Source organism: Rousettus aegyptiacus, unplaced genomic scaffold (assembly GCF_014176215.1).
Source record: "Rousettus aegyptiacus isolate mRouAeg1 unplaced genomic scaffold, mRouAeg1.p scaffold_m13_p_2, whole genome shotgun sequence".
NCBI classification, from domain to species: domain Eukaryota; kingdom Metazoa; phylum Chordata; class Mammalia; order Chiroptera; family Pteropodidae; genus Rousettus; species Rousettus aegyptiacus.
Window position 1 is genome coordinate 37,016,284 of NW_023416295.1, and position 116,999 is coordinate 37,133,282.

The 116,999-nt window shown below is 34.8% G+C and overlaps 1 protein-coding gene and 2 pseudogenes across 2 annotated transcripts; 1 reads left to right on the forward strand and 2 right to left on the reverse strand.

Moving 5' to 3' along the window:
* Positions 1 to 2,879: 2,879 nt before the first annotated feature.
* ITGAV (integrin subunit alpha V) lies at positions 2,880 to 76,723 on the reverse strand. 2 transcript variants are annotated; one of them, XM_016150944.2, is made up of 30 exons: positions 76,348 to 76,723; positions 68,023 to 68,153; positions 46,971 to 47,062; positions 45,941 to 46,055; positions 41,049 to 41,110; positions 39,139 to 39,184; positions 37,273 to 37,398; positions 36,367 to 36,411; positions 36,026 to 36,069; positions 35,875 to 35,931; positions 33,688 to 33,740; positions 33,088 to 33,290; positions 29,227 to 29,418; positions 27,202 to 27,247; positions 25,711 to 25,818; positions 24,003 to 24,061; positions 22,294 to 22,448; positions 21,298 to 21,435; positions 17,606 to 17,673; positions 16,802 to 16,949; positions 16,180 to 16,272; positions 14,803 to 14,882; positions 14,359 to 14,439; positions 13,781 to 13,886; positions 13,022 to 13,180; positions 12,086 to 12,199; positions 7,809 to 7,922; positions 7,602 to 7,709; positions 6,886 to 7,008; positions 2,880 to 6,628 (listed from the first exon to the last, which is right to left on the reverse strand). In XM_016150944.2, the coding sequence occupies exons 1-30, from the start codon at positions 76,530 to 76,532 to the stop codon at positions 6,533 to 6,535; spliced, it is 3,147 nt and encodes a 1,048-aa protein (XP_016006430.1). In that variant the 5' UTR covers positions 76,533 to 76,723; the 3' UTR covers positions 2,880 to 6,532. The 2 variants fall into 2 exon arrangements, with proteins under 2 accessions (XP_016006430.1, XP_016006517.1); XM_016151031.2 differs by having other exon boundaries at positions 68,023 to 68,150; positions 76,348 to 76,678.
* Positions 76,724 to 85,825: 9,102 nt separating this feature from the next.
* On the reverse strand, positions 85,826 to 85,944 carry LOC118614045 (annotated as a pseudogene).
* A 4,628-nt stretch (positions 85,945 to 90,572) lies between these two features.
* LOC118614029 lies at positions 90,573 to 90,691 on the forward strand (annotated as a pseudogene).
* The last annotated feature ends 26,308 nt before the right edge of the window (positions 90,692 to 116,999 follow it).

A 116,999-nucleotide genomic window follows, 5' to 3' on the forward strand; every position in this document is an offset into this window, starting at 1 on the left:
CTTCTCTGAGCCTCTCTGGTCACAGCATTTTCATCAACCCATCAATACGTAACCTTGCTTTATATGTGTTGGTTTAAAGACACCTTATTCATTTTACATTGTTGGTTCATTAACATTGAGCTCATAGCCAACATAACTCATGCCTGAAAGCATCTTATCTAACACATGTATTTTCTCTGTGGGCTTAGGAATGAATACTAGACAACGCTTCACTCCTATAAAATTAGGGGTCATTTTAAACAACAAAGTCACCAATGAAAAGCGAAAAAAGGGAGGAGGGGAGAACTGGCATTAAACAGACCGCAAAAAGGACACTGTATCTAGAAGGAGAGCTGAAAAAATACAGAAGAGATTACCTTGTTTGAACTCAGTTGGGGATGTGCATGTTGGCAACTCAAATTTCTCACTGCTCTGCACATTCTGGGAATAACTGAAAGTACTGATTCAGGGATTACAAATATATTTTAGCAAATAGGCAAATTCAGAAATATGGAATCATGAATAATGAGCAACAACAGTGTGTGTGTGTGTGTGTGTGTGTGTGTGTGTGTGTGTGTGTGTGTTCCTTTTAGGGTAAGACTTGATTTAAAAAAATCACAGAGAAGCCAAATAACTCTGGAAAAAATATGAATGCTATCAAGAATCAAGAACCTACCCCTGTGGTTCAGGCTTCAGGCCTGCCCCAGTGCCAGACTGGCCCCCCAAGGCACCAGGCACCAGGCCAGCACCTTCAGACCCAGCCTCCAGGCCAACCCCCATGGCCCCAAACTCTTGGCCTGCCCCTGCACCAGACCAGGCCCTGTGGCTCTAGTCTCCAGGCCCACCCCAGCACCAGGCCAGTGCCCATGGATGCAGGCTCCAGTGGATCCACAGTCCAGCCCTGCAGCTCCATGGATTCAGGCTCCAGGCCGACCCTACCAAAATCCATCAATATCTGCATATCAATCAATGTGATACACCACAGTAAAAAATGAAGGATAAATATGTGATAAATATGCAAAAAAAATTGACAAAATTCAACACCCTTTCATGATTTAAAAAAAAAAAAACACTCAATGAATCAGGTGTTAAAGGAATGTACCTCAGCATAATAAAGGCCATATGTAAGATGTCCATAGCTAACATCACACTCAATGATGAAAGCTGAAAACTTTTCTTCTAAGATCAGGAACAAGACAAAGATACCTACTTTCACCACTTTTGTTAAACATGGTGCCAGAAATGCCAGACAAAGTGATTGGGATAAATAAGTAAATTAATAAAATATAGTAAATAAAATAAAAATAAAAATAATAAAAGCATCCAAAGAGGAAGAAGTTAAATTGTTCATTTGTAGATGATATGATCTTATATATAGAAAATCTTAAATGACTCCACCAAAACTATTAGAATAAACAAATTTAGCAAAATTGCAGGATACTAAATTAACATACAAAAAGTATTGTTTTTACACACTAGCAATGAATTATGTGAAAAAGAAATTTAAAAAATATATTCCATTTAAAATAGAATTAAAAAAAAATATCCTGGAAAAAAAAAACAAACCCTGAGGAATAAATTTAACCAAAGACAGGAAAGATCTGTACACTAAAAACTGCAAAACACCAATGAAAAAAATTAAAGAAGATACAAATCAATGGAAAAATATCTTGTTAATGGATTGGAAGAATTAATATTATTAAAATGTCCATACTCCTCAAAGCCATTCAGTGTAATCCCTATCAAAATTCCAAAGGCATTTTTCAGAAATAGGAACCAACAATCCTAAAAGTCATAGAACAGCCAAAGCACTCTTGAGCAGAAAGAACAAAACTGGAGATACTGTACTATCTGATTTCAAAATATATTACAAAGTTCTAGTAGTCAAAAAAGCATAATACTGGTACAAAAAGAAAAATATTGCCTAATGGAACAGAATAGGGAGCCCAGAAATAAACCTATACATTTATGGTCAATTGATATTTGGCAGTTACTGGAGAGCCACAAGTTTCTTTTGAATTTTATATCAGCAGCAGCACTGCCAACTTGGGTCTAAAAGAACAGAATACAAAATGAGAAAGTATATTGGACCCACAAAATTTTACCAATACTCAGCTGCAAACATGTGCTACACTTCACAGGGGCAAAAATAAGAGGACCTAGTGTAGAGCCATAAGCTACAGAGAATTATTCAGACTTGGAAACCAAATGGAGTTGTCTAGTTGGATTTTGACATTGCTTGGGACCAATGACTTTTTTCCTTCTTTGAATCAGAATGTCTACAATTGTTATATGCCTATCTCACCATGTTATGTTGGGAGTAGATAACTTATTTCTTCAGTTTCATAGTTCCACATATAGAGAGGCATTGTTCTCCAAGATGAATCCAACCTTATCCATACCTATTTTGCTGATATAGATGATTAGGTTTAGGCATTCAAACCAGTGAGGTAAACCTCTTCCAACGTATGGTTTTCAGCAGTTTGACCAGATGTGCATAAACAGTGTTTTCTGTGATTGTCCTGTTTGGGGTTCACTAAGCTTCTGAAATTATAGGCTGCTATTTTTGATCAAATTCGGGAGCTTTTTGGCTTCTAATACTTTTGTCTGACCCATTTTCTCTCTCTTCTAAGACTCCTGTTATACCTAGTTAGATTGTTCCACAGGTCATAGAGACTGTTTATTTTCATTCATTCATTCATTCATTCCCTCTGCTTCAGTTTGGATGAATTTGATTGATCTAACACAATTCTTTTGTTAGCTTTTTTCAGATAACTAATACTTTTAAGAATTCAAACATTTAGAGAGGTGTGTCACCTCACTGAAGTTATACTTTCAGTGCATTATTGCTTGCTTATGTAAACAAAAAACAAAAAAAAAATCAGAGAGGAAAAACAGTCTATATACAAACGTGGCACAATATGCTCAAGTTTATTGTATAGTCACAAGTTACACATTGGAAACTAAGAACACTGTACCAGTTTTCACAAATTCAGATTAAGTTAGCAAATGACAAATTTTAGAAGATTTTATGTTTCACCCAATGTGGGTGATCACAAGAGAAACTAAATAAAGAAAATAACTTTCTATGTTATTTAAGTAGCAAACTAATTTGATATAAACAGGTACCAAGTTACTTTAAGACATTTCAAAGCATTTCAAAACTAGTAGGGGATACTTCACGTCCAGCCTGAAATAAAATGTAAAATGAACCTTTTAGGGGTAAAGAACTTAATTTGTATACCCACAGCAGAATCACTTCTTCTTGCTAACAAAAATATTAATAAATCTTCATTTAAATTAGGTTTACTAAATTAATAATGACTGAAATTATCTGAGTTTGGTTACATTGTTATATTGCACTTGAGAACAATGACAACAAAAATGAAAGATTCAGTACCTCTCCCAAAAAATTCATTAGGTATCAGAAATTAAAATGGAATAAAAGCATATATGTGTGCTGCACGTCCATAGGTTCATCATTCACAATAGCCCACCAAGTTAAAAGGGAAACTCTCCAAAAACACTGAGTAGTAAGTCATTTCATTCACCATTTTTGATACTTGATTTTCAAATTGCATATTTTTTTCTTATTAAACTACCACATATACAAGCTATTCAAAACTATAAACAAGGTGACACTGAAATAGGCAATGGTCATACACAGGTATTCAAAGAATGACTTATTCTTCCCCAAGCTGTGACAAAGGGATGGACATCTATCAACTTAAAATTCTATTTGCCTTATAAAAACAGCTGATCTCTTATATACTATACTTTTGCCACATAAATCTCTCTCTTAGGGTCATGGTTCACTATTAATCTTTCATAGCCCTCTTAAAGAAGCCAGTATAGTCTCTGTTACTAATACTTAAATTTTTTCTTTATATAAATATAAAGTGTTAATGAACATTTATTATGAATAAGTAGTTTTCATAACATAGGTAGAACTGCGGTACTAATATTTTGATTAATTGCTTTACATTTCAGAATTATGAAAACTTCATCAGAATTATAATAAATCGCAAGAGAAAGATAAAGGGAAGAAAAGGAAAGAATGTCTTTCACACAAATGTTTTTCAAAATACGAATTCTGAAATAAATGCCTGTATAAGAAATCAACAATAGTATCGATATTTCTTACCAGTTTCAAATGCTTTAAATATTCTCTACCTCATATGTTTTTAAACTGAATCATATTATAAGAATTTTATACTCGAAATGGATTTTAATTCTCAATAAATCATACAGTAGTATTTAAAATATTTGAAAATTAAAATAGTTTTCATAGGATTATTTTTTGATGTTTTAACCAAATATATTCACATGCTACTTTAGAGTAAAAAGAGTCCCAACATTTTTCCAAACATTTTCCTTAAAGAGTAGGTTTTTAAATTAAACTGCTACCACATTTTTTAGAGATACAAATTTTCATTTTTAAATGAAAATACTATTGCCTGAGACTACACATCATAAAGGAAATTTAAAACATCTAGTTAATTTCCAATGACAATATCTTTCAATCTCCTATACAATATTATACCTTGAAATAGAGGCTGTAAAAGGACTAGATTGTGCAAAAGCAATAAAAACTTTTTTTTCAAAGAGTAAATTTCTATCCAAAATATATTTTCAGGAATGACTGTTATTAGGTGGGAAAACAGGTAAGGTGAAAAGCTGTTCTAGAACAACTTGGTGACTGTCTGGTGGCAGGCCGTAAGATAAAAATATTTTTTCTTTAAAAAAATTACATTTATTGGTAATAAAAATACTTATTGCATATGACTGAGATCTCTTAAGCTACTAACAAAATCTATATTATAAAACCTATTAAATTTGAAATTCGCTAAAGCTAAATATAGGGTCTTGTCAACGTTCTACCTTATATAACTCACCTACATGTGCCTCTATTTTATGACTACGGCAACTTGTGTAAGAAATTACAACACGAGACAAGGCAAGATCAATTTCAATTATTTTTAAAACATAGAAAAATATTCAATTATTTAAGGGAATATTTACCATTGCCTAATGAAGACAGCAGTTAAAAAGCTATTAAACCCTCAATTTCTAATGAATATCATGATACGATTGCACAAAAATAGGTGTAATTAATAGTCATCCCCAGGCTTCGAGGAACTGTGAATAAATCACATATTTCTCCAGAAAATTCATCGCCTTACAGACATATAAAACTACAACTTGCCACCTGTGAAGCTTTTTTTTTAAAAGTCCTAGAAAAGTAATTTATGGTAATAAACCTAAGAAAGTTTTAAAAAGCTTCCACTAACTTGAATTGTTTATAAAAGTACCTTTTATAAGTCCTTGTGATAGCTGAGACTGGTTTTATACATTAGACCTTGCTCAAAATGAGGTAACATCTACATGAGCAGCATCATGCTATCACTAGAAACAAACCGGTGAGCTACTTTAAGAATCTCAGCTCCAAGCGTTTCTCATGGGGTTGAGGGGTTGGGTGCAGGGTTCTTGCAAGTTGCATAAAGATTCCTCATTGATCCTGACCTGTTCTCAGTAACCGTTTTGCAAATATAAGAAACAAATACATATATAGGAGGAAAATAAATTAATCCCAGCTAAAAACTCTTGCTCTAATCTAAGAACATACTATTAAATAAGCAATGCTATCTAAATACTACCAACATAGTTTTTAAATTTAAATTCTTTTCTTTTTTTTGTATTGTAAATGGCCAGACTAATACAATGGAATATATGTACCTTGGAAATAATTTCCAACTCCATACGGCTTTTAGCATCACGATGTTTAGCTGAAATTAAACTATTACACAAGAGGCATTTTTGATTACAGAACTAATTTTAGTATAGGTTGGTTTAAAGGATTTAAAATACAACTTAAACTTACATAAATCAAAATGTAATAAAATGGATTATGGATTAAATATAAACAAAAATTAATAGCATGTACCTAATTTTTATATTAAAACAAACTACTGTACCTATGCTATTATAGGAAAGAATTTTGATGGGGTCATGGTTTTTTGATTTTTTTTTTTTTTAGTTTACCATGTAGGTAATATTAAAATCTAAGTTAATGCATTTATAAAGTCTTTAGTCACTTGAAAACTCAACTGTAGTGTAATGTGTATTAACATTAAAGTACCTGTACAAAAGATGTGGATGCTAAGGTCCAAATCTAGATTGCTTTAGAACAATAACAACAACAACAAACAACAAAATCCAACGTACAAATCAGAAACAGTAACTGTAGGAAGTACTATTTTACATAAAGTGGTAATTCAGGCAATTCCTGTCTTATGTACATTGAAGAACTATCACTTGAGATTTTATTATTTTAAATAACTAAAAACACAAGTCAGTGAATATGTATTAAATGTATGTCTAAACTTATAACAAAAAGGTTGACAGATATTGCTCTCATTTTGTGGTTAATACCAACGGGCACCATCAGCAGTCAAGTCTTGGAATTTTATTCCTCATGAAGGAAACTGAAACCTATAATGACGCTGGTAATTCTAATGGGTCAGGAAGGAGCATAATTTAAAAAAAATCACAGTTAAGTTTCTGAGTTTCCTTCACCATTTTCATGAGGTTGAAGCTGTTCCCTTTCTTGTTCTTCTTGAGGTGGCCGAACACGTTTAAAAAATCCCATCTGTCAATTGAAGAAAAATTAACATCACTGCCATGTCAATAAAGAATATTCAAAGTATTCTGAGTATATTATCACCAAGAAAATTTAAATGGCACTTAGTAAAATCTTTCTTCAAATACTATCTCATGCTCATCCTGCATCATTAAAGGTCCCTTTACTCCTTCCCTTCCTTCTTTTCCATTTCTCCTTCCCTTTCTCCCTCCCCTTTTTCTTCTGCTTCCCCACTCCCTCCCTCTCCTCCTAAGTCCATTACTTACTCTGTACATCACAAATACCAAAACAGCCAATAACAACAATCCTGCTAGAACTGCTAAAATAATCACCCACACAGGCACAGGCATCGGTGTTGGCTGAATGCCCCAGGTGACATTAGTGGTAACCTGTCAGTGGAAAAAAGTTTTTGAGTTTTAAAAATAGTTCACTGACTTATTCAACAACTATCCGAATCCCTACTACATTTTATTTTAATAGTATTCATATTTCTTTCTTTACTTGTGTATGGTAATTTGTAATTCTATATCTGATATTGATAGCAGACACATAACACACGTGAAACTCCCAACAACAGGTGAACTTATGATAGCTTCTGAAATGATTTTTAGATAATCCAACCAAGTTTATGATGCACTAGTCCCATTTTTAATCTTCAAATTAAAGCTCTTTAAAATTCCTTCACTCCTTGCAGTTAATTTCCAACTTTCCAACTTTACAGGGAGAAATTCCCAAAATTTTCCCCATGAAATTTAGTATATACTAAGAATCTCTTACATGGGACAAAATGCTAAAGTAAAAGGTCTACCTTTAATAAATCTGGGGTGGAGGAGAAAAATAGTAATATTAAACTAAGTTATAGTCCTATCAAATAACTTAATTACTTTAAATTATCAAAAGTTAAAATGTCATTATTTAAAATAAAAATATCTATGACATTAAACTGAGTGCACTTACTCCAGTTCCCCACATAATGACTTACTAATGTGGAGTTGAAGATATCCTCAATTGGAAGGTTCTTATAAGGAAACTCGATGACATTAAAAGAAGCAGATGACTTCAGAGAGTATGAATGATTCTGGTTTTCCTTCTATATGGGAAAAACAATGAAATGACTTCCTAGATGTCAGACATTTTTATTTCTTTGAAAAGTGGTTAAGTTTGCTAAATGCTGCATCTATCCACTTACATTCATAAAGGTCTCAGTCCACAGCAGAGATTTTACATACAGGATTGCACTCTTTCCTCTGTCTAGTCGCCCAACCTGGCAGACAATCTTCAAGCATTCAGCAATTCCACACCCCTGCAAAAACAAGATGTTTACTTACAAGAAAAGGTCATTCTATCATCTCTTTGACGTTTGAAAATCAGACATTTTACTTGTTTCATGTGAAGGCCAGAGATATTTAAAATGGACAAGCTAATATTAGAGTCTACAAATGCTTTTTGTTAGAAGAGATGGTTTTAAAGTAATTTGTTTATAGAAAAATATCAATAATATTTAAAAGATTTATTTTTACGGCTAGAACTTAACATTCTTCTGAGAATCTATGGCTAGACCCAACATTCTGAGCAAACCCAGAGTACGGTGATTTTAGTTAAGACATGAAAATCCAATCACAATACCCCTGTGGAAAAGAAAAAGAAACAGTAAATCTTGAATAGTTATTCCATGTCACTGTAAAAATCAAGTGACATATGGATGTACTTTGCCACATTCAATGTTTTTATCAATAACTTGAAGGCAAGCAGCCAAAGGTAACAAATATTCAGATCTTCTATGGGCTGGCCAAACTGCATTAGGCATTTCACATGCATATACTTCATAACAATGCCAACAAGTAAATGGTGTCTCTATTTGCTAAGCAGGAATAGAAACCACCTTTCTTGATATGATAAAGGCATCTTTGGAAAGTCCAAAGCTAACATTATGTTTAATGATAAAAGAATGGATGCTTTCCCCCAAGATGAGGAACAAGATAAAGCCGCCCACTCACAACACTTCTTTTCAACATTGTTCAAAAGGTTCTAGCAAGTGATTAAAAAAGAAATTTAAATAAAAGCTCTCTATTCACAGATGACGGGATCTTATATATACAAAAAAAAAAAACCCTCAAAAAACTAAAGGATCCACACAAAAAAAATATTAGCACTAATAAACAAGTACAGGAAAGGTGCAGAATACAAGATTAATATACAAATATAAGTTCCATTTCTACACACTAGCAATAAAAAATCTGAAAATAAAATTAAATAATTTAAATTAATTCAAAATTAGGAAATCTATTTAAAATTGCATCAAAAAGAAAAAAATACATAGAAGTAATTTAATCATGAAGTACAAGACTCATACACTGAAAATTACAAAATGTTTTTGAAAGAAATTAAAAGAACCCTAAGATATCAAGAACTGAAAGACAATATTAAGATGAGAATACTCCTAAACTGATAAACAAATCCAATAAACCTCTATGAAAATTCCAGCTACCTTTTTCATAGAAATGGACAAGTTGATCCTAAAATTTATATAAAATGTTATAGGAATGCAAATTTTAAAAGCAGCCCACATAGCCAAAACATTTTGGAAAAAAAAAAAAAAGAAAATGCTGGAGGACACACACTTCTAATTTCCAAAACTGCTGCAGAACTAAAAAATTCAAACAGTTTGGTATTGGCATAAGGATACATGTATAGATCAGTGGAAAAGAACTGAAAGTCCAGAAATAAACTCATACATTTATGGTCAATTCATTTTCAACAAGGCTGCCAAGACCACTTAAAGGGGAAAAATCGTCTTTTCAACAAATGATGCTGGAACAACTGGAAAGCCACATGCCAAAGAAGGAATCTGGGCCCCTACTTCACACTACATTAAAAAAAAAAAATTAATATGGTATAGAGATGTAAATATAAGAGCTAAAAGTAAAAAACTTAGAAAATCAGAAAACGAGTCAAGCATGATGCCTGGGTTTTAGATAGAGAATGAAGTTGATATTTACTACAATGTGGAACACTGCAGAAAGAGCAGAGTTGGGAAAACTCAAGCGTATGCTCTTAGAATTAAGTTTAAGATTCTTATTAAATTCTTAAGAAGAGTTGCAGTAGGAGGTTGAAAAATGAAGTCTGGAGCTCAGTGTAGAGAATCAGGTTGGAAATATAAATCAAAGTCATCTGCACAGAGGTGGTATTTACAGCCACAAGAGTAAGATCATTTAGTGCAGCGCTGCCTGACAGAACTTTCTCCAGTGATGGAATCATCAATATGGAGATATTTGCACTTCCCAAAGTAGTAGCCACTAGCTGCATGTGGCTTTTTTTTTTTAATTAGTTTCAAGTATACAGTACATTGGTTAGATATTTATATAGTTTATAAAAAGATCCCCCTAATTGCTCCTTTTCTCCTCTGGTTTTCCACCTAGCCAGAGTATTATGCTAACTGCATTCCCTATGCCATGCTCCCATCCCTGTTACCCTCTATCAACTACTGATTTGTACTTTTTAACCCTTCACCCCATTCTCCCAGACCCCCAACTCCCCTCTCCTCTGTCCCTCACCAAATATTCCACTATATTTGTGACTGTTTTTGATTAGTTTGTTCTTTTTGTTCCTTAGATTCCACATATAAGTGAAATCATATGGTATTTATCTTTCTCTATCTGACTTATTTCACTCAGCATAATCACCTCTAGGTCCATCCATGTCATTGCAAATGGTAAGATTTCATTTTTTTAATGGCTAATAGTCCAATGTATATATGAACCGTAACTTCTTTATCCAATCGTCTGTTGATGGGCACTTAGGTTGCTTCTGTATCTTGGCTATTGTAAATTGGGCTGTCTTTTTATAAATTATTATTTTGGTTTTCTTTGGATAAATACCCAGAAGTGCAATTGCTGGGTCAAAAGGTATGTCCATTTTTAATTTTTTGAGAAACCTCCAGACTGTTTTCCATAGCGACTATACCAATTTGCAATCCCAACAACGTATGAGGGTTCCCTTTTCTCTGCATCCTCAACAACACTTGTTCTTTGATTTATTGATGATAGCCATTTTGACAGGTGTGAAGTGGTATCACATTGTGGTTTTAATTTGCACTTCTCTGGTGATTTGTGACCTTGAGCATCTTTTCACATGTCCATCCGCATGTGGCTTTTTAAAAACAAACTTAATTATACAAACTTTTTTTAAGATTTATTTTTGTTTTTATTTTTAATTAAAAATTTCTTAAAATTACAGTTGACATTCAATATTATTTTATATTAGTTTCAGGTGTACAACATAGTGGTTAGACATTTATATAATTTACAGAATGATGCCCACAATAAGTCTAGTACTGCTTGGCACCACACAGTTATTAACGTATTACTGACTATATTCCCTATGCTGTACTTTACATCCCTATGACTATTTTGTAACTACCAGTTTATACTTCTTAATCCCTTCATCTTTTTCACCCATCCCCCAAACCCCCACCCATCTGGCAACCATCACTTTGTTCTCTGTATGAGTCTGTTTCTATTTTGTTCATTTATTTTATTCTTTAGATTCCACATGTAAGTGAAACCATATGGTATTTGCCTTTCGCTGTCTGACTTATTTCACTTAGCATAATACCCTCTAGGTCTATCAATGTTGTTATATGCACGTGGCTATCAGACACTAGAAATGTGGCTGGTGTCTGCAATATTAAAAAGCAAAGATCTAATGAATGTAGGTGGAGCAGACCAAAAATCCGAGCCTTGAGCCCTGAGCCCTGGAATACTCTCTATAGTTTCAAGGTCTGGAAATGGAGATCAAGAAGTAGCCAGTTGTGGCAGGTGAAGAACCAGAGGAGAGTAGTGCCCTAGAAGTGAATGAGGAGTGTTTCATAAAGGAGGAGGTGATTTATTGTGCCAAAACCCGCTGAGCAGTTCAATTGACGAGAACTAAGAAGGGCATGGAATTTGGTGATGTGAAAGTAACCTGAGGTCATCAATGAACATAATAAACACTATACCAGGTTCTCTGCCAGCTGATGGTTTGCAGAACTGTTAAATTTCAAAACCTTAACTGATAAGCTCCTTTATAACATTACTGTCATTACATAGGCTGACTCAACAAGAGTTAATCATAATGCTAATTATTCTTATATCCTTGTTGAGGCCTTCTGGGTTTTTTCTGCAGTACTGCACTAAAGCCTCAAAGATTAGGGTGAGGTCAAGAAAGAGGTCCGTTAATGGAGTACAGTCAGACCAAAAAGTTGGAACATAGAATATTTTTATTAACAATCTATAAAGATAAACCATTTGAAGAAACTATGGCATTAATTTGACTAGGAACAAGAAAAGTAAGAAGACTGAATAGTATAAAAATATATGTAGTTCTTTCAAGTACAGCTGTTGTTATTTTTAAAATGTTCTTTGGCATAAGTTCTATAATCACATATTTTTAAATGCTTAAAGTGCTTGTTGTCGAAATGGCACTTACCAAAGTGTGAATATCTCCTTCACTCTGGGTGAGATCCCGCTTAGTGATGAGATGGTTCCGGTCACCTTGCCCAAAACCTGTGTCATTCTTTTCAGTTGCTTGTGAATTTGAGACCTAGGATTATATTAATAGACTGGTGATAAATAATAATGGAAAACATTTTACATTGACATTTGGGTGTAAACTGTTAAACATGATTAAAACATAATGACTGAAAATTTAGCATGACAGAAAATTTACTACTTAATATATACGGTCAAAAGCACAGAAAATATTAGAGTTCAGAATATGTAGAAAAAAGTTACCTCTGCCTAGCCGTGATTTTTCTCCCCTTGCATAGCCTAGAGGGGAAACTGATAAAACACACTGAAAAAGCCTGAGATTTCACAGTGTACATCTGTGAGAAATGGCAATCATAAGTATATGTTTTTTGTTTTGTTTTTTAACTTTCCTTAGTCTAAATTGTGCAACAGCATCTTATCCAAATATATGTGCTAGGACAGAGATGACTACATCCCAAAGTATATAGAATTCCATAAAATGACATTTTTCTAGGTTACTGAAGAGAGCCAGCAGTAAATGTATCTTATTCTAAAGACAAAAATTTCAACAACAAAATACCTTCGACACAACAGTATATGTGGATAAGTCACAATGCAGTGGAATCAAAGTCAATTTGGGTCACTCAAGAACATCTCCTGAGGTTCACTGAACACTATATAAATACACAGTTCGCTAGGACTTCAAAGAATTAATCCTTACTCATTACACAAATAAACAATTGAATCCTCAGTATAGTGGTTATAAATTCAAATATTTTTACAAGATGGGTTTGTGAATTAAAATAGTTGTTTTATTTCTTGCATTTCTTTTGTCAGTTTAGAAAAAAGGCAATAAAATATCATCATAAGGAAGAGCTGCTATGAAACACATTACCTTAATTCTCAAAGGGTTGATCTCCATATCTGAAGTGCAGTTCATTGGTCCGTCAATATCATATTGGAGGATGTACAACAAAGTGTTATTGTTATATTTATAAGGCCACTGAAGATTTAACATTGCCTTGCTGAATGAACTTGGACCATTGTTCCTCAGCTAATGAGAAAAAGAAAATATAAATGCCTTGGGAAAAAATCTTTTCTACAATCATTCTACGTCAACTATAGGAATCATTAGCAAGAGGATTTGAAACAACAGAGTTTCCATAGTTAGTCTACTATTACAATATGACTGTTATTATGCAAAAAATATCAAACTCGGTATTTGCCTCAAGTATAAGGCAGTATGTGTCAAGACTAAAATAGAAACAAAAGAGGAAAATACAAAAAACTTACTGATGAAAGATGACATAGAAAATTTTCCTACAGATACAGAATTTTGATGATCTGCTACAGGCATTTGTTAATTTTTAATCAGAACTGCAAAAATAGTCAATGATCTATTGCTTTCATTAAGGTAGAACTAATTGGTTTTAAAGAATAATTTGTTCTAAAACTGCTTTCTTTAACCACTTGAAGCTACTTGTATAATAAAAATGAACCTAAGAATAATAGGGAAAACGTTGAAAGACATCTCTGATACATACCTAAACTATGCAGAGTTTACATAAAAATAGACTTTTTTTTAAGGTAGTCTATCTGTTCCTCTCTTTGTTAGTTCTCTACCAGGTATTAGTTAAATCTAATAACTGCAAACCTCATAGATATGTTGAATAACTGGCCCAACATCTTCTTCAGTCTCAGGGTTCTCCTTGTGCTCCCAATTTGGAATTGGAAGAAAGATATGATCAGGACTTGAGACTCTAAACAATGACCAAAGAAAACCTACCATGAATATCAAAACGAAACGGTCAGTTCATTTTCAAAAATAATCTGTACCTAAATGAATAAAATCAGAACTAATAATTTTTAAAAAGTACTATGTATTTAAAAGAAGAAAAAAACCTATATATGTATGTGTATAAACACACACACACACACACACACACAAACTACTCTTTATTTAATTTAATCTAACAGGTGAATTGATGTCAATTTGCATAAAAGTTCAAGACACTTATTTTGTGCCTGCTGTTGCCATATCTGGTTTTTATCTAGAAGATTACCAAATAAAATTTGGAGCTCTGAAACACACACCTAAGATCTTTCTACAGAAGCTATAGCTCTAGTAAAACTGCCACTAAACGTGGAGTGCCTACTATACAAAAGAAGCTTTTAAAAAGTAACTACTTTAAGTCATGAGAATAAGATACTCAACTTGGTAATCATACTGACCCTCTTATCTCAACAGCAGTTAAAACAGCAAGGTCAACTCTGTAAGATACAACTGGGCTTACTTTGTCGAAAAGATTGGAGCTGAAAAAGAAAAAAATACATTTAAGACTGAATTGTGCATAATCATCATAAAATCATACAAAGGCAAATGTAATAACACTAAAAATGAGCAAATTAAAAGCAACAAAGCAATGAAAAACATATAAATCAAAATAATTATTTTCAGTAGCATTTAACTCCAAGAAGATGATCAAATTTTATTAACTTTGTTTTGTTTTACAAATTCGAAACAGAATAATTTGTATGATATAAATATTGATTTAAAAAATGGTACAATCAAATACTTAAATTTTAGCTGTCTATTCTATAATATTTAAAATATATAATAAATTTGTTTTAAAAAATTTCCTTAATAGTTATTATAAACTGAAGAAGTTCTTATACCTTTGGATTTGTAAATCAAATTTCACAGAAGTATCCATCTCTGATTGCTGGTGTACACTGAAACGGAGACCGGCTAAGAGCTGAAGGAGGAAGAAAAGATGGTAATTAAATATCAGTTAAAACTATGTCTAATTAGTGAAATTTCAAATCCAATGTCCAAATAAAAAGAATGACACATTAAAAAGTCATTTCTGGGGGACTTCACCAAATTGCCTCCCACTTTACAAAGCATGGAGTTGGCCATTTTAAATAAGGCGGAATGATCTATAGTGAATGAGCTGTGAGTAGGAAAGCTAGAGAGAATGAGAATTTGAAATATGAAAAAATAAAGAGTATGTTCACTTGTTAATGAAACGCTGTATTAAATATATGTGAAAAAATGCAATTCAAGGTATTTTGGTCAAGCCCTCTTACCTAAGAGATCACATGTCTAAAAATAATGAATTTTAATAGAAAATATACTTAAAAAGATATAAAATATTTAACTTTTATTTGAAATGCATTTGATATATAACATTGTGCAAATTTAAGGTATATATAACATGTTGATCTGATACATGTATAAATTGTAATCACTGCCATTGTAACGATAGTTAGCACCTCCATTATAGCACACAATTATCATTTATTTTTTGTGGTTTAAATAATTAAGACTGAGTCTCTTAGTAGGTTTGATGATTATAATACAATATTACTGTCTATGCTCACTATGCTATGCATTAGATCTCCAGGACTTATTTACCACTAGTTGTAAGTTTGTACCCTTTAACAACATCTAATAGGAGAGATGTTTAAGAATAAATATGGAATATTTAGCCCCATATTATCAGAGATCTTCAAATTACCAATATCTCCATCTATTGAAAAGGTAACACAAAATACACTGCCAATTTTCCTTGATACGAGGAATTTTACAAAATATATATTTTTTACTTTTTAGAGGATTTGGGAAGAGACCCATCAGCCATATAGTTTTCAAGTTAATGAGATAATTCTTTCTCACCTAAGAATGACAGTCTTGACGTTTGTCAAGAAGAGCTCATTAAAGCATTAGTTTAAAATATCAAAGATATCATTTCAGTCTTTAGTTTAAACCATGTTCTCATCCATTCATTAAACTGAAGGCAGTATAAAGATCAGCTTATTGAATACAGTATCACAGCACAACCATTATTTTAGTATTTTAGTCAAAACTAAACTCTGTTAATCATTATACTCTAAATCAAAACCAATTTAAAGACACTAATTTGAAGTACTTACTAAAAAAAATTACTATTAAAACACACACACACACACACACACACACACACACACACACACACACAAACCGTGCTATTTTCTTTAGAAAAAAAAAATTAATTTATTAAAATGTCTTACTTGAGTTCCAGCTTTCATTGGGTTTCCAAGGTCGCATACCACCTGGCGGGTTTGGTTTTCTGTCTTAAATGCACAAGAAAGTCTTGCTAAGGCCTTTTTGATAGACAAAGAAAAAGAATTGAAAGAAAAATAAATTAATGACCATAAAAAAAAGCAGAAGCCATAAAGCTTTAAAGTTCTTAAGACAATATCATATAGTTGGATATTTAATTTTCTTATTTTACAAAGCAAATATATCTATTTGAGTAAATAAGGAGTAAGGGAAAAGCCAGAATTATGTACAATGCCACAAATAAATGTAAAAATATTTCTGAAAGATCCCCTGAGGACTTAGATACATAACCACATTACCTCTGACAAATTATGTGATAGACAGGCTTAGCCACTTTATCTAGCTGACCTTGTTTCAGGCACTTAGCTAGCAATTCCAAAAATGTCATATCGATGCATTACACAAAGTATTAGGCTTGAAAGGAATTATGTAAGCTAGGCACTCTATTGCCCAACAGTTTAGCCTTAGGTAGAATGGCTAAGCTTGCACTACACTAAATAGGGGAGTAGTTCATAAATGTTAATGAGACCTATGAGTGCATTTCAATATTTAAAGAGGCAGTTTGCTTACTTCACTGTTACGGACAACCCCAATGAAATCAGCCTGCGGTGGGATGGAAACGATGAGCTCAGCTTCATAGGCACCTTCTCCTTGGTTCTGAGCCTTAACGATCAATGTCAGAGGGTTGTCGTCCCCAATATAGATCTTCTTCTGATCTCTGTAAGTTAATACAAATCGAAACGATGAAAAAAGACTGCATGGGGAGAACACGACTGTTCAAAAAAACAAGAGATAAATATACAGATGACATGTTCAACGGTGTGTCAGGGTATTTTAAGACTACTTTACAGCTCAATTGAAAACCAGAAATGTAACAGTGGGTGCAAATCCAGTGCTTCTCTAAGTAAAAGACAACACTGATGCCACTAGTATAACACTATCGCTCATATCTATTACTAAAGTAATTTTATAACTGTTAGTATATACTTACTAATTCTCTGATTTTAGTAATTCTGACTTTTTCCAAAAAGCTGAATTAATCATTTGTCATGATTCTCACAATATTCTTGGTAATTTATATGTCATCTAAATAGTAATCAGATTCCTTTAGTTAGGAGTATATCAACAGTGAAATGTATCTTTAAGAGGAAATAATATGATACTACTCAAAGCTGAATGGGACTATATCTTTCAAGCCAGACAACTAGTGCAAACGTACTGCATATTTTTTTAAGCTTAATATTGATAGTTTTACTATCATAAAAAATCATGTCTATAACTAATTCTCATTAAAATACACTATTACTTTTAATAGAAAAATATGCTCTTCCCTTTAAATTTATTACACTATTTATCATTTGGAGCAAAACTTACCTATCTACAGAAACTTCCAGTTTGGGTTTACAGATGTTATCATCACCACAGTCAAGTAGAATATGAGCCTAGGGAAAAAAAAAAATTTTTTTCTACATGAAAAAAATACCAACATGGGTCGCACATATAGCGTATATTAATATATATGTGAAGTATGTGAATATACATATGTATACATGCATATATTTATATAGATTAATCATTAACTTATTTGCATACCTGAGTAGAACGGATCATGGCTAAATACTTTTAAACAGGTCGGTGAACAGTCAAGAATGAAAAAGTAGAAAAAGAGTCATAGGACACTGTATCTCAAATTAAGCTGTTATGATTTTGGAATGAAGTGTGATATAGAAGAAAAGTAATAGTCAAGAATGAGGAATCAGCTGCTGCTACCTAAGTTGTATGATCCTGGGAAAAATAAACTTTCTTCTGGAATTTCTTGTTACAGATGATGCCTCTGCCAACATCATGAAAATATGGCTACAGTGTGTAAAAGAATAAGGAACTGTGGATTTAGAGCAACAATTCAGATAGGCAATTCAAAGTGAACAGAAATTGGACAAAATGAATCCAGCATAAGCATGGCCACATGAAAAAGGATGAAGGAAAAAAGAACTAGATGCATTAAAGTCAGTCTATCCAAGACAGAGGAAGTAATCAAAAACCTGAATTTCTCCCTCTAGATCCGGCTATGAGAGTGTGCCAGCTAGAGCAGTATGGACCCAAAAGAGAGAAAATAGTGGTAGAAAGCAAAAGTTGGGGAGGATTTGAAAGAAGGAATATAAAAACTAAAAAAAGAAGAAAGAAAAAGAAGATAAAGCCATTTTTGGTTTATTTATTGTTAACATCCAAAGGGCTTTAAGACTCGAAAGCAGACAAAAAGAGAGAAAAAGAATTAAAGAAGGAAAATAATGAAAGTGTTCCTTAAAAAAAAAATAATGATGATTGAATGCTTCCAAGTCACAAGGGATATGCAGCTACCCAGAATAAAATTATATGATAGACATCTTAACTGTAAATTTAATTGAGATGAAACTCAACAATATATGTAAAGTAATTCAATTACCTAGGTGGTAGGCAGTTGTTACATACTTCAAGAAGGAGTGGGGTCGGCGAGAAAGGCCAGAACCAACGGAAGAACTTAGTGGTGATTCCATAAGTCATACCAAATACAATCACTACTAAAGTAGTTCAGGAATAAAAGAGTGGATTTTGCAGATAATAAATTTGTTAGCGACGTGTATGTAACAGAGTCCAAGTTAGAATGATGTGTATCTGAAGTCTGGGATGAGAAATATGTATGAAATATTAAAAACCTGTGGTAAAGGCAGATTTGCCTAACTACAACACTACACTGCAGAAAAAAGGACTTAGCTGGCATTCGTATTAAAATTGGCTATTAGGAAAGAGAGTTTCAAAAATGAAAAAGCACAGAGCAATGTCTTCCATTCACAGAGAAGTAAATCTCTACAGTTATGTACTTAACATCTTGCACAGAGTAAGAACTTAATATATATTTTAATAAATACATGGAGAGTGGGAGAAAAAAAGCTACTTTTTCTGTAGAAAGCACTAAATCTCTAACTCCAAAGAATAAAGATGCAGAAAGGGAAACTCTTAAGCTGCCCTGTCCAATACAGTAGCCACCGTGAGCCACATGTGGTTTCTGAGCACTTGAAATGTGCCGTGTGACTGAGGAATTGATTTTAAATTTTAGCATTTGAATTGAGATGTGCTGTAAGTGTAAAATACATTTGCGATTTTGAAGACAAAAATAGAATGTAAAATATTTCAGATAACTTTTAAATCAATTACATATTGAAATTATATCAGTTCATTGTTATGAACTGATTTGTGTTCCTCCCAAAATTCCTATGAAGTCCATAGTGTGACTTTATTTGGAGATATGGTCTTTAAAGAGGTAATTAAGTTAAAATGATATCATCAGGGTGGGCCCTAACACAATATGACTGCTTCCTTATAAGGAGATTGGGACACAGACACGAATAAAAGGGAGACCATGTGAAGATACAAGAAGACGGATGGCCATTTTCAAGCCAAGGAGAGAGGCTTAGAGAAAACCAACCCTGCTGGCATCTTGATCTCTAACTTCAAGCCTCCAGAACTATGAGAAAAGAAGTTTCTATCGTTTAAGCCAACCATTCTGTGGCACTCAGCAAACTAATACAGATGTATTATTAAAATTAATTTTACCTGTTTTCTACCTTTAAAAAAAATGTTGCTGACCAGAAAATTTTAAATTACAAATGCAGCTCACGTTATATTTCTGTTGGATAGCAGGACTCTACAGAGGGTGCAATAAACAAGCTTGTAATATGATCAGTGAAATGAAGGACCCATTTTAAAAAGAAATAAGAATAGTGGGTAGGTAATTAACACAGAAATGAGAGTAAATAATGAAGCTCCAAATGCAGAAGGAAAGATGCCTACATGTAAATAATGTTATTGTTGAAACAAATGTAGGATACAAAGGAAGAAAAAATTCAAACAGTGAAGAACAAGAGCAGGAGAAGGGAAAAAAGGAATCTATATATTATTAAAGTTAATATTTCCCTCAAAAGGTTTCAAAAGTTAGTCTACTTAACTTGGTTAGCTGGCTTTAAAATTATATTCACATTAATGGGATTGCTGATCTTGGTAAGATAATCAAAAGTAATGTTAATACTAATTATAGTGTCCCCAAAATTTTTAAACCATAAAGAGAAAATAATTATAATCTCTACATTAGAACATACAATATTAAAGGTCAAGTAACAATTAACTTTTTTAAAGACTATAAAATTGAATGACAGACTCTAAGAGGCTCAGGGGCTCATTATTAAATTATTAATCAACATTATTGAGTCCACTAAAAATAAAAAATATAAAGAATATGAACTAATATAGAACTATGTTTACAAGTTTTATATTAATGGGTAGTAGAAAGTGGCATATATGATTATTCATGTGCAAAATAAAATAAAATAAATTGTTAAAATATAAAAATTACAAAAGACTTTGAAATATATTTTATTTTGCCTTATACTGTTACCATATATAGTCTTCTCAAATTATAAAAAAGTGTTTATGAAATCTTAGAAAGTTAGATAAAGAAGAAATAACCTAAGTTAGGGTAAAGCATTCTCTAAGAGAAGAAATATTAATCCAAAAATGTAAATATGTAATAAAAAAGTGGAAAAAATATGAAAATACACACATAATATTTGAATACATGGGTTTTACACAGGAATTTCTAAAAATATTATAATACAGTCTATGAAATATTATGTTGTTTTATTTGGTTTTATGAAAAATGAGTTGTTACAAATATGCATATATATGTGTATATATTATTTTTACAATTGAAATGTAAATCAAAGATAACAGATATAAAACTTGTTTAGCAAAATATTAAATCACTAGGTAAATAAATTGGTGTTTTGTTGTTTTCCTTGAATTATTTAACTGTTTTATGAAACATGACCTCGTCTTTCTCTCCATATCATTAAATTCTGAGGGGCTTTAAATAACTGACCCAAAAATCCAGATCCCTTCCCCTATAACGTCTTTGCTTAAAAACACAACATTATAAAAGCAATCCCTTATGATATTTTAAAATACAAATTGCAAGACTTTAAAAAAGATCAGAGTATAAAAGATCAGAATAATAAACTGAGAAAGAACAGCACCTGTCGACTAACGTTGGCAGGAGTGAATTGGTTAAGAATGGGTTGCAAGCCTGTGGCATCAGCAGCTGTTCTATAATCCAACCGATACTCCATAAAAATAGTAATCGGAGTGAGTTTGTCTCTAAATTCAGATTCATCCTAAAAATAGAAAAGCTTCAAATTAATCATGTCAGCCTATGACATCAAACTATCTGAAGAAATCGATAAGTGCAAAATACAAAGCCAGCTGTATCCATCTTCTGATCCAATTCTACTAAAACTCTCCTAAAACTACATCTATATAAAGAATAGAATATCCTTTAAGATTATCGTTATTCAGTGACAACTCTTGACAGATTTGTTTTATAACGTAGTATTTGATTCACACGAAAACATACGAGGCATGTTAATATGAGGCTCAAATGCACACCTACTATTATAACTAGAACATTACTGATAATTGCTGATTTTGCCTAAGCTACCCACGTGCTCCTTTCTCTTCTCATCCCTCTGCGTTCCTTCTCAGAGGTAACCACTATCCTGAATTTTAAGTTCTCCATTCCCTTGCTTGCTTTCAGTAGTTTTATAATAGTGTATATGTCCGTAAACAATGTATTCTTCAGTTTGCTTTTCCTGTTTGTTCATTTAAAAATGAGATTCTATGTATTCTTCTGTAATTTGCTTTCTATACAACACCCTTGTTAAGATTCAACCACACTATTGCATGTAGCAGAGGTTAATTTTTACTGTTGAGTAATATTTCATCATAGAATAAATCCACAATCTGGTCATTCATTCTCCTATCAAGGGTTATGTAGGCTGTTTTGAGCTTTTTGTTTTGGCTATTACCAAAAACAACAACAACAATAAAAAACAAAAACAAACAAAAACCAGCTGTAATGATTACTCTTCTGTATAATAGCAATTAGTTTCTCAGCTCTATAATACCATATTATCTTCCATTCTTCATATAATAAGTAAAAAGAAAAGATAATGGAGCAGAAACGTATCTCTTACCCGCAGATACGCTATCAGCTCCTCACACTGCATCTGTCCCCCTCGGGAAATAGTCATGTTCTTAGAGTGACTTGGGGACCTGTTATGGAGAAATAGTGCTCGTCGAATTGCTCCTTTTTGCTTGAGTTTATCCAAAAGAAGCTCCACCTGGAAGTCTATACAAACCAAAGGATTTATAACCAACATCATCTTTATGGACACTTCTGTCCTAAATATCTAGAGATATTGAGTCCCTAAGAAGTAATTTGCTTCTAATTCATTAAAAATTGTCTATACATTGCAGTAGGACCACGAAAAATTAATTCTGAATAAATATTTAATAATTAAGTAATCCAACTATCTCCAAAGTAATGTCATATGATAATGATGGTAGTAAAACAGCTATCAGGTAGAGTAGAAAATTACTCTTTTAATTTAAGCTAAGAGAAGAAAGTTCAGAGCACAAAATATATGTAAATAAAGACTTCCACTATTGATGAAAGTAAGAGTACTCTAGTTGATTGTGATTATGAAATACTTACTAATATGTACCCATACTATCATAGTAAACACTATAATTAATGTACAGTTTGCATCATTTGCCACTCCTACTTCTACTGAGGCAACCATATCATAGTGCCAGATAAATATGTCCCTCATGCAGCTAGTGACCATATATAGTGGTTTGGGTCAAGAATCATCTTAAAATGAACATACACTCAATAGGCTGAAGCACAGTTGCTAGGATTACTGCTTCTAAGATGCAGGTCTGTAAGTAGTTTCTTTCAAGGAGGTAAGTACAGATCTTTAAAACTATAAATCCCTTTCCAAGTTTCTCTAAGTGCTGAACTTCGTGCCAAATGGGGGTGAAAACCCAGGGCTACTTTACTTCCAGTTCTGTTCCACCCACCTACACTGCTCTCCTTGTTTCTCAAACACACTAAGCATGCTCTTCCCTCAGGCTTCTTGAAATTGCCATTTCCTCTGTGCAAAATACTTCTCTAGACATCCCCTAGCTCCTGCCTTTCTTTCAGGTCTTCATTTGTTTTCTCCCAGTGACACCTTGCCTTGCTACCCTATGTGAACTTCCATGCACTCACACACACCCCCAATGGATTCAGTCCTCTTCTCTTGTTTTATTATTACTCCTTAGCATTTGTCACTAACATAATGACAAATCCTGGCAACAATTACTTAACTCTCTTACCTTGCTCTGAGGACCACATATACCATGTTTAAGAAATGAAGAGTCAAGTTTGAGTTTGGGTTAAATTTACTGGCCAACACTTTTTCTACTTCTTGTCACTGTTTCTAAACTATCTCCACTCCAGAGATTGCTGAGGACTTCTCCAAGACATAAAATATAAACTTCTCAGTTGATCATCTACTTGTAAACTATGATACTCATTTCCCCTCCAGTTCATTTATCTCACTTTGGTAACTGTTTAACTTTGTGAAGATCATATTTACCATTCAGTGGACTATTCTGTTCACAATGTCAGTAAATAATTGTTTTATTTCTGAATTGGCTTACTGAGTTTCCAAAGTAATAATGTTGTGATTTTAAATGGCTTTACCTATAAATATTCAAACAAAAAATGGTAACAACAACTATTTGAGTAACTATTATAACCTAAATATCCTAATAGTCACTAAATATTCTGAAACATTTTTAAGTGCTGTGTAGGCAGTATCATTAGAATAATACGATTTTTCCATAGAACACTTACTAAGTTTCGTGGGAAGTGCTCCTTTGCCATCTGCCTTTAAGCAGAACCTGACATTAAAACTGTAGGAAAATAAAAATATGTATAAATCCTATAATTCAGTTTAGACACATTTTTTAATATCTTACATTTCTAATATGTAGTTCACACCATGAAGTTTCATATCCTTCTTCATGCCTTAACACATGAAACTAACACAGAATAATCTAATTCATCCTTCGATAATTTAAGCACATTTTCTTTCAAAGTACCTTGATAAAAAAAAGGAAGGAAAGGAAAAGGATTTCCTAAGTTCCTCTCAAATTTATAGAACGTGTTGATATATCTAAATGAGGTAAACAACAGTACAAAATCAAAATAATGTTTCATTTAATAAAAAGCCCAACCAAAGTTTCCTTTAACTAGCAAACTCCTCCAGAACAGTGTTTTCTGCAATTTATTAATAGGTCCTAAATCAGTTTAATGGGTCGTGTCTAGCATCTTAAAAAAATAAGTTAAATAAATAAAACTGGCAAGCACTGAGGGTAAGATTTCATAGAACTTTTGTTTTAATTACATACATGCGTTTGCTAGATTACGATGCAAAATTTTTTTTGTAGTGTGTCATAATTGAAAACATATGAAAGCTACTGCTTTAGCATATTCAAAGTATTCAAATCATTAGCATAATTATAAGCATATCATTAGCAACTAGCAACTTCACAGGGACATGCAGGACGACTGTAGGAAGAAAGGCAGTAAAACTTACAGTCAAAAATCCTGAAAACAACTTCCACTACTAACTGACAAAAATGAAAACCAAATATTACTGAATTTCAATGCAATCCAAAGAAATAAAATTTTGAAAAATGATTTCAATAACAATGATAATTAAAAACCAAAATCAGACAAAATATCTTTTCATTAGCTCTTCTGAAATAAAATTTTCCCAAATTCCAATCATTCTACCTTTTGTCCATTAGTTCCCTGACTTTTCTGTTTCTGCCAGGAACGTGAACAGTGTTTCCAAGGTGTGGGATCCTCACCTTGTGACTTTAATACCATATGGGTCCAGATTTTTCATTATTAATTTAATATTTATTTTGACATGTATGATAAAAATAATGGTTTCTCCATTTTATTTTAAAATATTTTAAAGGAAAATATAGTAAATTTCAAGAAAAATCTTAAGAAAATTATAAATACAGGTAAAACAAAAATATAGCAAAAAGCATACAAGAGAGCAAAGAGTAGCAAAAAATAATGGAGACTTGAGAAACACTGGACTAGAGAATTCAGATATTAAATTTATAAAGTATTTTTTTTCTTTAGAAACTAGTTAAGGAACAACTGGAAGACCAGCATACTATAACAAAATAATAATCTTCCTATGGCTATTCAGATATTAAATCTGTAAAAGATATATTTTAAAAATTAAAATGTTCATGGGCCTTTTTAGAATTAAAATGAATGAGTTCTGAGATCTTATTAGCTTTTCCTTCATTTATCATTTAAAAAAATTTTTATGGTAGTTCTTAGCACATTTCTAAAGCCTTCTATATATCTTCTTTGGAACAATATTTTTAAAATCTAATCTATGACATGAAAATAAAGTATACCTATAGAAACTGCTTTAGCAATATTTCAGACCTCCCACCTTCCTTTTCAATTGCTTTTACAATAATTGAACCAATAATCACAATAAAAACTATTATTAAATAGATACTCTTACCAGGAAACTTTAAGATCTGTCCCAGGCAGTGGACAGGTTTTACTGTCTTGATTGAGAATGCTAGGGTACACTTCAAGGCCAGCATTTACTGTGATAACTGGTCGGGCCCTGATAATATTAAAACAAAAGTAAAGAAAGAAAAAGAAAACTGTTACTTAAAATGTTAGATTGATATAAGCATTTTAGGTTCACATTCACTGTATATACAGTACAATATTTACTGGAGCACTGTTTACAATAGCAAAAAGAATAGAAACAACTTAAACACAAAATGACCAATTGTCCCAATTTGCCCAAGACTGTCCTGATTTAGCACTGAAAGTCCCATATCCTGGTAAATCTCTCAGTTCCTGGCAAAATGGGACAACTAGCCAACACATCTGAACTCAGTCCATTAAAGTGGAATGGTTAAACAAGTTGTGAACATCTACCTAATGCAATGAAATACGGTGGGGGAAATGAATGCAGTAAATCCATCTGCATTAATATGGATGACCTGTGAGATACAGCCAAGAGATAACTTTAGAATGAGAGGGAAAAAAAGATCTACCATGTACAAAAGATGCACACACACACAATTCAATTTTTTAATGCATAAAATATTTCTGGTATGATATACTAATAAACTAATAACCAGTAAGAGGAAGTATATTCTTTTACTGTATGCCCTTTTTATATTATTTGAATTTTTGCTACATGCATGTATTATTTCATTAACAGCAATTTTAAAAACTGAAAAAATAAATAAATAGTATTCCAAAGTTCAGAAGCACAGCTTTAAACTTTATACAAAAATACAGTAGGCTCAGGTCAGTGCTCGTGTACATCATGATACTTCCTGGAATCTATATGGACACATGTCACCACTCTGAGAGGCACAATCAGGCTGACCCATCACAAACTCCCTTACACAGTACCAATGTTAGTTTTCCTGCCATGTGTAAATGTGGCCCACTGAAGAGTAAGCATCTTAATCTACTTGGGGTACCAGATGATATTTTAAGGAATGAGTGACTGAAACCCAGAGAATAACTGGGAACATGTATAAAGTTGGGAAATACAGATATATGGACTTACACTACATTCTAATAAAAATATTCATTTTGGAAGTCATTACATACTATCTTTCTGGTCACAGAATGTTGTGGCATAAACACCACGTTAATTTCTTGTCTCTCAGAGGAAAACATGAACTCACATAATTTGAAAGGAAGAATCAAAATATACGAGAATATTTCTGAATATAATTCAAAGAACAAAGAGGGAAAATTCTGAATGCTTTTTCAAATAAAATACCTACAGCTGTCTTTACTTTGGGATCTCCTCGTATAAATATTACTTGCCAGTAACAAATATTAAATATAAAGAAGATACAAATTTTATCATTACTTTAAGCAAATTAAGCTGAAATTCAAATACTGGAACTTAACTATAAAACATTCAAATATATCAGAATATTCCTATACTACAGGATATAAAAAACATGCTCACCTGTATAACACAGCTCTATCTACACCAAAAGCTCCTACAATTAAGTCTTAAAAGAAAGTAGAAAAAAAATGTTAATAATAATAATGATTTTTTAAATTCACATACTATTCTATAAAACTTTATGCTTACAATAAAGATTTAGACACAGTCTCAACACTACTCTTCATTAAGTGGTTGTAAAATAACACCTAAAAGGCTAAAATATGAAAAGTAAGCTATCATCAATGGCAAACACTCATCATAAAACTAGTCTTTCATTCAGGTAGCCAAGAATCTTTTTAAAAGATACTTAGTAAAAATCAGCAACAACAGGGGAGAATATCCCTCGAACACACATACTTCTCAAAGGAAAAGCTTTACAGATACCTGTGGATTTTATAATTGTTATAAAAATTTTTTTCATCTTTTTTATTAAAAAAAAAAACCAAAAGACATAGTATATGTACTGAAAATACTTAGAATAATAGCAGATAGCATTCAAACCAACAAAAATAGAATGCGTTAGTTTTTTTCTCCTACAAATGTGGAGTTTATTTCCACAAAATGTGAAAAGAATATTGGACTGAAGGTCCTTGCTCATCATGGGATGTGTTGATCAAATTCTCAATAAGACAAGTGAAGGCTGCTTTGTGAATGAGATGAAGAACCAATATGGCAATCTCAGCTCAAGCCAAGTCTCAGTCAATACATCACTTATACTCCTCCTGCCTCAGTAACCTTGCATGTGTAATGGGCTGTGGAAAGATCAGATTGCTCACGTTCTGTTATATGTAACCAGTAAAACTGGTTCACAATTAGAAAAAACTAAATCAAAGCTCTATTTCATAGTGTGCCCAAGCTAAGTTTGAGGATCCTTTCTAGGCAGAAAAGTACAAGAGAAAACCACAGAAACAAGTAAATTGGACTACATAAAAATTAAGAACTTTATGCTCAAAAAGCAAGTGTGAAAAACTGAGAAATATACCTAAGAGTTAATAGCCTTAGTATTTAAGGCACCACGAGCTTAAAAAAAATGAATGAAATAAAAACAACATCCCAATAGAAATGAAGAAAAAAAGATATAACAAAATGCACAAAAGTGCACATATATGTAAATAAACAAAAATGCTTACCCTTACTAATAATCAAAAACGGTAAATTAAGACAAGATAACATGTTCCACCTATTGCATAGTTTAAATTTACTGAAAAACATTCTGCTGTATTTTCTCAAAGTTCTATAATTATGTTGCATTTGTAACAAAAAAATTTTTGGAATAACTAACAGATAAGAATCAGTTTCATGTCCTATTTCTAAAAGCACTGCAACATACTTGTATATTGAGCTCATATTAACTGTTTTCAATAATAGTAGTCTAAATTTTATGCACTATATTTCATTTAAAGAATAGAGTCATGATCTTAGATTAATTATAATACTCTAAAATATATAAGAGCCAAGAAAAAACCTCACTTTCTATACTGGCTCAAACAAATGGGCAACCTTAGGCAAATTACCTTTCTCATTCTCTTTTCTCATCCAGAAAATGGTATAATAATGAGCTGAGCTAGCTTATAATCTTCACAAGATAATGAAATAATATATTTTAAAAAAATCACAATAATTAGTCAAGTCCACAAAAATGTTAGTTTATTGAAAACCAAAAAAAGATGGCTGGCATTCAAAAACTTAGAGTGAGCATTTAGCTCACTCTATGATATTTTATATATTTGTATATATATTTTATATATTTATATATATATTTTATTCTATGATATATCATAGAATCTCAGTCTATGAGATTCTATCATATTTTCAAGACAATAAAAGAAACTCAGAGTATATGTTTTATAATGGAAGCTCCCAGGAAATAAAGCTGTCTTTATTTCATATCCTTTTCAGTAATGACATCAATGCCTTAATACTTCAACAATATTTGAAACACTGAATTGAAATAATCTATAACATAAATCAAGAGCACAGTAACTAACAGTATTTATTATTAGGATCAAAAAATCTAAGCTCTATGTATTTCTAGGAAAGCACCTGGATAGCCATTTTTGTCTATATCTGTGGCTCCTTTCATTGAATAGCCAAAGCTTGGTGGCATGCTTTGAGCAGCCCACTTCCCTTCAAGGATTTGAGATGGTACTGCATTCAAGCCTGTTGATCTTCCATTGAAAATATAAACAATTCCTTTTTTATCTTCACCTCCATATGGAGCAGCAATTGCAATATCTGTAGGGAAAAAGGGAAGAAGATGGAAATGGAGAAAAGGTGGAAAAGAAGGGAACGGAGGAGGAAGAAAGAAGGAAAAGAAAGGGAAAGGAAGAGGGAAAGAAGTCTTATTATTTATCACTATTTATATGGATATCTTAATATATATTCATAGAACCCATTTATCAAAAGATAAATATTGATTCAAAGTTCAGTAACATATTCTTTATTCAAAAGCGACTATCTAATTTAAGGAAATTCAAAAGAAACTGTATGGAAATTACACTGATTTAGAGCCAAATAACCTTGAATAAATCAGTTAACCTTTCTGGATCTCGAATATGTCATGCTTTAAAGGGAGGAGAGTGACATGTCAGAAGATTCATCTAAGCTTCATTCTAGTTAATTTAGTCGGGCATGGTTTGGAGCTTTTTGGAAGCAAAAGTTAATCTGGCTCAGAAACTTTGAAGTTAAAACTTCATCTTGATCTTGCTCAATTTATATTGAAAAAAACATAAACAAATAAAAAGTTTGAAATTCTTTTAAAACACCAAAACCAAAACACCAAATTGTCACTATGACTTTTCTTAACTCTAAAATATTTTAGAAATATGTCTACTTTCTACTATATCTGCTGGTACCACCCTAGACAAGCATTCTCATTCTTTGCCTGGACTCCTAACACAGCGTAAGGGGCCTGCCACTTCTACCCTCGTCCCTATAATCCATTCTCCTCAAAACTATCAAATGTTAACACCATGTCACATTCCTTCTTAAAATCCTTCAATTATTTCCCAAAGCTTTAAATGCTACCTTGTTTTTCCATTCATTCCTGCCTCTCCCCACCCCCAATTCTAACCTTCTCTCACTCTTCCTACCAACCCAGCCCTTTTTCTTTCTTAAACAGGCTCTGTGTTCATACTTGCTGTTTCCTTCTGCGTCACAGCTCTTGCTCCAGAGCTTTAAAAGGTTTGTTCCTTCTGTTTGTCCAAATCATAGATCAAATGCCATCCTGTCAGAGGGGTCTTCCCTGGCCATACTGTGAGGCAATGTGCTCTCCACTCTCATCCACACTCTATCTAGGCACTCTCTATCACATCACTATGCTTTTTGTTTTAAGCCCACAGCCTTATCACTATCTGAATTTACTGTTTACTCTATGCACTCTTCACAAAACATAAGCTTTATGAGAGTAAGGATATGTCCATTTTGCCTCTGACAGTCCCTATGTACCAGCCCTTGCAAACTGTTTGAATTTCCTAAATATACTCTGTTTCAGCCTCCTTATGCCACATTCCGAGATACCAAGGACACCTTGATCTTTCATCTCTTATATAAGACCATTATGTCCAGGAATATCCCAAACACTGTGATGATTATATATTAGAACTTACTTGTTTATATAAGTTGCCCATGTTGATGCTAAATCCCTGAAAGACACTGATGGGCTCTAATTTAGCCTCCCATTTTTGGCAACTAGGACAATGCTTGGCTTGAAGTAAGTACCAAGTAAGAATTTATTATCCTTAAAAAAAAAGTAGTATTTAAATTCTGTAAGAGTCTTTCTTTTATCCTTTTTCAAGTTTCAAAAGATAAGTATAACTTCTAAATTGATATATACATTAAGTATTTATTAAAATATAATTTCCCAATAGACAATGGCCCTAATGTTGAGAGATTATTTAATAAAAATAAACTTTAACTTTTCTAAACCTTTTATTATCTTATACATTCTAATCATCTCTTTTGGCTGCCATCTGTTAGTCTGGAGAATCCTTTCTCATGAAATCATTTTCCTTTGATCATTTTAGTTGTTCTTTTCTTCGTTTTCTTCCTTCTGCCTTTCTGGAGGGGTATAGACAAGAACTGCACATAACTGTGTAACAAAATTGTACTGTTTTGTTTTCAGTATCCCTCTTGATGATATCTAAGGTTTTCCTGGTGGGTATGGGTGGAAAAAGAGAAATATAGAACAACAGCATAACTAAGGGCTAGTGTCATCAGGTCTGAACAAAGGAAAGACCCAGGTTATAATATAATATATATAATACAATATATAATATATATAATATAAGTTTGTTTTCATATATAAACTATATATACATGTACTATAAATATATGTACATATAAACTATATAAATAAAACTCAGGTCATTTTCCACTAAAGACACTGTTGTTCACAATTTACTATTTGGCACAATAAAACCCCAAGAGAAACTTTGGGAGAACAAAACTATCCTCTATGGTCTCTATCTCTAAAAATAAAATCTCTTTGCAAAATAGTTGTAAAACTTCAATATTTTTTAGCCATTTTTGTTTATAATTGCTGTGTTTGCAGATAATATATTTTATTTATTTTTAAACATTTTAATACACATATAAAAAGCATGATGAGATTTTGGGCAGATCATTATATTAAGGAAGTGTTCTTTAAAGTGGCTGGAATATCCTCAAGACAAGGTGAGAGCAAATACATCCAGGTTCTCCTAGAGATAGAGGCCCAGCTATAGCAAAGAGCTCTTTAAATTTATTCAAGGTACAACCTCAAATTTGGCTCTATGTTTTCTAGGTAGCTTTTGTTATCAATAAGTAATGGTTCGGTCTGTTTGAGTAGTTTTTCACTAACATTGAAAACTTCTAGGGTTAACCTTAGAGATGATAATTCCAAGAGCATGACATAAAACCAGCTATAAGATAGAAGTCTCGAGGCCAAACCAATGTCTGCCTTTTCCACTACAACTTAGGACATATAGGAGTCATCTGTATTTTTGAAGTTTTCTTCTTAATTTATAACTTTCTTTAATTGTTAAGGGGCATATCTCTACATCTTGCTGATTATACAAGCGAAGCAATAGTTCAGCTCTCATTCACAATCTCTAGAAAGGTTTGATTTTTTTTGTAGTTACTTTCTTTATTACTCACTATAAGTAATGGTTGGTACAAGAAAGCTGAAAATAACTACTATTTTTAGTGTATTTATTAAAAAGATATATAGTGTGGAAATTTTGTTAAACATGAAAAAAATATAAGCAAACAATAGAGAATGACTTAGGAGATATGAATCATCTGTATTTTTGAAGTTTTCTTCTTAATTAATAATTTTCTTTTTAAGGGGCATATCCCTACATTTTGATTTTTGAAAATATTTATAGCTATTAATTAAATAATTAAATGGGATTATTAGAAGACAATGAGCTTATACCTCTTGTCCCATGGAGATATAACCTCCTTCAGAATATTTTGAACAGTCACGACAAAGTTATAGCTTTAAAAAATATTAATGGCGAATCATACATTTAAGATACGCATTAGTCAGCACTGCCTTGAAGATGTGCCTGGAAGCATTTCTTACACTTGCACACGCATAGACAGTAGAGGGCACCACTGCTAAGCAGGAGACACAGAAAGTTACCAGCTCACACTGGGTTCCATGCCAATGCAAGATCCTTTCAGAAATTAACCATTACAACACTCTAACTTGAGGCTGCATGAGTTATGACTCATGAAAATCACTTTTTGAAAAATCTGCTCTTATTTTTAAGGGAAAAAAGCAACTTGTCTAACCTAGTGTGTCACTCACAGTCCCTAAAATTCTTCTTTCCAGGAAGGTGGTTTGCTCATAGGGATACAGGACTTCTCCAGGTGGATACAGATAATCAGGGACCCATAGATGCTGGACTCTGATCTTACCATTGAAGCCGTCCTGGTCCAGATCTCCCAGAGGTGCTATGGCACTGCCAAACCTCGCAAAGACCTCAAACCCATTCAATCTGGTCGTCTGGAAGTCTCCTGAAGCTCTTTGCAGAGACACTGAGACCTGCCCCACCTCTTGGAGTTTGCCATCAGAACCACGATCCATAAAGAGAGGTGCTCCAATAAACACATCTGCATAACTAAAAGAACGGAATTTCTGTTCACCACAGATCAAGTTCCATCTATGAACAATCATTTTCTGATTAAAACTCTGTTCCCTCTTTCCACATCTTTTCATAGTCACACTGATGCATAAAATGATCATTTCAAATTCAAATATTCTTTCAACTCTTTTAAGAAATGATGAGCAATTCACAAAATTACTTTCTTCTTTCAGAATGTAAAATCCATTGAAAGAAATTATGAAAAACATAGAGGTTTTCTAGTATTCATGAACAAGTTGCTTCAAATTGATTCCCTAAACAGAAAAATTAGCAGGAAAGGGAAAGAGACACAAAGAAGGAAATGTCTAGTTTTAGCAAAGCATTCATAAACACGAGAGGAAAATGGTTTCTGGAAACATTTTTTTAAACTTACTCATCTCCATTAATGTCAGTGGCAGCGACAGAAAATCCAAAATATGCAGCCATCTGGATAACAAGATGAAAATAAAATGTTTACATTTCATCTAACTAGTTTAACAATTAATATTTGTAGTATACTTATCAAATGGAAAGCGTTATTGTTTCCCCTGAATACAGTGCTTCAATCTAAATTTTTTTTGTTTATCCTACCAACGCGATCAAGTAATGAAGCTTTTTTATTTTCTTAGATTTAAAACATACATATATCATTTCAGTGACTTCAATGCATGCCATTTAGTCCAAGTACAATCAATGCTCCTTCTCAGGCCTAACCTATTATCTCCTTTCCTCTCCACTACCCGAAACACACCAGACACAAATACACTATCAGAAAGACATGCAGTCTCAAACAGACATTTTAGTTGAATCCAAGAAGTTATAAATGGATGTCTACGCAGTAAGATAATAGATATGAATTATTACTAGGTCATGATTGGCTCTCCCTATGTGAAATTATTACAACTTTAAAGAAATAACTGCTTGGAAAGATATGAAATGGAGTTCATTTTTGTCTCACATCTCAATTAATTACATGCCAGTGTTTTCACTTTTGAATTACACCCAGTTTGAGTTTATCATCGGCTTATTATACAGAGGGAGAAGGAATGTGCTCTTCACTATAGAAGACTGTTAGCCGTCACAGACAGGGAGCAGTCTCGCTGGAAATATCTGTGAAAAAGGCAAGTTCTAAAGAGACCCCAACATGCAAAGCAAAACTAGGAGAGATGACAAATTATAGATGAACTAAGGTGAAGAATGAATCAAAACAAAAATGTCAGTGAAGTTTCCCAAGTTTGATTAGCAGAGATATAAGGAGGGAATGAATGATAAGAAAGATTCCTATGTTTTTGGAGTTGACACAGTGTAAAGGAAGAAATGAAAGATGTTCCGTATTCAATTACAAGATCAGAGGCTGTATAATACAGTATATTGTATCTGGGGTATCATGTTATGTGATGACTGGAAATTAACAGAATACTATACTTGAGCCTTATTCTCTCAAGGTGCTTGGCCTAGAAGTATAAAGAAAGAATCTGAGACAAGTTTTGTGTCCTGGGCACTATGATTTAAATGTTTCATTTTGATTCTCATCATACCCCTATGAGAAATTTTCAAAAATCCCCATTTTTACACATGAACCACCAGATTTACAGTAGTAAAACCCTTGTCCAATGTAATACGACTAAGTGTGAAGAACCCAGATCTCTCCTAATGCAAAGCCCAAGATTTCCCCCACAAAATATCTAGGAGGAATAATGAAAACATCATGGACTGCAGACAACATGACCCAGACACACACAAGGGCTCGACAGGAAAAGCTGCTTGAGATGAAGAAGTCATAACAGCTCAAAGGGATAACAACTGCTGCCACAACCCTCAACTGCTGCCACAACCCTAACGGCCTGTTAACTGCACGCCATTTCATGCTGTGCATCAACCCTCACTGCTGCACAAATAGGAAGAAGTTGCTGGGGACCTTGGATCCAATTGCTCCTCCTAGCAATCCTCTCACAAAGCCCAACCATCTCGAGTGAACAAGAAGTGGGCTTGAATCCCAGATCTGCAAACTAGATGTTTTTTCCCTACCTACCGATTAACTTTTCCTTTATCATTACCAAGTTACCATTTAATTCTGAGGAAAAAATACAAAATAGGAAATGCCTGTACCTACAGAGAATGTCTAATACTTATAAGTACCATTTTTTAACTGAATACTGTTTAATTTCATGTAGTACAAATGAAGTTTACTTGTAATATATGTAACACACATGGCTGTACCATGCTTTGTTTTGCATCTAATAAAATTAAATAGCACAAATCATTCTTTAAAGAAGAAATTAATGCCATCAGCAAAGAAAAGGAGTTTTTGGTTTTATGTGTATACGATTTGATTTTTTATTTCCTTAAGAAGAAAAAAAGCCATAGTATGAAATTACAAAAGCCCCTGCTTAAACAAATTACTTTGGTTAAAATAAAGGTAAAATATTTAAAGCCCACTTTATATCTATAATACTGAATATTATACCAATATTCATTATGTATTAAATATTAAACCATTAAGATATTGCCAAGAAAAGTTTTAAGACTTTAGAAAATGCTGATGTTAAAAAGTTAAGTCAAAAACATTTTAAAAGCATACCTGCTCACCAGTAAAATTGTATAAGGAGGACATGTTCTTCCCATCATAAATATAAACCTATGCAAAAATAAAAACACAAAAATATATGAAATATTAGAAAATATAAAACAACCCAGAGATTTTTCAAAAAAATACCTTTTAACTTTCCTACCATTCCCAAAGTCCTTGCTGCTCTTGGAACTCCTGAAACAAAGTCTGAAAAGAAAAAACTTAATTACTAATTTTTAAGACCAATATTGGACATTGCAGAAAGAGGTGGGTATGTCAAAAAGCTTTAAGTTTTGTTATTTCAGTAGACAATAAGAGATTTTTAAAAATTGGTTCTCCATAATAAATGACCCCAGCATTTTTTAACCACAAAATCGAAACTTAGAAAGATAGGTTCTTGGTTTCAAATCTCTCTAACTACTGAAAATTTTCAAAGCTACTTGTTCAAATGCTTAACCTAAATTTTTTAAAAAAAGGATTAAATGTAGTTTAAATGCATCATACCATCTATGCCGTCACCATTGAAATCTCCAACAGCCACCGAGTAACCTAAACAGGGAACCGAAGGTGAAACACCATCAGTCAGGGCTGGACTGGTTATCTTCAGCATACTTGCTGACTAAGCTTTCTTTGACAACATCTTCCAGTAATTCTTTTAATTAAGAAATATTTTGTCCTCTAGGGATAATAGATTCATGTATGTATGATAAACAAATCTTAAAGGAAATAATTGAGTCAAACACTCAAATATAGTATCTCTATTAGAAAAATTAAGCAGATTTTATCAACTTTACAAAGGAGCCAGTTAAAAACAGGGCCAATTTGCAATTTGTCATAAAGTAGCAACAAATAACAGATTTTCACAATTAGCTTAGTACTATTTCTGTCATGTGTACTTGGTTTAATGAATACAAGAAATTTAAAAAGAGAGAAGAAAGTTAATAAATCCTAAAGACCAAAATTGAAGTTTAACATAGTGAATAATAAAAGTTCAAGTCGGTTTCAATCAGAATAGCAAGTTATAAGTGAGTGATTTCAGGGAAGTTATTTTGTCTCTCTGTGCTGGAGTTTCTTTCTATAAAACAGGAATGATAACAGTACATTTCACAGACTTCTTGTGTGACTTAATACAGATTAAGCACTCAGAACAATACCCAGAATTTAGTAAGCATATCGTAAAGGTTATCTATTATTATTATTATATATAAATAATCACACTCTTAAATTTCAGTTACTGAAATATAACATAACTTAAGTACTCTAATTTGAAATTATATGTTTCTTATATTTTAAAAAAATAACCTTAATGTATTTCACATAAAAGATTTTCCTCGTTAAGGCAGCATATGCAAATACAGGACAAATCTACCCCAATTCCAGAAAATGAACCTACAGCTCGGTTTTACCTACCCAAATAACTGTCATCAAAAACAGCTTGTGCAGTCCGAGTTGCTAACTGGTTATTATACTTGACACTGTACACCTTGGGGTCATATTTAGATACAATTTCTGCCACTTGATCTGAAATCAGTTGACCTGAAAAAATATATATAAAATAAGGGTAACTTTCTAATGGGAATTTTATGATGTAGATGATGGATGTCACCTACATAAAAGGAAATAGGATTAGGTATTAATATTTCTAATTATTAACCTTAAATAATTCTTCATAATAATAAATCTGAAATTTGATATTATTTTAAGTCAATTATTTCTATTCATGCAAGTACTTAAAATTAGTCTCTGCTAATAAACAAAAATTTATGAATACAGAATTTGTCTTAATTCACTAAAAAAAATCAGCATTAAATAAATGGAATAATAAAATCAAGAGTTGTTTGAGAATGAGAATCACAAAATCTATTTTTGTTTCCCATACATGTTAATCAGACACTTTTCCCTCCTCCACTGAATGACACATGTAGCAGTAAAGAAAAAAAGCTCGTGAAAGTATTAATATATGTTTAGAAAGTATTAATATATATTTCCTCATTAGCAATTAGAATCATTTTTGTTTTCATTGTAGAACTATAAAACAAGTACAATTTTCCTAAATCATTTCATTTTCCATTATATGTATAAGTCACGGAAATTCAAAATTTGCACTTTTAGTTACTCTGTCTCTCACTCTGATTTTTCTTTTTGCCATTCTCTCCTTTGCCATCCTTTCAACTTCTCAGTTATTCCCACTTCTCATTCCTTATTTCCTTCCATCCTATTTTCCTTCAGTAAATATCTCTCTTTAACTTCCTTTTCTCTAAAGTGAAAGCATGGGTTTTCCTAAAAAGAAGCAAGTAAGGAAACCACAGTGTAGAATATAGAAGTAAAATTTAGCATCGGAAAGTACTTGCAAAATACAGTCAGAGGTTTTCCAGTTCTTCCAAATACTGGCAATGCTTGAAGAGCATAATGCCGATAAACAAGCATTTTGACCTTGTAAATGGCATCTTTTAGCAGAAAATAAGCATGTGAATATACTAACTAAATAAATGTGTGTATCTAAAGATAAATAAAATGTAAAGTAAGCAAATAAGCAGATTTAGTTATCTATTTTCAAACTGTCAGCAAATAATGATCTGTTATACATTTGTTGAAGTGGTAATTTTATTAGGTCTCCCAGAATGACTAAAGAATGTAATTTTACCTTTACATCGATCATCAATGCCAGTTTAATTATATTCTTTTGAAATTTAATAAGATGTTTTATTTTAAAAAACTCCCCAAAGACAAAGAAATCATTCTGGAAGTCAGTGATTAATGAGAAAATAACCATTTACGTATTCTAATGGGCATATACAAATACTTTTAAAACCATGAACTTTCAGAATACCACCATTTACCTATTACATATCGGTTCCACATATTTCCTAATGCTTACATTATGACCCTTAGAATACAGAGATAGAAAAGTACATACAATAAACAATGAAAATAAATTATTTTAATCACTTTATAAATTTACTTTATAATTTACTTTTAAAATACTCAGGTTATTTTTTACTAGGACTATATATATGTATATGTTATAATATGTCATGTATGTCTAGTTATATATAGCTATACATATTTTGTTATAGTCCTTTTTAATGTTTTGCATTTTATATCAAACATATTATATACATTGTTAGAGTCCTTTTAAAAAATATTATAAAATGGATAGTGATTTTACAGCTAAATTGTATTTTTCCATTTCTTTAAAATAATTTGAAAAATCTCATAGGCACATAAGACAGGACAGTCTGAAACAGTCATTATTAGTTAACAATATTAACCTACCTTGCCAATAAAAGCTACCAGGACCACCAAGAAGTACTCTGTCAGCCTAGATTAAAACAGTAAGAAAAGACATATATTTAAAAACAGGTAGCTTTAAAAATTGAAAGCAATGTAATAAACATAAAAGCTACATATACATGTATATATATATAACATATACATATATATTAAAGAAAACAAAATCATATATCTCAAACTCATCTAACTCAGTTTTAATAATTTTCATTTGTAACTTTTCTAAAATGTAATAAAATACAATAAAAATTAAAAAGGAAAGTTATATTCATTAATATAGGAAAATATACAAAGACATATCTACATATAGATTCTGGCTAATTGACAAACTTGGTATGAAGCAGTTCCTGCAAATTATTACTGGGTTACATTAAGGAAAAAAATCACTCCTTAATATTGTATTTACATTTGCGGCTACATAGACAAACTTCCTTTTTAACAAACACTAAAAATTTGGGAGCTAAATAAAAATTTCTGGTGTCTTACAGATCTAAACAGAAGTGAAGTTAGAAGGTAAATTTTCAGGGCATATTGTATATATGCATTACTCTTGACTAGCATTACTTATATCTGTACCAACTATAAGTATCTAATTCAAGGTATTTGGTGTTTGAACATAATATTTTGGAAATTTCTTCTTGATGGAGATTAGAGAAATCAATATCCCCTCCAAATTTTCAATTAGCTCTTTCAAACTTTCAGGAGACAATTTCCAATTCTAGCTATGTAAAAGATACTTCTAAGTTGTTTGCTTCAAAATGAGTTAAAGAAACTGAATAGTTAATTTAGAAATCACTATTCACCATATGAGAATATCTCTAAGGTTAGAGTTGTATAGGCATAAGTACAGAAAACACAGATAACTTTTTTTTTAATACAACACCTATTTGAAAATATATCACACAAGTTTAAAGTTAATATTTATCAATATACTTTATATCTTCCTTTTGTTTCCTTAAATTTTGAATTATGAGTAAATTTTGAATTATGAATTACAAATTAGGTAAATTAAAATCAGTAATTTAGTAAGCAGAGCTAACTATAATTATCAGTACATAATCTAGAAAAAATTTTAATAAAATACAAATCAAAAAAATAAGAAAATGCTTTATTAGTTCTTCTGAATAATACTTTCTATTGTTTTAATAAATTTAAGGCATTCTTTGCTCACATTTTCTAAGAAAGTCATATTAGGCTTTCTAAGAAAGCTCTACTTTTAATCAGTCAACGTATTTTTGAGACTTCTCTGTGAGCACTTAACATTCTCAATTTGATACTGAAAATGTTCACCTATTCCATCAAAAAAAAAATCACATACAAAATTAAAGTGCTTAAGAAAAATTTACTTTGAAAATATAAATGGAATTATTTTAGGATAAAAACTATCAACTCGAAAAAGCATATAAGCATATAAAAATACATAGAGTTCTAAGTATGAGATTTCTTAAAATAATTAAATTGCTTCAGCTTTTCTTGGTGCCTGTAGGCACATAATAAGCAGCAAAAATGCATTTTTTCTCAGCTTTTATGTAACTACACTCTAATTTTGTAATAAAGCTCCCGATGATAGCTTTTGTGAAAAATCAATTTCAATCAAAAACAGAAAAATTTAATATTCTAGAAATTTTTCTAACTGGAAATTTTAATTTTAAGTCAATAGTTATCTATCATCTACTGAGTTTCTCATTTTATGTCAATTTCAAATAAGCAATGTCTACTAGGGAGAGAATAATAAAAAGCAACGAATATCAAAATGCATGGGTCATTTTTATTAGCTGTTCTCATAAAACAGGTAATAGTCATAGAGAAGTTGAAGTACTGACCAATTAATTTTTACCCGTGGTTTAGATAGTAAGGTAGATCTGAATCTCATTCAGTCTTAAATGAGAACTTACTTTAGTAAAATCAATGCTGAATCCTCCTTGACAAAATCCCTGTCCATCAGCATCAATATTTTCTAAAATAAAAAGATTGGAAATATACACAAATCCAAAAATCAAATAAATATACAAAATGAAACAAGAGAAAAATCTGATATCAATGTAATCATAAGATAATGTACTAGCTTCTTAGAATGTTCATTCAATCAGGCATTTAATGAGTTATCACATTCTTTAAAAGTTAGTATGTATATTTATCGGCACCATTTCTTCAACTATGGCAATAGAAAGAGATTAAAGTACTCAGACCAATCACTAGAGAATGAAAAAATAACCTAAAATGGTGGATTTCAAACTTCTTATTTTTAACCATGAACCACAGCAAGATTATATTTTATATCACAGTCCACACAATCTAACATACATTATGTGCATGTATAACAGGTACATAAATAATTTCACAAAACAATTATCACTATTATTATGTAAAATATACTCTAATATTGTCTATTTTATTATATTCCATTCCCTTTCTAAAATTACTGGTTATGACTCACTACTTTGATTTCATAAAACAATAATGAGTTGTGGTCTGCAAGTTAAAATTTCTAGTCTGAAATTCTTATTTCTTACTATTATTACCCTACAGTTGCTAGGTCTTTGCACTATTAAAGAGATACATACATTCCTAATACACACATTTCCTATACATATTTTATGGCTAACAACAAAAAATAAGTATCTATAGGAAATTCAGTTTGGAATTTTGGGACATAGTCAGACTCTAACTTAAAGTTTTGTGAAGAACAAAATATGAAACTATCCTCACAACACGTTTGTGCTGGGGTCTAATAAAAGTAGATGTCTTTAAACATGACACTTTCGAATATTTTCCAAATTATAATAGACTCAACAGTTTCACTCTCTTGTAGTTATCCCTTTTTTTGTAGTTCTTACAAAAGGGCACAATTTCTAGGCAATTAATCAATTTAAATTAACTTTAATTATGAGTAATACTGTACCTAGAATAAAAGTAACAATGAACCTGAAGACTCTCCCTTGTTCTTTTTGAAGGTAACAAGAAACAATGAAAAATGCCATTCTTCAGTTATCAAGGAATTCTTGTAGCTAGTGTTACAATATAGAAATAATTATGCTATGGTATTACTGTATTTGCCAACCAAATACAGGAACCAAAATGTCTATATGTCTATTTTCAGTCATTAGCACAACTTCCAAAAAATTTTTATCAAATACTCCCATCAAAAATTTTGAACCCATTAAAAAAACTTGGGAACTGCCCCAAGATTACATACTTACTATCTAAATTTAGATTTTTTTTTTTTTTTTTTTTTTTTAAAGAAAATAGCCTCAAGAGTGTACTGCTATCCCAACGTAAAATTTTCTTACCAGAAGGGACTGCAAAAATGTTGGGCTGGGGTTTCCAGTGTCTAGTGAATTCATGCTAAAGAATTCTGCTCTGACCTCAAACCAGCTATTTATTTCCTTTATTCGAGTTGCATCTGGGGAACAACTTCAGGCTATTTATAAAGACATTCGTTTTTGATTATCATACTGTACAATTATCTGCTTTATTTGGTTTCCAAGAACATCCAGCTAGAAAACATGAGTGTTCCTTAAAATTTTCTTAACAGGTACATATTAAACTGAGTGTTTATGGCAATGTAAAGAATTTTATGTTGACTATAACTTATTTCAGTGAAGGTTTTCATTATTTCTATGAACAATTAATACTGCTTCCATTGTTAGGTCTGACAATATTATAAATTATAATATTACTGATTAGAATAATAAAAGCACCTAATGTTTATTAAGCCCTTACTGTGAGCCACTATTACACTAAAGCATTGTTCTTGGCATTATCTTTTTAAATCTTTACAACAATCCTATGAAAGATAATGTTATTATTCACAATTTACAGATAAGGAAACTAAGGCTTAAGGAAATTCAATAATTTGACCATGGTCAACCAGCTAGTAAATAAGACTAGATCTGAGCTCAGCTGTTTCTACCAGGAGGCTGTACTACCTCAAATCAACAATGTATTTGCAATTCCCCAAGTAACAATCAAGGAAAGAAAAAGCCAACCAGGAACAAAAGACTTAGTCTTAGCATGGAACTGAAAGAGTATTTAAGTCATACGATTTGTGGCTTAGGCACTTTCATATCAGAAAGACATTTGGCCTATTGTGCAATGCTAAAAAGGATCATAGATACAGTAATAAAAAGCTAAAAGTGAAAGTAATTAGTAATAAGGTAGGTTTTTTACAGATGGTGAAGTTCCATGCCTAGGGTGTCTACAAAGGTCACGTTAAAAACAAGCAACAACAAAAATCTACAAATTACCACCATCAAAACAAAGTTACAAAGAAGTTAGCAATGTAGCCCTACAAAGCTGGCATTCCCATGTAAACAATCACTGGATTGCATAATTTACTGAAGTATGAAGAAGATAGAAAATAATAAAATTATACCTCTGAAGTCTCTTGTCCAAAACAGTGTTTTACCAACGGTGAAACAAAGGCCTGATTGGTTGGGTGAATCGCCCACAGCTACAGGCATGTTGTCAGCAAAACATGAAAATATAACCCAAGTCTCAGATTCCTACACATGAGCATTTTTTTTTTTTAATCTGGGCAGGCTGCCTTTCATAATTGGGGATTGTAGGTATCTTAATATTTCAAAATTTGAGTGGAAAAACATGTACAATGATCAAGGGATACAGACAGTCAGATTTATTAGGAAGAGAGGCATTCATTTTGCTTTTTTAGGGTTGTTCTTTGTGCTTTTTCTAAGATTTGAGTTTTTACTATTTAGATCAGGGATCAGTAAATTACTCCTGTAAAGGGCCAGACAGTAAATATTTCAGACTTAGGGGCTATAAGGTCCTGTGACAACTATCAACTCTCCCTTTATAGACAACAAGTAATCAGATGGGTGTAGCTATACTCCAATAAAACTTTATTTACAAAAAGAGGCTCATAAGCCATAGCTTGCTGATCTGATTTGGATGTTAAATATTTTAGAAAGTACACTTCAAACTTACTGGATTTCATTAACCAATGTCACCATAATAAACAAATAAATCAATCGATCAATAAGTAAAAATACTTTAGAAAATAAAGTTTAAAAATATTTTATAATTTCTGTGCCTAAATCAAATAAATATGAAAGCATTACGTAATGGATGCATCATGTAAACACTGCCTTAATCCTTTAAATATATGCTGAGAAAAGAAGTATTCATTACCAAAGAGGCAAAATGACAAAAACTACTAGTCTAACATGACAATATATCCACACAGGATTATCAAAAGAATGTTCATTTTTGGAAAGGTTCCATGTACTCTCACACATCAAGAATTATCCAGACCTATACTTGTGAAAGCGAGAAATATTCTTTGTAGAAAAACTGCTTAATACAGAGAAAACTGAAATGGAAAACATTTTCTATTGTTAGTAATACAGGGGAAAGATTCTGTTGGAATAAGACAAATTTGATTCAAAGCCTCATTAGACCACCCAATACCTAAAGCATAAGAAAAAATTATTTCAGTAACTGTCCAAATCTCAGTTCTCACATCTATCGTATAAGCATAAGGTGATGTTGTTTATCTGTTGTATAGATAAGTTACAAAGCTGGCACATGAGAGTTAGCTCACTCTTTATAGCTATCAAATTATCTTCTCATGATGGGAACATTTTTGCAATACAGAAATTAAAAACACGTATTTCATCCTTACATTTTCCACACATCACAAAGATGACAGTACTATGACCAAAATATCAACATAAGGGTGGTGATACAGATGGTATCAAGAACTAACGACAAAGTGATCAACTTGCTGTCCTATGTAAGGTGTGCTTTCTGGCCTAGCCTAATAAACATTCTTTTGATGTTTATCACTCATTTACAACAAGTAGAGTCAAGGTGGTAGGCTAAGAAATACATGTTTAATAAAATCATTTGTAGCTTCTCGGAGGTTCAACTGCTTAGAATTTTAAGGACTGAGTGGTTCCTTTGACCCAGTGTCATAAGTCATTAAACATAGGGAAAGAAAAAAATCTAGCAGTAAGAGTCTTACATGTTGTGCTTATCTGGCAACCAGTGGTACACAAAAAAGTAATGGCCTAAAAAGTGCTCTAGGTATAAACGCCATGTTGCGTTTCAATAAGTTGTTTTTACGTTTCTGGTATAAAGAGAATTTGGAGTGGTAGCCAATTTAACAAAGGTGGGAAAGCAAAAGGACTTTAATCTCCAAGGGAAAATTTCAACTAAGATTTCAAATGTTATTAGAGAACAGTGCAAGATTTTTTTGGATCATCAAAAGAGGAGTAAGCTTGATGACAGACTGACAAAGAAATTCTGATAAAAACAGAAATTCAGATGCAGACTTTTGAGCTCAGTGTTTCACCTTCCTATATAAACTATGCCTCTTTAAGACGTAAATTTTTGTTTTTAGCATCATTATTAATATAAAGCTATAGTTCTCAATTTAGTATCCATCAAAATTACCTTGTAGGGTTTGTTAAAAATGCAGGTACCCAGGCCTGACCTTGACCTACTGAATCAGAATCTCTAACATCTCTCTGTTAGAGAAGCTCAATGGAACATCTTTTGACTAACAGAGACTAAAAATACAGGTATCCAAAATCACACATTAATTATTACTAACCAAGTAATGTGAAAATTAGTCCTTAGGGAGACAAGATAAGCTTCTTGATTTTACATGTATAATTTCTTTACATTAATAGTATTATTTTCATTTTGCTACATTCAAATATTACAATAAATCTATAAATTTTAACACACATATACACACATTTTTAACAAACGAGGCTTCCCAACCCTCTTCTTAAAAGCTGGTATAACTTCCTATACATACTTGATCTACATGGAGCATACTCGACAGTCTTTGTTCCATCCTGAAGAAAGCATGTTCCAACAGGCTCTCTCTCCTGTTTCATTTCAGTCCTCCAGTGGTACAGTGGGGCACAGGCCTGAAATCAAAGGAGGCAGCCCATGACATACAAATTCTCTGCAAAAAATTAGTGTTGCAGAAAATCTATACTACCTCGGAGATACAGATTTGAGGATTATGATGTATATATAGATTGTATTTATGACCATAGAACAGGATAGAAGCAGACAGATAAAAGGTGTAGATAGCGCAGATGGGGCCCAGAACAGAACCCAGGGACACTCCCAACATTTAGAAACTGAGTAGAAGAGGAACCATTAAAGGAGATTGCAAAGGAGCAGCCAGCAAGAGGGGAGAAAACCAGGAAAGTACAGTGTCCCAAAAGCCAAGGGAAGAAAATTATTTTAAAAAAGAATGGGTCAACTGACCTTGCTGAATGGTGCTGAGGGGCAAGAAAAATAAGAATAAGTACCAGTGGATTTCAGTGACCTGAAGGCAAGGATGACCTTGGCTGTGCCTACTTGAGCCTGACTATTGAATGTTAAGTGAAGAAGTGGAGATGGTTACTACAGAAAACACATGCTGAATTTTTTTTCAAAAGAGGAACAAAGGAATGGGGCCATAGCAGAAGGAAAGATGAGGCAAAGAGAAGCTGCTTTATTTTTAGAGAGGCAGTATAGGGCATTTGATTAATCAAAGGTACACTATTCTTAAATCTGTCTGGACAGAAACAAGTCAATGGGACCTATCAGGCGAGGAGGGAGAAATGAAAACATAGGAATGAAGGTAGAAACTAGCAGAAGCCAAGTCTATAAAGGGCAAGAAAGATGGTATTCTTAGATGAGGTGACCTTCGGTGAGAGCTACCTTATCTCATTATATATACCCAGTACTTCTGGGCACCCTGAGTTTTACTATCAGATTTTAACCCTAAAACTTGTGTTTTCACATAAATTGACTAAACTCACTCATGAGTAAATATCCAAAAGACTTACCAAGATTTTATCCTGCTTTGACCTCACAGATGCCCCAAACCACTGGTGGGACTTAAACTCCAAAGGATCATCCTTGGCATAATCTCGATTGCCTTAAAAAAAAAATATTATGAGGGGTGAGAAACAAAATATCTATGCTTAGTATAACGAGAGTATATTTCAATGCAGCCAGGTTTATGAATGGTATGCCTCTGATTAATCAAATACCACATTGCCTGTTTATCTCATATACCTTATATGCATTAGGGACTTTCAACTAATCGGAAAAATAAAAACAGGATGACTTAGAAATGTCTCAGAGTTGTTATTAACCCCATCAATAAAAATAATTAGATGTGAAAAAGTAACATAAGTGAAGTTTTCCAGTTGCTAAATTGTAAGATAATTACCTATTAAATAAATACTTAGGATTACCTTCTGTAATTCCAGAAGTTCTTTCTGTGGCATAAAGATATTTATTGAAATATCTTTGTAAAACACCAGTAGTAAAAGGATAAAATAAAAGACTGAGACAGTAACAGTGTAATAAAAGAGTTAGAATCTAAGAGATATGATTTGGCTAATAGGAAAAAGAATTAGATTCGGCACACTACATGTAAACATTTATTTTTCAGGCTGCATTATTGAGAAAATTACTCCCAGAGTATCATATAAAGCACTGTAATTTAAAAAAAAAAAAAAAAGATAAAAATCCTTTCCATGGAAAAGCTCTTGATTGGGTCAAGAAAAAAAATTACAGAAACATATGCATAAAGTATTTTGGTAAGGAAAGACTAAAGTCCAGTTTGTTTCTCTTAAAATCTATTTACAACAATCATTCATTATAAGCATATATTTCAATAACTGTATAGGACAAATACAGCAGAAAAGTGTCAATTTTAAGAATGCCAGCCAATGTGTAAGTGTCATCAAAAGGTTCAGTTAAATCTGTTCCCCAAATCTCACCTATCTAAGCTAGTACTTATGGTTATTTAATTCCATTTTGAAGACAATGCCAATTGAAGAGTTATAAATAATTGAGAATTTCAAGAACACCAGGTATCTTATAAGCAAGATGAATGGTGTAACCTTGTTCACTGTAATCTTCTTTTAACTTTTCATTGTTTTAAATTTTATTTTAATGTATCAATCTCCCAAGGTCTCTCTATCTGTAATCTAAACATTATTGTTATTTGTCAGTGGCCAAGGCACCATTTTATAAGTAGAAAGAAAGAGGTGGAGAAATGGAATTAGCTAGTATATACCCTTCATCGTGAAAAACAAGGTTTCCCAATGGTTGGCTTGCCTCTGAAGCCTGTGGTCACCATGCTGTTCCCACTGTAAACAACGCACATCAGTGACCTACCGATCACCAAATAGTCCACGGACTCCCTGACGTTTCCCATCCTCTCACAGTCAGGTTAAAGTCACATAACTAGTTCTTGCCAATAAGCTAAGAGCACAAGTGGCAGGTATTGTTTCAAGACAGTTAAGAGTGGATATGAGTTAATGAACAATCGTGGATCGGCAAATCAAAACCACATAAGATATCATCTCACACCAGTTAGGGTGGCTATTATTAAAAAAAAAAAAGTGTTGGTGGGGATGTGGAGAAAAGGGAACCCTTGTACACTGTTGGTGGGAATGTAAATTGGTATAGCCATTACGGAAAAGGATATAGAAGTTACTCAAGATCTCAAGATATTAAACATAGAGCTATTGTATGATATAGCAATCTCACTTCTGGATATATATCTCTGAAAACAAAATCATTATCTCGAAGGGCTATCCGTACTCCTGAGTTCATTGCAGCATTATTCACAATAGCCAAAATATGGAAGCAACCTAAATGTATATTGCTAGATGAACAAAAAAGAAAATGTGGTGTGTGTGTGTGTGTAATGGAATATTATTCAGCCATAAAAAAGAAGACAATCCTGTCAGCTGAGAAAACATTGATGGATCAGGAAGACATCATGCTAAGTGAAATAAGCCAGGCACAGAAAGACAAATACTTCATTTTATCAGTTAAATGTGGAATCTAAAATAGTCAATTCATTAAAAAACAAACAAACAGTGGATATGAGTTTTCCATGTTTTCTTTCTCCCATCTATGAGGCAAGAGGAATAGATGGTGAAATCACTTGATGGAAACAGCCTCAGTCCAAGCTTCTAAACCACAAAAACAGCCAAATAACCCACACTAGATGATGACATGAGTAAGAAAGAATCTCGTTTTAAAATGAGTGACACTTGGGGATTTGTTTGTAAATAAAGTATGTTGTTACTGAAGTACAGCCTCACACAACTTGAGTAATATATACTCTAAAATTCTAATGCTATTTCCGAAAGGGCCTGACCACAACTACAAGGAAGTTTAACTGGAAGAACTGGATTCGACTGATCATTTTTCAAGGACTTTAACCATAAAATTTATGATTATAGTTATTTAATAGGAGTTTTTTTTATTCCACTGCAAGCTAACTGTGTTCTCTTACTGTGTTGCTGGCTTTCCATCCTATTCCTTTCTATCAAGGAAATGAAGGCATTCTCCCCCTTCATCAATGAGCAGCAGAAATTCACTATGACTGCTAAAGAAACAGCTGGTGCTTGCAAGGTTCACTCCTACTCACCGTCTCTTGACTCATAACTCAGGTAATCTCAGCCTGAGGGAACTGAGTTTATGAGCTAATGTATTTGAACCAAAAGTGCAACATCCTTACAACTGCTACTTCCTGCTTCTGCTTTCATTTAAAACAAAGCCTTTTCAGAAAGAGCCTAAAGATGTCCAAGCAGAAGCAAAGATTTTCTACTGGAGAAAATCTTAAGTTAAACAGAAGTACCACATCAGAGAGGTCCAAATTAAGCCTCCATACATTTTCTCATCATCTCTAAAACTTTAAATTTCAAAAACAAAATGATGCAGAACCAACAGAACCAACATCACTATATTCTCAGTAATACGAGTATTCCTGCCTACAGGACACCTGATATGAATGCCTCAAAAATGTCACGAAAGACAAAAATACATATATATATATACATATATATAGTTATATATATATATTTTGTATATATATAACAAGATATATATATTTTTGTTATATATATATTTTGTTATAAATATATTGTTATCAACATATATTTATAACAATTCCGTATATATAGAATTGTTAAAAGAGAACAGTAAGGCACAGCAGCCAATACAAGATACGATCATTGAATTTGTTTCTAAAACATTCTTTAAGTTACAAAGGACTTTATTAGGATAACTGTGGAAATTTAAATATGGACTGTATAGTAGACAACAGTACTTTAATGATGACACATTTGTAGTCTTTGATGATAGTGTTGTGCTATTTAAGGGAAGGTCTTAGTTCTTAGAAGACATATGCTTAAGTATTTAGGGGTAGAGTTTCACAATGTCTGCAACAATGGGTGAATCTAGATTAAGGATGTACTGTTATTCATTGTTATTAGAGTTTCACAAATTTTATGTTTAAAATTTTTCAAAATAAAAGTACAGCAATCAATAAGTACATACTACAACAAGCCCAACAACAGGATATCTTTTATTCATATTTGACCTCTTCGTTGTATATACTGATAAAACATTACCAACAAAAACACACAACATGAAACATAGCCTTATGTAAAGATAAATCTAAATGCCGCAATCCCACCATAAAGAAAGGACCTTTGCTAACATTTTGGTATCTATCCTCAAGGCTTTGTGAATATATGCATGCCTTTTTATATGTAAAATAGATACTTTAAGCCAATATTTAAAGAATATTCAAGTTATTATATTATATATAAATACATGTATCCTTTTTTCCTGTAACGATATGTCAATAAAGTTAGACCTACGGCTTCATTTTTACAATTGTGTAGGACATCACTATAGAGCCATACAGCAGTCTATTTCACCAATCCCCTGTATCTCCTTCAGTTTCAATTTAGGAGTATTTCTATTCTGCTTTAAGAGACCCACGTGTTACGTCAAGTCGCATCTATTTCTTTTTCTGGTATATACAAGAACCTTAGCATATGGCTATTGGGGTCTGAGCCATGGGCTCAGGTGCTAAATTAAGGTGCTAAAACCTCTAGAACATGGTATCTAATCTAGAACATTATTCTAGATTATTCTTGATAAATTTTTACCAAGACTCCAAGATATATTTATTTTTACCTGTAAGAGTTCCCTTACCCTCAGCCTCTAGTCCATAAAATAAGTCATGCTCATTCCCAGCTGCAGGCCTTTGTACCCAAGGCCCTATAACTTGGAAAACTTCATTCCTTCCATTCTTGATTCAAGCCCTACCTGAAAATTCAGTTATAGTTGTCCATTCATGACCCTAATGCATGATGAAATGTTAGTTTGCCCCCGAAGGAAATACCTAACTCAAGAGACAATCACGGAAACAAGCCATTACAGTGGTCTGCAGGTAGAGGGATGTGTGAAGAGGAGGCAGAGTATAAGGGAGGGAATACTTCCTGATCCAAGACAAAACCCTGTGCAAAGAAACCAAAGAGTGGATATTCTTGGATTCTTTAGAGAACTGTGAGTTGTTCACTGTGATTAGAAAGAACGGTCAGGAGGAGAGTGGAGGTCAAGAGCTTTCATGCCATGCGAGGAATGAGCCTCATGTGGTTTCTGAATTGCCCTCTACGCTAAGCAGTTTTTCTTTCATTATATTCCTAAAGGTTGAAGAGAAATTTCTTCCTTATAAAACGTCATCCAGTTCGCTTCCTATCACTTTGAAAAATTATCTCCATGATTTTATTTTTTCCTGAATAAACAGACTTTTCTCTAAATTTGCATGTGGTGCCACAGGATGCTGCTATGCCCTGTCAAGCAGCATATGCTTCTCATTGCTACCATGTTCTATTTCCTATAAGGGTTGAAAACATCCTCTGCCATAATAATTACGGATATCTGCCTTTGTGGACATCCGGTTTAACTTAAGCTAGACATGTCATGGAAAATAAGTACAAATTTTACATATCTTTTTATTTCACTTGTATCGCCAAGTATTGTGGAGCAAAAAAATCCAAGCTCTTTCTATATATCAAGCTATTTACAACAGTATTTAATGAAAATGAAGGAGCCCCAGTCAAAAGTGATAAAACATGAAGCGACATGGCTCTTTCTGATAAAAAAAGAAAAAAAAAGTACATTTAAAAACCTAGAGCTTTACTAAAACTTAGGTATGCTCAAAATAATAGCTATGCCTTAAAGCATATGATGAATTGTTTTCAATTATACTACCAAACAAAAAGAGTCAAATATATTTGGATATAATACATCGGCATACATTAGAATCCAAAACTTAGTCAACAGTCTTCAAAAAACAGAGGTATGACCCATTGCTTTGAATGCCTTTAGCTTTAACAGGGTCATAAACTCAAATTACCATATTTTCAAGAAGTTTGCTCAACAGGAAGTTTGGTTTTTGTTTTTGTTTTTTTTTAACATTCAGACCTTTCTTCCAGAGACCAAGTCTTAAAATACTTGATACAACACCAGGCAGAAGTTTCACTTAGAGGAAGTATGAATAGAAGTGGGTGGAGAGAAAGAAAAGGAAAGCCTGCTCTCCAAACTGACAAGAAGTTCATTCATGACCTGGCTGTAACTGGCAGCTAATTTGGGGCGTATGAGTAAAGTAAATATTTTGAGTCACAGCCCTGAAGTCACCACATGGAGTGAGGCTGGAACTCCACAGGCTGCTTGGACCATGCCACCAACCTTGAAAGGGAAATCGGACACAGACAACTGCAGAAATTCCAGGACTGGAGGAAATGCTTCCTCAGGCAACAGTCAAGAAAGAACAAATTTCTACCCCTAATTCTGTAAAACACCTTGGAACATTAGCTCTGATCTTCTAAATAAATTAAAGAGAAAAGAGTATTGCACACAATGGTAAAAATAAGAAATGTCCAGTATTACATAAATTAACATAAGACTATACTATCACTTTCAAAAATACACAGAGAATGTTACTAGAGAACCTTGAAGTCAATTGCACTTTATCAAACTCCCATGATTTAAGGCTTCAGGACAGAAGCCTATTGAGCAAAGCAAATTGTCATAGCTTTAGATTATGTCACCTTGTTTGAAAAGTCCAAAGTTCAAAAGGATATCAAAGCATTAGAGAAGCAAGACAATACACTGCTATTTAGAAGTTATCTGCGTTTTTAACCATTCCATTCGGTTCCTATTTATTACTATATGACTCTATGAATAATGAAATGATTTAGGTCATCGGAGAGCTTATTATTTGCCACTCCCCCAAAGTGGCTATTAAAATAATGTAATGTACAACATGGTGACTATAGTTAATATCACTGTATCACATATTTGAAAATTCCTAAAAATTAATCTTAAAAGTTTTCATCACAAGAAAAAATTTTGTAACTATACATGGTGATAGATATTAACTAAGCATATTCTGGTGATCATATTATAATATGTACAAATATCAAATCATTGTGTCGTATACCTGAAACTAATATAATAGTATATGTCACTTATGCCTCAATAAAAATAATGTCACCCCACATTCATCCTGTAATAAAATAGACAATTTGCAGGCTTCCTTAGGCAGCTTTTTACCTCAACCATTACTTTTGGTTAGTTACACTTATTGTTTGCCTGAGAGAAAAATCTCCCAATATTGCTTCTTTATTTGTGTTAAAATTAACAGGTTACGGGAAGAAATTTATTTGAGCATTCATTTAAATAAATCATGAGTACCTCCAATGTCTAAATGCAAGGAATACAGCAGCAGGTGAGACAGATAATGTCCCTGCTATCAAGGGAGAAAAAGAATATTTATATTAGATGTTTTAAGAGAGTCAAAATGCCATAAAAAGAGATTGGAGAGAAAATGATGACACGGTAGTCAGACAGCTACTGGTATCATGTTTTTGCAACCTAATGCTATTATGAAATAATGTATTTCTTTGATTTGAAGACACAAATATTCAGTTATTAACATCTTTGAAATATGAATGTTTAATACAGTTGATAGTGACCTATAATTAGCATATGTTTAGTAGTACATAAATAGTACATTTTAACATCAACAGCACCCTTACATTTACAGTGAACTGATTACTGACAAAGATGCCAAAAAAATTTAAGTCCTCAACAAATAGTGCTGGGACAATTGGACATACCTATGCAAAAAAATTAATTTGGAACCCTATCTCAAATCATGCAAAAAGGAAGGAAGGAAGGAAGGAAGGAAGGAAGGAAGGAAGGAAGGAAGGAAGGAAGGAAGGAAGGACGGACTTAAATATAAAAGTTAAAATGATAAAACGTATTTAAGAGAACAGGAATAAACCTTTATGATCTTAGGTTAGACAACAATTTAGGAAACTAAAAGTACAAGAGGTAAAAGGCTGATAAATTGGATTCAATTAAAATTAAAAACTTTTGTGCTTCAGAAAACACCATAAGAATATGTGAAACGACAACCCTCAGAATGGGGGAAAATGTATGCAAAGCATATATTCCACAGGAAACTTGTACCCAAAATGAATATAGACAGACAGACAAAGAGACACACACACACCCACACACACACACACACATATCTCCCTTTTATAACTCAAAAATTTGTAAAAATTAAAAATAGGCGAAGAACTTGAATATATATTTCTCCAAAGGAGGTATACAGATACCTAACAAGTACATGAAAGATACTCAACTTCATCTGCCATCAGGTAAGTACACAACAAAACCACAATGAAATACCATTTCACATTCACCAGGATGGTTATAATAAAAAAATAAAAATAAAAAAGGAAGACAGAAAATAAGTGTCCATAAGGATGTGGAGAAACTGGGACCCTCATATATTACTAGTAGAAATAGAAGATGGTATGGCCACTTTTAAATAATTTGGCACTGTCTTAAAAAGTTAAACATATGACCCAGAAATTCCATTCCTAGGTATCTATCCAACAAAAATGAAAACATATGTCCATACGAAGGCTTGCATATAAATGTTCGTAGCAGCATTATTCATAATAACAAAAAGTGGAAACAACCCAAATGTGCATTTACCGATGAATGGATGAACAAGAGTTATGGAACACCACTGAACAATAAAAAAGGAACAGAGCGCTGACCCTGTGTGAATGAACTGCTAGACACAAAATACCACATATTGTGTAATTCCATTTATATGAATATTCAAAAAAGGAAACTATATAGGCATAGGAAGTAGATTTGTGATTGCTTAGAGTTGAGGGTGCAAATGGGGAGTAGCCGACAATGAACATGAAGTTACTTTTTAGAGTATGGAAATGCTCTGGAATTAGATTTATGGTAAGTTTTATCTCGATAAAGCTTAAAAAAAAATGACAAACTTGTCAGGTGGAAAGGTAGCTGCAACACTGAACAGAAATATATGTATATAATAAAGACTGTTGCTCAATATTAAGAGAAAATAAACAAATGCATCAGTAGGGTAATAGATCAAGTATAATACAAAACAAAATAAACCAGAAAAAGCTAATGAGAAAAGACTTAACCTCACTCAGAAATGCAAATTAAAGGAAGATAAATGTTTTACCTGTCAGAAAGATAATATTAAGTTTGATTTGGAAATAGGTTGTATCATTGTCTTCCTACATATACGTAGCAAATACATATCAAAAGTAGGTTAAAAACACATCCCTTTGACTTTAAAAATTCATTTTTAGAAATTAATCCTAAATAAGTAATTAAAAACATTAACAATGACTTAATCAGCAGTTCAAAGCACTGTTATGTTTTTTTTAAAAAAAAAAAAACTTATAAATGCTCAACATAATAGAAAACAGAGTAAATTATAATTTTATGTATTTATACAGACACACACACTGTATACACAGGCCACAAGGTACATACACAAATGTTATATGCACACATACAAATATATCCTACAGCCACTGGTTTCCTAGATGGTGGGATTTGGGAGATTTTTATTTTCCTTTTGCCTCTCAGTGTTTTCTCATTTCTTCAATCAATGAATATGCATTGTTTGTATAATGTTTTAAAAGGTGAGAGAAAAGTACTGTAGATATGTATCCATTAATCTTCACATACAAATTAGGAGTTTCCATATCCCCTCTTAATTAACTTTATATTTACATTTCGACTCCCACACATAGTTTTAGTTCATAAAATTCTAAAACATTTAAATTGAGCAAGCTCCTCCTAGCAATTTTTATAAGCATTATCCTTCAGATCTTTCTATTCTGTCTTAGAGTCCAATTATTACAGAAGGATATTGTAAAAAATAATTCATTAAAAACTCAAAATTCCAGATATTACTGGAAAAATAGAGGGTAATAATTTCTTTGACTTAATAAAAGTTTCTTAATTTATGAAACTCTGATAAACAATAAGTAGTAGTTAGTTTTAATGAAAGGATGATTTACTTGATAAACTTTAAAGTGTCTTTAAATGTTTCTAGAAGCATAACTGTACTGACTTAAACTGACAAGCAATAAAGGTCCCCAAATCTGAAGTAACTGGAGCTGAGACTAATGAAAAACTAATCATTTGTGAATATAAAAATCTAAAATATAATCTATGAACATGAGAAATGATTACTAATTTACATAGAGCTGTCCAGAAACACTTTCATATAAAATTAGATATAAATGTTTTCTAAAGCAAATAAGATGAGTCAGAAAAGCAGAGCCGAAAGAAAACATGATGGAGCTTGTTTCACTGGGTTTGGTACTTACTTTCTGAGTTATCACTATGACAGGGAACAGAGAATCAAAACCTCCTTCTCCTTCCATGAGCAAGTGTGATAACTCTGCTGAAGCCAGCACAAAGAATACAGGCCCTTTGAAAACACCCACTGCTTTATCAATGCTAGTTTGTTTCCTCTTACTGAAGAGAAGGAAATGATCCTGAAAGCATCGAACATTTTAAAACAAAAACTCTTTACTGAAGATCAAAAAAAAAAAAGAAAGAAAGAAAGAAAGAAAAAAAGCCAAGTCAATGTTAATTCTTCAAATAATTGGTATGAGTCAGGTCTAAGTGTCCAGGAAAGGAGATGGGCTTTAAAGGATCTTATGAATTTAGTTTTGGTAAAATATTAAAAGTGTTAAAATACTAACTGCACGAGTGTTACACAACTAGTAAAATAATTGGATTAACTGATTTCTAGGTTCATTACCAGCTCTCTATTCTGTACCAGGGGATGACAGATTATATCTGGAGAAATTTATTCAAAAAAGAAAAAAATAATAATAATTCCCTAGTACAGAATAATTTTATTTTGTATTAACAAGAGAAGGGAGACTTTTTGTTTTTAAATTTCTAATATGCAGGACTATCGTAACTGTACAGCTATCTAGACACAACTATGAAAGACAGAAAATACACCAAAAGGACAAAGTCGAACTTGAGAGGCTATTTTTGAATCTACCTGATTATTATAACTGCAATGAGAAGCTACAGAGAAGTTAACCGTTTTCTATTTGCTATTAAATATAAAGTGTTGTAATATCCAGAAAACACTCCACAGCATTTTTCCTGACTAGATAACTGGCCAGGCTTTGCCCACAGCCTACAGCCAAATCCTTCTGGGAACAAGTGATAAGTATCCCAGCAAGTGGTTTGGGGTGGGAAGGTTTGACTTCTGACCTTCTCTAGGATAGATATTATTGGGGAGAGGTAATAACTATTCCCTGAATTTAGAATATAAACATAGAAGCGTCTCCTTTTTTTTAAGGGACATATTTAATAATCATGCAGGCAGCTCATTTTTCTAAACAAAGAGACTTTGCTGGGGCCAGGTGTTACATTTTCTCCTCCCTCAGTGCAGATCATCAGCCTTATCTTTTTGGAAAAACTTAGTATTGAGAAAACTGGGCAATGGTCAGTTTGTTAGTAACATCTGCTTCCTAGGAAAGGAAAGCATGTTGCAAGGACAGGATTTTCCGAAATGTCTCCACAAGAGAGGTTAAAATGTAAACCAAGATATTATTCATTTTAGAATATCCACAATTATGCTTATTTTTTTCCTTTTCCAAAATTATTCACTTCTCCACAGCTATAGTATGGATGTGATCTACACAATCTTCTTTTTCATTTGTATACTACTTCATTGTTTACCAAGTACCTTAATAGACATCATCTTATCTGACCCACAAGACAACCCTGAGGGGTAGGTACCATGCTTATGTGATAGATGGGAAAAATTGAAGCTGGCAAACTTAAGTCATTTGACCAGGTCACACCTACTAAGTGTCAGAGGCTGAACCTGAGCCTATATCTAAATCTAATTCGCATTCCTCATAACCCACAGAGCCAAAGCAAAGAGAAAGAGAGAGGGAACAAGGCCTACTTACATAAGCACGGTTCTTGCCCTAAAGTAGCATGCAGTATAACCAGTATCAAACAACAAAATACATAAAAGAACACTGAGGTAACAGAATAATGCACCCTTCCCCCAATCTGCCTGCTGCCCAAAGCCGCCCAAGTCCTAATCCCCAGAGCCTTAATTACATGTGACTAGGTGACCTTACATGGCAAAAGGGGGACTTGGCATATGTGATTAAATTAAGGATCTTGAAGTAGAAGATTACTCCAAATTATCTCTGTAGGCCCAATGTAATCACAACAGCAAGGCAGAAGATTTAGTGTCAGATGATGGAGCCTAAGACTGGGCTAGTCACTGCCGGGTTTTAAGACAGAGGAAGGGACATAAGCCAAGTAGTGCGTATGGTCTCCAGAAGTTGGAAAAGGCATGAAAACAGTCTCCCTTAGAGCCTCCAGAAGAAATGCAACACTGCAGACACCTTGATTTTAGCCCAGTGAGACCCACTTTTGACATCTGACCTACAGAACTGAAAATAATAAATTCGTGGTTTTTAAGCTGCAAGTTTATAGTAACTTGTAATAGCAATAAGAAACTAATTCAGGCATGAAGATAAAATTGAAATAACAGACCATCCTTTGCCTGCTACATGAATATTCTTGATATTATTTTGCATCCTGACAATATAGTTTGGAATATTTTTATTTTCTATAATATATAGATCATTAACCCCCAAACTAAATATGTTAATCTTTGCGTAAGTTCTTCTTTTCCATGTCCACATTCAGATAGATACACTAAGTGCGCTTTTTATATATCGATCCTCTTAGTGTAAACAAATCATATCCCAAAATGATCTTTTCATTTTCGCTAATTTCACAATTCTTCAAAGGTTATATGATTCTGTCCATTTAAGGAAACTGGTTTTTGGCCATCATGTAGATCTTAGTTAAAGCCTCCAAACTGGGTGGAGTCACTAGATGAATGAGTTTAAAAATCCAAGAGGGCTACTACTATATCAATGCAAATTGTAATATTTTAATCATTATACACACTTGTAAAATAGACGATAGACTTTCCATAGCATTTTTCTCAGTCTGTTGAGATTTTACTTCCAGGGGTATCCTCTGTTTCACTCAAATGAATTTTTAAAAAATGTTTTTAAAAAGTAGGCTTTCCTTTTTACATCCTACATATGGCTTTGTATACATATTATGTCAAGAAAATCAGCAAGAAAAAGAAAAATAAAGAAGACAAGCAAGAGTCAATAGCTTGAAAGAAAATTAATAGAGATCATGTCTCAGAGCTAAATTTCACAGATTCAAAAGATAACGATTTTTTACTTTATTTTATTCCTTTCGCCCAAGATAACAAATTTTAGACTGAGGTTTCTTTTTGTCCCTCCAGGCTCACTAATACATATCAAAAAATCAAAGCAGTAGGTAAGCTTGCCATCTTGGATTGAATTTTCTACTAAATTCAACTTTTCATCACAGAACTCTACATTTTCACTTAAGTGTTTAAAAGAGATGTCTACAATATTTTTACCCAGATAATGATGTTGTATAATTCTACCAAAAATAATGAACAAGAAAATTAATAGACTACATACTGAAAGTGTTATTTTCTCTGGAATGTTCACATCAAACCTCCGTTGCATGGCAAGGAACCAAAGACCCAAAACCTCCCCACCTTAGCCCTAGTTCTTTTTATTTTTAATACAATGCTCTATGTGTGTTAGGCTTTATGCTGATTTTATTTGGTCAGATTGATAGTTTAGAGTATCTTTTTAAAATTCATTTAGAACCTCCCTCAGCTAACTTCCAGCTTCATTTCTTATCATACTCTCAACACTTTACCATCTTCTCCATACACACAAAAACCTTTTACAGCAAGTCCTTGATGTTGTCAATAGGTTCTGCAATTAAGCGAAACTATGTATAATGAAGCCAATTTTACAACATGTAACGAAACCAATTTTACCAAAAGCTAACTGATATAAACAAGAGTTAAGTTCCTACAGCATCTCATCGATGTTAAAACAAAACAATACTAAATAAAATGACATTATGATCAAGGACCTGCTTGATATTTAGATGCATATATTTAGGTCCTATGGAATGACTTGATTTTCATTCATAAATGTCTTTTACTAATCTATGCAAAAACTATTTCCTTTACCTGGCCCCTCTTCCACATCTAGAGAATTCCATTTCATTTTGTATTAGCTCATATGTCACTAACTGATCTGGGAAGCTTTCTTCAAAGGCCCCAGAGTTAGAGACTTTCCAGTTACGCCTTCTTTATTTTGGTATAAATCTATTAGTCTCTACTACTCGGAGTTAAAGTGAAATAAATTCAGATTGATTTTCCAAGCATATTTTTGAAATCTTCCTTTCTCCCCCAACTACCCAAAATCATGTCCTTGGGTAGCAAGAAAAGCACACTAAAACACTAAAACTATTCATCTTTCTTCAAGAGCTAAGAAACTAAGTATTATGCTACTTTAAAACCAAAATCTGGACTTTCTTCCTTAGCTACTACTACATGTCTTAATGCATATGATGAGCCATAGTGAAATTGCCTTCTAATAAATTATACACTGTCTAATATCCAAGTACATCTTTGGTAAATATTAAAAGTAAAATTAGTCCATGAATTATTAATCAGTAAAACATACACACAGTATTCATAAGAAATGTTTTCTTTCTATAACCTGGTTTTCCAATCAAAAAGAAAAAAAAAGGGGAGCCCTATTATTCTATTTATTTTTTTTCTTTGAAGGACCCTATATAAGCTCATAATCTATCATTTCTTTGTTTTATGAGGTAAGAGGCTTTCCTTGACTTTCAAAGGCATAAGACCTAGACTTAACCAATCAGATACTTCCATAAAAGCTTCGAGTCTAGCACGTGATGCAGAAGGGCAGGGATCACTAAGAATTTGTTCTGTGATGTCCCATAGTCAGCAACAGCAATCCCAGCAGCAGTAAAACCCAGCACTAATGGTTCCTCTCTCTGTTAGCTTCTTTTGGTTCCTGGCCATTTTTCACAAAACTGTTGAGTTACCAATATAGTTCTAGTAAATTCCTGTTCAGTTAAATTTAGCCAGTCTATTTCTATTGCTTTTCATTAAAAACACAACACGCATGTAACATACACACATATGCGACCTACCATATGCTAGGCATTTCTCTATACACTAGCACACAATGGTGAACAGAAATAAATTTGTACCCTGCTTCGGAGCGTTTACAATCTAGATAGAAAAACAAACATATCATAAGATAAGCAGAAGAAAAACAACATAAATTGCAGCAGCTTAATGAAGAAGAGCTGTACTAGGTGCACTAAAATTGCCTGTAGAAAAGAACGTGACCTCAAAGGAAGATGAGGGAAATGGAAAAGGATTATTCATAATATTTAACAACAAGCATTTAAAAACATCTTACTATAAAAATTTTTATTGTGATTCTGGAGCTAGCTGAGGTTCGTTCTTTTTACAGGAATGGATAACATATTCTATTTTTTTCTAAGGAGAAACAACTCAAAAAACAAATGACCCAAAAATATTTCATATAGTTACGAACTTCAAATAGTGACCCAACGATCATCAGTGGGGCATCTTGGGGCTTAACTAAAGTTTCAGACTCACAAAACTACCAAAGGCCGCATGTAGCAGCAGTCCATTTAGAAGATGTAGGAGAGAATAGAATCAGATATACCTCCTTGATAAGGGTCCTTATATGAACTTCCCTGTGCAGCAGTACACACAGCTGTCCAGAGCTCTCCTCTCTGCCGCACCAGATGACAGCTTAGATAAGAAACAAGATCTGGTGTGTATAGGAGCTTCCCTGGCTTCAAAGCCTCACACCCCATAAGAATGGAATTTCTTGTAATGACTCTGTAGCTATAGCTTTCAGGGTTCCTGCAAAGAACATGCCAGTGATAAAAGTCACTATACTCAGGGAATCCCAAAGCTACAGCATCCCCATTAGCTACTTGTTTATTTATAGTTTCTCCTAGTCTAAATGCAATTTACCAATCAGGGGCCATTTCTGGCATAAGCAATACTACCTAGTTGCTTAGCCACCCAGGACCCGGTAAAATAGAACAAGAAATGTAACAGAAGATCATACTGGCATGTAGACTAGCAAAGAATTCTAATAATGTTCCTATATATGTATTACTGGGTTAGGCTCCATTATACTAATAGGAAGCATCCCCAAAATCTATCAGCCAAAAATAGCAAAGGATTATTTTGTACATATAAATTGTAGGTGAGTAAGAGTCTGTGCTTCATATCCTCCTCGCTCAGGGACCCAGGCCGATGGAGACTCTTACTATTTAAACTATCACTCCTCACTGAGGCATATGAAAGGAGAGAGACAGAATAATGCCCCAACTTCTAAACCCTTCTGTCCACAAATGACACACTTCTGTTGTTTACTGGCAAAAAAAGTGACATGGGCATACAAGGGTTTCCCTAGAAGTTTTTAGAAACATGACACTGATGAATAGTTGTAATATCTGCCACATCATATAAATCAGAGCTAATTTAAATAAAATAATTTTAAATTTTATTTCCCAAATTTAAGAAAAAAAAAACCTTTTGAAGTCTCTTGTAGACTCAGAAATACAACAAAGTAAAGCAGATAAACTAATCTGAATTCTTCATGATCACTCCAGGAATGTAGCACAGAACATGGAAAGGTAAGTAATTTTCCCAAAATAACATTGGAAAAATGACAGAGCCTTGATCTCAACCCAAGTCTCTCTAACTAAGGCCTATTTCCTTTCCATGACACCATGATGAAGAGAAGGTACCGAGTAAGCAAAGAGTCAAAAGGCAAAGTCTATAAGGGTATCAAGAAGGTTAGGAGGAATAAGGGGACATAACAGTTTCTGACAAAGAGCAGAGACTTTAAATAAGGAAGGAGTGGTCAATGGGGTGAACTGTAAAAGAAAGATTAAATAAGCTGAGGGATCAGAAGTGTTCATGCAGCAGGATGCCACTAAAGATTTCAATGCAGGTCACTGCTGGTTTGGGGTAAGTGGCAGCCAGATTGAAATAGATAAACATGGAAAGTAATGAAGGGAGGTACAGCATTCAATGTCCTGGATGTGAACGAAAGGAGAAAGGAAAATGACTAAGAGAAGAATATGTTCAAGACAAAACCATTTTGATTAGTTTTTCAGGTAGGAAAAAAAATTAAGAAAGAAAGTTTAAAAAAAAAAAGGCAAATATATAACAAGTACATAGAGATAAAAGAAGGAAGAGGCAGGGCCTGAGAAGGCAGTGATACCCATAAAAAACAGCTTACATTTACTGAGCCCTTGCAAGGTGCTGTCTATGTACTAAGCACTTCACAGGTCTTAACTGATAAATAAATTACCTCATTCCGTTTAAGGCATACCTATGCAACACTACCTCAGGGAGATTGTAGTAACCTGATAGTATTAAGCAGTGAAAGTTAAACATTGGTGAAGGGCAGAGCCAAGGTTTGAGCCCCAGGCAGTTTACTTCTAGAAACTACACTTATCCACAGATCTAGATCTGAAGACCCAGAAAGGGGAAAGAAAGAGAAAAGCCACTATCTCTTAAGATAATGGAAAAGAGAAGAGCTAAAAGTGCTGTGGTGCAGAGATGTTTCTGTGTTTGGGCCAAGATGCGTGATGGTTCCTAGAGACAGAGGTGTGAGGAAGGTTCAGGATGACGCCGTAAGTTTTAAGCATTTCTTCCATAAAGTCTAGACGCAGTCGAATGGTGCTATTTCTAGATATACATTTTCAACACTAGGTTATTGAGATCTATATTGTCCTTTTTAAAAATCTGAACACTATCTGAATAAAAATTCTAATGTAAAAAACAAAGTCTTAATTTATTCTTTTTTTTTATAAGAGAAGTCTCAGAAGTTATACAAAGTAATTACAGAATATCATAAGGGAGGACAGAGGAGAACAGATCAAAAATACATATTTATACATGTATAACTGAAGAACTTTAGTTATTTCTTCACCATAGAAAAAGTTCTTATAATTAAAATTTATTCATTCATCTATTCAATTTATTGGGCACCAACATGTGCCAGGCACCAGGCATTGTTCTAGGCTAAAGGATTTCATAAGTGAACAAAACAGATGAAAAACTATCCTCATGGAATGTATATCCTATTTGAGAAAGAGACATTAACTAAAAATAAATAACATATAGCAAGGTAGGTAGTACAGTGGAAAATAAAACAGAGAAGACGGAAGCACTAAGTGTTGGAAAGAGGGAACTGCAATTTTAAATGAGACAGTCAGAACACTACTGAGATGACACTTCAGTAATTTCAAAGGTGGTGATGAGATGGGACCCAGTCAGTGCACATTTGGGAAACAATGCTCCAGTCAGAGGACAATAGCCCAGGCAAAGGTGAAGTGGGAATGTGCCTACTGTTTACAAGTCACTGCAAAGAGACCCAATGAGGCCAGAAAAAAGTGAGCGGGGGAGGAGTAGAAGATGAAGATACATAGTGGGCTGGAATATTCAAGAGTCCTCTTAGCCTCTATAACACATTAGTGAAATCTGAGCAGGAATGTTGTGATCTGAGTATTTGTAAAGGATCACTCTGGCTGCTGGAGAGAACAATCAAGGGTAGCCAGGGCAGAAGTGAAAAAAACAGTGAGGTAAGCTGGCTCTCTCCCAACTGCCCTAAGGTCTCCTCTCCACCATTCTCCACCCTGCTCTCAGTCCAGGATGCTGACCAGCAGGAACTCATGGACTCCTGGCTTGTCGGCTCCCAACTGGATTCAGCCAGCAGGGCACATGTTCAGAGGATCAAAAGAAGGAAGAAGAGTAAGGTCAGGATTTGATTCCCCTGCTCCTCCCTTCCCGTCCCTCTGGGCTGGCTATTGCCCTGTGACAAAAGCCATAACTCTTGTCACGAGGCTCTGTCCACCTATTCCCCTGTATAGATCCAGCAATTGCTCTCTCCTTGTCTCCCTTCAGGCCTAGAGGCCACATTTTAGTGTCTAGGCACTAAACTATCCATGAGACACTCCACAATCCTTCGTAAATAGTCCTTTTACTAAAAGCTCCTCAAACTATCCCAATTTAAGTGTGCCATCTACTTCTTGGCAGCATCTTTATGAATTTGGGAGTGGAGGGCAACAGTCCAAGTAAGAGACAATGGTGGCTTGGACCAGATGTTAGCAGCGGAATGACGAGAAGCAGTTAGATTCTGACTTGCCAACAGACTTAATGTCAAGTGTGACCCCAGATTTTGACCTAGGCAACTAAAAGGATGGAGGACTGTCAACTGAGATCCTTTTTTTAAATTTATAAATCATTTTTTAAACTCAGAGAATATATGCAAATATATTAAAAGTAGCTCACAGGAAAAGGAATACTATGACAAAAACAAAGATGCCTAGTCTTACCATTAAAGGAATGCAAATTAATATACCAACATAAGACAATATAATAACATAACTTTATTAGAGGTTATATATATGTAATATGTATATATAATATTATATACATATAATAATGCTATAAAATTGGTAAAGACAAAAATATAGTGATAAATGGTATTGGCATCAGAGTGTCAGAAAACAGAGGGGTATAAACCTTTGTGAAGAATAATTTGCAGTATGTATCAAAAGTTTAAATATACATATATGATGATCTAAAAACCTCACTAGGAATTTATCCTACAGACATCACAGATATATTCACACATTTGCACAAATACCTGTGTATAAGCGCTTCAAAGCAGTGTTTATAGTAATAATAGACTAGAAACATCCTAAGCATCCATCAATAGAAAATATGACTAAAATAACTTGGGCTACATGGGACAACCGAATACTATCAGTATTCGGTAAATGAGGTAAATGAATATATGTTGATATTGAAAGATCTATAAGAGATTTATATAGTTAAGTATGGGACAGGGGTGGGGCAATACAGGTGCATAAAAGTATATTTAGTATACTCCTGTTTGTGAGCTGCCTTTTTTTTTTTGGTAGGAGTAAGAAAATTCTAGAAGGAACAAAGAAATTGTTTAGAGTGATTGCTTCTGAGCAAGCTGATTGAGAGAGTTCTATTTTTCACTGTATCCCTTTCAGGCTGTATGAAATTTATTCTACCAAGTGCATATATTACTTTTTCAATGAACAAAATATTATTTATAAAAACAAATTTCAAAAAAGATCAGTAATAAATTATCTTGCACTGCACAAAAACTTATGGTGTTGAACACAGAAACATATCTGAACAATTTATTCTATTAAAACTGAATTACAATTTCATTTTATCAGTATCACTATTTTATTAGAAGATACAAATGCTCCAACCCATAAAATTCTGTGTCACAGGTATTTCTCCACTTGCGGTAAACCTGAGCCTATAAACATCTCTTGGGGTTTTCCAAATGTCAGCCATATATGGAAAAAATGACAGATGACTTCAAATGGAAAAAAACAAAACAAAACATATGACTTGATTCCTATTAAGAGCTGGTTTAATGAATGACACTCATTTTGACACTGGTCACGATGTCAAATGGAACAGTCCACATCATGACTCCTGTTTCACTGATATTTTAATTTCCAGAATGAATAGATTTTAGAACAAGCAGGAAATAAAAATATGGAAAAAGGATTAATTTTATTTAGGCTTAGCTTAAAATACTCTATCGAAGCCAACAAACTGAAATCATTTTTAAAAATTGTAAAACTTTTATGACCAGGAGAATGTCGCACTATTTCTCTAAGGATTCTCTAAGCTTTCACAAATATATATGAATATACCAATACAAATGTGTACAGGATTATATATATTTCACGGATGTAAATATAAAACTTCTTTCTTATTTCTCACTTTCCTTATGCTATTTTTCTTCTTCCTACCACAGTCCTGACACTGAAATTTGTTTGTACAAATTTCTAATGTTATCAGAACCATAACACATAAACACATAAATAAATTTTAGATGAGAATTTTTTTTAACTCAACCAAATCTACTGGAATAAAAAAAAAAAAAAAAATCCTCAACTGGCTTTTGTAGAACACCAGGCTTGGATGTACTTATACTTAGAGAGTTGATATTCTACAGTTGTCAGTGAGTCATGCTTCAATTTTGCCAACAGAGAAAGGATAAAAAGCCTTGTTGTATCTACAAGCTCCCTCTTCTCAGAAGAAAAGCAGAAACATTTCATTACATTTTCCCAGATTTCTGCGGATTGACACTATCTGTTTAAAGCTGAAGTCATCCTTACAAAATAGTCATGGAGATATAAAGTATAGCACAGGGAATATAGTCAATAATATTGTGATATCTATGTATGCTGTCAGATGGGTACTAGACTGATTAATCACTTCATAAGTTACATAAATATCTAATCACTATGTTGTGCACCTGAAAATAACATAATATTTTATGTCAACTGTAATTGAAAAATTTCAAAAAATAAAAAAATAAAATAAAGTAAAAAAAAAAAAATTGAAGACGTTGAAAGCAATAGAAAGGCAATGTGTTTTTAATACTTTTATATATGCTCCAAAGTTGTAGGGGGAAAAAATCATATAACAAATCATTTATCTTCATATAACCTTTTCTGGGGACTGAAGTGCTTACATACATTATTTTATTAAATTTTTACATTTAAGCTAAAGCAAGTGCTTTCAAGAACAAAATGATATTAAAAATCAAATGACATAAATTAAGAAAAGAGTCCTGCATCAACACTTACCTGTTGCATCAAATTCAATTGGCTGGCATCCGCGGTGGGAAGACCAATCACACTTGAGGACTTGCCCTCCTTCCACAATCCCAGGCTGAGTAGTGTTTGCTTTGGGTGCTCCCACAAGAAGAAACATCCTGCTAAAATACAAAGGGGAAGACAGACTTTAAATGGCACAAAGCATAAACAGTGTCTTACGATTCTGAAAGAGCAATCATTTTTTTTAATATTATTTCCAATTTTTAAAAAAACTATTAACTGAGGCCATAATCTTCATTATTCATTTGGTGCCCTCTTACATATATGTCACGGAATATAGTTTATCCATCTGAAGTATGGTAGTTCTAAATATTATCAATTTTCCATTTGGAAAACTTATCTTGTTTTAGAACTACTGTGTACTTTAAATTTCTTTTTAAATAGTGACTGACAAATTTACTTTCACAAAATTAACCTAATCAATCCCTGGCCAAATAGGATCATTATTTACTTTCTTACCAGGGTAAAATTTAAAGAAGACAAAAAAATCAGAAGTAAAATTTTTAAGTGAAAGAAATCTTGTCTTTAATTCTTTACTACTGTGGATAAAAAGAGGATTCTATGATTTGACAAGTCCAGTGACCAATAGTAACCTCACAGGGTATTCTAATCATACATCTCTAACTGGGCAGGTCAAGATACATAGTCACGCCCCAGGCACACAACTTCTTTGATGTAAGGTTTATCTTTCTCTTAAGCAAGCCCTGATCATTGTTGTATATTTTTGTTTATTTCTTTGTTTGTTTGTTTTTTGTATCTCAGTTAATACACCTTTGAAATGCCTCTTTTTAGACCCCTCAGAAATGAAATCACTCTCAAGGGAGCACATAACCTTGTTAACTATACTGTAATCCAATTTCTGCTTTGCTTTCTCCCACTTTCACATAATTATCCTTGCTTCCCTCCTTACTTCAAAATTCATAGATGAAGCTGCCAACTGCCATTCTAGGATGGATTTTACTCAGTCTGTTGAGATCTTGCTTCCAGACATATCCTCTGTTTGGCTCGAACAAATATTTATAAAAATTCTCTACAGGTTTGGATAGTCTTATGTCAACAGCCTTAAATATGGAATGCATTCATTTTAACTTCTATTTGTCCATTTCAATTTCATTTCAGGTGGGTGGTATGTGAAATCATATTTAAACTTTCAGGAGCTGGTTACATGAACTGCTGTATTACAGGAATCCTGCTCTCTGACCCTAATCTGGAAACTCCGCACTCAAAGACAAAACTCCCAAGCAAACCACACCCTATTTAATAAAACTTTATGCTGTCATATTTGGCACCAGTAAAACACCAATGCTGGCACTCTCGTATCACAGCCAAACGACTCTGGGTAAGAAATCAATTTAGTTTTCATTCAGCAAGATCCTTTTATAAGAAAAGAAATTAGGCTATGGATAAGAGGGCTCTTACTCCTGCCCCCCCCCACCAGAATAAGAAGAGTAACTCAATGTCCTCAAGCTCCTTTCCTACAGCAGAGATGGTTAATAGCTTAATTCTGTACATATATGATATTTTTCAAGTCAACAGGTAAAAAAACCGACCACGAAACTTCCCCCTTTTCATCTGAATTAACTTATTTTTGAGTGCATGATGGGGAAAAAGACCATTTCAGACAAGTGTAGTTTTCAGAGTCTACACCTGAAAAGGAGTGGGGACATTCCTACAATAGTCCTAATAAGTGTAATAGAAGCACAGGTATTCATACGATTTTAGTGTTGGGGATAATGACCGGGTTCTAGGAGATCAGGACAGGAGAGCTGGTTCTCACGATCTGCCTAAAAACCTACAAGTGAAATTCATTTCTGGCCTGTCATCACATATCACTTTAAACAATTTTTATAATTTTTGTCAATGCTATTCTTCCCACGTTACGATAAATTACTTCTTTGAATGTAAGGGACTCTAATTCATCTTTGTACCTGCCACATAATAAGTACTTAAGAAAAGTTTTTTAAACTGATAGCTGAGTAGCAAGTAAATTTGATAGCTATAGGTCTTAAATTTAAAATGGCCATTATAAATATGCCATTTCCACTATCCCCTACCCCTCCAAAAGGTGGAAATGATCTCCTATTAAATATCCAATTATTTAAATTATCTGTAAAATAATTTTCTTAATTTGGATTGCTGATGCTTTCTTTACTGGGGACTGTAAGACTGAGGGCTGGGAAGTTATCAGAGGACTGAACTCTAAATGCAAACTACATTCTATTGGCAGCACATAGTTTGAGCTCCTTGAATAAGACCAATAACAAGACTGCTGTTTTTCATCAGACCATTTGCACATTATAGGCATGAAATGATGGTAATTAGGTGTACTAATATGGGTGTTCATCAAGTTTTCCTAAGCATAATTTCATGCACAGTCCTGCACATTGGTGAAATACTATAGAAACAGTAGAATAATATAAAAGGAATGCATAAGCACTGTCAGTTCCTAAATGCTAGGTTAATGGAGAACAGAAGCTAAGGAACAAAGTTCTTTGTCTAAAATGCCAACATGTTATTTTAGTTACTTTAAAAAGCATTATAAACAGTTTTTAAAAGAGAAAAATGATGAGATGGAGAAAGTAAAATTGCCTTAGACAAATGTTAAAGTGTTAAGAGGTGGTTGTGTAGAGAAAAATTAAATATTTGTATAGAATAAAGGGTACAAGATAGTAAAAGATGCTGAGAAAAGTAAGGAATATAAAAGCAACACCTATTACAGAAAAGAAAAGCTTATTAATGTGTTGGAAGGGTGAATTTTATGTCATTTTTTTGGCCACAAAAACAAAACAAAAAAAGCCTATTAATGAAATACTTTATAAAAAAATGAAATAATTGTTACTTGAAGTTAAACTAAGAATGTCTAATGAATGTCTACAGCAACTTAATTAGGATAAGAGGAGTGACAGACCAGAAAAAAAAATGTCTGCAATACAAGCAGCATTGTCTAACAAACAAGGATTGGGACTAAAGGTTACAATCACTATATAAATCAAGTGAGAAAGTCATTTCAATCTGAGTCTGCTTCCTTTTCTATTGAACAGAGATAACAATGTCCACCATAATTACCTAAACATTTTTTTGAATGTAAATAGTAGATAAAAGCAAACTAGAAAATCTGAATGCAATATAAAAATACAAGATGATAGCATCAGAACTAAAAACAATTAATGAAAACCTCCCTAATAAAGTAGGAAATATAAAAGTTAAAATATGTTTCTAAAAGGACTTTCCTTTGTTTTCTTAAAGGGCCATTAACTCAAATGAAAGGTTTCAAGGAAAAAAAAAAAAGAAGAAGGGTAGGCAAGAGTTAGCTTGCAACATTTCCTGACAATGGTGAAGAGCTAGAGAACATACACCGGGTTACTTGAGGCTGACAGAGATTTCACTGATTAGCAGCAAAAAATCTGATGCCTGCAATATTCTCCTGACGGTCTGCACGTTCTTCTGGAAAGCTTGCCCCAAAACAGTATCAGGATCCCCATCCTCGTCATTTCTTTTTAAGTGATGTGAGACATTTCCATTAGATGATTCCAAAATGAAGGTGTACATACATGAGCAGGCTGTTAATATCATGCCAAGAAATTCTAAAAGATAAAGGGCAAAGTGTGTGCTGGTGGGGCGGGGGGAAGGGGTAGGAGTAGCAGACAGAGAGAAAAAGGGAATGAGGGGAAAATGAAGAGAGAGAGAGAGGGGCAGAAGGATGGAGGGTAAGGGAGAGAAGGGGAGACAAAGGATTAGAGAAATTAACCAGGAGGATGCCCTTAGGATACACTTCCTATTACTTTAAGGGCAGTTGCTTCAGGGAATGTGACCTTAACTACCAAGGGGAGGCAACCAGCCAAACAATGACAAGTACATTTTTTAAATCCTCCAAATGAACTAAGTTTTTTGGCTGCTTTCAGCACTGACTTCTCTCTCCAAGATAAAGCATGTTTAATATATTTGGCCGACTCTGGGTTTACCAATGAGCCTTCACCAAAAAGGAACTTCTGAAAAATTATCATATACGTATATAGAAAAAAATGTGTATAAAATTTCAGCGCTGAATGTTATTTCAGAGTTATAATTCCAGTCTCGGACTTGCTTTTCATTAAAACAGAAAGTGCTACAGAGTCAAAATTTTTATGATGTAAAACAGACACGGTATCTATAAATACTATATATTTCCCTTCACTTTTATAACATCCTGTAAAACATGGGCCTTAATCAGGGGTAATCTATGTAGGATTTGCTTTCTAAATAATAAGACTATTGTCTATGCATGTATATTATTTATAACAAGAAAATAGAACCAATATAGAGAAAGTCTCACTGAAGTTCAAGAAAATACACTGGCATAATTTTGTAGAGATAGTTACACTCGTGAGGAGAGAAATGGGACACGAACTTTTTTAAGTAGATGCTGATTGGGACAGACTAAAAGAGGCTTTCATCCAGGTTAGCAGTTTGGGCCCTCTCTGGCCATGGTAGCACTGTTGAGTTAAAATTAGCAGCAGAATACCAGGATCGAAAAGATGCTGCAAAAAGATAAAACTATCAGAAATGTGTAAGACGATTTGCAGGTTTAAAAGCCCAATGGTGGGCAAAGGGATGTGGACACGAGGGCCACAGTCCACACTTGTGATGACTGGCGGAAATAAGGGGGTCGCAATAGAAGTGGAAAGCAGAGATGGAAGAAACTTTAACAAGGAAGTTTCTAGGACCTTCTGCCTGGTGACTAATCACTGACTAATATTAGGGGAGTGCAAAGTTATAGAGACAAAGAAAAATAGAAAATGAGAGGGAGGAATATGAAATTATTTCCAGGGCAACAGAGTAAATGATGATACCATTAATAGAAACAGTGCTGGAACTGACATCTCTTGGTAAAAAGGAGTTCATTTTTAGTCAGATTGAGGTAAAATTGGCTAATCAAGGAGAAATGATCCACAGACTATTGGAATAAGAAGTCAGAGCTCTATGTTTACATCTAAAATGCAGCCAGGGCCACAGTTTTATTTTAAAAGCTTACCAGGTGTTACAAACAGGAAGCTAGGATTAGAACGACTAAATATTCTGCAGGACCTTGTGTCCAGGGCACGCTCACCCACACTTTGTCTCTGGGGTCACAGGAACACGAAGTAGTTGTAAATAAGGTTCAATTAGTGTTTAACAGTGAAAAAGGCAACAATCCTCATCCAGTATCCCTCATTATAGCATTATTTAAAAATAAACATATGTAAAATAAGAACTGTGTAACTTATAGTAGAAGAATAAGAAAACTGTTCAATTACTTTCCTCTTAAAATTTTTAATTTTTTTATATAAGAACTAGATGGAATTTGAATTTCATAGCATCTTCTTTTAATCCCACCTTGCCCTCCGCCCCATACTAACTTACTAAAATAACCAAAAGACTAAAATTTCTTCTGACCTCAGTTTCCTCATCTGTAAGAATGAGGTTATCTGCTTCCGTACTTCCCCTGGTGGTTTGTACTATACAGTGAAATAAGATATCATAAGTAAAAGTGCTTTGTAAATTACAAAATATCATTACTATAGTTAAATGAAAAATATCATTATGATAACTAAACCTAGGGTGCAATTTTTAATTTCTCCAATTATTCTCCACAAGAAAAACATGACCTTACTTCTTGGACTGTGTATGATGTTTAAATTTTATATAAGTTTGGCAAAATGGCCACCACAAATTAATGCATACAAAAAAATATGGAATGCTAACTTTTTAGTTTTCATAATTTTTAAATCACTATTTTTGTGACTTTTTACTTCATATCTAAGACTCTTCTGAAGGAATTTTCTTGAGGAATTACCTAAATATTTTTGATTAATGCTTTATTTTTCCTTCTGTAACAAACATTGATTCATTAGTTTTCACGACAAGATGGAAATAATTCAATAACATTTTCTATAACAAGAAAAATTGACATAAAATGACCCTATAGTTTTCTGTAAGTATTTGGACACCTATAGAAACTGGAAGCAGCAGGAGGAGACTTTATTATTGCTGCTTCCTCATTAATCCAGGCATTCTTTCAGAAGAAAGGAATCTTTAATTAGCAAACACTTTTTTATTATGTGGATTTTTTTTTCCCTTTAGAAGTTTATAATACACAAAATAACTAAAATAATAAATGAAGCTGATAGTATTATAAATGACATCCCATGTGCCTGGGATTCTGACGCTTGTTAAATTTAAAACTGCCTTTTTACAAAATTAAGCATAATTTTTGTATTAATCGTTGTTAAATCTGAAAAGCCCAACAAGTAGAAACCTTTGTTTATATATATTTTGTTTTAAAAAAAAAATCTCGAAGTTGATTTCTATTTTTTAATTTAGGCTATACCTGGAGCTCACTAGTCTATCAGTAACAAAGTTACTGATGATTTCAAAATATTTTATGAAAACAAACCACGTTCAATTTTACCTTACCCTTACCCTTGAAGGCCCATGTGGGAAGTCATATAACCCAGTGAGGTCATAGCATATTCAATGACTACAATGACCAGTCAAAGGTTAGCCATCAAGCCTCATAACCCAAAACAGTAAATATTTAATGCCAATGGTTCAATATTGCAACATTTTCCATAGTAAAAACACTTCAAGTTGATCATCTTGTCTCATATCTTTACCTTATTAAACTCAGAGGGTTGCCACAGAATTAAGAGCAACATTTGTAAAACACTCCATCAACTTTGAAGTACATAAGTGCTCTAATCTTGCTAATTTAAGTACTAACTCTTGACAAAAGACGACATATATTTTCAAAATTATTAGAATTTCTGTACTAATTAAATCTTAAAGAGCACCCTTGGGATCAACTAAAATCTTAAGTACCATAAAAGCATACACTTAAAAATATCTGGAAACAAAAAAAAAAATTGCAAATAACAGATAAAGCTGACAAATGACTAAATCAAATGAGAAGGTAGTAGATGTTGCATAAAGTTAAAAATTACTTTTATCATTCTGGAAAATCTGTGCTCAGGTCTCATAGAAAGCACTGAAGCTGGAAATAACAAACAAAATTGAGTTCACTACATAAAACAATGTCTAGTTTCCACTAACTGCTTACAAACTATTTACTGCTGCAATGGTTGTAACCAAAATGACTGATACTCAGCAACATCCTGGAAGAGGATAAGAATAAATCCTACTGAATGTTCAAACGGTCATGGAAAAATATTTACACCATCCTCACATCAGGCATGTATGAATTGGAAAAATGGTTATAAGTACTGACCATCAAAATTATCATCCTTCCTCCCCCCCCCAAAACACAATATTTTAAAATATAAATAAAATTTAAAAACAAAAATATGCTGTTAAAATTTCTGAGCTTAGAAAGAACCATAAAAACAGTTCTCCCTCTTGAAAACAAGATTTTCAGAAGACATCCAGTGAACACTTACTAAATCAGTATTTCTAACGCTAATATGGGGGTAGGGTGGTGAGAATGATGTCAGCGTTTGGTAAAGTCAGAGACAAATCTCAGTCCAATAATGACAATAACTCTGTTAAAAATTCTGATGGTCTTTGCTTGAGAAACGTTGGCAATTTGGAAACACAAACTGTATCCTTAAATACTGCAGTATTCAAATGACCTGTAGCGAGTGAAAACTCAGCAAACACTCTTGTTCTTTCTGAACAATGACCTAAATAATGAATCACTATAAAAAGAACAGATGACACATTCAATTCATCTGTTCACCTTCAAATAGGCAAAGGTCTGACAGTCACAGAGATAAGACACAATGAATTTACTATGGCAATATGGTCACTTTAGTCATTAGAGTGTCTGGAAAAGGAGTAAATGAGGAGGAATAGAATCAGCTGAAAGGCGGAAAGAGTGGGGGGAGGGCTTGTTTGGAAAGAGCGAAAAGGACTGGGCGTTTTAGTCTATGAAGAAGAAAACGACTACAGAGAAAAAGAAGTTTGGAGATGAAACTGACTAGATCCCGGACACTAGCAGAAGCTGCGCGGAGTCCGGCGGGACCAGCCTTTGTTGATGTCTCACTTTCCCCAAGTTTTAAGCTCAAGTCTATTCCAAAGCTCTTCCTCTCAGAAGAGGGAGAGGAGAGGAGGAAACTGGGTGGTGGGTGCCGCGAGGGTTCATCTTTCCAATATTTCATCCAGCCCAAACCTAAAGCACCCCGTGGGGCGGCGGGGGGTGGGGGCGGACAGACAGACAGCGGGATCTCTCCCAGACGTCTCTCCCTCCGGGGTTTGAAACGTAGGGTGGGTGCGCGCGGTGAGGGAGGGGGCCGACCCCTCCTTCGAAGTGTGGCCACTTACGAAGACGCGCTGGGCACGAAGAAATCCACCGCGAAGCCAAAGTAACTTCCCTCGGGGCCGGAGTACTCGGCGGGACTGTCCACGTCCAGGTTGAAGGCGCCGCACATAGGCAGCAGGAATCCGGCGAGAAGGAGCAGGAGGCGGCGGGGACGAAGGCGCAGCCATCGCGGCGGCGGAGAAGCCATCGCCGAAGCGCGCGCGGGGCGTCGAGCCCGGAGCCGCGGCCACCACCCCCGAGCGCACGGTGCCCGTGGCCCGCCGCCTGCGCGCGCCGAGACTCGCCGGCCGCCCACTTTCCGGCGAGTGCGGGACAACTGCGGGGGACGCAGGAGGGCTGAGCAGTGGGGCGCCCGGCGCGCGGGGCGGGGCGCAGCAGCAGCAGCAGCACTGGAGGCCCCGCAGCTCCCTCGGGCTCAGGACTGCGGGGGTGAGCGCCGCACCCCCCGCGGGAGTGCTGCGACGGCCGGGGGAGGAGACAGAGGAGGAGGAGGAGCCGGCCGGGGAAGCCGAGCCGCGGTGCAGGAGGAAGTGGAGGAGGAGAGTCGTCCTCTATTGGGGCGAGCTCGATCGCACTTCCGTGCGCACTGTCGCTTCTTATCCCGGGACCAGGGCGTCTGTACCCAGGCCCCAGACCCTCAGGGTCCCCGTTAGCGGCAGCGCTCGGACAGGGGCCTCAGACCCAGCACTAAGGGGAATGATAGCGAGGCAGCGGGAAGATCGATGGTCCCAGCGCGCCTTCGTCCATCGGAGCACCAAAGGCGCCCCACGTTCCCCAGTCCCGCCAGGGATTCCCGTGCGACTTTTGTTTTAAAATGAGGGAAGCTTTATCCGCTTCTCGTGTTTCTGCTACTTAAAACCTAGCAGGCTCTCAGAAACGAAACTCCGTAATTAGCGGTCATTTCCCTCCCCACTCCATCCCACATACAAACAATGACCTTAATTATAAACTTCCAGAATGCTAGCACAGCCTCTTTCACGGCGAGTTGTATTAAAGCCGAACTTCAGTCGAGGATTGGGAAGGCAAAGAATTGGCAGTAATCGGTTTAAATTAAATCACAATAGTCAAACTTCATTCTTAGTTTGTTAGCTGAAGTTATTAATTTGTTGTACTCCTTGATATAGGGCATTTGGATAGAAACATAATTTTAGAGTTGGAAGAAGGGATATTCACCTTTTTTTTATGAAATAAGTCACCTCGTGGCTTGCTTGGTGGTGGTACGTTGCACCAGGCCAAGAGGCTGAAAAACTTCCTCGAGGTCAGGAACCTTGACCTTTTCCTTTATATTTTCAAATCCTAGCACCTTGCTAAGCACATAGTAAGCAATCAATAAAATGTTGAATGAATGAATGAAGATAAAATGATGAGTAAACTTGCCCAGAGAAGTGACTGTCTCTATTGTGTGTCACAAGCCAAAGAATTTGGTGACCAAGACAGAGTATAAATGCATTATGTGAACCTTAAAAAATCTGTAAAGACTAGAACAGTAATTTCCTATTTTTCCAAAGCAACTATTATAACTGTGGACCAATGCTAATTGGCCCCAATTCAATCAATGGCAACAGGAATCCACAGTTTGGGGTGCAGTGAAGAAGGAAACTTTATTCAGTGCAAACAGCTCAATTGTGATACAGCACAGCTGTGAGAATAGTATGGGTGTGCAACAATTCAATAGTGTTACAGCTCAATTATGAAACAACACAGCTATGAAACAGCATGGCTGTGAGGCATCCCTGGGATGTGGCAGCTCTGGAGTGAGGCCCCTCTTCCTCTAGACAGCTCTGCTCCACTCTGGCCTGGCAAGAGATCTCTGGTGTTTCAGTTCCACCTGGGGAAACCAAGTCTTAAATCTTTTATGGAAAGGAAAAGTGTGTCTGTGAGCCAGAGGGAAGCTGACTTGTAGAAAGAGAAGTCCCTGCCCCTGGTCCCTGATTGGTCTGTCCTCACGCAAATGAGAACTTCAAATCCTTGCGATTTTCTTTGTCCAAAAGGCACTGTCCTGATTAGTCAGAATGGGGCCTCTCTTACTGGTCGAAAAGATGCTGATGGGATTATAGCTGCACAACTTCCATCACAGGGTGAAATCTTCAGTCCTATTGGTTGAAATACAATTCCAGGAACTCTTTTAACAAGACCTGGATCAGGTGGCAGGAGTACACTGCAGGAAGACACAGTTCAGTGCAGGTTTCTCCTAAAGTGTGGTGGGTGTGCATGAGAGGCCCCTTTTAGAAATGGCTGCTTAGCTTTGCTTTTAAATTTGAGCTCAGTTAGCTAATAGTTCTTCATCTCGTGAAGGGATATGTATATAAATCGAAACAAAATATCTGATTTGAATTTATAGTACTAAATTGCATTATATAGTTTGATTTTTAAATTTGACTATAAGATGCAGCAAAACTTTGGACATATTTTGCAAGCCATAGTCCAGCACTTGCCTAAAGAAAATTACCACGTGAGACAGGCCTTCCTACACAAATACTTACACATAAAATACAGATGTGCCTTTCTCCTCAGAATGTTCCTTAGTACCCCCAGGAGGTCATGGGTATGTATGCATAAACCCAAAGGGTCTTCTGTGCATTAAAACCTTGAGAATCAATCCCCAGGGAATCCCTCACCTTGAAATCCATCCTGATAGGAAATGCAGAAAAGTGTGGAGGCCTACACTCTGGCTGAACCCAGTAAGCCCTTCCATTCCCCAACTTCTGATCCAGGACAGAGGTCCAACAGACCAGAGGAGGGGCAGGAAGAAATGAGAAGACCAGGAAAGGGAAGAAACCAAAGCAATGGCAATAGCCGTGTACCTCCTGAAACTTGAGTGAATCAGGACCACGTTTCTACTAGTGGACAGTGACTCAGACTAACCTAGTGCTTATTCAGAATCCACAATGTGCTGGGTACAGTGTGCATGGCAGAGGGAAAAGCATATTTTATTTTATTGAAGAAAAGTTATACCTTCTCTCCCCATTCGCATGGCATGACTCCCTAAACTATACTATAATGATTGTCCTAGGTAAAAGAACAGCATAATCTATCTACATTAAGTATAACCACTTTCTTACAGAGAAAATAAAAGATAGTAAAAAGAATTTTGACTTTGAATTTTACCTTCTACCCCTCTACCCTTTAGTTAAAACCTTGATTCATTGGTTTCCATAAAGTCAAATGCCTGAGTTTAACTCCTGGCTTCGTTAAGTACTAGTTAGTTGTGTGACCCTGAGCAATCACTCCAAATGTTCTGTGCCTTAGTTTTTTTAATCTACAAAATGGGAATGATGATGGCACCTGCCCTATATAATTGAATAGTTTTTTTCCTGTTAATACTTCTATGACTATTAGTTTTGTGCAGTAGTAATAGTAAATTTGTATGACTATTATTATACTCTCTTAGTTCTCATAGCACCTATCCAACAGTTCCTTTAATAACCATAATCAAGCCCGAGTTCCACTTGGCTTCGTCTCTACACACTAAAGAGCTCAGTCCAGTTGGCCCCAAATGATTTAAGAGTAATTTCAATTTTTTTATCTCTCAAAGAACATCAAGGAGGATTCAGTTCATGGCCCAATGAAATCCTTCTGAAACACTCCTCTTCCACTCTCCATTTCTCCAGAGCCTTTTATCCGCTAAACTCAACTCTACCGCCTTTGTCCCTGTTACTTTTTTGTCTGACTCTCTTGCCTCTCCTCTCCCAGCTACGTATTATGGAAATTGATTTGGCCCTTCTGGCTTCACCCCCATACCCACCAACAGTGAGTGCTGCCTTTTCCTTTCTGATCTCTATTACAAAAGATCCCTAGCACCAGTGGTCCGTCAGTGGATGGAAGAGTAGAGAAGGAAGGCAGGAAACTTGTTTCCTCTCTGGGCTTTGCTTTCTAATGCATGCCTTCACTATTAGGATTGTGAAGGTCTCTATCCTCAACTCGCTGCGTTTCTCATTCTACACATCTCCACCATGATTTTATTCACTGTTATGCTCTCAGCTCTCATCTCTTACCATATGCCACCACACAAACTAGTTTTAGCAATATTAAATTACTTGCAGTTTCCTCAGAATGCTTTGTTCACAGGGCTGTCTCTTCCTAGAAAACATTAGCCCTCCTCCTTAACTACTTCCCCCAGTCGTCATCCTTCTGCCACATACGGACCTACACAATGTCCTCTACCTAGCTATTTCCTACTCTTCTTTCAAGGTGTGTATCAGGCATCGTCATATCCTCTAGGAAGCCTTCTCTCAGGAACCGTGCCTTATTGTTTTTGTATCTTCTGAGCTCAACACTGAGCTCAATGATAGAATTAATTTCATGTCTGGAGACTTAATAATAACTAAAATTTTTATAAAGCTTACTCATTATGTGTTGTATGCTGTGCTAAGCATTTTATGTGTATAAGTCATTTATTAGCCATAAAACCCTACATATATTCAAAGCGATCTGAAAATCTACTTAACAAATTATCTTTACCCTCAATCCATCTCAACTTCTTATGTTTCCAATAAAATATTTTAATCAAACTTTATTATCAGTTGCATTCATCAGATAAGTTCAACCAAATTGGAAAGGTTTGTCTAAGACATAATTATGAAATAGAAACTGAACGATGATTTTAGGAAAGACTAAAATGGTCTTAAAACTGAAGTTTTACTATGAAGAAAATAGTCGTAAGTGAATATTTTGTGAGATTAATCTGAAAGAGAAGAGACATTTTGCGTGTATATTTCCTCTGCCAATCTCTTCACATCTCCTGATCTGCATATCCTTGTGGGCAAGGAAAAGAGCTAGTAATGATTCCCAAGGCCTTTTCCACTCCTGAGATCCTGATAGCCCCCATGAAATGAAGTCACCTGTTCTCATTCAACTATCTTTCCCCCACACTAAGCCAAATAATGATGTCCACTGAGGATAAACTGGCTCACATCCATGAACATCAGGAATTAAAGGGGGAAATATCGATTGGCAATATATTTATATTTTCAAAACAGTAGGAAATCAATCATTTTGTGGCCTTAAGCTCACACATGTACTAGAAAAAATTAGTTACAAAGTTAAGAAGTTTCAGATAAATGTTGGTAAAAATGTGGAAATATCTTAGTTTCCTTATTTAAAGAACAAAACACAGATAACATCTCTTGACATTTCAAAAACCAAAATGCAACCCTCTTTTTTTTTTTTAATGGGTTTAACTTAAATAACTATTGCTTAATAGAAATATTTACTATCCAAGAAATTTCTTTTGATTTTCTCCCTCAGGACTGAATAGGTTGAGAAGCCAAATAAAATGTGTACTGTCTTTTATCTCTAGCTTAATTCATTGGTAACATTTCATCATTTGAATATCTCCTTTTTCTATGATATGCAGTTTACTCATTTTACTTACACAATCTGGTTTTAAAATTTTTCATCTTTTTTTTTTTTTTTTTTTAATACTATGGGGCTGGAAATTCATTCAAACTGAAAAGACCATCTTGATCACTTTTGTACAAAACTCCTAAGACAACTTTCATACCTGGGAATATAAAAACAAGCACTGGAATTCTGTGCTTGAAGGGAGCAGAGCATCTGGGCAGGAAGCTTCTGTAAGGTAAGCACCTGTACTCGTCTCCACAAGCCTTATAAATATGCCACACTAGCGACTTCCTCTGTGCCTCTGTTCCTGAGGTTTTTTTCCTCAACCTGGAATATTATTCTTTCACCTGCTCTTCTATCCCAGTTTCACCCAAACTTCAGCATTCAGCTCAAGACTCTTCTCCAAGAAGTGTTACATGGCTTCATTTTCTCCCTTCACTTTGAAATGGCTACGTTCCTAAATCTAATATTCTCATAACTTAGTATTTAATTATTGTCTTTATTTCCTAGTGTTTTTGACAGCATTCGAATATATTCTATTTGACATTAATTCTTGATATTTTTAGGCATCTTAGTATTTTTCCCCTTGTGAAATGATCAGTTACTTAAAAATAGGAGCTATGTTTTCTTAATTTATGTATTCCCCTATAACGTTAAATAAAATGTTGAATTTATATTTCAAAAAATTACAAAGAATTTGTTGATAGATTGTCCATAATTTCCATGAGAGAAGTGAACGTGTTAATCTTCCCCCCAACCCCCGCACACACATACGACTTCACTGAAGTAAAATTGACAAATAGAATTGTAATGAACATGTTGGCCTTATCCATTAGTAAATGTACAGTGCCTAGCACAGTTCTTACTGAACAGCAGTAACCCAAGAAATATTTGTTGAAGGACAAATGAATTAATGTATGGATAAAAAAGCAATTGTTACTTTTATAAATTGAACACATGAAGGTAATTCTTGAACAAATAAATGAATTTGTACTTTTCAAGTAGAAAAGCCCAAGAATATCTAGTAGATTCATTTCATTTTATAACTGGTAAAGAAACAGAATTAAACTATTAACTTCATCTAGAATAGTGTTTCTAAGCTTTTGTAGCAGTTTTTCATTCTTTGTTGCAATTTGGGAATAAGGTTTGTAGTTTAAGAAGGAATTAAAAATTATTCATGATAGTAAGAAACATCCTGTGCACTCCTGAGTTCTCTGCGTCTCAGTGTGAAAAAGCACTGTGTCCTCAAATAGGAACTCTTTACTTCAAGCACATGCCTGGTAGTTTTCAGAATTTCTCTTCAAATGATTATCTTGTTATAAAAATGGAAAAAAAAATATATATGTCTGTCATTTCATTGAAGATAATTAAAGATTACAGCATCCTCTTACATTATAACTACTAAAGGCTTAAAGTGTTGATATATGCTCTAATGTGCTAGAAATAGATCACATTTCTCAGCACAACACTTACACCACAAGAAAAATCCATGTTTTGAAGAGGGTAACGCTGTCTAAGTTATTCTTCTATCGCCAAAAAATCAAATGAGAGGCTTACATAGTGAAAGCAAAATACCTGTGGTATATTCAGAACTAGCAAACATTTCAAAATATAATACATCAAAATAACATAAAATTTTTAAAAATCAGTTTTATTTATGTCATGAGTCATAAAAGAAATCACAAGGGGCATAATTTAAAATGTTTCTGGAATTGATACATAATTGCTAATACTTTCTTCTTTCTAATTATTTTGTGTTAATGTAGCCTTCCTGTAACTAGAGATTATAAACCAAAACCTCTAATTGTTTTTTTCTTCAGATTTATGATAAATATAAATATCTATAACCAGAAGACCTTTAAAAACTATAGTCTACATAGTTACACATATATTTATTTTCCGTGGGAAAAATGGCAAGATAATGTGTTATTAATGACAAAACACCATTTATATATACATATGTATGTATAGTTTCTGAAATTCTTTTCCTTAGATACATGCTTTAATTCTATTATTTAATCATATGTCATCAAAATGATTATTGAAATATTTTCTTCAGTGATAAAAATAATCTCCATGTCTCAAAAAGACATAGCTCAATATCCATCTACAAAATACAACTTTTCAGAAGCACTTTTATTATCAGGAACATAAGAAGGTGATCTTATAACAGCATTGTATACTAATAAATACTATTAGTTAAATTATATAACTTAGCACACTAGTATGTACTTTTTCATGCCCTATTATATAAGGAGCTGTAAAAATTCGATTTTTAACACAAATAAGACATAAATTTATTCACATGCCTATTGCACAGTTTTTCTTTCCACTTACAAGAATATTCCACTTAACTGGTCATATTAAAGAATATGTTAATCATCCATTTATCCATCAAATGTTTATTATGTCCCTTCTAAATGCCCAACACTTCAATTGGGGCTTGAATTACCAACAAATATCAGACAATCCCTGCCAAAAACCTACAGTTTAATTAAATGAATAAGTAAATAATATATTAGCTGACATTTATTAAGGGGCATATTTTACTATATGCCAAGTGCTTTATATGTATTATGCCTCTTCATAATAATATAATTACAACTGCATGTGGATAACTTTACCCATTTTTTAGATGAGAACAATAAGTGTGGGGATGTTAAAATACGCTCCCTTCAAGAGGTGGAGCCTAATTCCTCACCTCTTGAGTGTGAGCTAGATTTCTTGAATTGCTTTTAATGAATAAAATAAAGAGAAAGTGTCTGTACAACTTTATTGATTGGATCAAAAAAGGCACTATGGCTTCCTTTTGCTCTCTCTTGGATGGGTAGCCAGCTGCCATGTGATGAGAACATACAAGTTGCCCTATGGAGAGGTCCCCATGGGCTTCCTTCCTGAGGCCTCTTTCCAACAGCATGCAAGTCATCTTTGAAGTAGATCCTTCTACCCAGTCAGGCCTTCATATGATAGCAGCCCCTGCCAAAATCTATCGAAGCTGTCTATCTAAGCTGCTCTTCAATTACTGACCCACAGAAATTGTGAGATAAAAATGTTTGTTACTTTGAGCCAATGCATCTAGGGGATAATTTGTGATTCAGTGATAGATAACTAATCCAATGAATTTAGAAAAATTATGTAATTTGCTGAAGTCACAGAGCTAGGAACTAATAGAGATGCATTAGCTAGTCTGCTATAGCTAAAGAGACCATATAATTTATTGAGCAACTGGGTCACTTTAACAAGTAATAGGGATATTGATAATAATTCTATTGGTACAAAACTATGCACTGAAACTATCTAGGGCAAACTGAGACATAGAATCACTATAACTACAGGCTCTGCTCTTTACTGCTACACAGTTCTGTTCCTATATAAATAAATGCAGGCAATGTGACCAGTCCAATGGTGGAAATATAGCACAAGGAAGGGATAAGCCACCTGCTCTAACAGAGACTGAAGCTACTACCCAATATTCATTGTCTCCTTTCTGTTTGGTAATAAACCCCCTATATTTCATGGTGGAAAACATATGTCTAGCTTGAAACAAAAACAAAAACAAAAACAACTGTATATATCCTTGTTCACTTATAGATGACCAAAAGATGTCAGTCGATGTTGTCAGGTAGAGCTACTTAAAAAGCTCTTAGAAGGGAGTTAGCTTAACAATCAGGTCCCTTTTTCCTCTGCAACTGCTTTATAGCTGATATCTGAGATATGGATGGGATTGTTGGTGCTTCAGTAGCCTCCCTTGATAATAGAGGTCATTATCTAAGAATTACAGGGCTGAAAGTCTGGGTTTCTGATAACCATGGACCCATCATTCCTGTCTTGCACTGTAAACCTGCAGACTATATTATCTGAGAGAAGAATATGCCTCTTTGTTTAAGCAGATATTACTAGGGTTTTCAGTTATACCTTAACTAAACTAATCTTGATATGCCCAATTGAGTCCTCAAAGATTTGAATTCTTACTCTATTTTGATAGAAATTATTCTAGATATATTGTCATTTTTCCTACATTATTATTATTATTATTATTATTATTATTATTATTATTTAGGCGAGGCAAACCTTGGTTGACCTCACAGATTGCAAGGACCCTGTTAGGTTACGATCCCTTATTTTTTTTATTTTTTACACCTACAGTACTGGGTCTTCCTAGGTGGTCTCCTATCCAAGTACTAACCAGGCCCAACCCTGCTTAGCTTCCGAGATCAGACAGGGTCGGGCTTTTTCAGGTTAGCATGGCCATAGACTCTTCCTACTTTTTAAGTAGCTGAAAAAGAAGAATTGTCTGACAGTTTTCTTGATCATACAAAGTTTTTATTGTTTACAGGAAGTAAAGTTGTTTTGCTTTTTAGTGCCTAATAGAGTTTTATATGTCCTATGAAAGCTCACTCAATTGCTGATATTAATAAAGGAAGTATGAATTAAGTTCTTGTGAGCAGTACTATTTTAGATAGGTTGGTGCCTTCACCAATTTTGTCCCTTTTAAATGATTCACTTAGGGGTTTTTCTAAAGTCTCCAGTCATACTTCCTCTAAAAACTTCAAGACTAATTAAAGATTTCCACTTTTCAGTCATTATGGAAATACGCCAGGGGATTTTCATGAAATTTGGACTTGAAATGATTATATTAGAAAATGATTATATTAACTAAGTGGTTAGATACAGAGCTCTTAATCACATAATTGCATTAGGTTTAGCTCATGGAAAATATAAAAGAGTTAAATAAAAGGTTTGGTTCATGTTCGGCATTTTTGTGAAGCATAAAGGTATTTTTACAGTCAGTTTTCTTTTGAGATTTGAAAAAATAATTACTGTTAAGGAGATCATTTAATTAATGCTCTTCTTTAGGCATAAGTGAGATTCTTTAAGAAACTGAGTTAATTTTTTATTCTATTTCAGGTTACTCTATTTTAGTTTAGAATATCTTTATCATTAACAAATTTTTAAATAGTTACTGTAATAAAATGCTCCCTATAGAGGGACTAAGTCTTTCCATATATCTAAACAATCTAGAATAACTATATGGAAAAAAACTTAAAGGACAACCTAACAATTATGTCTGGCCCAAAATGCAATAGAAAATGACATTCATTAAAAAGAATTCAAGCTAAGGTTGAATGATCATTTGATAGATCAGTGTTGTAGAATAGAACTTTCCATCATGAACTTTCTACTCTTTATTTCAGCAACCAAAATTTCACAAGCAGCTCCTGAAAGGGGACATTTCTGAGTAGAAGTTATAATACTGTATTAGAAATTGCAGTTTTTAGCACAAGTGATTTAACATAAACTGCACTGTGGCAAAGAATATGCAGGATCAAACATCACCAAATGTCCTGGTGATAGTAGTTGTTGAAGGGTTTCTGGTCATCATTACCTCCTGAGGGCAAAAAGAGAACCACGAGAAGACTGATTTTTCATCTACCACTGAGAAAGCCATCTCAAACTAAAATAACACTCGTTTGGTAATTAATCTTTCTCTTCAATTAAATAACATTTCCTTCATGCTTTAACTCATTGTTTTTCAAATATTTCTCGGTAGTGCAACCCTCCCTTCCGATGACATCTCAGAAGATTTCACATATATAAGACAGATAAAAGCAGGATCCAGAAGTTCCAAGGGTCTCCACCAAGCACCACCAAAGTCAAGGCTTTAAACACTTCAAACCAGCTTAGTTTTATGAATTACCTATCGTAGGGATCATGAAAGTATACATATAAGTATAAAACTCATCATTTCTCTCAAGCAGACTCACCTTCATTTTTCTATGGTTTCAGAATATTCACCAGTAGTTCATATTGTTCTCCAAATAAACCCCCCTGAGCATCTACCTTCCCTATTCTCCTGTCTCCTCCTTTCACAATGCTCAAAAAATCTGCACATTCTTTTTTTGCATCTGCATCAACTCTACTGCATTTTTTTAAACATTGACCTCTTCAAGACTTTAGCCCACATCAATGTCGTTCAAAATCCCTTAACAAATCTTGTTTCTCCAGGAAGCCAGTGCTACTACTGCTTTCCCAATTAATCTATATTGGGCAAATGGAGAAGAATAAAAATCACCTTTTAATTACTATTTTATAAGTAAACACAATAAAAATTTTTAAAATTATTTTTTCTATCTTTTCACACAAACATTAAAAACAGAGGTTCTACAATGTAATATATACACAACATATTGTTGAACTCTATACTTGAAACTTATTTGATCTTATTAATCAATGTCACACCAATAATTTTTAATTTAAAAAAAGGGAGAAAAAAACAGAGGCTCTATCTACACCTGAACATGGCATATGGTGACACAAATGTGCACTGTACAACTCCAGGAGCACCACAGGCAGGTGCGACACACTATTATGTGTCTATTTGCCTCAGGCCTGCTCTGTGCTAAAGGAAATCTCACTAGGAAGTGTTTCTCAAAGGATTATCTGAGAATCACCTCCTTCTGGGGTCCTTGTGTGAAAAGTGTGATCCCAAGCCAGACTTACTAAAATCAGAATTTCTGGGGTGGGGACCTGGGATCTGCCTTCTTAACAATTTCCTTTGAGGAGTTTTAGTTTCCTATTGCTAAGTAACAATTATCCCCTGGTCCCCCAAACATAGTGGCTTAAAGCAATGATTTATTATTTGTCATGTTTCTATGTGGGTTGACTAGCAGTTTCTCCTGGGCTCCCTCGGCCAGCATCATTCTGGTTAAAGGCATGGTTAGACTGCAAGGTCCAAAATGGCCTCATTCACATACTTGTCAGCTGGTGCTGGCTGTCAGTGGAGTGTTTCAGTTCTCCTTTTCGGGCCTTTTCGTCCTCTACAAAATCAGGAGCGACTTCCTTACATGGCATTCCCGAGGCACTATTCCAAGAAGGCAAAGGTAGAAGCTGCGCACTCTCCTGAGGCCTAGGTTTTACTTGCACATCGTCATTTCTGCCACATTCTGTTGGTCAAAACACGTTATAAGGTCAGACCAGGTTCAAAGTATGGGAACAGACTCCATGTCTTGATGGAGTCAGCTGCAAAACATTTGTGTGTGTATTCCCCCACACGCCACAGTGCATTGCTAAGAATATATTAGGTGTTTAATGCTTTTAGCCTTCATCATCATGTCTGCAGGGATTGAAGTGGTGATGAAACTTCTGGAATATGGTATTCGTAGGCTTTGCTTTTAAATGGAAGTTCCTTTTCATATTTGTTAGAAACAAGTTAGTTTGTTATCAGGTCCTGAAACTATGATTATCAATATCATGACTCATTAAATATATAAGTCGAACATCAACAGAAAAGATTCAGAAGCTCACTAAAAAAGTAGGTAGCTACATTTCTATTTTCAATCTACTCAAAAGCAACTGTGCAATTATATTTTTAAAAATATAACAGGATTGCATAGTTTTCACGACTATTTTATTCAGATTTCCTGATCAAAATTTTTCCAAATAAAAAAAAAGTCAGAATTGGCTAGGTAAATTTAGCTTCCTCTTCTAATACAGTTGATCCTTCGGTGATTTGATAACAGCAAGAGATCTTATTTGAAATGGTAAAATGGTGGGATAGAATAAAGAGGGATTGAAAGCAAATCTGAAGAGTTAGGTACAGATTATAAAATCAAACAATCATTCTAGGAGGAAGGACTGAGATATCAGATTTGCCTATAGTTACAAAGCCTGTTGTTAATCAATGACAAAGGGAGGGTGGCCATCAAAACCATACCCACATTTCTGCTCCAAGAATTTCCCACTTTATTTGCAAACTACATACAATATCAAAAAAATGGATCTAAAATATATTCTTGGAAAGTGGCCTCTGATGGGGCTTAAATAGCAGTAATTCTTAAGAAAAATACCAGGTTCTGAGTGCAACAGTGGAACAAATTAAGAAAATGTCTTTTTAATCAACTAATAGAAAACATGTGATTACAAGCCCTTGCATTTGCCTGCCTGCTGCCTCAAGTTAGTGTTTTAAATATACTGTGCTCTACTTAATATTTGCTTTGAAAACTTTTTTCTTTTGGTTTAGGCTGAAGGAAAAATTTGCCAAGGTTTATGTCTTCCTGAGTCAGCAAGTAAATTTCCCATTACTCTCCCGTTGGGTGACTCACCAGCCCTGCTTAGGAGAGTCTGAGAGTTCTGGCTGTCTAGGCAGGATGAGAAACAATATCACAGTCAATCAGTCTAGACAGCTTAAGGGGCAGCGACTTGGCCATTTATGGTATCATTTCCCTTTTTTGTAATGGGAGAGCCTAGAGAGAGCAAGGACACTCTCCTGGGAATTTATGTAGGGTTTCCAGATTTAGCAAATAAAAACACAGGATGCCGGGTTAAATTTGGATTTCAGATAAACGATGAATACTTATTTAGTATGTGTGTGTTTCGTGCAATATTTATAACACACTTACTACAAATAATAATAATAATCACTTACCTGAAATTTACATTTAACTAAGCATCCTATATTATCTGGCAACCTTACACATATGGATCTCACTTCAAATTATCCACCTTTTATTACTCTGCAGAATGTCAGATGAAAGTCTCTTTTCCTGAGTTTCAGAGAACAAAAGTAGAGACATTTTTTATGATCTTTTATTATCATGTAATTGCCATCCAAAATCAAAGAAAGAAAAAATTATCAACTACAAGAATTCTTTAGAGTAGTGCTTCCCAGACTTTAATATGCATATAAACCACATAGAGATTTGGCAAAATTCAGATTCTAATTCAGTAGTGTAGGTGGAGACTGACATTCTGCATCTCTAACAAGCTCCCAGCTGACAGCAATGCTGTTGGTTCATGGCCACACTTCAGTAACAAGTTTTTCAGTGTTTCTCAAACTTTACTGCATATTAGAATCACCTGGGGAGCTTTAAAATTTTCTGATGCCTTCTATGGCCACGCTACCTTGAACAAGCCCAATCCCATCTGATCTCAAAAGGTAAGCAGGGTTGGGCCTGGTTAGTGCTTGGATGGGAGACCACCTAGGAACACCAGGTGCTGTAGATGTAAAAAAAAACCCAAAAAACAAAAAATAAGGGATTGTAAACTGATAAGGTCCTTGCAATCTGTGAGGTCAGCTAAGAGTTGCCTTGCTAAAAAATAAATAAATAAAAATATAAAACACAGTGGAAAATAAAAATAAATAAGTAAATAAATAAATTTTCCAATGCCCAAGCCGCCATTCATCTAAATTAAATCCGAAATGCTGGAGGTGGGTGCCAGGAGTATTTTTTAAAGCACTTAAGGTACTTCCAGTGTGCAGCCAATGTTAAGATCAGCTGTTTTTGACTAATTTAATTTGGTGCTGGTTAATGCTTATTATCACCTGGCTGGGAGGCAAAACCTTTAAAAAGCAAAAGTGGCATGGTGGTTATTATATATTAACTGTAGATCTTGAGAGACTGAACTGTGAAGGATTTGCCACCATGGTCTTTGCAATGTGTCTACTTTCAGTTACGCTTTCTAAGTACTTACAAGCCCTTGCATTTGCCTGCTGCCTCAAGTTAGATGAAAAAAGCAATAGATTTTATTATTTTAAATATTAGATCACTAAATATTTTCCAAATTTGGAGATTTAATATTTGTAACATACTTTTTTTTTCATGAGTCTAAAATAATTTATTTATCCTAATGTTTCTAATGGAAATCAAACAGCCACCACCTCAGAGGCAGTCCAGCTTGTGTAAAGACTGGAATTTATTGTCTGTTACTCTTTGTGAGGCTTGGCTAGGATCAAGGAATGTGACCTAGGAGGAAAATCAAATATTTAAGTTCTTATTTTCACATAAAGATGTATCAATGTAGATAAAAGTGTGTCTTAAAAGTTACTGGTAAGAATGTATATGACACATACTTAACAAGAAACAGACAGATATTGACTTAAAATTAGCTGTGAGAAACTTCCACAAAAGCCTTGTTTCTTAACCAAAAACCTTCCTCTTTTTTTTTTTCTAATTTTGTTACTTTAGTCATCAATTTTATTACCATCTTCCTTAAATCGCAGTCTTTTATGCAGAATTCTTCACCATGAAGAATGCTTTTTGCATTACTGGAGTGCTATCCCACAGAATATTTTTTCTTTTTATTTATCCTTTTTTTAAAATCCATTTCATCATGCATCTTTGTCTCTTCTCTCATTCATGCCTAGCCTACACCGTCCATCACTCCTCTGCTCAGTTCCCACCTTGTGCCCAAACATTCTAGAACCTGGGACTAGATCTTTTATGTGACTTGCCTCCTTCACCAACTCTAGCATTAGTTACTGTGCCCTGGGCAACAACCTTAAGAAGCCCAAACATGCCCCTGACCCTGGGTGGCCCCATCAGCAGGTTGAAAGGCTGCCAAATTGAAACGTTGGCTCAAAAGAGGTACAACCAGACCATTAGAGGGTGGGTGGCAAATTGTTGTGCAAACATTTAGCTGTGAGTTCCAAGTTAGCTGGGGAGGGAAGGTTGGGGGGTGGGGCGCAAAGTAGAAAGTGGCTCTCAGGCAGCAGAAGACTCCCATGATAAGGAGGAAGTGAACCAATCTCTCTTGCATGCAAAGTAGCTACCTAAAAGTGTTTTATTTTAAATAATGGTATTTTACTCGTCCTACCATGAGAGAGACTTATACATATTTTCCTAAAACTTAGTCCACAATGCAGCAATGCAGTGTACAATATGACAACAAAACAGTAGCTAAGCTAATATATATTAAACACTACGTGTTTTTATATGCATTAGACCATTAAATCTTTGTAACTACTCCAAGTACTATTGCTACTTGCATTTTAAAGATGAGGAAACCGGAGCTTAGAGAATTGTGACTTGCCCATGGTCACACAGATAAATGGGTAGTAAAGCCAAGATGTGAATCCCAACAAATCAAGGTAGAGGCGAAACCCTGAGTATTAGTTTAACTGCCATGCATTTGAATGTATCCGGGGCCTCCACTATGCCACACTACCTCTTATAGTACTTATAGGGAATAACAGGACCCTGAAGGACCTTCATTTTAAATATTAATGATAGTAAATACATTAACTGTAGTAGTTTTCTCCCAACTGAACCAGTGGTTAAAGAGGTTATTTAAAGTGTTACATAAGTGAATCACAGTAAGAATTTTATTCACTTTTTCATTTTCTTTCAGTCATTCTGATTATAACAAAAGTCAGATTCAGGTTGGTACTGATTTGTGTTAACATTCCTACTCACATTTGCTAATCTTCCTCTTTGACAGAAAGAAACAGGCCTTAGACTGGGAATCTTTAGCAGACAATAATATCTACTGAAAATTTAGTAACATAATTTTAAATTCATTTCTAAGGTTACCTTATATTTATGGCAAATTATTCTATTTTGTTTTGTTATGTTTTCCATTTATGGTAGGACTATATATCCTCTTAAAATAAAATTTAAATATTTTTTTTAAGTACATAGTAAAATTGATATACAGATACATCAAAAATCATGCAAATTAGGGTTAAAGTTCAAAGTTAAACTTTGAAGGTTAAAGTCTAGAATACTGTAAGCAAAACAATAAGGGGAAGAAAACTACCATCTTATTTCCACTAGCTGTATAAAAATATTTGAATTAGAGAAGAAATGAAAAATCCAGTTCTAAAGATAACAGAATTTTAACTGCTTTGAAGTCCTTAGGCTCTAGATGAGAAGATTCTAGACTATTGGAAAATTAATTATTCCTCTTTCTCTGCTATGAGGCTGTATTGCATCATATAGAAAGAGCTCTTAGTTCACTTTCACAGGGTGAAGGTTAGATCCAAACTCTGCTACTACTAACCTCACAAAGATCCTAGTATCTTTCTTGAGTTCAGTTTCTCTATCAAGAAATAAAGAATTAAAATGTTTCTCATAGCCTCTTACACTGTTATTCCACACTCAGTGTATCACCTCAATGGTCTGCACATTTATCGTCCTTCCAATATGCTAATTAGGTGAAGCTTTTCTAGATCTGTAGAAGTAACATGGTTTTTTTTTTGACAGAATATAAGCGATAGTAATGCTTTGTTGTGTAAAGTTCTGTTTTTGTTATCAAAGGTTACCAAACTTAAAGTCTCATTGACTTCAAGAGCACTATTACAGGTCAGTTCCTGTTACAACCTGATATTATTCTGGGTCAAAGAGAAGCTTTCCTTCCCTTACGCCAAAGAAACTAGCCTAAATTCCAGGAATACCTGTGGCATTTACCAAACACTGCACTGTCCTGTGTTTGTTTGTTTTTACACTGGGCACAATGTATAATTAATTACCACTGGTCACTAGAATAGAATGTAATTATGGCCTGAAAGGATGACCAAACTACCTTTCCTTGTTGAATGACTGACTGCAGAGAGCCACTTTTCCAGAGCTGCTTACCTGCATGACCAACTCAGCACTGCTGCTAGAGTGAACAGATGGCCCAATTTCAGTGCCTGTAAATATTCCAGGTTCTGCTTGCCTGACAAAAATTAAAATCAAATTCCACAGTGAAAGCACAGAATCAGAAAACACAAGATCAGTCCTTGTTAGCTGTATAAGACCATTTAAACTCCTACTTGCCTGGTTCAGATTTTCATAAACACCTTTTTGTAAGTTCTTGCATATTTGGAGGAGAAGAGACACAATGTGTCCTGTAATCAGGCACTGGTAAGAAAGAAGAATGTATCATGTTCATTTCATTACAGTTTACCACCTGGTATCAACTACATAATTCATAATTTTAGTAATATGCTCCCTCTAAAGAGATTTTTGCCAAGCAAAAAGAATAAGGTTTTCCTTTGGAATTCATTAGCTTAGATAATATTCTTTTTATTGTTCACTAACAGTTTGAATGCTTTATGGATAAGGTGGCATGAAAAGTGTGGAAAGAACAGTATAAGGCATTTATTGTATTGACTCCCTGGGAATGAAGCAATAAACACCCACAAAATAATGATAACCTATGAAAAGGCCAATATAATGAGTTTTTCATTAACAATAACCTTTATAGGTTCTTACACTGGAGACTATATTAACTGAAAACAATGTTGTATTTGTTAAATGTCCAATACAACAAATCTCATGCAAAAAGTGTGATATAAAAATCTAGCTCCATGACCTGCAGTGTTTCTGTGATTTGGTTATTGACAGTCCTCTAGAGCAATAAATCTGAGCAAACTCTCAGCTGCCATCGCTGTTCAGTTTGGAGTAATTATCTATAAATTACCTGTCTGTCAGTATTGGTAGAATAGTTAGGGAGAAGCAGAGAGCTAACCGGAGCAGAATCTGGACTTTCTAGAACAGTAGATATCCTTGGACTCAATGACCTATCTCCACCCAGTGTTCTCACCCAGACTCCTACTCCACTCATGCAAATAACCACACACGACAAATGACACACCATTCAGAAGCTTAGAGGAAAATAGATGAATTGTGCCATTCATTGTTAAAGCCGCTGATGGATCCATTCATTTAGTGATTTGTAAAAATTTCCTGTTCGCCTTAGCAATTTCGGGACTTTTTAGTTGTTGTTGTGAATTGTTAATTCCCTAAGAAGAGCAGGGGTTTATGTTTGTTTTACTTCAAGCCTCCGTGAGTAATTCTTAGTAATATGCTCACTCTAAAGAAATTTTGCCAAGTTAAAAGAGTGAGGTTTGCCTGTGTAATTCATTAGCTTAGATTTTGATATGCAGGGAGTTAGTGTGGTTTGATGTTTAGAAGATAGCATGGGACAGATAAAGGTGAGTTTTGAGCTCTGATTCTGCTATTTTAGCTGAGTGACCTCAAGCAAGTTATTTAACATCCCAATGACCATATTTTTCTTTTCCAGATATTCTTTCTGGTCCTTTTTCAAATCTACCTGTTCTGTTTTTCACTTGTTTTTTTTTTTTGTCACCTAATGTTTTTCTTCTTTCACATGTTTACTTATTTTCAAAATATACTTTTGTAGGCCATTTCATATTATTCTGTTTTCTCACATTCACAGAGGTGTTAGCCCCTCCATTTATAGTATCTGTTGACTCTCACTCATAACAAAGTATTTTCTTATGCATCTTAGAATTCATCGGGAGTTGCTTTTTCTGTGGAAACTTCCCGTGGCTCTATTTACAGAAATGCTCCTCCTAATGCTCTTTCATTTGTTTCTATCAAGTATTGCTGACCATCACTGGTCCAGAATCAGATTGTCCAAGGCAGAGGTAAGGTTCCTTGAGTCTTCTGGGGGCTTATTTTTCTAGTTTTCCTTTAACCAAGGGAGAGAATCTTTGGGGGTCTTGGCTCATATAGGGGTTTGGGCTTCAAATCGCTACCTCATTTCCTAGTTCTGTTGAATGTTAAGGTTCAGATCTCTCTGGTCTTTAAGGCCCATTTCAAACTTACAACCACCCTGGTGTAGGCATAAAGTGTCAGCTCACTTTAGCACACGAAGTTTTAGTTCCCTCTCAATATCTGGTGGCTTCCCATTTTTTGTTTGCAAGCTCACCTAGTTATTTAAAATGTAATTTATTTTGCCTTAACAGTTCTAGGTGTTGGTAGGAAGGGCTCTCTATCAGTTTAGTCCATCATGCCCCCAAAACCATTTTCTTACCTCTTGAATCTTGGACATCTGCATATGTGAAATAGGGATAATGATGACGTGTACCCCATATGGTTTTGATAAAGATGATATAAGATCAGGATTAAAGTGGTTAGGGATGTTCCAGGTGTAGCTGCTGTTCCAGCTCCAGCCACCCTGTGGTATTGTGATTTATAATAAGAAATATTTGTTTGGTTTTTATTCTGGTTTCTGGCACAGAACTACCGAAACCTTTGGAATTTCCTAAGTGACAGAGAGGGATAAAGGTGTTTTTTGTTACTCATAAAAAACACCTTTCAACAACACAGGAGTTTATGTTAATGAGACGGCTTTTGGAAAGCTTCTAAAGATGGGGGCTGGTTGCCAAGGCAACCAACGTGTGAGTAGGTGCTGGGTGAGAGGCTCACCTGGAATGAAGCTCTGAGTCCCTTCCCACATACCTTGTCATTGCATCTCTTTCATCTGGCTGTTCCCGAGTTATGTCCTTTCTTAATAATCTGGAAATCTAGTAAGTGTACTATTTTCCTGAGTCTGTGAGCCAGTCCGGCAAATTAATTGAATCAAAAGAGGGGTTTCTGGGAACCTCTGATTTGTAGCTGTCTGTCAGAAGCACAACTGGTAATCTAGACTTGCACAACTGGTGTCTGAAGTGGCAGGGAAGGGCATACTTGTAGATTGAAACTTTAGCCTGGAGATAATATCAGAATTGAGTTACATTTTAGGACACTCAAATCTGGTGTTGTAGAATTGCTCCTCGGTCTGAGGAAAATCCACACATCTGGTGTCAGAGTGTTGTAAAAGTGTTCCGAGTGAGTGTAGGTAAAGTATTGAGAGTAGACAGACACAAGAAAGGGAGATAGGAATATGTATTTTTTCTTTATATACCTTATCTATAATCTAGTCAGTAGAAAACAAAAAGAGATATGAAAGAAAAAGAGGCAAACAGCCCACACTAGTTGGCTTTTCAGTAAGTTTTCTGAAAATTTCCATAAAACATTGTGTTTATATCTCATTTGTCAGAACTTTGTCATATAGACACACCTGGCTTCCAAGGAAGCCGATAAATATAGTATTTTTAGCTAGATGCATTAATAATTCAAATAAAATCAGGATTTAGCACCAAGAAAGAAGGGACCAGTGGACATTGGCTAGGCAATTGGCAGTCTTTGCCACTCCTATACAGTGTGATAGCAACTATATAATTTTAAAATAGAACAAGTCCTGGGGGATGAGACAGACATAAGGAAATACATATTTTGATTGGGACTCAGAGTTTGAGAAAGGGTAAGGAAGGGCCGGCTTAGGGCATATGTGTGAGTAGGTCATGGTAGAGTATGGGCATTCAGTGTGGAAGACTTAAAAATGTTGAGAAGTTGAGAATAAGAAAGAAAATAACGAAAGAGTGTGTTTCAGTTTAAATAAATGTGGGGGTTGAGGGCCTGAACAAATGTTTTCCAAACATATATCTTTTTTGTTCCTTTAGCTTTTGCCTAGCCTCCCTCACTGGGCCACTTCTCCTATTATAGGCTCTCATAGATGTGACCATCCGTCTCTTTTTCTCCACACTTACCTTAATTGTAAGTCAACAGTTATTTGTGCGATATACAGATTGATAGTGTAAATTCCATTAAGGAAGGCACACTGCCCTTTTTTTTTTGCAATGATTATATCCCTACAACAGGCATGGTACCCAGTACATAATAAACAAGCAACAAATATTTTCTCAATTAATGAAATAAATATGTAGACAACAATTTGAAGAAAAGAATGCTGATAGAATAGTAACTACAAAAAGTTTCTGGAATGAGGCTTGTTCAAATAAAAGAAACATGAATTTGCAAGGCCTCACATCTTTCCAGAACAGTATTTGCTATGAACAATTGCAAATTACATCAGTTTCCTTGTAATTATACATTATCATTCTGTTCTTTTTCACCCTAGATAAATCTTACATACATTCTTTTATCTTATCTCTACATAACTGAATCATCTGGTTTCTGCCTGATCCTGAGCTCCTTCTCCCCTGCCCCTACCCAGTCCTGTAGAAATATATAAATTATCAATATCAGACTGGAGTCCTAAAAAAGCATTATCAAGATTCACAGGAGGATGTGATATTCCTTTCCATCTTGTGATACTGCTACTTATTGGTTGTATGACCTTGGGAAATTTATTCAACTGACCTATGCCTTAGTTTTCCTGATCTGTAAAGTGGAGATAATATTAAACTCACAGGTCAGGGTTGTTGAGAGGATCGTATGAAGTCATCTACATAAAGCTCTTAGCAGTGACTCTCTCTTGGTGCGCATTTGACATGTGTTAACCATTCTTATTCGCTCACAGAACAGAACTCTAGGAGATGATGCCCACACTTACCATGGGGAGGTAAGACCCTTCTTCCAGGATGGCTACACGAGAGAACTGCTGAGAGGAAGGACTGCAGCAGGCAGCAGTGAGAAAAGAGGAGAGGGTGGAGGTTGGGAGAGAGTTTTTCAAGGTCTCACAGCTAGTAAGTGGCAGTACCATGAGGTGGGATGGTGGGAGAGGGTGATAGAGCCCACCCATACTGGCTCTTGGGTCACTTCCAGGATCAAGTGGGTGGCAGAGAAATTCTGCCTTGTGAGGGAGCTACAACCCTGGCTGTAGCCATGTGAGTCATAGGTTCTGGAAAAGAAACAGCACTGACTCAATGGAGTTGAGAGAAAGGGAGTTTCCTTAAGAACTAGCTCCTGAATTAGCCATTGTTTGCTTAAGATAAAATATAACACATTTGTAAGTTGTGTTGGGTAAAAACGAAAACACAAAAAATTCTCAAGAGTAACCTGGCATAAGAAAGGAATATACTGGCTCACATAACTGAAAAATCCAGGGGCAGGAAACTCTTGCTTCTGTCTGTTTTTTAACTTGACTCCAATCTCCATGTGAGGATCCATGCTCGGGCTTCATTCCAATGCTCCCTGTTGTAATGAGAGAGCTGCAGCAGCCCTGGCCTCACAACCCTTCCGGTCAGAGTCCAGCAGAAAGGAGTCTGCCACCTCGATGATACCAGCAAAAGTCTGAGAGTCCCATTAGCATGGTCAGCTCGCCTGTGAACGAGTAATGGGCACCACGTAAAATGATGCTCTGGACAAGTATGGGTCACATAACATCGTCCAGAGGCGATAGTGGAACTACCCGCACAGGAACCGCATGGGATGAGAGTGAGGAGAGGTCAATCCCAAATATGAATTGTGGGCTCTTACCAGAAGTAGGGTATTTAGATGTTGGGCAGCCAGAATAAAATGTTTACCACACTTTCCAGTAATCTTGCCATATGTTTCAAGCACTGAAATGCTACTGTATTATGCACATTAGGAATCCTGAGAAAACACACTCCTGCTTTGGCATTAGGTGTGAAATTCCCTTAAGGATGAATCGTTCTACACTCCAGTTTAGACAGTCTTAACATTACAGGGCTATCCTACTCATTGGCAAATATTTTTTAGTGTTCATCATTATATATATATACACACACATATATACACAGACACAGACAGACAGACAGGTGGACAGGCAGACAGACACACACACACATATCCATCCTGTCTTCTCGTTATTTTGCAAGCTTCTAAAAGGCAAGAGTCTAGTCGGGTACCCTACATAATGTCAGTATTAATAAATGATTTTGTTCAATGATTCATTCACTTAAGGGCTCTGTTTCCAGTCAGATCTGACACAGTCAGAAGCATTTGCGCTTCTGTTGGATCCAAAAGAGGAATTATAATTCTTTTCGGCAAGTGTGAAATCACTGTAACTCATGTTCTTTAGGAATACGCTCTGAACAACATCCTGCTGACTGGAAAGACATAAACCATCCCTCGACAAAGCAATTGCTCATTCAACACAATGTGTTAAAGGGAAACAAAAGATCAAGTTATTAATTTTGATCATTACTAGTCTGTTTTTAGAAGATAGGCCCATACTATTATTCTTTTGAACACACGATTTTTCTAGAGTAAGTTCATTTCTTACTCCTCATTTTGTAACTAAGGTATAAACACGTCGGTTTAAGGATTGAGAAGTATCCATTTAAATCTGAACCTAAGCTCTGATCCTGGGAGTAGGAGTGTGTGTGTGTGTGTGCATTGTGTGTGTGTGTATGTTTGAGAGACAGAGAGACAGAGACAAGGGGAGACAGAGAATGATGGAAATTGACCAATAGTTTGGAGGACATGGAGTTCAGGGTGATACAAGACAGTACCAAGAAGCAAAATCAGAGTCCAACCAACACTTACTATGAAGTAAGTTCTACTTACGTGCTTCCCACAGGAACATGTATTCTCCTCTAGGTTACACTACAGGTTTCATGAAGATAGAGACCATGTTTATTTTATGTAGGCCCCTTGCTTAGTAAATATTTTAAAACACTAACGACACTGGATTTGCCAAAAGAAAGCAAGTAGGATAATGCATGGAGGCTCGGAGGCAGATGCCGAGATGGTCCCTGAGTAGCTAACTGAAGTTGCTGATGCTTCCTATGGGGCGTCCAAGGCCTTGAAGGCTGAGGAGGAGCTGTTCAAGTGTGGTAAGGCATATCAGACTTTACCCAGATTTTGTACATGTTCCAAAGATAATTTAAACCTTGCTTTTCATTCAAGTAACGAACAACAGCTGAATGACTATGGCACAATAAAAATCGGTCCATGTGTATTGCTCTCTTCACCTTATCCTGCTTTCCCTCCCTACCTTACCATACTCAAACATCCCAGAGTATTCTGAGAATCACTTCTCTGCTTGCAGTAATGCTAGGCAGGGTTTATTATGTGGTGTTAGGCTTGTGTGGGGGTATCTTTCTGCAATTTTGTACTGGTAAGAATGTAGGAGGAAGCTGTCCTCAGTAACTAATGCTGTGTATACCAACTTCTTTTCATAACACATTGCTCTTGATTAGTGCTAACTCAGCGTGTCCCAAGAGACAATCATTTCAGCTTGCCAGGTCTGTATTTAATTGGCAAGGAATTTTTCATTCTCATGCAACCTTCATGCTACACAGCTTCTACCATGTTTTCTTAGTTAAGCAAAATGTCTTAGTAGTACACTGAGCCTTTTAAAAGGAAAAAACCCCAGCACATTCATGAGCTAGGAAATGGGAGTGAGAAAGGACAGAAGGCATCTCTAGACAGGAGACTCTATCACTCAAATATACATTTTATAATGGAAAAGCAAGTCATTTGAAAAATAGAACAACTGGAGGGTGCTCTTTGGTACTTGTAGTAGGCCAAGTAAATTCTGAAAAGCAGTCTGGGGTTTCGTTAGTGATACACAACCAGATAATGGTTTAATCACACAGTAATAGACATTTCTTCATTTGCAGGCTATTAAACCAATGATATCCTATTTGTAACAAAGAGAAATCTTGAATTATTAAATTGCTGGGAGTGGAGAAGTAGAGTGTGAGTTGGGGAGGTTTAAATAACAAAGCAGTATGAAAAGGGTCATTAATATTTTTCACCTTATAAACAGTTGGGTTCTGGAGGGAGACTATTTGAACCCCAGCTCTACTACTTACAGGTTGTGTGAACTTAGATTTTTAATCTCTGTGTATCCTGGTTTCTTTGTAAAGTGGAGATAATATTAGTATAGGCTTCATAAAGTAATTGAGATGATAACTGAGTTGATACAATGAAAAAACTTGGAACAATGCCTTAACTTATTATAAAATTCAGTCTATATCGCCACCAGCACTATCATTATTATTACATTCATTTATATTTCTAAATTCTTCTATGTTAAATCTCTTTTCTTCTATTCCTTGTTCCATAAATCTGGTTGGGTATTAATTGAAGACAGACTGTCCTTTCATATTTTATTATCTCGATCAAGGCTAACCCTCATGTTTCCATGTGGAGGGACTTCAGGTACACTAATACCTCAGTTCTCTGTTCTGTTACTCATTTCTTGCCCTGCCGAGTTTGAGAGAAGGACCTGGGCTGTGTGGTCAGTGAATGTGTCATTGTACCAACTAGATATATTCTGGTCTGGCTCTCCACGACACAAACAGGACTGGCCCTGTGGGGGAACACTTGAACTTGTCTAGCACTTCCATGACAGAATAGATGATAAGCCCACTTTTTTTAGAGGTATAATATCAAGTCATTTGGTCATATTTTTCAACACAGTTTTTATCAGTAATAAAGTAATATTTCTCCACCAATATTGCTTCGATGTCTTTTTCTCAGTTGGTTTTGACTCAGACAGACTGTAATACTATGTATTGGATCTCCAAATTCTCAATATTTATTATACATCATGTTCTGGGAGGTTGATGGAGGTGGTATGTTGATGACTAAGATAACTTCCTTAGGAAGTTTGAAATCTAGTAAAAGAAACAACAACTTTTAATAAATAACTATAACACAAGATGAATAAAATAAGAAGCAAATTTTATGGGAAATTCACAGAGGGAGAAATCACTTCCATCTGGAGACATCAAGAAAACCCTTATGGAAGAGATAGTATTTAAAACAGTTATTACTTTGACAGATTGAACTACAGTGGGAGAGAGCATTTTAAGCAAACCGTAATGCCAGGAAGGCAGAGAAGCATGAGTATGTATGTCAGGAGAGGAAGGGTGAAGAGGTGATATCTGTAGAGAAACAACTAATTCAGTCTGGCTGAAGTTTAGGGTATAAGTAAGGAAGTAGGGAAAGAGGCTGGATGTGTTTGTGCCATAGAGTGGAAGCCCCTGAAAAGTTTTTGAACAGGGCACTAAATGCAGAGTAGCACTTACTGAAGATTAATTAGGCAATGATATGTAAGGCAGATTCAATTCAGAGGTTGGGGAGCGGGAGTAACTGGGGTAGAGCCGAGATTCAGTTCCCTGTTTGATTCTGAGTCTTCGTTTATCAGACTAAAGCATATAGAAAAGATTTCCTTTGGAGGGATATAACAGTGAGTTCAGACTTGGATACTGAGTTTGAGATGCCACTGGAACATTCCAGTGAACCAGCTCTGGTCACTCCTGGCTGCATTCCATCCTTCAGTCAGTAGGGAAATAGACTCCATCTCTTTATGGCAGAAACCGCAGAGAAATTGTTGCCACTTTTAATCTACTGTGCCACTTTTGTGATTTATTAGCTCTATAACCTAGGGCTTTTTACTTAACCTTTCTCAGTCTTAGTTTCCTAACATGTCAGAACAAAACCTTCATAGACTTCTGAAAGTTAGGTAGCATATGTATCTATCTTGCACAGGTCTTAGCATGTGTAGGTGCTAAGAAATGATAGCTACCACTATCTGCATAGTCCTCACTGAGTCAGGTTCAAGTACTGGCTTTGTCATTACTAGTCGTATGATTATTTAACCTCTTTAAACCTTGGTTTGTTCATCTTTAAAATAAGGATAATAAAAATACTTACAACTACAGTTGTTGTAAAGATTTACGAGATGATCTGTGCACAGAATTTCTTAAGAGGATAGTATTAATAGCTCCCAAACAGAATTGTTGTGAGGCATACAGTAAAGCCTTTAAATATTAGCTATTATTATTATAATTACTACTACTACTACTACTACTATTGTATTAGATAGATAAGAATCACCTTTCCATTTATTGTGGTTTTTTAAAAGAATCTTCTCAATACCTATTTACTTAGAAAATTATATATATAAACAGATAGACGGATGTTTGAAAATATAAACCAAAGACATCTTGAGGACATTTTGCTCTGTGTATTAGTAACTTCGGGGTGTTTGGGCTTCAGGTATGGATTCTAGAATCATATGCATAGAGATAATACTTGAGAACCCTGAGGGAGCACAGGGAGAAAGGTGGGGTAATGAACCTTACTAGGTGTTTGCTTATAGCAGATGGGAGGGAAAAGAGAGGCCAGGAAAGGACACATAAGGAAAGCTTAGCGATCCAGAAGTAAAATGATAGTCACAGTCCCAAGAAAGAAGAAAATTGCAGGAAGAAGGGGGATGCTCAACATTGTTAAATGGTACACAAAAGCCTGAGAAAAATTTCAGTCTTTGCTAGTTATGGGGTAATTGGTGACTCGAGAGGACAGTTTTAGAAAGAGAACCAAGGGTGAAATCGAGATTCTGAGGAACTGAGGAGTATGTGGGTGTAGGAAAAATGGAAGTTATGATGTAGCTTACTTTTTAAAGATGTTTTCCAAAGAAGAGAAAAAAAAAATACACAGGACAGTAACTATGTCTGTAGTAAGGTCAAGGGAGAGATATTTATAAGGAGGGAGAATCTTCGTGGGAATTCAAACAGGGAAAGCAAATGAAAACACCATCAAGAGAGGTCCTTGGTGGAATAAGAACCCAGAGGAAACAGGAAAGAATGGGAATAGAGGATACTTTGAGTTTTATAAAGGTAGAGATGCACATCTTTCTTAGAGGCAAGAGTAAAGCAAAGGAGTGGGCAAATTAAAGCTACCAGAAGATACTGAGATAGAACAAATGGAATTGCATGAGGTCTCCATCAGATAGTTTGAATCTTACTGGTAAACAAAAAGGTGACTACTGTAATCTCAGAGATTTCCGGGAGCTGAGTGGGAACTGAAGGACGAGAGGAACCTTGCAGAAGAGCTGCTGCATTGTAGCTGAATACAGTAATTCTGTGCAGTAATGGGAGCTTAGTTGAAATTAGACACTGAAAATAGATCTCCTCTACTGACTTTTCCTAGAAATGTCTAATGTCCAGGAAGTAAGAGCAGAGAAAGCATATTTTGCATTATAGTAAGCTTGATAATGCTGAAGTGGGAATGAGAGAAGAAAAAAATTGCAAGAGATGCCATGTAGTGGTTAATGGTATATTACTGACATGGCTTGGTATATTACTGACATAACGAACGAACCCAGAAAAGAGGATATGTTAAAAGAAAGAGTTCAAGACACAAATGGATACCATTAGGATTAAAAACAAGTTTAGTAATCATGAAAAAATGAAAGAACTTGAAGTTAAGGTAAGAATGTGTATTTTCAGGGGTCAAGATCTTAGAAGTAGAAAAACATCAAGTGAAATGAGGCCTAGGGAGGCCTCATTGGGGGGCAGCCTGGTGGGGTGGCGCTCCGCTTCAGGAAGTCCAGGAAGCCATGAGGAAAGGCTGTGTAGGAGTAAGATACAGTGGGCCAGTCAGAGAGGCCTGGCTCCGAGCCTGGCTCTACTACTCTCCAATTAGGGGAGCCTATGTGAGTTACTAAACCTTTCCACATATTTTCTATCTGTAAAATGGAGGTCATATTAGTTCCCAACCTTTAGAGTTGTTGTGGGGACTAAATGTGATAATGTATGTAAAGTATCTCACATTTGATACTTAATAAGGGCTCAAAGGATAGTTTTATTAATATTTAGTGTTAACTTTTGGTATTTTCATGAATCATACCTCTCTGTCCTTGGGAGGATGGCACAGTTTAAGGTGGAGAGGAAGACTGTGGGTGGAGTAGTAAAGTCAATGAAGAAGATATCAGGTTTTAGAGGTCAGTGGATGATTGGGCAAGGACTGTTAGAAAGCCTAACTAAAAATGCCTTCAACAATAGACACTGACTTCCTCAAAATAAGTAAGCCCTAGCAGAACTGCTCCAAAGTTTGGTACCACTGGCCTAATGATATACTGAAAGACCCACATTCTGTCTTTGTCTTTTTAGGCTATTTCTCATCATGGCCCTAATACTGTGTCTGCAGTTTCAGGTATCCTTAGGCACTGAGTTTGGGGGTTCCTTAGCAGATCTCTCTAGAATGTGAGGGGGTTAGCACCCATTGATTTCAGTTTGGGGAATAAGAAAACAGAGAAATACCATTTAATATTTGTTATACAAGTGATGCTTCAGTAAGCACCCTTGTAGATGCCTCATTATGCATATGTGAAGCATTTTCTAGGGTGAATAGGGAAATATGAAATTTCTCCGACAGAAGGCACATTTTAAATGTTGTGGAATCTTACAATTGGTTTTATCATTTTATGCTCTCATTAGCACTAGTATATAAAAAAAATAAAGATTGTCCTACTTCCTATCCAAATTTTGATAAAATCAAACCTTTAAACATTTGCTATTCTGGCAGATGAAAATGTATCTCATTGCTCTTTCAATGTGCATTGTCCTGGTTGCAAATGAAACTGACCATCTTTTCAAATCTGTGGGTCATTTGCATTTAATTTTCTGAGCTTCTTTTTGATAACTTTTGCTTGCCCTTCTGTTGGATTGTTTGTGTTTCCTTAATTCTTCATGTAGTCTGCCTACTAATTCTTTTATTGCTATCTATGTCTATCATTTCTCTTTTAGCTTTGTTGAAGGTGTCTATTATGGGCAAAGATTTTTCATTGGCACAGAAATTTTTGCACACTTTGGTTCTTAGGCTGTTTTACTGGAAGTAATTAGTTGTTTGATCTCCAGGGTCAACCCTGCCCAAAGCCAACTATACGAACCAGTTTCACAAAGGATAAGGAGAGAAAGTCTCAAGTGCTTAAATATGTTTCAACTCATAAGTCTGATGTCATGACTGAAATTTGTATGAGTCATTCCTAAGGGACTTTCTGGCAACTTGGACTTTAACTAGGTGAAGGATGTTATTATCTTGCTAAGACAGGATATTAGCCTATTAACACATTAACAATGATTGTGTTCTCTGATTAAATGTTTTGTCATTCATTTTTATTGGAGAAAATGAGATGGACAGGTAAAGTAAAGAACGTTTGAAACATAGTGCATGGCCTGTGTTCTTGAAGAACTTTTATGGAGGGCTTTGGGTAGCAAGGAGGCAGCTTCAGTGCAAATTTTCTCTTTGTTGGGAAGGAAGAGAGGAGAAAGACAAAAAGGGAATACTCTCAAACAAACTTTGATTTTTTTTCTCCTCTCAGCCTGGAGTTCTTGCAGTCCTCTAATACTTGGGACACTTGCATAAGTCAATATCAAACCATGATAGTTTTTCACTGAAATTAGATGCTGTTTTGATGATTCCTTTATTAAGGCAACCTTAAATAAGCAGTCCTATGCTATGATTCAACAGATACTTTCAAACATTCTTCACAAGAGTCCTGTGATAGAGACAGTCATTTGAGATTGAAAATGAGAGGATTAAAAAGAAAGAGGCATAAAAGCCTTGTCTTTTGTCATGTGTTAGGTTGGGAGAATTTGTTCTATCCTTGTAAATAGTTTTTAGCCTGTAAGAGAAAAATATTTAAAGAAAGCAGATGTTGATGAGTCACATTTAAACTCTTATAGTTTGAAACATGTTTTTTATTTGTATATGAAGCTGTTGTCTGGAAGTTGGCTGGCTAAAGCCCTTGACTAAAAAACCCCTAAATGGTGAATTTCCCTATCATCAAATACCAAAGAAGTAGGACTAGATAATCTGTAAGAACACTGCCAACTTTTTTTTAATGAGTTTTATCCCTTTTTTGCCCCAGTCATGTAGCCACTAGATGATAAAGTCCTCAGTCCCCTTTCTCTTTCTCCTCTTCTTTAAGTCACTGTCCACCCACTAACAGTGAATGAGTTAGGAAGGAGAAAATTTCCAAAGTGTGAGAATGGGAGCAATATTTATTCATTGTTTAATAAATAGTTATAGATCGCTTGTCATGTATTAGACTAACCATAAATAGACAGACAAACCAAATAATCATAAGCATGATTACTGCTGAAGGTAAATGCTGTGAAGCTCTTCCGTGACAATGGACAGAATACCTGATTGAGGAGTTTAAAAAAGAAAAAAGAAAAAAAAAAAAAAAACTTCTCTCAGGAAGAACTAACTCCTGAGCTGAGATCTGAAGGAGGATGAGAGTTAACAAAGTGAAAGAGTCAGTAGGTTGACTGTGGTAAGAGCATTTCAGGCAGAACAAGCATTCACAGGAGTCCTACAACAGGAAGGAGCACAGTGTGTTCCGGAAACTCAGAGGCAAGGAGATGCATGCCCTGGGAAATTAAGAGGAAATAGATAGGACAGTTCTGCAGACAGTTCTCCCTCAGATTCCTTGCTACTCTCTTCCTCCTTCTTTCTCTCCTAGAAGATAACAACCCCTTCAGCTAGGCATTGTTTTAAGCACTTAACACATACTAACTCAACCCTAATTCAACAATAACTCAATGAGTATAGTAGAATGTATGAACTCAGAACCCTACCTGAAAATCTCTGCTTTGCCTTTTTAGGCTCCTCATATACTGAGCTAGCCTTAAAATAGTAGACATGTTTTGCAGGGATAAGCCCAAGGTTATTTGAGAAAGAAAGGAGGGAAAAAAAGGAAAGAGGTATTCAAATGTGTTTTAGTCATGCTAAGTCCAAAGCCATTGGGCTTAGGAAGAAAACTACAATCCATTCATGCATTATTTATTGGATTATGGTGTGTAGATATATTGAGTGCACATTGTGCCAATTACTGTTCTGAACATTTTATATATTAGCTTATTGAATCTTCACACCCACTCCTATTATGATGCCCATTTTACAAATGAGAAAACCAAAAGAAATCTCTAAGGACATACAGCTAATAGCAGTGACAGGAGGTGGGAGCTGAGCCTGCATGGTCTATACTCAGAGACCACACTCTTAAGCACTAGATGTCACTTGCTTATTTGTATGACTACAAAATGCCCTGTTTCCTAAAGCTGTTTTCTTCTTCCTTTCTCTAACAGACTCTCTTATGATACATTAGGAAAGAAAGACCCTCGTGACAAACGTGATGTAGTCACTGGATTTCAAACAGGAAAGAGAAATTTTGGTGGAACTCTCTAAGGACAACTACTGAAACTGCCCTTTCTTCAACGAATAAGAATATGGAAGCAATTTTGTGGCCCATGAACATAGAAGACTTAAAATATTCAGCAAGCCGCCATGTAACTCTAGATTCCTGAAACTGGTAGTATGAAAACAGCTCTAAGGCTGCTTTGGAGCAGGGATTAAAATCAATCCTACACCACTAAAGTAATTACAGCAGAAAAAAAAAGAAAGACCATTTTCAACAAAGTTGCAGAATTTCTCTGATTTGCATTAAGTATTTGTCACTTTTTTGGCATATGTTTCTCCTTTCATCATTGAACTATGTGAGAGATCACGTGTTTCAAGTTTGTCTCATTCTCCTTTGAATCGAAATCAAATTTCACAGTATTCTTTGGATGAAGGAGTTTCCCTGAAGTTAAATGGAGTTTCCTCCACTATTTTTGAGATCTAAAGAAGCAGGATTTCAGTTCCTCATTCATCACTCATCACTTTAATCACGCTGTTATAGATACCCTCAGCTTTCCTGCTACTTTCTTTCCCCATCTTACTTTCTTAGCAGATAGTAAAGCACTTTTATCATCTTTTCTATGTGTCAATCACTGTTCTAAGCACTATTTACCTACTCACTCCCAGGCCAGATGGAGGTCGGCTGGGAGATGGGTAGTGGAAGCATGCAAAGATCTCCGAAATGCATCTAGTTTCTCTGTAAATGAGAAATATGAGGAACCTGGAGTCCAGCAAGCTGTTTGTTGAAGATTGCACAGTTGTAAAGTGGCGTATGCCTGATTTAAATCTAAGCAGTCTGACTCCAGAGTCTGTACCCTCAGCCTTCATGCACAAGAGCAAAATTCCTCCCTGGTTAAATTCAACTCTGTACTTCCCCTACCTGTACGTGAGAAGCCGAACACAGATGAAGAAAAACGACCAAGATAAATGTTCTCCCTTCAAATTTATGCCTTGAAAGCCTACTCCACTTTCCAATTCAGTTCATTTGTTGATTATTTCACACCTTTTGTCTCTTCAAACCTTAGCTGCCAGTTCTATAATCTTCACTCTGCTGTTGGTTTATTTCCCATTTCATAAAAAAAATAGAAAACCAGAAGAGAATATCTCCTGACCTACTTGCATGGGGCCCCATCTATGCTACCTGATATTTTACCATGGATCAACGGCTATGCTCCTGTCTAAATCCAATGGGCTCTTATTGTGCACTAGATCCTATCCCCTAACTTACTCCAGGATCTCTCTTTCAAATTTATTCTCCCTTCTATATCATCAATTCTTCTACCCTGGCTAACTAATTGCCATCAGTATGTGGATAAACTGTAATATCTCCTGACTTAAAAACAAAAACAGACTTCTGGTCTGGTTTTCTGGTCTTTCATGTAAGAAGCTTGGCGGTTATACTTCTGCACTAACAACAAACAAAAAGATGAACAATTAAAAAAATCGACAACTTTTCTAGATCCATCAGAGAAGTGAGGTCACATGCAAACCACTTTCCCCCACATTAGAGAGACAGACAGGTGAATATAGAGGATCACATCTACCAGAGCAGAAATCTGCATGAGAACCAGTGCTGAGCTAGGAGAACTTAAATTGTAATTGCCAAATTGCTGGGGGCTTAGTGTAGACAAGTCTGAGCATTTAAAACTCTGGGGGAATCCAGTCATAAGGGCCCCATGATTTTGTGAGTTTTACCTCCAGGAGCTCTACCTGGTTATCACAGTGAATATCAGAGAAAAATCCACTTGTGCTTCTGGTAGAGGGAGGAGTAAAGAAATCATTTCGAAATATGCAAGAGCATTCTTTTTTTTCATAAGACCTGCCCATCAGAGAAACTATTTTACTAGAGCCTAAACTATTAAGATTTTATTAGAGCCGAACCAACCTGGGAAAAGGGAAATACCCAACACCAGCTAGCTCTAGCCTTCTACATGGAAGAAGAGAAATATTCAATTCCTATCCCTTTAGCCTTTCACTGGAGAAAGAGAAATAGCTAACTCCAACCCCCTTCAGCTATCCTGTCTCACCCAAGTAGGAGGCAAAAACTGAGAAGCACTTGTGAAGTTCACAGTCCAGAGGCACAGGCTCTCTAAAAGACTTGAGATCTAATTAGAGGACTACAGAATGCTTTCCCTTTCTCTACACCTTACTATCACATTACTATCGGCCTCATTATGGCAGTTCCTTTTACCTAGTATATCATGTCCTGCTATCAAGAAATAATTAAAAAGCATACTAAAAGGCAAAAAAAAAAAAAAAATGGTCGAAGAGATAACAGCCATCAGAATTGGTCTCAGATATTGCAGGAATGTTAAAATTATCCAACCAGGAATTTAAAACAACTATGATTAATATGCTAAGAGTAATATGCTAAAGTTGACAGCATGTAAGAATGGTTGGGCAATGTCAGCAGAGAGGTGGAAATTTAAGGAAGAATAAAAAAGAAAAACTAGAGTTCAAAAAACACTGTAATAGTAAAGAAGAATGCCTCAATGGGCTTCTTGCTAGACTAGACACAACTTAGAAAAGAATCTCTGAGCTTAAGGGTATCTTACTAGAAACCGCAAAAAACTGAAAAGCAAACAAACAAAAAAGACTGGGGTGAGGAGGGTGGGGGGAACCAACAACCCAGAATAGAATAGCTATGAACCACGGGACAACTATGAAAGGTGTAGCATACACATAATAGGAATACCTGAAGGAGAATAAAAAAAAAAAAAAAAAAAAAAATGAAAGAGGGGACATCACTACAGATCCATGTGCATTTAAAGGATAATTATACCTTTTGCAAAAATTAATTCAAAATGGATAATAGTCCAAAAATGCAAAATTATAAAACTCTTAGAAGATAACAGAAAAGAACTTAGATAATCTTGGGTATAGTGATGACTTTTAGATACAACACCAAGTCCACGAAAGAAAGATAAAGTGTATTTCATTGCAACCAAGGACTTCTACTCTGCAAAAGACAATGTCAAGAGAATGAGAGAATAAGCCTCAGAGTAGGAGAAAATACTTGCAAAAGATTTTCTGTATCTGATTAACAATTGTTATCCAAAATATACAAAGAACTCTTAAAACCCAACAATAAGAAAACCAACAACTGCATTAAAAATGAACCAAAGATCTGAACAGACACTCTAGCAAAGAAAATATACTGAAAGCAAATAAGCATATGAAAAGATGTTCATTAAGGAATTGAAAATTAAAATAATGAGATACTACTACATACCTATTAGAATGGACAAAATCCAAAATACTACAACACTAATCACTGAGCTCAGTCTTTGGTCTTTTTTTCTGTATCTACACTCACATTTTTGGTGATCTTATCCAGACTCAAGGTTTTAAATGCTGTCAATAACTGAGGATGCATCAAGCCAAAACACCCCGTTTTCGGAGCTGTTGTAAGGATTAAATGAGTTAATATATACGAGGCACTTAAAACTGTGTCTGGAACAAAGTACTCTATAAAAATCGGCTATAAATTCGTTAGCTGTCTAATAGGCATTACAAACATCACATATTCAATACCAAACTTCCAATTTTTCTCCCTTAGTTTCCCCCACTTGCAGCCTTTTCTAACATCCTCTTTGTTTGCTACCATATTCCCCATCTAGTCCATGAGAAAACCCTGGTTTTCCTACCTTCCAAATATATTCAGATTCCAAATCTTCTCAATATTTCATCACTATATCCTCATCTAAAGTAAATCCATCTTCCACCTGCTCTATTGCAAATACGCAGATCAGTCTGATCCCTTTTATTTCTCCTTTGTCTAGTTCAACACAGCAACCAGAGTAATCCCTTTAAAATGTAAGTAAGATCATGCCATTCTTTTGTTCTACATCCACCTGTGGCTATCCATCTTACTCAGTTAAAAGCCAATCAATATCCATGCAATAGCTTACAAGGCCCTAGATTAATTAGCCTTTGCTCCTTCTCCTATTTTATTTCCTACTCTGTGTGGTTCACTCTGCTTTAGCACACTAGCCTCCTTGTTGATTCTCAAATATTCCAAATATATTCCTTCCTTTATTACTTTTGCATGTGATCTCCCTCTCCCTGGAATGTCCTTCCCCCAGATAATCTGCTGAAATGCCTCTCCTTACCCGCCTTCGCTTCTTCAATATCTCTCTCAAAAGTTTTCCTCTCTCTCTTGCATCATCAGGGATACTAAGGGAGGAACTAGTCTGTAGATTAAGTCAAAACTTCAAACCCAGGTTCTTGATAACATCCTTTGAGCATCTAGATCAAGCCATGCCTAATAACAGCCCTACCCTTGGACTATTATGTGAGGCAATCATGCCCTTTAGAGTTTATTACGATATCTGTCAAACAACTTGGAAGGCATTATACATGAAAGATATCATTATCATTAGTATATTTTAATCATAATTTATTATTGTTCATTTTCTAATGTAATTAAATTGTATACTGATGAGTATTAACAGAGAGAAAATTGTAATTTGTGTAAATAAAGAATGGAGAAATGTATTGTTTAACGTTTTGTTCTGGGGACATTATTATATTGTACAATGTGAAGAGAAGAGAGAGAGGGGAAGGAGCCAAAGGGAAAGGAGTTGACAGTTATAAACTGTCAGGCTTTGTGCTAAGTGCTTCACATGCATTTTCTTCTTCAAAACTCAGCAACTCCAGGGTGAATTTTTTTCTCCACATTTTACAAATGAGGAAGGTCAGAAGATTAAGGTCATCTAGCTATCAAGAGGAATAGTTAGGATCTGTGACTAGGGCTGTGTTCCTCTAAAACCTATCCTCTTGCCAGTTTCAACATGCTGGGTTTGGTCTTTAAATCTTTCTACAATAAATAAGTACTGTTTATTGAGTAAGTGAGTGAAGCCAGAAACCAAGTGGAAAAAAGAATTCTTTTCAGTCCACAAATGTCAAGAGTGATAATATGTAGCTGTGTTCTTACCATTAAGCTTAAAATCTTGCAACTCAGGCTTTTGTAGAAACATGAGAGAAAAAAAGATTTACCATCAGCATATTTATTGAATTAAAGAACGATAAAATATTACTGCACATAGAGACAATATTCCACCTATTTCCTGGAACCTATTCTATGACAAGGAAGGATATGAATCAACTATAAATAGGTTATATTAGCTCATCCGTTGTTACCAGATGCAGCAAAATTTAGTGTCCAGGATAAGAGTCAGTTTAAGCATTGCCCTGAACTTACTTTTTACGGAGCAAAACATTTTAAATAGTATATGTGTAAGAAATTCTGATTGTTAACTTTTACATTGTGGTTTAAAGTATATTACAATAGAAACATTTAAAGAAATAATTTTACGCTTGTCTCGAGAGACAAACTACAGTAAAAAAAAATCTGGTTAATTCACTCAAGTGAACATTATTTATTAAGTGCCTATTTGTGCTTTGAACTCTGTTGGATACTATGTACAAAGAGAGCATGGTGTACTCAAACTAGTCCATAGCCTTGGGAAATCCTTGAGGGACCCTTCTTCTTTTGTGGGTTCCCAGGCAATGCAAAAGCTATTTGGGATGAGCTATATCCTGGATACAAAGCAGCAATTGAAGTTGGCCAGCTCACCTTCTTCACAGAGCAGGGAGAACTGAAAAAAGGCAGGGTATTTTCTCAATCCTTTGCAGAACCAACCTACTTTTAATCCTCTAAATGTCTTCTAAATTAATCTGTCTTGCACATTATTTTTATTGCTATTCTTTGAACACCAAAACACTTAACATATTCCCAGTATTGAGATACTAAGAAAATAGCTAAAAAAATTTTCTTAGAGGTTTTCATTGGGACAGCTGTCCCTACAAAGATTCATTGTTGATATTCTACCTATACCAGTTTGATATCCACTTTTCTTTTTAGATTCAATGTTCAGTTCATTTGTTGAAGATATCCTCACCCTCATTAATATTTTGTGCTGTGCCAATTAAAACAATATTTTAATCTATATAACAAGGAAGTTGTTCGCGGTGTTATATCATACAGTTAAAAGACTCCAAGAAAAAGTTTATTCAAATCCAAGTTAGCTACACCTTTCAATACACATATACAGCTGTGTCTGTACATGGGTGGGAAGAACACTTGGCAAACAAGACTATAATACAGCTGTGGGAGGAGGAGGGATGACACACTGGCTATGAATTTTTACTTCTGAGGCCAAGAGGGCCTTTATGCCTGCACTTCTGTGCTCTCCAATCCAACTTGGGCTTCTGAGGGTCCAGATTCAAGAAACCCTTGTTAGTACTGGCAGCCATGCCTTGCTTGTATGGTTTCTGGAGATTGGGTGAGGTGTCCATGATAGTTGTGAATGTGTTCAGACATGAGGTAATTTTCAGGGACCCTGAGAAGCAAGGAATCCTAACTTCTAGGTAATTTTATTCTTTCTTCTTTATCTAGTATGGAATAGACAATTTTTGAAAATTTGTGATCTGTGTATAATAAGTTTGGGTGCAAGGATGAAGGAGCGTAAGGAGAGAGAAACATTTCTATGTTCAAATGTGGAACTCTGAAACATATCTATAGTAACACCTTTCAATTTAATGAAAAATATTAATCTTCAACATGTCATTTTGCTATTTTTCAGAAAGAAATACATAAGGTAATGGTTGAAAGACCTATACGGTTGATAGAAATTAACTTGAAATTGGGAGAAACTCTGGAAATAGATTTTTTTCATTTTAATGTTGAATATGTGAAATAATTCAAGAATAAATTGTGATTATTAATACTGGACCTGTATAATAATCATTTTGAAATTTTCATTTATTATGTTAATCAAAGGAAGTTGGGGTGGGTGGGATATGCAAGTTAAGGGGGAAATCTACCTTTTGGAGACCGAAATTTGGTCCTTTTGGATGGGATAACATAATAGAATTAACTTGGCCACCCTATGGGTTTGACAAAACTGACTGCTAAAGAAGATTACCATCTCTGGTAACACTCCGCACTCAGTAGGTAGCAAGGGCTTTTCAGCCATTTTAAGAAGCAGGAGCTGATTCCTCTTTGCCATGTGGGCTCTTTCTCAAATCATCTCAGGAATGATCCTCATTCATTCTCCTTCCTGCACAAGCCACCTCTCAGAACTTCAAATCTCACTTTCTAGCCTAATCTAAAGGCCAGAACACTAATTTACTTAAGTCCTTAAAATCCTTAAAAGAATCTAAGAATTCTATCATTTTGGAAAGAGTACCAAGCCTACAAAATTCCTTTACTTATAGTAACATTATTTTTACTGTGAAAGCTTACTTTTGGATTTTTAGGATCCTAAACCTTAATTATGAATTCCTTAATGCCTAGAACATTTTCAACCATGATATCAAAAATCTCTCATAACTCCTCCTCTCTTCATGTTCCAATTATACTGAACTATGAGCCACACTTGCTCACACTTCCGTACTTCTGCACTTCAAGATTTAGTTATGTCACCTTTGGGGCTGATTGGCATTCGGGTGTTGCCCCAACGGTAGCAGGAGGGAGAGGAGTAAAGATGGTGCAGATGTGCCATCTTTTTTCTGTTTTTCCTCAAATGACCAGTGAAGACTCACAGGTCATTGAGATTTAATAGTTTTATTAAAAGTATATTTTAGGGGGTGATTCCATAGTGTAGTGGTTAGTCCATCTGCTTTGCATGCAGAAGGTCCTGGATTCACACCCCAGGTGGAGCCATGGACCATACTCTGGATGTGCCAGGCCCCGAGTGCACAATGCAAGTGCGTGGGAGGAAATGCCCCATCTTCAGAGATCCAGTTCTTAAGGGGAAATGGCAACATCTATGGGTCAGGGGTGAAAGTGTGTGTGGGGGGGGGGGAATTAAAGAAGGGAAAAGAAAAAGTACATTTTAGAAAGACAAAGAATGTCCTAAGAGGCACATGGAAAAAGACAAAGTATACTCCAAGAAGGCACATGGTCCCAGCGTGGAGAGCTGCTACAGAGTGCTATAACAACCACCACAACAACACGGCAAAAAGAAAGGTCCAGAAGTGGTAATGTCTGCCATATATTCAGGCTGTGATGGGTGGTTCCAAAGGCATTCTGAGGTGATTGGCAAGTGAGGTCACTTTGATTGACA

Coding starts and splice junctions, on each gene's coding strand:
- ITGAV (XM_016150944.2), bottom strand. CDS start 76,532: ATGGCTTCTCCGCCGCCGCGATGGCTGCGCCTTCGTCCCCGCCGCCTC. Junction 27,248..29,226: donor AGACAAAAATGGCTATCCAG/GTGCTTTCCTAG, acceptor CTTTCTTTTAAG/ACTTAATTGTAGGAGCTTTT. Junction 24,062..25,710: donor ACAGATCTTAAAGTTTCCTG/GTAAGAGTATCT, acceptor ATTTTCCTACAG/TTTTAATGTCAGGTTCTGCT.